We start from the raw sequence: 144,179 nt of genomic DNA, 5'->3' as shown, positions 1-144,179 counted from the left end.
AATGGGAAACAGGTTTCGTCTAGGATTTTTCAGCCTCTGAGGCTGAAGAGAACATTGAACCAGGGTCTCTCTCTTCTGTCTCAGTGTTATATATACAGTGGGCTCTGTCATTTACTCCTGTCTTTCAAGCTGCCATCTGGCATCCAAAATAAATTAGGTCCAAAGTCAGATCTTCATCCTGATGTCTCCTAGATGAGCTTAGAAGTTATCTCCTGACACAGGTCACATAGAGAAGGGCTAGTTCAGAAGAAAACTGACAAAAATTTAAATTAATATCTCAGGGTGAACTGGAGTGTCAGGATTCACATTGCACCCATCAGCCCTTGAGGAGGGAAGGGGGAAAAAGAAAGACTGGGCAGTAACCTTCAGCAAAATTTTACGACAGTGGCCATAAAGACTGCAAGTCCTCCTGCAAGCCCAATATTGACTGGGACACCCAGGTTTCTGGATTTTGAAAAGATTTAACTAAGAGTGATGATCTTAGGGTTTGGAGTGAAGTGATTCAGGGTAGAGACTGTAAATGTAAACATCTGGAGAGTTACACAGCAGCCTAGTTGGGATTTTGTGGGACACAGTGAGCATCCAGATCTTTCTCAGTCCTGTCTAAATCCCTATATATTTCATTATATCCTACCCCAAAAGGTTGCAAAAGTTGACCAATGTTACACAATAAGACAGTGAGGACAAGACAGCTCTAAGCACTAGACTATGTTGGTTCTGCTTTCAAAAAGGTGAAGTCTGGTACATGAGAGTTTTGTATGTACTGCTCTGTGAGCTAAAAGAAAGACAATCTTTGCTAAACAGTCTCCTTATAAAGGCCCAGGACACAATCCTCATGGAATTTATTTTTTCTTCCAGCTAAGAAGACAGCAGGATTGAGCCTTAAAGTATCTTTGTTAAACTAGTTAATAGATTATTGTCCAAAGTAAACATATTTCAGTTAGTGCAAGACTGGTTTTTTCCTCGCTCTTTCCGTCTTTTGTTCAACTTCAGCTCAGCTATTTATGATTCATTTCATGAGACACTAGGTTTCCTCTGAAGGCACTAAAAAGGGCCAGAGCTATCAAACAGTTTTAGTGACTAGTGCCAACAAGGAACTGTTTTTCTCCATGCTATAAAACAGGCACTGTCAATAGACTACAACCGGCAATAAACTATTAAAAAAGGAATTTATGATGGCTACTTATTATCCTCCTGAAATAATGTTGTTACAAGGCTGCCCTTTCCAGTCCTCTGCACTGATCACATGTCAGATGTCTAACAAAGGGAAAGGCCCGGATCCGCAGGGACAGGCTGCAAACAGCCCAGGAATTGCCCCACATTACATGGGCACACACCGCACCAGGGTTTCAAAGCAGCAGAGCAATTGTCCCACGTTGGACTTAAGCTCGTTATACATGAGAGCTTGATTTAAGGTGGGATCTTAATTAAATTATGTATAGAACATGTTGAATCATTTTAATAGCTAAATATCAAATTATGTAGGAATGTCCATTATTGTTTAGCAGGGAACTGGTGAACCACAAGGGTAAAATAAGAAATGGCACAAACCTCGAATGGAATCAGATCTGCCTCCTTTTTTAGATTTCGAAAAAAATCACAGTTCCAGTTTTTGTCCCTTCCTCTCCAACCCCGTAACAGCCTTTCCTCTTTGCTGGAGTGTCTGCCTCTGTTAGGTCGACATTGATACGGATCTGTAATTGCTATAAATTGTGGTATAGCACTGGCATCAATAGAGCTATCCTATCTTACTCCTATTATTGAACTGTTGCCTTCACTAAATATTTTAGAAAGAGAGAGGAAAACGATACAGCTCGATCTTCAGCATCGTTTGGATTGTCTTCTTTTGATCTGGATCTTCATCCAGTGCACCTCTTGAATTCCCAGTATGTCAGACTGGAGACACACAGGCTGCGGTCAAGGCTGAATGCGCCGCCCTGGGGGGATGTCTCCTAATAACGAGCGTCTTTCAGGGAGGACGGAGAAGGTCTTAAAGGTGTGTAGGGAAAAGAGGGGAGTGGTTTGAAGATTTTAAGGGAAACGGAACTTTCGGGTCTAAAGAAGGAAAAGCTAGGCTGGGCTGAGAAAAGAACGAAAAATGAGGTGTGGAGAAATGAGATGGAAGGGGATAGTCACTGGGATTCGGATTAAAAAACAAAACAAAACAAAAACAAAAACAAACACATATTTGCAGCATCAAGATTTCTGAATGTTCTGACTACTCGCGGTAGTGTTGTCAAGGGGGATTCTCCTCTCCTCTACGTCGCTGCAAACAAAGAATAGTTGCCTGATACCCTGTTCCCCAGACAGTTCACCTGGGGGAAAGAAGAACGATATTTTTTAATAGCAGATATTAGCCCGAGAACACAACACTTCTCCTCAGCAAGGGACTGTTACGGAGTTTTTAAATGCTGTTTTGTTAGTTTTATGAACTTCAAACAAAGAATGCACACCACAGAAAATCGGGAAATGGCATTCATAGAGACCTCAAAAGAAAATGAACCATTTTACTACGGAGAAACTTTTACAAATAGCATCTCTGTGCTAAGAGCACTGAAGAGCACGAAGTAAACTGCTGCTGAGATTGTAACGTTGGGTTTACAATGTGTTCGGTTATTATTTCTCATCGAAGGAGACAGCCCCGCCTGTGACTATCTCTCGCTGGCTTCTTGACTTAACAACTCAGTTGTGTCAAGACCTCATCTCTACAGCGAGAGGAGCAATAATTAAAATACCAAGACCGTATGAGAAGCCATATATCCCGCAAAACCACTGAAACTAGAAGTTGCTCATTTCCATCTCCGAGTGCCTGTTTACATTATTGCTTCTCAGTAAGTTTAATAATAATAATAATAATATCAATAAGGCCACCTTTTATTCCACAACACCTTCCGCCCCTGCGACACTCCCACGGCCCGCGAGCACCCACCCAGCGGGCCGGGGAGTGGGGGGGAGCCCAGCCTGCGGCCGGCCGTGCAGCAAAACCTCCCCTTCCCTGGGACCCCCTGCAATGAAATACACTCGTTAATCATTATTTGACTCTTCTTGCCAGTGTATGAATGGTCTAAAGTGAAACCGTCACTTTTCGTTTAGCCCAGAGAGGACCGCAGTAAAAGAAAAAAATAATATTTAAAGCCTATGGTATGGCAGTATTTTTTTTTTTTTTTGAGCAAGAGGATTTGGAGGCAAGTAAAAAAGAAAAGTGTTTAAGTGCGCACGAACAGAGAGAACCATTTAATTAAAAGCATGAAAGAGGACGAAAGACCGCATTCGTTCCTGCTTTTCGGTAACATATGCCTATCCTATAATTGCCTGTAAATAGCCACTGCAAAAGCAACTCAGATTAGTGGCTTTCTGGATGAGGGATGGAAACTCTGACGACTTTAGCTGTCGAAAGCTTTCATGAACTTGTGTTGTACCAGGGGAAGGAAGGGGAGGAGGGGGGGGGGGGGAGGGAGGGGAAGAAAGAAAGAAAAAAAGAAAACCAAACCTATAGAAACGCTGGCTTGCAGCGATATTTTTCCAATTATCACCTTGGCAAGATACAGTTTCGTACTCCCAAAGCCGAGCTCGCTCTCTCCAGCACGGATTTTGCATTCTCCCAAATGTCCTCCACTTCCCTCCCTCCCTCCCTCCCTCTCCCGAGCTTTCCACGGGTTTGTACAAATAACCCACAAAAATGCCCCCGCTGCCCCTTCGCGGTACTCGGAGCCGGCGGCCGAGCCGGGCACCCGCTCCCACTGCGCGGCCGCAGCCCCTCTGGGGTACAAGCAGCGAAAGCCTCTCTCCTGGGCCACCCCATGTTCTCCACACGGGCTCGAAAACCTTTTTTTTTTTTTTTTAATTTTTTTTTTTTTACCCTGGTGAGAGGTGAGGTAGCCCACTGCCAAGCGCCTCGGTAAGACGCCGCACATTTTAGGACGGGGTTGCAGAGCGGCCCGTGGGGAGAAGGGAGAGAGCCGGAGGTGGACAAAAAACCAAGGGTGTGCCCGTGGGGAGCCCCGCGAGTCCCCTCGTAAGCCCGCTGCCCCGGGAGCGGGCACAGCCGAAACCCCGCACGCAGGTGCCCTGAAGCAGCCACCGCCCCAGAGCCCGGGTTCGAGCTGGGGGAAAGCCGGGCTCCTCGCTGGGGGGCGAGGGGCCAGTGCCGGGCTGAGGGCTCCCTTCCCCGGCCGCCGCCGGCACCGATGCCCCCCCGGCAGGGGCTGGCGGAGCCGCCGGTAACTGCGGGTTTGAGGGTGAGAGCGGTTCCTCGGGAGGAGCCACAGCAAAGGGAGCTCCGTGCGCCCCTCGGGAGGGTGGGGGGGCTGCGGAGGTGATCCTACGGGGCGGCGTTGTGGTTTCTTAGAAGTTTTATTAATAATGCTTTGGTTACAGGACGCTCGTCCTCCCCGCTGTCGTTGCGCCGGGCTGTGATTTTATGAGGGGACCGAGCCGGGAGATGGGGATTTACACCGAATAGTGCGTATGGTCCTCCCTGCTGTATTAACACACACCAGGTTACGTGGCTACATGGACAGCTTATTTCAGGCGCAAATATCAGCGTGCCAGCCTGGCACGGATTCCACCCCCTTTCCCGAACTGCGTCCATGAGATTGCACCGGCCCAACCACAGACGCTCGGGCAAAAGTTCCTGAAAATTCAGCGCCCCGCTCTTTCCCCGCCGGCCCACCGAGAGCGGGGAGTGCAACATCGGCGGGTCGGCTCCCCGCCGTCCTTCCGCATTGCTGCTGCTCCCATCCATGTCGCCGGCGGCAGCTCCCGGAGCCGAGAAGCCGGGTTCTCGGTGCGGGCTGCCTCCGCTCCCCGGGAAGCACCGCCAGGGCACTTCTCCGGTACGCGCGGCACCGCGCAGACCTGGGAGCGGAGGAGCAGGCAGACCTCCTCTGCGGCATCTGACCGCGGAAGTCTGGTTTTGAGTACGTGTGTGTTTTTGCAAGACAGTTTTCCATTACCTGTTGACTAGCATTACGTATACAGGGGAAGCTTTCGATATAATGCCCTTTTCGCTCACTGTAAATCCCACATGTTGCAGTCAAATTCTTACCAGCTGGGAGGGCCAGAGCAGTAAAACCCAGCAATTCTGTTTCACCATAAATCAAGTTTATGAACTGTAGTACAAGGTATATAACTCTGGAAGCTGCGCTCTTCAGCGGTAAACGGTGTTGAAACGTTCGACTGCGGCATTGTCGAATTCCCTTTTCCACCTAAAACTTGACGGCGTCTCTTACTTAATTTGAAAAAAAAAAAAAAAAAACAACCAACCAGCCAAACAAACAAAAAAAACCCCACAAAACCCAACACCTGGCTTAAATTGCATTAGGCAAGCAGGGACGTGAACCTCGAAGTGTAACGTTTAGAGCAAAACCCCCATGCCGCATCCAGCCTACGGTTCTGATTCGCGTATTTGTAATCAGATGTGTTGCAGGCGCCTGGCCGCGGCAGGCTGCCACGCAGTTATAGTCAAAGACTAAGTAACCTCATTTTAAAAGGAAATGTAGAACTACTCGTTCAAATTTCGTTTCAAAGGGCGCTTTCCCCCTCTCTCTATGCTTGCGGTGTGCACAACAATTACGCCCGCACAAGACAAACCCTATCCCAGCGTTACGTGGTATTTCCTCCTTGCTTTTATTATCTTACTGATTCATTCAGGAGCTTTTTAGGAAAAGAGGAGCTGAAGCAACAAACCCGTGGTGTCCTCTCATTCGTGCTCGGAGGCTGCTTTGCAGTAGACTGAGATGAGTCTTGAGCCTCTCATTCAGACTTCAGATTACCATCTACACTGAATTATAACGTTTCTTGTTTGGGATTTGGTCCTGTGCTAGGTAGGAAGGTTCTCCGGAAGTATCTGGAGAAAGATAGTTTAGTGCATTATTTGGTCTTATTTTTTTCGTAGCTATACTCCTGATTTCCAGGAGATTTTCAGAACGAACTACGGCGTTTAGCGACGATTATTACCATTATCGTCACAACCACGAATATTGCGACGACTAACAATAAAATATATCGATCCAGCAGCAGAGAACGCCGCAGTATGGCAGCATAATAAAAGATTTGGGTAAGCTCCTCCGAGTCCCAGGAGGCAGGGTAGGGTCTCTATCAGGGCTCTGCAGCTTGTCAAAACTTGTCTAATCAAAGGAAGTGAAAGTGGGGAGGAAAACTATTGGGATTTCTCTGTGTAACTTTGGAGCTGGGAGACGGGTTAGTGATCGAGTCGAATTGGGTTTGTTCACGCCAGCGTGCTGAAGAGTCTGCAGCAGGCACTTGGGCTGGGAAATACCGCCGATACGTTGTCACTTTTTCTCCATAAAAATCACTCGAAAGATTCTCGTGAGAAACAGCTGTCAAGATTTTACTCTTGGAAGAAAGAAAAAAGAAACCACATGCCACACACTCCCACACACCGCATTTAAATGACAACCTGTTATATGCTGGGGACTCTCGGGACTCTCAAAGAGGTGTCTCTCGCGTTTGAACCAATTTAGAGATACTTTAAAACTAATTATTGCTCGGTTTAATAATTGTTCCATTTTCCCATCCGGTAGCAGGAGATTTAGTCATAGAAAACGCTCCATAGACATCCGCAACCACCTCGAGAAAGTACAGAGAGATGAGCTCCATCTCTGCCCGTGGGATCGGGCTTGCATTTTGTGTTGTAACGTACTTATTTTAATGTTTCTCTATTCAAACTTCGGCACATTATTTTCGTGCGGTTGACGAAAAGAGCAACAACGAAAAATAACGCCGAGGATGCTGTCGCTGGCATCGCCTTGTGTGTTACACCGTGTTTCCTTGCACAGTTTGCTGTCTGCAATTTTGATTTTTGCATGGAGTTACGGCGTTGCTGGTGTGAACGGCGTAGGCAAACGCGAAGGGGACAGAGGAAGCCTGCACAGCCTGGTGCTGCGGCTGCATCGGCTCGGGGCGAACGGGAGAGTGGATGTGGCAACTTAACTTGCTCTATGTTTTGGAGCTATGGAAACAGAGAGCATTTTTTTATATATATCCTTAACGCTTTTATATATGTTTTTTTTTGTTTTTTTTTTTTTCTGTGTGAAGTATAGACAATCTACCTACGCAGACAGATTTAGATTAGCTGCTAAGAATGCTTAAAGCACAAGATAAACGGGAACAAAACCGCTACGTTTGTAAGGTCGTCGTAATAGTGTATAATAAGATTGTGAAATTTAAACCCTTGCATCCATTTTACTCCTCGGTGTATTCTGAAGTCAACCAGTTTCTGGGTGTTTGGAATTTTACACGGATGTAAAAAAAAATTACTTTTTTTTTTTTTTTTTTTTTTAACGGACCTTAGCAGTGGAGCCTGTTCTGCTGGAATTAGATGTGTTATCGTTTTCTGTGCCTCGTTTTATCTTTCACCCTTCAGACCAGTTTTGTATGATAATACATATGATAGGTTAGCCCGCACTAGTAGCACACTCTCTAACGTAGCGCAGTTCCAAAAATGCACCTTAATTCACATTCTCAAGCGCCGCTGCCACAGCAGTGATGCTGCTGCTGCTGCTAAAGATCTCGTTTACTAAACACGCTGGCTCTGCCTCATTCTTCTGCGGGAATATAGCTCCATTTTCATCTTCGCTGTCAGAGGAGAGATCATAACCTTGCTTCACCTCCCAAATGGAAAAGCAAAGCATCTGCCTGTTCCCGGTCTTTTAATGTCCAACGCCTGACGCTACGGCATTGGCAGTTAGCACACAAATATAATTTCGTGTTAAGAAGTTTAGCTCGTCCGATTAGGCAGCGAAGTGCTGGCTGAGGCGACGACCCTAATGTGAGGCAGAAGAAGAAGGAGACAGGACCAGGCGAGAGACAGAAGGCGACCGGGAAGAGCTTTATTAGATAAATGTATTAATCTGGATCCCAGCTGTATTTGCAGTGTTTTCCAAGATCCCTTTCAAAAATCTTTCTTGTCGGATGTGGGTTTCGCTAATTAATCACTCATGCCGTTGTATACATTACAGCTCGAGAGTGTAATTTTAGTCAGTCGCTTCGAAGCGCGTTACCGTTCCCATCTGATTTGCATTTGCCGATTGAGCGTACGAGAAACGCAACACTTGTAGATCGGAGTCCCGATGCCCGGCTCCCCGCGGCACCGGAGCACCCGGCGCCTCCCGGACCCCCGGGGCCGCAAGTAGCCCCCCCCCGAGCCCGTCCCTCGGCGGAACGGCGCGCCGCGCCGCTCCCGCTCCCGCTCTTGCCCCTGCCCCGGGCAGGCTCCGGCCGCCCGGCGTCGCTCCCGGCGGCAGCGCGGCCGCGGGGCCGGCGCCCCTCCGGAGCCCGCCGCCCCCGCCCGCAGCGCCGGGGCCCCGGTGGGCCGATAGCGCGGCAGCGACGCGGCGGCAACACTTCAACACGCCTCCTCCTTCCGCGCCGCCTCCTCCGCAGCGCCACCGCCCCCCGCCGCGGGGACCGCCCGTCCCCCGGGGACCGCCCGGGCGGCGGGATGCTCGCGCCGCCGAGCCCCGCGGCCGTTACGGCCGTTGGGGGCAACGGCGGCGCCTCCGGGCGGAGCTGGCCCGAGGGCGCGGCCATGGCCTCGGGGCGGCGCGGCCAGGGCCTCGGGCGGCGCGGCCATCTCGGGGCGGCACGGCGGCTCCGCCCGCGGAGGGGCGGGCCTGAGGCGGGGCGGCCCCGGCCGCCGCCGGCCTCGGCCCGCCCGGGCCCGCCCCGCTGCGCCGCCGATGCCCGGGGACGTCTCGCTTCATCTGTCACCAGCTCCGCTCGCCTGCCCAGCTGTCAAAACAGGGGGTGTCTTTTTCATTCCAGCTCACAAAGTACCAAAGGGGAAAGGGGCTTTAATGCCTGTGTTTGGACACAAGCAATTATCCCTAATTATTGTTTTTCTTTTGAGCCTGCCCGTCCTGCTGGAGAGCCAGCAGATGAGCATGCCCTAATCCTCCCCAGTCGGTTGATCTCAGTGGGTTTTGCGGGACAAACCGGGCGAGAAGGCTTCGTAGCTTTCATCTCGATGTGAGTTTTGAACTGATTGAAACTCGTTGCGATGGGAGAATTAACCTCGCAGCCCAGGCTTTCAATGGCCCCTGATAAGAGATTATACGTGTTGATGGCAAGCTTTTCTTGGCAAAATGTTTTCAAAGGACTCGGAGCTGTTAAATCAAAGCCCTATTGAATTGGTGGTAGGCCCCTTTAGAGCTCTCCCTCCTTCTTCGTTCCCCGGCACTGTGTGTTGGTAATTACTGGCAGGGGTGAGAGAAGGAAAACACAAAATCCTCTCGGAGGTACACACCCATGCGCGCAAGGGTGATGAGCAACATCAGCCGGAGAACTGCAGGGAAGCCAGAGGAAAATTTTCTTAATCCCACAGAGGATAACTCCATAAACACTCCGGCCAGTGCAAGATAAATCCTGTTCTGCTGCAGTCTCCTGTCGTAAGTCAGCTTCTTGCTCTTGTGGGATTGCAATAGCAGTCCAAGGACTCATGCTTCAGTGTTACTTCCTCAATAACTCACCATCTTGCGTATATAAAAAAGAATTAAGAGAGAGGAAATTCACAGGAAGGCTAGAGGCTGTTTCAGCCACGAGTATGCATGTGTGTGTTTAAGAAAAGCTAGGTTAGAACTGCAGAAACCTTGATGAGATCTGGTTAAACAGAGGCCTCTTATTCTTCAAGTTTGCTTCTTCTCTACCCGTCCAAAGCGTGTGTCCTGGACTCCAGAATTAGACGTCTTGGTAAAGAGTCACCATAGTTATGAAATTTGGGTCAAATTTAGTTGAATACTTTCTCTTCCACTGTCTCAGAATGGAGACTTTGAAAAAACCTGTGTGCAAAAGTGCAAGTTGCGTGCTTCCACTGCTCTTATGACTTAGGGTATCTCAGTGTGCTGATCCACCTTGGATTTTATAAATGCATGTGTATTTGTGCAGAGACGGTTCTGGGACAATGGATGTAGTTCTGATTTTAATCGCGGAAGGCTAAGGCCTAACAGAAGAAAACTTTCTGCGAAACAGAGGAGGAGATAAATGTTCTGCATCAGATAGACAATCCACCTCAAGAGAAATACTGACAAGAATGTGGTACCCACTGCAGAAAGCTGTTGAGCTGGAAAAAGAAGACTTAGCTCTGCATTCGTATCTGCTGGCTGGCAAGGAGAGGTGTTTGGATGGGCCAGACCTTATTTGTGTGGGTATTACATAGGACTTTGTGACATTCTCATTAAAATGACGTGCCCATGGGATATTGAGAGAAATAAAACACTGATATCCAAGTCTGGAAACATATGAATAAAACAGTTGTATTTTACCCTCTCCAACACGGTAGCTTGCGGTTGTAATCAACAGGCAGTGGAAGTAGCGGCAATACGGTGATAGGCAAACGGCTTGATGCGGAAACAGCTGGAAACTGCCTTAGCGGGAAAAGATCAGCGTGGCCAGGAGCTGGATTGCCATAAACTTAGACAATGACCTATGGAGGATTACAGCTAGCTGCCTCGGCCGATGCTCCAGCTGTAGGAGGTGGTGTGGGTTCAGGGCTATTGGAAGCGTGCGCTGCGTGTGCGTAGTCACACTACCAGGACTGTCAGTTTTTAAAATTGACATTTTATTACATTTACCTTTTCTCTTCTATAATGTTCATGTATTTGAAGTCTTTTGTTTAAAATCATTGCTTGTGAGGGAATGCTGTTGGTTTTAGAGTGCTCTGCTGGTTACTGGTATGCCCTGGGTTCCCAGCTCCTGATCCAAGCTTAAGCCAATGTAATTTACTGAGATCTCCATGACCTTGAACCCAGTCTATTTTAATGCCTATAAGTGTTTGCTAGAACAAAAACATGTAATCTTTTTTATTTTTTTTCCTTTTAGAAGCTCGAGGTATAGTTGTTAAAATATTATGATTAAACTGCAATTAAACTGCAGAATGAGTGCCAGAACAGTAACTTTTACTTTTTGAGTGACACTAAATTTCCACAAAAATTCAAGTTGTTTGGGATCCATTCAGCTTGTATTGTATCATGGAAGGGTTTTTTTGCCAGCAGATCATTTAGTGAGAGGCTTCATAGTAATTGGAAAATAGATTTTTGAGTTGAAAATTGGTAGAATTTTTTGTTTGCTTTTGTCAAACGATATATCAACAACAATGGGAATTACAAAATATGCATTTTGGCTCATTCAGTTCTTACTTTTGTCTGGGATTGTGAGTATTGCGGAGATTCTGAGAAGAATAATAATAGCTTTACTTGCTCTGACTGTTTTGATTTTTCGAGTGTTTTGCAAGGGATCCTAGAGAGTTCACAAGCTGTGTAGGGTCTCAGTAGAATTTATACATTGCACAGGATCTCTTCTTCTTTGATGAAGTGCCTGAATCATCACTAAACTGTTGCAAAGCTTGTCAGGAAGAATGTACTTGCAGAGCTTATGCTCTCCATAGAAGCAAACAGCTGCAATGTGGATTTTATAGCTTACATAGGATGAAAGAAACCTGTAATGGAGTACGTAGAATGGAGTGGCTTTATATGTATTTGGCAACTCTGAAGAGACATCTGGGGCTAAGGCTGTTTCATTGCTACTTCAGAAATGCCTGCAAGTCCCCAACAGTTAGAAGGTTTGCCATATAAAATAGTGTGAATCCAATTTGTAAAATTAAAGGGCTGGTTTCAGCCCCAAAGACCTTAAAATTTACGTACTCAGTGAGAAGCAGCACTTGGATCCAACAAGCAGATGGTGGAAATGTGGTATAACAGCAACACCTTTATCAGTCCCAGCAGCAGCTGCAGCACACCAGCTCTCAGCCATGGTCACAGACTAACATCCCAGGCAGATGTAGTCTCTTTCACCAAGGGAGAGTGACCCACAGTATCCAATACAATGACAGAACTTCTAAGGTTCTTGGAATCAGGACAGTATTTTGGCTCAGTAACTTCGCGGTCTTCACATGTGGAAGAGTTTTGGCTCCAGCAGCCTCTGGCCAAGATTTGTGACATAAAAATAAATAATTTTCCCATTTGTACATCTCCATCTCATTCATACTGTCTTAGCTCCCTCTCCTCAAACTTAGCAAAAGAGTCCTTTTTCCCTAGAGCAAGGAGGCTGTATTAATATTTCCTGTTCAGATATTTCCTAGATAAACTCCACACATTGCAGGATCCCTGTTGGTCACATAAACGGACTAACCAACCCAGAGACAGTTCCAACATGTTTCTGTCAAACCTTTAAGTAGCAGTCCCTTCCACTGCGTTATTCTTTGCCATAAGTCAACGCTTCGTTCTTCAAAGCAATAACTAGACCACGTAGAATTAGACTTCAGTTGTTGCTCAGCAGGAACAAAGGGGAGCTCTTTTCTGAGAGTACCATGTGGGCGAAATCCCACAGTCCTTATTTTTACACATGTTACTCACTTGTGAATATTTCTATTTGTCCTGGTAACTGTTTTCAACATTTATTACTATTGAAGGATGAAAAATATTGAGAATAGTTACCATACATGCTGTGTCAAGTACTTCATATATGGCGTTGCAGAAGGAGACCAATGTTTGTATCCAGAACGTAGTTGCCAAGCATTATATATTTTTTAGCTACAAGTGAATCCTCTTTTTTCACTCACATTTGTTTTTCAATAACAAGGTTATTTTTTACAGTAAAAGATAAATATTTGGAGTGTGATTACTTGATTAACAAAAGTTTTCCTGGGTAAGATAATTATGTTTCTGTATATCTTGATATAATGTGGCTGGATTTGAAAAAAAATCAGCTCAAGGAAGTCTGCAAACACTTAAGAGAGGACTTTTATAGCAGACTATTTTTTATGGCTTATAAGAGCCAAAAGCAAAAATGTTCCAGCCTGTAGCAGGTGCCACGAGCCACAAAGAAGAAATCAAAAAAGAGTCATTACGCACAAATACTGCAAGAGAAAAAAATGTTAGCCAATAAAGTTTAATGATGTTAAAAAAATACAGGCAAAAGCAAGTTAAGATGCACAACAATGGGCTCAGACATCACCCAGTGGCTAAAAGACCCTTTGCTGACACAACGTTGGGTTCATTCTGGCACACTGTCCATGGGTTATCTTTCTAAGAGTAACACGTGCAAAATCAGGTATTCTTCACAGAGCTAGAACCTCAGAATAACCCACTTCTACTTTTCTGCTTTCTATAGCCATATCAAAAGGGAATTTTAGGACACAACATTTTGCTTAGTGTCTCTTGCATACAGGTCAACTAAATCCATTATATTCTTTATATTACTATTTTTAGCATTTGTTTCACTTATTATTCCACTGTTGCTGAGGATGCTGGAAGGATTGACAAACACATCCTTGAAGTTAGGAGTTAGGCTGCAAGAGACATTTTTCCTTTGCTTTTTTGGTGGTTTTACTTTTTGAATGGATGTAATACTTATTTAACTGTTTATCTCAATTCTGACATTTTATTTCCATGTTTACTTTTTGTTTTGATAGTACGCTTTGCTCTGCTTTCAACCCATATCCTCAAAAACACCTGAGCAAATTTCCCTGGGCACATATGAGCAGAATGGGATGCAAAGCGCATCCAAGCATCAAAGACTCGAGAAAGGAGCTGTGGCAAGTGCTGAGTGAGTAGCTGGCTGAATGACAGCAAGTGGAGCTGGACTTTGCAAGCTTATGTAGCTAGCTGGGTTAGACAAAGAAATACATTTGTGCATGCATATATCCTGGTGCAGCTTTGAAATCAAGATGGTGTCTGCACCAGGGTAATGGTGCAGAGGTAAGAACTTAGAAATGCAGGACAAAGTCATAGACATCAAACTCTCTCCGATTATAACATTGCCTGAAAAAACACTGAGAGACACCTTGGAAACTGATGACTTTCTAGCAGAGTCACCAATCTGTGTCTCACAAACCGTGCAGTTTGTAAGCAGCAAGTGCAGCTCCTATGCCTCGTCATCTGTGGCTGGCTGTGGCCAAATCCTTCATGAACTGCAAGACAATAGGTGCTGAGAAGCCTAAAAACACCAGGTCATCTTGCGATGTAGCTTCATACGCAGCTTAACCATGTGTCCCAGTGGAAAAGTGGGACCTCAGCTAGCCTTTGCATTATCTCAGGTGGTCTCTGTTTCCCTCTTTTCAGAAGCATGTGATGTATTTTTTTCATCTCTCGATTGCTGAAGATCCTGGCATACAGCTTGTCATATGAGATGATGCTCACCACTGGCCTAAAGTGTGGAGCACAGACTTGGGAGGCTTTGACTTTCTTGCGTAGACATGGTAATCTGTATTACCTGCAGAAAAGCAAGGGACAGAGTCTTAACATGCCTGACAAATTAACCTGATAGTTTCCTCTGGATCTGAATTGGTGGCATATAACCAAAATCCGACAAGAAGCAGCAAAAAGGAAAAGCGTTCCCTGTCCTACTTGAGAGCTCAAGCCCAGACTTTACTCTAGCCTCCACCTGTGACCAGTCTTGGAGACAAGTGGAAAACACAACACTCCCAAATAGAGCACATATGCTGTAGAATGTGCTAGGGGAGAAAACACCTTACTTTCCCTTTGCAAGCTCCTAGCTGAAGCCATAACACGACATGCTTTTCTTCAGTTAAGTGAGGGCAAATCTTTTCAATGAATTGTACATTTGAGGTACTTTCAAGAAAATGCAACTCAAGAACAAGCTCTTATTTAAAAAGAAAAAGAAATGCTTGTATGTTCAGATTTTAACTAAGATGCATATCTGTTATTTATGTGTGTTGTGTTTCATTTACCTCAAGATAAGAGAACACTTTACCTGTTTCTAATAGTCCATGGTTCAGAACGAAACGTCCTAGTGCATGGACAACAACAGTTTCAAGACTGCAAATCCAGTGCAAATTGACCTACAGGACCAAGAAAGCAAAATTGCTCCTGGTGGTCCATATGAAGCGATTCACACAATACATTACTTCTATTAAAATTTTTCAGTCTTTGACTTCGATTTCCAAAAATTTATTTTTTTTAAACATGACAAAGAAACCCTGATATATAGCTAACTGCATGAATAATCTCAAAATATAATTCATATGATGAATTTTGCCAGTTTATCTCAATCCTATCGGATTTTATTTAGCAGATGTCAGTGTTTTAAACACAGTTGGAGCATGTCTTCTGAAATAATTGTTGAACTTGAAGTCGTTTATGATCAGCTTCAGTGGTGATGAGCTGTAGATTAGAACCTAGAAAGCAGAACATTACAGGCATACTCAGTTTACAGATGTTGCTGTGTTAGTTTTTAGTGTCCTATAGAAGAGTATTCAAAGATATTGAAACCAGCTGTTTCTCCTATTAGTGCACCGGATGCTTATCTTCTTGCTCCATACATCAAAATATCAGTGTCAAAATTTACCATTACTGCATGAACTGGAGACATTTTGATCTAAAGATAAGATGATTCAGTCAGTATTATGTAGCAACTGCCCTTATTATATTTAAAAACAAAATTTAAAAGACTATTTTTATTATTATTCTGTAAAAATATGATAAGCACAAAGTAAAGAAAAATAAAGCAAGTGATAGGACATTCAGAAAATAATTCTGAATCAACAAATTGTTTTGAAATTAAATAATAAATGCATTTTTAGAAACAATTTTAGTTTAAATATTTTTACATTTCTGATTCTCAGGGAATTCAAAATATCTGTTTTTTCTTATTCTACAAAATCCAAAGTCCAGCTACAATCTGTAAAGAGAAACTTCTGGGTGTCAGCTGGCTTTAAATGTTGCTTGGAGCCGATGAGTACTAAAAAGTAAGACATAAGACACAGAAAATGTAAGGAACTTTCAAAATATCTCTCTGAAATGACAAGGAATCCTCTAAAAAACGGTAGGATAACTGGAACAAAGGGAGGAAGGGAAAGAGCACAGTGAATAGACAGGGAGAAGGTAACAGCTGAACATCTATACACAGGAGATGGTGTACAGCATTTATTTGAGAACTAAGCGAAGATTTCATACACTGTATGTCTTTGGCAGAACATGAGAGGTGGCTCACAACAATTAGTCATCTTCATGATTCGTTTCTGGGAATGAGCACAAAAGTGCTACTCACACATGTGCTTGTTTGACAAACTGCATAAACCCATTTATCAGAGGCTCATCTCCCAGATGCCCTCAATACTGAATCCAGTCAGCAAAAGCGATTGCCAACCTCCCTTGGGTCAAAAAAAGGCCCATTAGAAGCATTGGTCTCCTACCCATCTGCTGAAACCGTTATCTGAGGCAGCTAATTATATGTTTCACTCTTTCATTCCCAGAATCAAATATATCTCTCAGTCTCTGTATCATTGATTACATTAACAGGAAATATGTGCAGGAATCACAGACAGCGAACTTTAGTTCACCCTGAAGACAGGGATAATAGTCTTTCCATCTTTTATTTTTGCTTTGTAAAACTGTTTAGAACAAGGAAAACAAACAGGGATAGCAAATCTGCTACAGATAAAAGTCTCTCTAAGTGTACCTTACAACAAATCTCACCCTCTTGGTAAGATTGTACTTATCTTTAATTTTTATACCTTGCTACCATTGTGGTGTCTGAATATATCAAGTGAAATGTGAGCAGTTTGTGATCTTTTAGTGCATATTGCCATGTTTCTTGAGACAGCACAGAAAGATACTGATCGTATTCTGTGTTGAAACAGGGAAATACTTCAATACTAACAAAAGTTAGTCTCAACTTTAAATGGATTGAGTGTGGAGCAGTGATCTGGCTGGGAAGAAACTGCAGTGAAGAGTTACTGGGTTGCACTAAGCTGATAATGAGAGATTCAGCAAGCAGCGCTCCTCTCTAGGTATTGAAAGTAAATCAATACTTCAGAACTGTACTGGGAGGCCAGTACAAAGGTGCCTGGATACCCATGTCCCACCAAAAGTGAGGTGCCTAAAAATCATAGAAGAATTCCCCATCTTGCAGAAGATGGGCTTATGCTGTTGAAAGATGCTATCTGGCGAAAGCACAGCCCTAAGACTGTGACCATTCATGCACGTGACTTATCCTGCCTCTCTGGTCTCCTTCTCTTGTTTCAGCTGGTTACAGGGCACATACTTTCTTTTCTGAACTGTTATGACTCACTTTGTTTTCACTCAATAGCATATCAGGTGTTGATCTAAGTAATTTTATGTAGTTGATGTCCTATTATTTGTTCTTAAAAGATTATTCAAAAAAAAGCAAGCTCTTTTTGCATATATTGCATTGATCATCATGGTCGGAAAGTCTGACTGGCACAAAATGGGGAATATCTAGGACTTCTCAGGACCTTGTCCTAACCCCTCACATGTCCTGCATAATCATAAAATCAGTTATCTGTCATACTTCTTGCATGACAGACAGTTCTGAATGTTGCTCATGAGCTGGTTATTGAAGCATATTCTACCAGATCATCAATATAGGCCTGTTTCATTATTTATTTTTTTTCTTTTTTCTTCTTTAGCAGTGTATTGCTGCAGCAGACAGCAACAACTGGGAGCTCACTGCTCTATGTGAGGAAAGTGTTCCAGAACTGATTTCCCTGGAGGGGGCCACTGGCAGTAACTTGGTGATAAGAAGTGTGTTCTGGGCAAGCATTGTTGGAGAACTATAGTGACCACAAGTGAGCAGACAAGAATAGTGGTAAAGCTGTACCACTGACAATGAGCTGTTGGATGCAATTTAAACCACTAACAGGCACTTTTGCTGTTGTTGTACATACTAACCTTCATGATCAGAACAGGCTTTATCAGCAAGAAACTAGTTGGCTGGCATAGCTGACTCTACATTAGGAACGGTCAGCCTTAGTTATTAAAACATTGCTTGCATATTTTCCAAAGTTCAGTGTTAAAAAGGACAACAAACCCTAAACATAGTTTCATCCAGTAGAAATTAGTACTAACTCAATATGTTGTCCTCAGTGGAAGCTGCCCATGCAGAGTTCAGTTTCTATATTCAGAGAATGACATTATTTGTGAGAAATACATTTGTCAGCTCTTATCGTATCATTTACCACTGTCCTTGGCCAAAGAAACGTAAGCGGTGGGATGTATCATGGGTTTTCTGATCTTTTGTCCATTGGGCTCCTTTTCAGTAGAAGCAATTTCAGCCTCATGGAAAATGCCCATGTGCAGATGATATGAAACCAGGAATTCTCTGAAGTCATTGTCGTTGGAAAAGGACTTAAGCCAGAATAGTATGTTCAGATAAACCTCCCTTTGTCTGCAAGATGCTCTTAAAATGAATTCATAAAGCTGTTTGTTTTCTTTTTATGGTCACTTCCATAGTTTTATTGATAGTTTTGTTTTACATTATTTGAAGAAGATTTATGCCAATTAATAGAACAGAACAAGAGGTTGAAGACAATTTTCTTTAGGAAGAAAATGTATACCTTTATGTAATATCTACTACTCAAAGTTAAAATAAAAGTTAAAATTAAGGTTAAATGTTGTATGTGATGTTCTTTAAATTCTTCAAGAGAAAACTTGAGAAGATCCTGCGGAATATTCATAAGGGCTACTTCTGTGTTGTGTCAGAACTGGCTGGAGCAATTTAGTTGTCCTGTGTAAGCAGCAGGACCTTTATATTGTTGGAAAGTTGCTCGCTGTGAGCTGGGTGGCCGAAACTTTGGTTATGATGGCGTCACTTCACTTAGGGATGACTCCAGATTAAGAACATAGGTGGACTATGTTTTCTTTGAGATGCTTATGTAGTCTCCCACTGGATTTTCAAGCATCACTTCTGACATCCTGCGATCTGAAGTGCTTAGTTGTATACAAGACCTGTTCTCAATAAGTTAATAGAAATTTGTTGAATCCGATGGGAACCGCATTGCTAAGTAGCTCTGAAGTTAAGAGAAGGGAAAAGCGCAAGTCATGCACTGTGCAGTGCATCAGAGATGTAGTTAATCACACAAGCATATTTTCTTTGCTTATCTGCTGGTAGATGTGTGTGTTATCAGCCGTGAAATTGGTTACAGTGCTGGAAACAATCCCTTTCAGAACAAGCTTTGTATTCTTGTGCTATCCACGGGAATTTTGCTGGCAGGGTATTTGTTATACTTTGCTGACACACCAGTAAAAATACATATAAAAACGATTTCAGAGTTTTAGGTCAAAAAATTTTGCTCTTCACTATGTTAATGTTAATACAGAGAAAAGCTACTGCATTTCCACTTGTGTAACCAAAAGCAGAGTTTTGCCTTAAGGAACATGAGTGCAAATGGCAAGGTATTAAAAACACAGATGTAGAAAGAAAGGTCCATGTGTGGAAATGGTTTATATTAAGAGGCAGTTGCTGAAGCAAATGAGAGTTTTGCCCATACAAGGCCCATTTGACCTGATATTTTTCTTTGTGAGCGGTAGTTTTAGAGAAATTTTTAATGAAGACAATTTGTTCTGCCTAGCCATGAGTGCTTCAGATCAATTCCCCTCTCCTTGCACTCTTTTTTTTGCACTGGTGCTGAACTAAGCCTCAAATCCTAATTGTCTGTATACTCAACCAGGGTTGACAGTGCAGCCCTGATTTTTTGATGTTGTCAGAGAATTATTTCCAGTCAATCAGAAATGTTGTCAGTTGTGATAACTGTCTGCATACAATACATAAACCTTTCAGTTTCCCTGTCTTTTAAAGGCCTGCTGAATTCTCTGCATGAAATGTCAGTGTATAATTGTAACACCTGAAGAAATTTATGAGGAGAAAGGTTCAGTGGAAAACAAATTCAGATGTGCTTATGTGGAATGGAGATGATAGAAAATATTAAGCAAACTGGTTTCAGTTTTCCATTGCCTCCTGAGCAACCTTGGCACCTGGCTTCAGCATCTCTAGTAATAGGCTAATAATAGGTGAGTAATACGGCAATAATAGAGTAACACTAATAATAGAGGAATAATGTTATTATGCTTTGATTACCTTTCAAGATGTAGATCTTGGACACTGTGGCCAGAGCTCCTGCTCCCTTCATCCCAATATTCATCAAGATCAGGACTCACTGGGAAAAGGTGTCAGTCTTGAAGCTAATGGCTGGACCATAACATGCAATCATAATAATTCTAAATTTAGAAGTTTTTTAATGTTTTATTTTTCAGGCTCAAGTTCTTTTCACATAATTTAAACACTAAGAAAATAATAAAATTACTTCAAAGATGTCTTGTGTTGTTTGTCCAGTCACATCACTCTGTGCTGTTTTCAGTGACTCAACCACACTTGAACTTCTGAATAGGTAGAAGTCACTGCATGATTTGTGTGCCTGAAGACTGAATCACTCTTAATGTGTTTTGCACTGAACGATACAACCATGCCTGTGGAGCAGGTGGATCTTCTGTTGTTACCACCAGACTGAGTTTGGGTGGCTCTAGGGAGCATATGTGTGTGCAAGAGGACACATGAGACTGGCAGAGCTCTGGGGACATGCCAGGGGCCTCTATCTTGGCTTGCTGCTAATGCCCTTTACTGCAGGAAACAATGATACATTTGCTTGAAAATCGTGCATACACTAGGCAATATTATTTTATTAATTGTCATACAACATAAATCCAGGGGTTTTGTTGTTGAAGACAGAGAAGAGGCAGGACAAAAAAGCAAAGGTAATGCCTCTCTTCTTATTTAGCTTTAGGTCTTGCTGCCTATGTGTGATTTTATCTGAGCCTGGAAAAGCAATGAAGCATTCCCAGATCCTGCTCTCTGTCCTGACAATGTCCTGATGGACAGCATAAACACAGTCTAAGTGCAGGCTCCTACCAGACACTGTGGCCCATGTGGCAAGCGGCTTTCCGCTCCCCCAGGTCATGAAAATGTGGGTGGGACACATGGAGATTACTGGCCAGGTAGACACTTCCAAGGCTTATCCACAGTGCAGGAGACCACGTCCTAGAGTATGTTTTAATACTTGGTGGACACATGAGGTTTTCCCTGAGGCAACTAGTTGAACGGCCCCAAACTAGACCAAAAGCTGCAGCAGGTAAGCAGTGTAGATGCACAGTGAATTTAGCTTCAAAATCACTTAGCATTGCAGGGTAGATGTTATCACCTCAAGATCAATATTTTCTTTAAAATAACACTGATTTGAGCAAATGAAAACTCCTGCAAGCAATCTACTGCCTTCAGAGGAAGTGCAGTTATTTTTCTTGCCAGTTTTCACTGTTTTTCTGTTTGATCTCTATTCTTTTTAATAATCTGAGCAAGCAGCCAGAAACCTCTCACTCGTAAGCTAGGAAGGAACAGTAGTCTCGTGAGTTTCAGATATTTGCTTTGGTGTAGGCTCTGTGTGTCCATAATTATTTATTGTCATAAATGGCAAAGTCTACTAGAACATGTAGAATTGCTCATACCTTAGTAGATTCAGTAAAGCTGCTGTTATTTTTTGCAAATGTATTTTTGAGTGCGTCTCTTAGCGTGGCGCCAGAAGTGAAATAAATTTCACTGCTTAACTTCTTTGCTGTGGCTGACTGAATGACTTCAGGCATGGCTGTGAGCAATACTTCATTCTCTGGTGCAATCTGTATACATGGGTTATTTGTGAAATATGAACTTTTTCCAGAGTAACGTGGAAAGCAATGACAAATAGATAAAGGAAGGATAGCTATCAGGGTGCGTCACCGCATATAGAACATATGGCAAAGGATGCTTTTTGACGTCTGTCTTCAGAGCTAAAATAAAGAAAGATCCAGCAAAATCTTAAAATAGTTTGGAAAAATAATAGGTACTTAAGAGAAATGTGATGTTTCTTTACATCCACTGGCAATAAATGATGTTTCTGTGAAAGTCTGGTGGATGTACAGACAACCTTCTCAGACACTGGAAAGTAATAAGAATTAGTAACAATGCAGCTACCAAGCTTATATTGTCATGGCATTGGAACTGGACTCAGTTGGATAATTGATATTGATCAGCAGACAGGCAAAAAAGCCGAGGACAAAATCAGCTGAAAGAACAGATGAGTCACACAAGGCCAAGTAAAGGCATAAACACAGACGGAAACAAACCAAAGCAGGTTTTGTGCACAAAAGGATAAGCAATGTAGATATTAACGGGAAAGCATTTGGCAGTCACATTTTTCATGATCTTGCCTCCAGAAAAGAAATCACTGTGCAAAAATCTACATGTAATACCAGAACCATTCCCCTCTAAATGGATGGTGAGAATAACATCTCCTTTGGTGGATTTGCCTTCACTAACACCTGTTAGGTGAGTACCTACAAAGAGAAGATTAAATATTATATATGAGTACAATTTCAGCCACGGCCAAGTAGCTCAGACTGTAGTGCAGCAAGCTTTCAGAGTAACAGGATGTATTTGCAAGCGGAATCTTCCTTGTGAGTTGGCAAGATGCTCTGGGAAAAAATTATTCAATGATACTTGAGAGCAAGTGTTTTGCCGTGATATCCACTGACAGATCTAGCCAAAAGTAGGTCCCAGAGCACAGCTGGGAAGCACAGGGAGGCTCTTCCTAGATTTTTGAAGACAGGGAATGGAGTGAACAGAGTAAAAACCTGTGAACAAGGTAACATAATGATAATGTCATGCCATGCACAATTCCAGCCTAGTGCATTCCATGTGAGAAGAGACACTTCATTCTTCATACCTGCTTGAAGAACAGCACTTGGAAATCAGCTCTGAGTTGAAATCAATAAAATTGCCACCAAAGAGTGGCAATTCCCTTCAAGAAGAAGAAAAAAAAAAACAAGTTGAGAACCATGTGGAGATAGGGAATGTTAAATAAAGTTAAACGACTAACAGAATGGGTGAGCAATATGGTAGCTATTAAAAACCAGACAAACCATACATATGTATTGTTCAAATATAAAATAAAATCACATGATGTGGAAGAGAGAGAATTGCCCTGTAATTACACTGATAATTGAATGTGTTCGGCTTCATGTAAGAAAAGACATGTATACTAGTTCCATAAATCAAGCACGCATACTCCTGCATTTGTATAGTTCATTTTCCTGTTAACTATTTATTAGCACAAAAATTGTGTAGCAATGTTCATAAATTTGTAGATTCAGCAAAGTTACAAACTGTTTCCTGAACAAATCTGCTGTGCAGCTTATGTTACACAGCTCCAAAGCAAAAAAAAAGGATGATTGTGCCTTTCTACTGCTTGTACAATTTTTGAAGGGAAAAAAAAAAAAAGACATTAAAAAAAAGGAAAGAAAGTTGCCATAACATCCTTTTCTATGTTAGTGACTGAGGAGTGTGCGTCACCACGTGGGATCCCAAGCACAAGCATCAGGATCAGAGACATGTATCTGCCCCGTGCGTTTCTCATGGCATGGATGAAGAGAGATAACCAAAGGCAAGGCAAGGTGGTTCTTTCATGGCTCCTGAAAGTGAAGCCTGTTGCCCCAGCAGGGTGAATCAGAGACCCACAATGAAAGCCTAGGCTCAGTGTCTGGAAAGAGTGAGGCATCGCAAGACGCTGAGCCATAATGACACACACACTGAGGAGGTCCTTACAGAGAGGTTGCCGGCATCAAGTATGGAGTAAAGCTGTGTTTAAGCCACAGTTCCTAACTGGAGCACAGAGCTTTCATTATTTGGGATTCACAGACTTTGGCTGCAAACTGAGCCAGGCTCCTTCTCTTTAAAACACAGTCACCAAAGCTACAGCCTCCTGTCTTTCAGTAGTCTTCAAGGTTGTTCCTTGGAGCAGAGAATGAGATACTCATGTGCAGCCTGTGAAGAGAGAGGCCCATCTCTTAGACTCCGGTGCAGAGAAGTGTCAGAAAGGAGCTTTAACCTCTGCTGCAGAAGTATACAGCCTGCATAGCCACTGTACAGCCAGAACTGTGAGATCCTGTGCATACTGTCAACTGGACATGGACATTTTGGGATGGATAAGTTGGTATTCAATTACTCAAAGCTCAGACAAACATTGCAGCTACTGGAGTGTGGGTTTTCTGGATTATTTTCTTGGATTTGAGTACTTACTAAGTGTCATTTTGCATGTCAAAGTAGCCTTTCTACTCCTTCCCATTAGCCCCTCCAGGTATATATGCATTGTCTCATGGAGGTCAGACAAGGCAACAGCCCAAAGCCTGGTGTGTTTTCTGACCCAGGTCCTACACCCATGTTGCCACTGGTGAGACTCAAGCATTGCCCCTGCTTCTCACCTTGCAATAACTCTACATTTGGATGACATTACTGTACAGGGGCTTTCCTGCCGAAATGTTCTCCCTAGCGTGATTCCCCAGGAAACTTTTCTGTGAGGAGGAACCCCTGCCCCATCTGCTGTGAGATGACAATGACATTCTAATACCGCATTTAAAGACATGATGCAGGCTACAGAGTCATGCAACTTTATTACTTGTTTAATTTGAAAACAACCTAGAAAAAAATTTAATTCTACTCACTTGTGGCTTCCCCATCTGGAGGGCATTGAGCTAGTCTCACTGAGAGAGCTGCCACAAGCATATTTGGTGGATCAGATCCCTGTTGATGTCAGTGGGAAGTGCTCACTATCACTCATGGATTCTACTGGCGTTTTTAGTACAAGCACCAAGGAGGGACTATGCCCTTCCATTAACTGACATTGCCATATAAATTAGGATCTTCCAGTGTCTGGAATTTATAAACTGATTGAAAACAAAACCAAATCATGTACTGCTTAGTTATGTCATCTCTTTGCAGGCTGACAATGTTTTATAGTTCTAGGTGTAAGCCCTAGAAAAAGCAGCAGCTATTGTGATGTGTCTTTCAAGCAGGGTTTAAAAACAAGAAGACTGAAGTACCAGAGCAAAGAGGAAGGAGCAATTTCAGATGGCTAATGGAGGGACCGCTGTGAGGAGAGTGTGCGCCTGGGGCTCTGGTGGCCCCAGAGGAGACTCTGCTGCTGCTTAGTGCTGAGCATCAGGGCACTCCCATTGCTGCATGACTGGCTGCATCACCATGCGAGCTGCATCATGGAAACCTGAGCTGGGGTCCTCTCAGTTGACTTTGGATACCTCCCAGACATATATCTGCATTCAAATTGGGTGTCTAGGCTCCTTTACAGACAACTAAAACTTAGGGAGAAGAAATTGTCTCACTGACTTTTTATTAGTGAGATGAATTGCGTTCAGAAAATGTCCTCCACCTTTTTTTCCCACTACTGTAATGGAAATCTAGATAATTTGCTTATTGTACCATCTATTTTTATACAACAAAGAAGCCTCAGCCTTGATACATGAGTTTTTGTACTAGGAGAACAGTTGTACCAAGGGGAAGAGGATTTGGAGTTTACCAGAATTATCTGTGTGCATGTGGTACATCCAATAGTCAAATTGTCAACATTAACTTGCAAAGTAACAGGCCATTCTCAAAACTTCCCTTACCCTGATTTGCAGTGGGGATTGAACTCAGCTCTCCCACACCCCGGGAGAGTACATCCACCGTCAATCTGTTGGATAATTGCACTCCCTGTCTCCCATAGAAGCTGTTCTGTTTTGTATGAATAATTAACTAGTCATTGCGGCAGTGGTTTGGACCTGACTTGCCCACATCGCAGATGAGCGTGCTAACTAGCAGGCTGGAGAATCACTCACATTTCCCATTCCCGTCTGGCCCAATGAACACTCAATTATTTATACAAAGGGATTTATATAGCTTAAAGAGAAGAAAAGCTCATTTGGGGATAGCCTGTGAAATGGGAGACCTGAATCCAAGTTCTTACTCTGAATCAAGCCAGAAGAGAAATCGAAAGCTGGCCTCTCTTTCTTCAAGTAAGCTCTTACTCTCAGAACCATCAAGTTAAGTCTGATTGTGCATGCAACTGGGCACAGGGAAGGACCTTCCTCCTTGAAATGCTGTAGCAATGAAGCCCAACTGACTGCTGCCAAAAGACAGAAGTGGGTGGATGATGGTAGAGCAGTGGATGTGGTCTATCTTGACTTCAGAAAAGCATTTGACACAGTCTCCCACGGCATCCTCACAGCTAAACTGAGGAAGTGTGGTCTGGATGATCGGATAGTGAGGTGGATTGTGAACTGGCTGAAGGATAGAAGCCAGAGAGTAGTGGTCAATGGGACAGAGTCCAGTTGGAGGCCTGTATCCGGTGGAGTCCCTCAAGGTTCGGTACTGGGACCAGTATTGTTCAACATATTCATCAATGACTTGGATGACTTGGATGAGGGAATAGAGTGAATAGTCAGCAAGTTTGCTGATGACACCAAACTGGGAGGAGTGACTGACACACCTGAAGGCTGTGCTGTCATTCAGAGAGACCTGGACAGGCTGGAGAGTTGGGTGGGGAGAAATTTAATGAAATACAACAAGGGCAAGTGTAGAGTCTTGCATCTGGGTAAGAACAATCCCATGTACCAGTACAAGTTGGGGACTGAATTGTTGGGGAACAGCACAGGGGAAAGGGACCTGGAGGTTCTGGTGGACAGCAGGATGACTATGAGCCAGCAATGTGCCCTTGTGGCCAAGAAGGCCTATGGCATCCTGGGGTGTATTAGAAGGGGTGTGGTTAGTAGGTCGAGAGAGGTTCTCCTCTCCCTCTGCTCTGCCCTGGTGAGGCCACATCTGGAATACAGTGTCCAGTTCTGGGCCCCTCAGTTCAAGAAGGACAAGGAACTGCTTGAGAGAGTCCAGTGCAGGGCCACAAAGACGATGAAGGGAGTGGAGCATCTGCCTTATGAGGAAAGGCTGAGGGAGCTGGGTCTCTTTAGCTTGGAGAAGAGGAGACTGAGGGAGGACCTCATTAATGTTTATAAATATGTAAAGGGTGACTGTCACAAGGATGGAGCCAGGCTCTTCTCAGTGGCATCCAATGATAGGACAAGGGGAAATGGATATGAGCTGGAACATAGGAGGTTCCGCTTAAACATGAGGAAGAACTTCTTCCCAGTAAGGGTAACAGAACACTGGAACGGGCTGCCCAGAGAGGTTGTGGAGTCTCCTTCTCTGGAGATGTTCAAAACCCTCCTGGACGTGCTCTTGTGTGATCTGATCTAGGTGGTCCTGCTCAGGCAGGGGGATTGGACTAGATGATCCTTTGAGGTCCCTTCCAATCCCTAACATTCTGTGATTCTGTGATTCTGTGATGGGCTGTAGCTGAGAATCCTAGCTGGGTGTAGCTGGGATCATGCACCTGCATACCTTAGAGATTGCTGCCCCTAGCATTTCACATCAGGAAAGTGTCTCTCTTGGACATCAAACCCTTCCTATGGTGTGTGGAGGAAGAGAGAATTGCTGCTTTGGGAACAAGAATCCCAAAGGAACCATAAGCTTCAGTGTTACATCTCTGTCATCTCTGCTCTTGTTCTCTTGATTCCATGCATTGACCACAGCGGTCCCAGGAAATTATAACTGAATCTTTAGATGCTGCCATTTGGTTTAATATCTGATGTGAAGTTGAATTATATAGCTGAATCAGTGCACTTTAGCTGCATCTGTACTGCTTGAGCTTTTGTGTTTCTTTCAGGTGTGGCGCTAAGATCTGCCCTGGGTGCAGGGGTAGGATGCCAGTGTACACCGGGTGTATCTGCCACTCGGGCACCTTTTTCGAAAGGAGCCAGGGAGCATAGGCAAAACCAGTGCCCCTCTGCACACTGACATGTGGGCGCATGTGAGCAGCTGAAAGACTGTGCTCCAGTGCAAAATCAGGCTTTATGGCCACGCGGCAGGCAGGGACACACCAGTCCGACACGTGGTTACGCTGTTCGCAAATACACTGATGGCACATTTTAAGAGATAAATGTCCTCCAGATTCTTCACTGTGCTTTGTGAGTATTCAAGGAAAAAAAAAATGTTTCTGATGATATTCCAACGTGTTCTTAAAGAAAGCTGCAGTCCAGAAAGAAGGGAAATTCCATCTGAAACCACGTTATGCACTGACTGGGGACTAATCAGTGACTTAAAAAAAACATGTTGTAACCTCATCCCATTAGAAGAGTCTGTGCCCACAAAGATATGAGGGGAAACCAATATCTATTTCTAACAGATAGGTGTGTGGCCCTCAAGATAGGCACAACACAGTGCCTTTACCTGTCTGACCCAGAGATGTTGCTTCAGTGTGTGACTGTGCAGCAGAGTGAGGGGGACAGTGATCTGTCTGGGCATGCAGATCCATCTGATCGAAAAAATCCCTCTTTCCATGTTAATGGCTCCTGCAAGAGATAAGGTCCATTGTAATGGCCTCCAACTCACAGCGGTTTGCTTAGGCGAACAGATTCCTTCACCGAGATTAGAGAAAGCCAAGGAGGGGAGTCGTATTTGTTTGTGGTTTGTTGGTTTTGTGGTTGTTTTTTTCAGAAAAAAGGAGGAAAAACAACCATGAAGTACAGGTGTTATAGAAGGCCTTGAAATAAAGAAGGTGACTTGGAAACATGGTCTGAATCTTCAACTGTTTTTTACAGCATTGGCTTGACCTGCCATTGTTCTCCGAAGGCGTACTCTTGTAGAGAAGTGACCTACACTTAACCTGGCTTGAGTTGTTCAGGCTGCAACTTCTGTCTTCCACGAGGAGAAAGTGTTAAGATTAGCCCTGGAAAACCTTTGGAAATGAACACAGGAATATCTGTTAAATTGAGTCATTTGTGAAGAGCAAATGTCTATCTGCCGACCGCTTCAGCACAAAGGCTGAGCCTGCTAGTTATATGCTACAAAATTTGAAGTCCCATGCAGCTGGCTGGGAGACTACCACTCTTCTTTTGTTCTTTTCTGAGACTAAGAATCTCCTGTGTGGTTATTTTTGTCAGTGGGAGCTTTTTCCCTTTTTCCTTATCTGCCTGCACCTCTGAAAGCTGCTCCCTCTTGTGGCCTAGTGAGATTTATGGCATAGGATATGAGTTACACTATGCTTGACCCTTTGCATAAAGGGAGGAGAAAGAGGCTTATGAACTGTAAAGGGGGGCAGTTCATAAATTTGATTTGTGTCTGACTGTCTTCATTGTTGTAAGGTACCCACATTCGCCTTCCTTCGAGACAAGTCATAAATTAAAATGACTAACTGAACACTTGCAAATCCTTAAAAAAAAATAAAATCATCCTTTTGAGTAATGATTCTCCTTACTAGGAAACAAAAAGGAGTGAGGCAGTGTTCCATTTCTCATCAGTATTACAATAATACATGGCACTTACATATCTGCTTTCCTCTATATGAAGTAACCTCACACTAGTTTACAAAGCAAGTCATTATCATCACGCCTTAAGCACACAAAAGTGAAGGAGCTGCTTAACATCATAGCAATTTCTTTCTGTTGCTAATTCCATGTGCTGGCTCGGTGTATATATTCAAAGCACTCAAAAATGATGTCAATAAGCTGAGGGTGAATTTCTATTCTGACTATCATTAGCATTGATATTCTCAGGTGGTATTGTTTCTGATGGACTATGGTAGAACATCTTTTAATTTTTATCATATATCTTTGCCCAACAGCAGGTAACTTAAAATCAAAGATGACCTGCAGTTAGTGTGGCTGTCATCTCAAATACTCACAGGTGTATCCTCTGGGTGCTGGTATGAAAATGTTTCCACAATGATATGTTTTGTCTCTGCTCATACCTTTCATGAACCCATTTCACAAAGCAATATAGGAAACTGTGGAATTCCCTCTGTCTGTCTGCCTCTTTAATATTCCTGGAGGTCTCTGGCTGTTAGGCTGTGGCTACAGACAAACAGAGGGGGCAGTCCCCTCTTCCCTTTCATCTGCCAGCCCCTAAAGGACTGACCATATTCCTGGTCTTTGACCCAAGATGAAGCATGAGTGGTGACAAGTGTCCAGCTCTGAATTACACCCTTCCTCTCCCATTGAGCTGCTCAGAGGATCTCTTACTAGGTTGCTTCTCTTCTGTGAATCTCAAGTCTACATTTGAGGGCATCATCTCTCGGGCAGTCTGTGTGCCCACCGGGCGCTGCAGCTTGCGTCAGGTGGGAGGTGGCCACTGTCCTTCTGCTGACCGCAACCTTCGTTTCAGATCACACTGCTGACGGCCTTGAGGGCCATGTTGGTTTCTTTCAGCTCTTCTTCCCTTTCATTCCATAAGCTGTTCCTGGCCCTTCTCTCCCATCATGTGTTGGCTTTAGCCCGGTGCCTGTTGGTATCAGCGTGAGCACAGGGTGCACAGGAGGTTGGACCTCTCCTCTCTCATGTAGCTATGGACAGCTGTGCTGGCCTTGCTGTCCTCTCTTTACACATGCTCTGTGGGACCTGCTGGTCCCTTTCAGTACTCATTTTTATTCCTCCAAGACCCAAAACTTTGTTACTTCACTCCTTAGCTTTGACAACGTACAGTTACCAGGCCTCTTGCTTTGCCGCCTTTCAGTCTTTCCATCTGAATCACTTGGAATCACGTGCTCCATCTCTGGCTGGCCCTTTTCATCTCCTGTCAGCACATTTCTTCAGCTTTTTACATCAAACTCTCATTTCATGTCTCGGCTGTGACCTGCGTTGCATCACTTCTGCTTGCTGTTCTCCTGGTAGTGTTTCATCTCCTTGTGCCCATCGATCTCTCCACTCTGCCCACCACACCATCCCCCTCCTGCCTCTTTCCTGGTCAGGTTCCCCATCAGTCCATACCTTCCATCTGCTCTTTCTGTCCAGAGCTTCTTTTAAGCCTCCCTGTAAACATGCAATTCATCAACCAAACCAATAAACAATTCTCTGCTCTCCTCCTCAGCCACAGAATCTTTAGAGGAAAAAAAAAAAAAGGAAGATCTCAAAGATTGTGAGGGTCTAACTAAACAAACAAATTATTTTTTTATTTATTATCATTTCACATCCAAGTATCTCCTAGGATGTCTATAGAGCGCCTGATACATGACTCTGCAAGGACTTCATCTGGAAATAATTGTTTGCAGGACCTTCTCCACCCTCCCCAGTGTTGTAAACTCTCCAGGATAGGGAGATGTCTTTGATTTGCCTGTAAAGTAGAGCGCACAGTTGTGATGCACAGCAAATTTGAGGCATTATAATGTCTTAGTAATAGTGGTGTCAGTGTGATGATGACTAACAATGCTATCTCAAGCAATTGGTGTCGTCTATTTTAAGAAAGGAATGTCTTCCCGTGAGTTGGGATTAATAATCTTTTGCCTTCTGTTTTTCACATATTTTAGCTTTAGATTTTGCAAATCCATTCTAATCTTCTCTGTACCAGATATCTACACTGTCTGAAACAGATTACCTCTTTCTGTTCATTGTGGTGGAGAAACAGTTATGGGCTGGACGGGAAGGAAGAGGGAAGGAAGGGTTCATACAAGGATATGAGTTGTTCTGAGTCATCTTTGAAACCTACTATTTTTCCACTTACTTTAAAAACAAACTAACACAAACAAACAAACAAACAACAAAACAGTTTCTTTCTGCTTTTTGTGCAGTGTGATGAGGGTGTCTTGTGTCACTTTATGTAGCATCAGATGCTGTGATGTTTGCTATCCTCAGATAACCTAAAGAAACACAATGCTCTTAGAAAGAGAATGGCAGATGGTATTTCATATCTAATGTGTCAGGAGTTCTCTAATAGCCACAAAAAGGCTCGAGACATTTTTGTTTCAGTTACTGAGCAGATTTTAAATGGCCAAATTCAGCAGAAGCATGATGCACTCTTCTAAAATGCTTTTTGCTTATCTTTCATGTCCCCCCATGACATTGCCATAAAAATTTACAGCTGTAGAATTCTGTTGCCCTTGCATGTTGACATGAAATGAAGAGCATATAGAGGTGTTTTGGAGGTACTCCTTTATACAGCTACATGCAGACATGAAAGAATAGCCTCACTTAGCATTCACCACCACATATAACACAGACACACATTTTCTAATTCACACAGATATATTTCATATATCTGTGCTGTCAGTTCTATTGAGGGTAAGGCTGTACTGCTTAGGGTGCCACGAGTCTGTTTTAGTGCCCTCTCAGTGACCTCTGATGTTGCCTGTCACTAAATTAGATGCACTAATACATCAGCCTGTATTTTTCTAGATCCACCACTCCCTTGCTCAATCAAAGCATCCTTTATTACAACAGTGACTCGCTGCTGATATAATGGTGTGGCTCTAGATTACAACGATGTTCATGTTCACATGCAGAAAGGGGGAAGGATCCATAAACTTCTCATTAAAACAAACCGAAGTCAGGAGAGGAGCCTTTTTTGGATGACAGAGACAGGAAACTTGCACTTGATCTGCCCTGCTCTTGACAGTGGTTTTTACTGCAGTCACTTGGAATTACTAGAGAGAGCTAATTCAGCTAGCTAAGGTTGTCAGAAGATATATTTGAATGAATTAAACCTGAAGTTTTTCATGTAATAATACCTCTGCACCACTTTAGAAATAAGCAATAGCAACAATTGGAAAGATGAGTTCTGGAAGTGTTTAGAAAATATACGTTATGCTATTTGGAGTAATAGATGTTGTTAGTCTTCAAAAATACAGAAAATAGCACCAAACACTCAAGTAATCTTTCCTTTGAAGATTACAACCAACACAGGAATTCACATGCTTTTCCAAAATTACTTAAGTATATTTTTATGTGACAGCTCGTTAAGAAACTATTACAATTTATTGGGGTTTACAAATATTTGAAACAATTGTTATGTATATATAAAAATTTCAAATCCCAACTAGTGCTCATTAGTAGCATAATTATTACAGAAATATTGTTTTCATAGCTATTTTGTGTGCCATGTGTGTTCATATGTATGCATATAAGTGAATGTTAGCTATTCCTCTTCTTTGATATGCACGTTTCAGGATGTGCCCAGACCTCCCCTTACACACAGCAGTGGAGCAGTCTGCAGCTGCCTCGATACAACCGAATTCACTATTTTCAACTGTTTTTTGTCTAACCTTATTACACCTCCCTAGTCAGAAATCTCCTTGTTTAGATAGTGCAGCACCTTCCACTTGCAAAAGACCACACTGAAGGGCCCACCCCTAATTTGTTGTCTCATTTAGCCTGAAGGGAAAGTCCTCCCAACTGGAGAGCAGAAGCAATGCTGTTTCTCTTCAGAGAAACAACTCAACGGTGCTGTGGCATATACTGTACAGTTAATCTAAGACATATTTTGCTAAAAACCTCAAGTTATATTCAACATATGGCAGAGGATCATTATTTTAAGTCTTTAAGTTAAACCAGATATCCAGTTGGAGGTGGATCTATCATGATCTGGCAACATTTTCTTTGAGTGCTCAATCTTAATACGTGTAAAAAGGAATTAAAACTTAGACTAAAGCTGCAGGGATGTGCTGCAATGGTCTCATGATCTTCTTGGTTGCCTTTTATTAATGTCCTGCTACTAAAATGACTGGAGATTCTGATAGAATTCACCTTCTCTCGTGACTCTGCTAAACCAACCCAGCCAGAAATAACATACGGACTCATAAAAATACTTCTGTACAGTAAATTTTTCCCCCGAAGAAACCAAACCAAACCCTCTTTGGCACAGGCTGGGTTATCCCAAGTGTCAGGTATTAAAAACGTTTGGAAGCAAAGATCTGCAAGGTCTTTACAGTAATTTTTATGTTATACAGGCTGAATAACATTATCTTTTGGGCTTCAGTTTCACTTTGAAACTGCGTTACAATCCATCATCTGTGCTTAAGATGAGCTGCCTCGTCTCATGCTTCTGCCTGTCTCCCACACCCATATCTGACTGCTGTATAGTAGTTCGTTGGAGGGGGAAAGTAAAACAGATAATTCGGATCCTCTCTTGTCCCTTCTGCAGCACTCCCACCAGGCTGACGAGCACTCATCATAATAAAAGTTTAAAACATTTGGGAGTCAGCCTGCTCGCATTTTGAAAACACAAAACTGATTACAATAGCTAACATTCCATAAAAGGGCTTGTATAAAAACAGATACAAACTAAAAGGATAATTGTTAACAGGAAAAGGCAAATAAACAAGCAGATCCAAGTAAGTCAGGACAGGTGTATTTACCTGAGATCTTAAGTGTGCTGTTACTAAGTGATAGCATAAACAACCCTAATTTTGCAACCACGCGATGCCACGCAGACCCAAAAAACAATTTATGAGATACACATTACTGATGTGGAAAAATAGTTTGGGAATATGATATGAGTGTGGGATTACTGTACCTTAAAACTAGAGGTATCTGTCAAGTCCACACGATAGCAATAGATGATACTAGGAAGCATGGGGTATACTAATTTGTGTTTGAATTTAGGCAGGACTGGACTATAAGAATTAGGGATATGGTTTAATGAGAGATTAGGGATGGTGGGACTGGATGATCTCTAAGGTCTTTTCCAACCTAGAAAATCTATGAAATCTATGAAATCTATGAAACTAAATCAGTATCTGTTGTGGATTTCAACTTGCTGAAAATCCAGGTGATCTGGACTCAATTAATCTAACCCAACTTCCTTAAAACACAAAATTTATTTACTTTCAGAAAATCATAAGTAATACAAACTGCAAAACAGACTGACTTAATGAGTAACCAAGAACTATATCTTGCAATGTCCCTTCCCAAGAAGGATCGACTTTCCTTTCTCCTTCCATTTTTAACAGTTACTCATTAAACAATGTTTTGAAAAGAGTAAACTGCAAGTGTTTCCAATGTTTATATTACAGTATTTATTTTTTTATTAGCAGTGGTGATTTTACACTCCCAAATATTTCTTTGTAAATGCTGGCTTGGTATTTGAGGTTAGCATACTTCAGTAAATATTTAAAGAAATAAAGGAAAAATATCAAATGTTCAGAGTCGTTGCCTGATATCAAGCAGCCAGATTCAAAGCTTGCAGTGAACTTAGAGTTATTCATTTCTCCCAAGTATCACAAATTCCATTCGGCACCTTTAGAAGCAATGCACACAAAGAGACATTTATTTTTTACTTTTGGGGTAGAAATTCTGTTGTTTGATCTAAGGGCTTTTGCTATTCTGTTTGCTTCCAATTTTGAAAAAAAAAAAAAAAACAACAGAAAAAGTTGAATGACACCTCTTTTGGGGAGTAATGTATCCATCCCGTTATATGCTCTGTTTCCTGCATAAGATCATGATTATTATTCTGTCTTTCCTCTTAAGACATGTCTAAAATTTTAGTCATGCAACTTGCTGAGAGGTTATTAGCAGTATGTATAGACTGTGTGTTGTGTTGCAGGTGTCTATGTTTATTATGAAAAACTGAAATTTAAAAATTGCAATCAGTACTTCGTCTGCCTCAGCTTTCAGCTCAGTCTCTGAGTAACCTGATGCTCAAAACCCCACAGCTGTCGTCTGCCCCAATATGAGATCTCAGCCAGGGGCCAGGCTCTGCTCTCATTTTCTACAGTGCAATTTTGCTCTGCCAATGGAGTTACTGGAAGTCCAGGATACATGAGAGTGTATTTTGGCAGCAAGAGACTGTGCAGCGAAAGGAGGATGGTATGTTTTTACTGATTAGCAGAGCTGCATTGATACTGCAGAGAAGGGGATGTGTAACAGGGAGCAGGCACTGAGCTACCTGATGTGCTCCAGCTGTGCCACAGGCTATCCTTTGGTTAACATCAACACAACTGTGGGTGCAAGAGGATTTTTCCAGTTTTCCCACAGGGATGTGAAGAGCAGGCAGTAGGAAAAGGCAAAAGGTTTTGGTGGATGTGTCTCACAGACAGAAATTCTTTGCAGCTGTGTTTTATTTCAAGCCTTGGACAAAAGAGTAAGTTGTCAGAGACATGGAGGGGCGGAACAGGCAGGACAGGAGAGTCAGCTAAGTGACCACCTCTGTCGCGTGTGAGCACCAGTTGGCAGAAAACAATCTTAAAATATTTTTTTTTCACCACAGAAACACTAGCTTAATTATATACCGCCTATATTTGATCTTAGTTGACCCTTTTCCTTCTTAGTATTAGTGATGTTACCAGGAGTTCCACTTTTATGAATGACTTGAAGTAAATTTGGTTTTAGAAAAGATTTACTTTTTGTTTTCCTCTGTCTTTGCAAAAGTGGAAGTTCTGCCTGCCCTTCATTTCATTATGCAGTACAAAGGGAGAATACACCAGCTGCAGTTACGTCACAGCAAGACTGCACCAGGAAATGTCATACCTCTGGATTTGAACGCACTTGAAATAGTTAGGCTATTTCCAAACTATGAAAGTTTTTATTTGAAGGCAATTTCATAGAATCATAGAATCACAGAATGGTTAGGGTTGGAAGGGACCTTAAAGATCATCTAGTTCCAACCCCCCTGCCATGGGGAGGGAAACCCTCCACTACACCAGGTTGCTCAAAGCCTCATCCAACCTGGTCTTGAACACTTCCAGGGATGGGGCATCCACAACTTCTCTGGGCAACCTGTTCCACTGCCTCACCGCTCTCAGAGTGAAAAATTTCTTTCTTATATCTAACCTAAATCTGCCCTCTTTCAGTTAAATCCATTGCCCCCTGTCCTATCACTACACACCCTTGTAAAAAGTCCCTCTCCAGCTTTCCTGTAGGCCTCCTTTAGGTACTGGAAAGCTGCAATAAGATCACCCCGGAGCCTTCTCTTCTCCAGGCTGAACAGCCCCAACTCTCTCATCTTGTCTTCATAGCAGAGGTGCTCCAGCCCTCGGATCATCTTTGTGGCCCTCCTCTGGACTCGTTCCAGTAGCTCCATTGTCCTTCTTGTGTTGGGGACTCCTGAGCTGAACACAGTATTCCAGGTGGGGTCTCACAAGAGTTGAGTAGAGAGGCAGAATCACTTCCCTCGACCTGCTGGCCACGGTCCTTTTGATACAGCCCAGGATACGGTTTGATACAGCCCAGGATAAGGTTCATAGAATCATAGAATGGTTTGAGTCAGAAGGGACCTTCAAGATCATCTAATTCCAACCCCTCTGCCATGGACAGGGACACCCTCCACTATACCAGGTTGCTCAAAGCCTCATCCAACCTGGCCTTCAACACTTCCAGGGATGGAGTATCCACAGCATCTCTGGGCAACCTGTTCTAGTGCCTCATCACTCTCAACGTAAAAAATTTCTTCCTTAAATCTAATCTAAATCTCCCCTCTTTCAGTTTAAAACCCCTACGCCCTGTCCTATCACCACATGCCCTTGTAAAAAGATCCTCTCCAGCTTTCTTGTAGACCCTCTTTAGGTACTGGAAGGCTGCTATAAGTCTCCCTGGAGTCTTCTCTTCTCCAGGCTGAACAACCCCAACTCTTTCAGCCTGTCTTCATAGGAGAGGTGCTCCAGCCTTCAGATCAACTTTGTGACCCTCTTCTGGACTCACTCCAGCAGCACCATGTTCTTCTTGTGTTGGATGCCTCAGAGCTGAATGTACTGTTCCAGGTGGGGTCTCACGAGAGCAGAGTAGAGGGCAGAACCACCTCCATCAGCCTGCTGACCACGCTTCTTTGGACACAGCCCAGGACCCATTGGCTTTCTGGGCTGCAAGCGTACATTGTCAGCTCATGTTGAGTTTCTCATCCACCACCTCTCCCACGTCCTTCTCCTCAGGGCTGCTCTCAACCCATTCTCTGCTCAGGCTGTATTTGTGCTTGGGATTGCCCCCACTCACGTGCAGGGCCTTGCACTTGGCCTTGTTGAACTTCATGAGGTTCTGACATGCCCACCTCTCAAGTCAAGATCCCTCTGGATGGCATCCCTTCCCTCCAGCCTGTCCACAACACCACACAGCTTGGTGTCATCAGCAAACTTGCTGAAGGTGCACTCAATCCCTCTGTTCATGTCACCGACAAAAATGTTAAACAGCACTGGCCCCAGTACTGACCCCTGAGGAACACCACTTGTCACTGATCTCCATTTGGACATGGAACTGTTGACCACAACTCTTTGAGTGCGACTATCCAGCCAGTTCCTTATCCACTGACTCGTCCACCCGTCAAATCCATGTCTCTCAATTTTAGAGACAAGGATGTCATGCAGTACAGTATCAAATGCTTTGGACAAGTCCAGGTAGATGATGTCAGTTGCTCTTCCTTTATCCACCAACATTGCCAGCCCATTGTAGAAGATCACCAAATTTGTCAGGCATGATTTGCGCTTAGTGAAGCCATGTTGGCTGTCACAAACCACCTCTTTTTTTTCTATGCACCTTAGCATAGTTTCCAGGAGCATCAGCTCCATGATCTTACCGGGCACAGAGGTGAGACTGACTGGCCTGTAGTTCCCTGGGTCTTCTTTTTTTCCCTTTTTAAAAATGAGGGCTATGTTTCCTCTTTTCCAATCAGTGGGAACTTCACCAGACTGCCATGACTTCTCAAATATTATGGATAGTGGCTTAGCAACTTCATCTGCCAGTTCCCTCAGGACCTGCGGATGCACCTCATCTGGTCCCATGGACTTGTGCACATTCAGGTTCCCAACATGGTCTTGAACGTGATCTTCTCCTACAGTGGGCGGTTCTTCATTCTCCCAGTCTCTGCCTTTGCCTTCTTCAACTTGGACAGTGTGGCTGGAGCTCATGCCAGTGAAGACGGAGGCAAAAAATTCATTGAGTACCTCAGCCTTCTCCATATTCCGAGTAACCAGGGCTCCCATTTCCTTCCAGAGAGGGCCTACATTTTCCCTAGATCCCTTTTCGTCACTGACATATCTGTAGAATTTTTTCATGCTGCCCTTGATGTTTCTGGCCAGGGCTTTAGCTTACCTAACCTGATCCCTTGTTTCTTGGGCAATTTCTCTGTATTCCTCCCCACTTCCACCCTCTGTAGACTTCATATTTAAATACATATTTAAAAATATGTGTTTAAAAAATGCCCCAACCCGCTTTTGTTTCTTTATGATGGATTAAAAAACTCTGAGAAGACTCTGTGAAACACTGTTTCTGACTACTTGTTACCTTTGCAATATCAGTAATATCAAGTTTGATCCTCTCTAGGTTCGTTACGTAACTTCTTGATGACTTATGGTGAGTTCGCTGCTCTGCATGAATTTTTAGCAAGGTACCTCTCTTCAGAATGGATGCTAAAAATCATGCTTGCATTAGATGGGTTTTTTCAGTTCTCTTGCAGATTATAAAAATACAAAATACTTCAGTTTACCTGTATTTGAAGGAGTCCTGCCTCGTTAAAAATGTGTGTAGTCCCTAAATAACACTGAACAGATGGATATACCTAGATTATGGTTTAGTGGGATGATATTCTTAATTATCATGAGATCAAACATTTTATTTCTTTTCATTTTTTTCTTTCTTTTATTTTTTTGTACAGTTACATTGACTGACCTCCCACTAAATGTTGGTGTGTAACAGGAAAAACTCCGATAAGGTACTTAAAATTTGTGAAAATGGAGTACAGGATCCCTCCCTTAACCTCCTCAGGACTGCTTAGAAGAAATGATGAAATGCAATTGGCCTGGCCGTGTTAAGCAGGTACGTTCCACAACTTTCAGTAGGGAATCCAATTCTCAGAAGTATTAAGCTCGGATGCAAAAACATCAGGTTCAAGCAAACACAAATCTTTGTTTGACATAAACGCAAAAGACTCGTGGAGCTCTGACACAGTCAGCAGAAGTTTGCCAGCATTCCCTGTTACCAGTGTGCTCATCAATCAACATCACATAGTGCTCAGTGTAGTACAGGGCCAGAAAAACACTTGACTGAAGAGCTTGTAATAGAACCTGGAGGCTAGACAAAGTAAGCAGAAAGTAAGATATATTTAAACAAAATGAGGGAAGAGTGGCTGATTACATCTGAACTGCATCTCTATTTGCCAGAATTCTAGGGAAGACACATGGGGATTCTTGTAATTTCCTGCAGTTTTATGATTTTTGCTCTAACTTTGTGTCCTCAGCAGTGATTTCCATACTGAGATTTATCGATCACCAGGGAACTGTGAGGACATGGTAGACTGTCTATGGAAATATAGTATTCGGCAATGTTTTGGAGCAAAAAAAAATTCAAGTAAAAGTTTGATGACAAGCAAGCAGAGTGGTCCGTGACTGTTGAGGAGTTAGATAGGGCATTATGTTGGCCTAAAAAGTTCTGAAACCTTTATGGGTTTCCAATTTTTGGTGTTTTTTCAGCCCACTAATATCAAAGATTACTGCAGTCACTTTTTGGAACATTTTGGGTTTCATTTTTGAAAGGTTTTCATAAAAAATTATTTCTCACTCTACTAATCGGTGGACTCCACCTAATTCTGGCAATTCACTCCGTAGTTCTTAAGCAATGTACATCATAAGTAGGCTATTCTTAATCAATGTATATCATATGTAGGCTGAAGCAGTAGTAATAAAATTGAAGCTTAGTAACACAAGACAGATCTCTGAAGGAAAAAAAAAGGAGATCTCGACTTGGTAATCTTGACTGCGCGGTAACATGCTGGCTATAGAGAAAATTGCATGCAGAGTCTTCTGTGTACCTCCAGGCAGTCCTAGTGGAAAGCTGAAGCTCTGGACTTTTCTGTACAGAAATTCGGGACTTCTTTAAACAGATAATATTTTCCTCCTTCACCATTGTATGTGTGTATATAAGCCTGTGTATTTTAAGTGTTGTAAGATCCTTCAGCCCTGTAATCACTACAAGCCAAGTCTGAGATCCCAGAGCTAAGAAAAGAAAACTTTTTAAGAGCTCTGGGACTGCACTGGAAGCCAACTAGACCAAGGGGAAAAGACCTGTAAAGAACGTGTTGAGGCTGCTGCCTGTGGAATATATGCTTTTCAGGCAAGGTCTCAAGAAGGAAAAGAAACGGAATTAGTGTTTCCTTGGCCTCAAATCAAAAAGCTCCTCTTGTGAACCTGGAGTATGAGGCAGTCTTTCATGAAAGAATAAATAGTTTCGAAGTTCAGCAATAGAGAGGTCTTGAAAGACTTTTCAGTGATGTCAACCCAAGGTTCAAAAAGGTAATGCGTTCATACCGAGGAGCAGAAAAGCCCGAAATGCAGCATATGACTATCAACCCCACAGCTAAACATGGAAGAAAACACTTTACAGAAAATGGAAAGGGAAAAGAAAGCTCATGCCGAGCGAGGAACAGTGCCACTAATGTGGCAGCTGGTGTAGGAATGGAAAATGACCGTTGGTTTGCAAACCCTCCACTGAAATATACCGACAAAAGAAAGACATGGGTCACGCTCAGAGTTCAGGGTCTTAAATGACAAAGAAAAGTTGTTCGTAAAAGCACAAAAAAAAAAAAGAAGAAGCTACAAATGCAAAATGAAGATGGTTAAAAAAATACTTGGGAGTGACACTCAGGAATGCAAATAAAGTTAACAACTGAACTTCTGCGATAGAAAGATGACAATGAGGCATGATACTTAAAGGTTCAAGGTGAGACCATGCATACCTGGTGAGGAACAAGTTCCAGCCCTAAGGAAACAGGCACCAGGGACTACCACCAGCTGGAACAAGAGCTTGTGGGAACATGACTGCTCTCACTGTGGTCAGACAGAGCAACTATACTGACCACCAGCCATCTAGCTCGTTCGTGGGAGTGAGATTGCTTCAGAACACGGACTCACTGGTGAGACAGTGGGAGGACACAGTGTCTGTCAGAGAACCTGCAGTGTTGCCTCATCTTTTGAGGGGAAAACAGACCAATGGAAGAACTATAAAACGTGATGGCAGATGGCATTATTTGTAGAATCAAAAACCCAGCCATCTGAGCCACAGCCCTAAAAACTGCAGGGGAGAAAGGAGGCAGACTCACACTCTGCATTGACCCAAGGAGCTGAGCAAGAACATTAAAAGGAAACGTTTCCACTTGCTTGCAAGTAACAACATGTGTGCTGGGAGTACTGGAGCCAAATTCCTCAGCAAATTTGTTGCCTTGGCAGGGCTTTGGCAGATTCTCCTGGACATGGAAAGCCAAAAGTATTACCTTCTCAGTAAAATGCCTGGCAGATGCTGCTGTGTAAGGTAGCCTCTGGGCACATGTCTAGGACCAGAAATGGTTCTGCTGGCACTGTACAATTAAACTACTACTAAACTACTAAAGGTTTGTAGTTGCAATACTGAAACAACTGTTTCACCAGGAATCCTAACGTCTCTGGAAAAGGCCCTTCCTGGACAACCGGAGGGCAAGAAGGGACTCAGAAGACTCATTCCACCCCACATTTCCTATGTGATCTTGCATGTCATGTCTGTTAAGGAAGTCTTTTGCAAATGAGTTGTGGGGATCGAAAAGTGCCAGAGAATGATGAACTCAAGTACTGTGCTGAGTGAAGCCAGAAAAAATACTCCTCTTCTCCTCCCTCTCTCAACTGTCATGCCACAACTATGACAAATAGGAACATGGATGGCATTTTTTCTGACTACTGCAAGAGTCACCAATATTGAGAGGAAAACTGTCAGCTGGTGTAAAATGGCCTAAAGCAGCTCTGCAGACTCACACCCACTGAAGACTTGGCCATACCAATATTTTACATGAGACATTAATTAGATAATAGCAATTTGGTGAGAGAACTAAGAAAGCTGAATTAGGCATGGGTGACTATTGCTGACTCCACTCTCCATTACTGCCCAGGGGCTGTGGAGCTCTGAATGGCAATAGCTTGTAAATCTTCGTGCCTGCTTGTCTTCAGTATGGGCTGCCCAGGCCAGGCCTTTCTCCTGCCATCACAGAGTCTTGTGCCCAAGCCCTCCCCAGAGCAAATGATGCATCATGCTGGCTGGTTTGGATGCTGGCAGTTCCTTCTGGCTTGCAGTGGGCTTGTTTTCACCTGCCATTTATGTCACCTGGCTGTTGTACCTTCTGCCTCGCACTAACACAGCTGCCTTTTTTGTTGTGTACAAAACTAAGTGTACTGTTCCAAATTGCTTGCCCTCAGTAAAAATTGAGTAGCAAATGCCAACCATTCCCCAAACATCTGCTTGCTTCAAACATCACAGTGGTTCATCTCACACTTGTCCTGCTGCTGGGCAGAGGTAGTGCCCAGGCAGCCTGGGTAGGTGCATTGTCTGTAGCCACAAAGCAAGGTGAGCAGCTCTGTGGCAGCCCAAGGGAGAGGACCGCTAGGAAGAGGGCTGCTGCCACTTCGGTGCCCACGCCATTCCCAGCCGCTACTGAGGCTGCCAGTGAGGGTGCCAATTAGTGCCAGTCGTGCAAGTGGTTCCCGTGGTGTGGACACCTGTCTGCAAGGGACAGCACTGAAAATCACCCACGCATCTCACAGAGGTCACCGAGCAGCCATTCGATGCTAATAACTTTTGGTCACTACCAACTTGGGCCGCAATCGAACCATTGACCTAGAGGTGAAAGGCTGTATATCCCATTACCAATCTGCTAAACCATCCAGTCTCCCTATTACTGCAATTTTAATTAACTGAGCCAATGACATGAAAGCTGAAGGGAGGGGGGAGTGGGCAAGGAAGCGAGAGCACATTGGCTTTTACACAAGATTTGTTTCTTTTGAGTGGATTCTGCTTTTTGCTGAACAGCTTTGTCCTAACCTGCACTGCCCATGAGACACTCCCGGACCTGCTGCTCAGCACAGGACTGGACCGCGCAGTGTCTGTTAACGACCAAATGGGTGAAATGCTGCTACCACCCCCCTCTTTACAATGCGGTCCCTGATGGAGCAGTTCCTGGCATCAGGAAGATCTGAATTTCGCTCTCATCGGGAACATTCCTTAGAGTAAAACACAGAAAAAAATAAAAGGAAGTCTCAATATGATAAATTCTGACAGTCTTTTCTGGAACAAACAAACAAAAACCTGTTTGGTTTCAAATTCCTGGATGCTAGGATCCAGAGAAACCTTGCCTTAATGCTCTCTGTAACAGGGATGAGTTCAATAAGGAGAAAAGCGGATGTCTCTGATGAGCAAATGATTTGACCAGCCCTAATCTCAGCTGATATAAGCCTCTGGGAATGGCTCCATGCTTGTTTGAAAGAGGAGCAAAACACTAAGCCGATCTGGTGAGAAATCATGCCAGATGCAGAAGAAAAGTAGAAAACTGTAATTTGTTCAAACTTTGGCAACAGTGCACATTATTTCTTCACCTGTTCCCTTCCAGGAATTTTAGCCAGCATCTTCCTTGCTGGTTGGGAGAGCTGGAGGAAGGATGGTGAGCCCTACAGGAACTCTGAGATTGCCATTCTTGATTTTGCTTGTGCTGTTATCAGAAACAGCTACTCGTGCAGCAAGAACCTCCATAGCTTTCCTGTGTTGTCTATCACCATCGCTTGAATGATGTTTGCAGCCCCTGTGGATTCAAAAACAGGGGAAGCAAATCAATGTCTCAGCCTCTGAGCAGTATTGCTGCCTTGTGCCCTGCCTGCATGTGGAGCTCGCACTGGTATTAGACCGCAGTCTGTATTGCTCCTTTGTGCTCGTGTGCTTCCTTACCCAAGCACCTATGTTTCAAATAGCATCCACTCCACTGCTGAGCCTGGTGTGCTTCATCCTTGTTCTTACATGTGTGTTTGATAAGTCACGGCATGACTTTTTTTTTTGTGTATGATTATACACCATGGTCTAATCCCACAACATAAATGGCAGACAGAGAGTCCCCAAAATGCAGCACCTCCTCAGGGTCTAGCATCCTGTGAAAACCCTGCTCCTCGCAGGCTGTTCCTGTCTCCAGCAGCGCAAGCACAGGGGGAGGCCGATCACAGCTTGGTTCCAGACCCCAGCTGTCTGCAAAAGCCGCTCTCTGCTCCGGGTCTCACAGGCGGTGCAGACCAACCCTTAGCGCAGGGCTTCCCGGCGGCGGGGAGCGGCTGGGCTGAAAGCCTCTGCAACCTCTCGTGTGCACGAGCCTCTTTGATGCTCTCTTGCCTTGCTATTTCAAAAGCTTTGCATGTGTAACTTGTGTAACAGGTCTAGAAAAAGAAAATGAGCAACAGGAAGCCAAGACTAAACTGTGCTTTTAATTATACCTGTGGTTGGAATGGAAAGTAAAGTATTAAGCAAACCCAAGTTATGTGTGCCTTTCTGGCTCGTCTCTTTTCCTTCCACCACTCTCTTATTCCCTATGGACTCTCCCCAGGATGCACTAGCTTGTTCTGTGATAGTCTCCATTTTCCTCTTAGCACCCCTCCAGAGTGCTGCCTCCCTCTATATGCCCCTGCCCTGCCATCCTCCTCCGATCCCTCTCTCCTGGTTGCCAAAGGATGTGTTGAAGTTTCACCGCACAGGCCCAGGGAGTTTATGGCACTGTGAGGAGATGGATCAGAAACACCATGGCAGCTTCACAACTCCAGACGGGGGAAGTAAGGAGGGGTAAATTATATTAGGAACACGAACAGCAGCATCCCTGCCAATGAGCCAACATTCAATTCCTCTATCAGTCTCCATCTGAAGATCAAAGCACTGGAAGTCCAAATATAGGAACTGCACTGCAGCATCAAAGATGTTGTCAGGGGAGATACAACAGCTGCTTGGGAGACAGTCAGAGCAGTATTTCTAGAGAAACCTCTGCATTACAGGTTGGAGGTAGGTCTCTGTCCTGGCACACCAGCTCTCCTCCTGCTGCTGTGCTCAGGTTTGTTAGGTGTGCACCTAGGCAGTGACCACGAGGCAGTGCAGAAAAACGTCACCATTTGCACCTTTGCAGGCCCTGAAGCTCCAAGCATTCCTCCTCTGTCCCAGCATAAAGAGGGCTATCTTAGCCCTGAATGCTTCTTGCAACCCCTCGGTGGCTGACTGCTGGAGTTTCTGTACAGCTAACCACCCAGCCAACCTAGCAGAGGCAACACAACTTGAAGGAAAGTGGGCTCTCCGCTGGTGGTCTGGTCTCAGAAGGCATCTTCCCATGCTTAGCAGATGCTGGAATGGAAAACAATGCATTAACTGATTGGACAGCCCATGAATTAAGGCAAAAGCTCACATACAGAGACGGGTTTAACTAACACCATGACTGCCCTCTAAGCAATGAAAAAGATGGGTTCAGGCTGCGTTTGCCTCAGCCTCCTGCTAACGTGAGCAGGGAGTGAGCCATTAATAGCACTGGCTTTTGTGCTTTTAGACTGAAAGCTTCAACGTTAGTAACCTGTTGAGATGAATGAGACAGTTCACTCACTTCAGAGCTCTCTCCCAGGCCACCTGCAAACTCAACATGACAAAGATTTACACTCGGTTCCTGCTTTTAATAATTTGTTTTCATACCTATCATGGATAAAAATGTGTGTTATACATAGAAATGAAACTCCGGATTCTGCAGCACACTTCTTGCACAAGAGCTGGATGCCACAGCAAATTCCACAAGCGCAGAAGCACAGCCCTGGGTTATGCTTATAACACATCTGTATCTCAGCCAGGCACAGAGTGAGTGTTTTGTGTGCTGGTCTACAAAAGCCTGCCACAGAGGATTTATCTCTTCTTTAGTGACAATGCACTCCGCTTTATCTCTGCAGAGCTAGTTATTGGGAAACACTACAGCCCTGGTCCCCAAAGCAGACTTCTCCAGTGCTACCCTCCCTCCAAAAGCGTGAGACGATGTTGTAGCCCGGAGCGCTATCTGACACATCACCAATTAATTGTGGAGAAGAGGTCTTGGCATGCTCTGCAGCTGGTAGATGCTCTGCTTAGCAGAGCAGTGTGGAGGGCAGCACCTGGCTCAGCGGCTCACCCGTGGCAGTGGCACAGTGCTGCAGACTGCCCCTGCTTGGGACTGCACTGCGAGGCACAGCTGGATGAGCACAGCTGGATGGCAGCCACAGCTGGTGTGGGAGACAGAGAGGGAGACAGCAGCACTGAGCCTTGCTAATGTGAGAAAGACGATCTTAGCTATGGGAGAGCATAAGGAGGATGGGAGTCTTAACACTAGAGACTTGACAGGACTCAGAGGTCTCGTGGAGGTCTTGCTCCCACTTGTGTCAGTGAATTGTGCCCATCAGTGTTGCTCAGAATATTTTAAATGGGAAATACTTCGACAAAATTCCTGAATTTCCTGTGTCCTCACCACTCCTCCGTCTTCCCTTAATGGCCTATGGGTCTCTACATTAGATACTTTCACTCCTGGCCTGCTGTAGTACTTGGAAATCGTGTTTCTTGGATATCCCCCAGAATCCTCTTCTCCCTGCTTTAAAGTGGCTTAAGTGTACATACTTTTTCCTTTACTTCGATATTCATCAGCTTTGGACTTCTCTTTACCTGCTGCGAAGCTCTTCACATGTCCTCCAGTCACATCAACATCGTCACTAAAGACAGCATCAGACTAACACCTCCAGGGACCAGGCTCACCCTGCATACAAGAGGGACACAAGACGGCATGCCCTTGGCCATTGTGGTGCCAAGGCACTACCACTACAATGCTCAGCAGAGGCCAAGGAGCCTCCGTGGACCACAGCCCCATGCTGACAGCTGTCCCTGGTGGCTCCAGGTAAGGGCCACCTGCAACGTCGTTCACCACAGGCATGGCAGAGGCCAGGCACAGCACCGGACTGAAACTGAGCATCTGAAGAGGAGCTGCAGCAGACAACAAGAAACAGTCCTAAGGCACCAGTGTGACAGAATACTCCTGCCAGGAACTTGGCTGCATTTCAAACCTGACATGAATGCTAACTGTACAACTTGGACCCTCTAGGGGATTCTGGCTTTCCAAGTACCAGAGATTTGAAAATCACTGGCTACTTTTAAGCAAGAAGAGGAAGGCTTAGCAATGAAGGCCACTGGAAGGTGCAGGAGAGGAGATCCTACAATCATGACCCAGTTCCTTCCCCAGGTGTCTCTCAGGCCACTTTCTGCTTTCAGTTTCGGTTTTGCGTGTGTTGTTCTGAACATGGCACCAGTTCCTGGGCACTTCGTCACACTCCGCAACCCATCCTGGACCTGAGGTGGAGAAAAGCCCCAACTCTATCACTGCCGTACCCCTGGCATGACGCTCCCTTCCATGCCCCCACACCTAGCTCTCTGAGCTCGCCTCTCTCAGATCACGCAGCAGCAGTCCTGGCAAAGTAAATGCAGGCACAGTCACTGACCCAGACGTTTCATTTCCCAGGAGGAATGCCATCAGTACAGTAAGGGCTGGTGTCTCTGCCCTGTGTGTATTCACCAGTCTTGTGTTAAGCTTCAGCTAATGCATCAAGGGTTACCTAAACAAATTTCAGATCAGAAAAGTGGGGCAGTATCCACCAGTTCCCAGGACAGTAAATTCATTTCCCGGGATAGCAGGTTGTCTACTGACCCTACACATATTGTTGCTCCTCTTCTGATGCTAAGGTCTTTTGTAAGTGTACCTCACTGGGTTTCCCTGGGCTTGGATGAAGATGCTTTAGTTGGTCTGGAGCTGAATGACTTATGTCATCCGGTGCGACTGTTACCTGCTTACCATCAGACTGGTCCTCAGCAGGATGGACCATCCATTGCTCAGCTCTCTCATGCCCTGGCTATGGGTTCCTTTCCCATTGACCCGAAATTAATGCTCTTCTCCCCTCAGTTAAAGGTCTGCTGTCCCCAGGAACATGCAGACATGACAAGCCATCACCGTTACTCAGACTTTACTCCTGCAGCTTTACTCACTGTTCCCGACATATTGCTGGTCTGTACTTTTCAGGCATGGGTATCCAGACGAGCACCAGGGAGAAAGGCTCAGTTGCTGGAGCAGACAGACTAGATCACCAGCCCTAAATGTTTAAAGAAGGGAAAATACGCTGGTGCTGCTGTACTTTGAGCAAGTGGAAGGAAAGACACATTATCTGCACTCCTGCAGCTCCCATTTGCTCGTTGAAGGAGTTTTCGCTTCCCTGGGGGAAGCTAGACCACCCAAGGGTGTAGCCACACTCTGGAGAGCAGAGGAGGGTGAACATCTGCTGGTAAAAACAGAAGAGTGGGAGGGAGGGACAGCAACAACAGGGGAGAGATAGTAAATGCTCAAAGTTACAGGCTGCAGGGAACAAGCAAGTTCAACAAATGTCCATGATGCTGATGAAATCTTGGATCTAGGGGAAGAGAAGAAGCAGTAGTGAACTACACCTGTAGACATTTCTGCATGCCAACATCATTGAAATGTATGCATCTAGTCACACTAACAATTTTTAAAAACAATTTCACGTGCTCTTTTCACTCGTCTTATAAAAGGCTCTCTGTACATTCCTTAGACTCTTGCAAATATCCTTTGACTTGCCAGTGGTGAAGTGCATGAAGTGCTTTATGGCATGGCGTAGAGGTCCTGCTGGGATTCACAGTGATCTCAGCCTCTAACCCCAGGCTTCTTCATTTTAAACCTCTGCATGCTGGCATGCATCTCTCAATAGCTTTACAACTGAGTTCTCTGTAAACAAGAAAGGTTTTGTTTTGGGTGGGTTTTTTTCACTTTTTCATTTCTGGCAAACACATTTTTCCTTCATTCAGCTGACTAGTTTTCGTTAGCATCGTTAGGACAGTGAAGGCCGGAGGATATAGGCTGCAGGGGACAGGGACCAGTGCTCCTAAGACTGTGGACTAAGGGTGTGGGCAAGCTGTGGAAGGCAACATTTGAAATCGAGAGATGTTTTATTGTTGCAAAGCAAAACACACAATGGGGTAACATCACAAGCACTGACAATTTCCGCTCAGTTTGCCAACATGTCCTTTCTGGTTTTGCTCTCGCAGCAAAGTGAAAAAGCTGTATGAGCACTCAGCATCCCATACTGCATCCCTCCCCAAGTATCCTGCCCTCTTTGGCCTCGAATCTCAGCAGTGCTGTGCTGAGGGCCGCTGGCATTCAGAAATCTGGCAGGGAACAGCCCCAAGTCTAACAGCAAGGGCCTGATGTCTCGATTTCAAGCAGCCAAAAGACAATCAACACTGTTTGTTTTGCTTTCCTTATCAGTGTTCTCCCTAATCCACCCTAGTTGTCCCACATCAATCTTAAAGTGTGAGCACCACCCCATGTATAACATTATTTTTAATCAGTATTTTGGGGTCTCAAAACACAGCAGTGACACAGAATATCTGTGACATCTGTCACAAGAGAGAAGGAAAAAAATTTTTCTTGTTTCAAATCCACTCCTAACAATACATTTCAGAAAGTCCTTTCAGATTGAGGAACTCCGTCGGAGCAGTTTTTTCCACCAAAGGAAGAAGGTTTTTCTGCCAAAGTTGATAAAGAAAGATTTTTTTTTTTTGAGCACAGAGCCACCAGTGGCTTCTGATGACATCTTCGTCTGCCTTTTCGTTTCCTGCCCAAACACTTGCGTTTTACTGTGGAGGGGGTAAAATTGCGCCAGCTAAGATTGTGTATATCTTCATGTGCCCACAGAGGCTGGCAGGCTACGTGTGAGCTCCGCTGTGTATCCAGGATTTTCACCAAATACAGGCTTTGAAAGGGGATAGTGCTTGTGGAAATCCTTGTCTTTTCTGTAGATCCCCCTTCCCCGTTGCTGTATGGGCCTATCTTGACAAACAATAAATATATGTTGTTGCAAAACGACACTGTTTTGCAGGTTGAACAGGTTACATTTTCATACTGCCTTCTGAGCTCCTTCTAGCTAATGCTTCCTTCCAGATGCCCATAGGGAAAATGACTACACCCTTACCAATACAGATGACAACAGGAGGACCTAGTAGCATTTGATCACACCTCTAAAACTGAAGCCACTACATCAGAGCATTCACTATTACTGCAGTATCCCATTGAAAGGAGTAACAAAGAAGGTTGAGCCGGCAGTGCGCTCATGCGGCCCAGAAGGCCAACCGCATCCTGAGATGTATCAAGAGAAGCATGGTCAGCAGGTCAAGAGAGGTGATTCTCCCCCTCTACTCTGCTCTTGTGAGACCCCACCTCAAATACTGCATCCAGTTCTGGTGTCCCCACCATAAGAAAGACATAGATTTGTTGGAACATGTTCAGAGGAGGGCCACAAAGATGATCCAGGAGCTGGAGCACCTCTGCTATGAAGACAAGATGAGAGAGTTGGGGCTGTTCAGCCTTGAAAAGAGAAGACTTCGGGGGGACCTAATAGCTGCCTTCCAACACCTGAAGGGAACCTACAGGAAGGCTGGGGAGGGACTTTTTACAAGAGTGTCCACTGATAGGACAAGGGGAAATGGGTTTAAGTTGAAGGAGAACAGATTTAGATTAGATCTTAGGAAGAAATTCTTCAGTACAAGGGTGGTAAGACTTTGGAATAGATTGCCGAGAGAAGTTGTGGATGCCCCCTTCCTGGAGGTGTTCAAGGCCAGGTTGGACGGAGCCTTGAGTAGCCTGGTCTAGTTGAGAGGTGTCCCTGCCCATGACAGGGAGGTTGGATTAGATGATCTCTGAGGTCCCTTCCAGCCTATGCCATTCTATGATTCTATGATTCTCTTCACAGTGCTCCGTGCTGCTTCTCTGATCACATCTAGTGATATCATCTAATAGAAATAGCTTCTGAAACAGTGTGTTCAGTGGTAGAAAGAGAACTGGCTTTGTTAGCTGGACTGATTTTCAGAAGATTTACATGTTATTTTTCCATATAAAAGGTACATTTCATAAACAGAAAGGACGCTCATTGCTGTTACTTTGTAGTATGTAGTTTACCCAAAGAAGCATTTGCAGACTGAAAAAAAGTGAGAGACTGTTTTTAAATAGTGTAATAACTCTGAGTTCATTTTGTAACTTAATTAAAGGGTTGTGTGATGCCATTTGTGAGTCTTCTCTCATAGGCTATTACCGCATGCTGCCTCATGCAGTTTTTCTAACCTTACAGCCACCACCCTGTTTTATCATTTACATGTGTTCAACTTGGAAAATAAACAACCCGAAAAAGCGAGCGGTCTCAAAAAGAGAGAATTGTCTCTGTGTGGAGACAGTGGTATAGCTGTGTATCCCCTCGTGCTCAGTGCCGCTTGTATTGCTTTCTCTTAAACATTTGGACTAATTTCCTGCTCAAAGTGGGCCGATCCCTCACCGAAGCAAAACCCATGTCAGCTTTAGCAGGAATGTTTTCAGAGTCTCCACCTGGGAAGACTATGTCTCTGAGTGGGAAAATAAACACACTGGCCCTCAGTTGGTTCACTGACTATTTTCTCTGCTGACAACACTAATTGTCTGTCAGTCAGGATGATGATGGTTTTCAGCACCAAGTCCTAAAAGAAGGAGAGGATAATGTTGCCTTTTGTTAGTATCTGGGCTCAGAGAACGTGGTGGTACCTCATGTCGCCTGTATTGACAAAGTTAACCTAGAAACCAGACGAGGCTGGATAGCACCTTCCAAATGGTCATAAGCTGACACAGATAAAGACAACATTCACTATGTCACTCTTTATGTTTCAGATTTGACGAATTAGAAGGAATATTTCATACATGCTCACAAGTTTTTGAACTGCACTATACTCTCAATTATGTCATTATATTGGGAAGTGACTGCATTTCATGTAGATATAACAGAGCAAAACTAGGCCTGTTATTCACATCACAACACTGACAGGTAGGAAAGTTATTTTGAAAGTTATTGGAGTTTTTTTCTCCTAAATGAATATCTTTTTTATAAAGGACTTTTGCAGAACTCTAGTAGTACCAATAGGAAAATACCAGTGAGATATACCGTGAAACACTGGTTCGCATCAGCACCAATTGCTAGTATGAAGCAGACAAAAACCTGTAACTGGTAGCTGAGATTACTTTGCCAAATTTCTGGACCACCTAGATCCACATCTGTACTGAGAGTGTTTTCCTGAAAGATCAGTGATTTTTTTTTTTTTAAGCAATGAATGTACCAATGCTGTATTACAGAAGCACAGAGCCCTTTTTGATCACCTGTAAAACATTGAACACACCCCTTTCACACACACACAAAAAAGAAAATAGGAAATGTGTCCAGAGTATTTTTTATGCAGTAATTTCTTATACAGTATGTCTATAACCCAGGAAAATGAAGTATTCTGCTGCAGATAATATTAATGTCTCCGAACATGGTAGTGTCATTGTCTTTCTCACAAGCCATTCATTTCCTACTCAGTTAAAGGAACATACCCAGAAACAACTGTTGATCCTTTAATTCCACTTCCTCAAAACATCTCTCTGAGTGTTATAACCCAGAGAAGTTTGGGGCAAGTTCAGCAGTACGCACTTTCCCTGTAGATGGCAATACACTGTGTATTTATGAACATATATGTGTTTACACAAATAGATAAAATACACCATCTGACAAAGTACTATACGAGAAACCACAATGTCAATTGCGCTTATAAGTTTTGCATAAAGATGGTTACACTGGTGTCACATATACGAAATATAATGTTAAAAGCACTGGTAAACCCTCACAGTAGACAGTATTTGCAGCTGTCTAGTGAACTACCTCTGATCCTACATCCATTAAGACAGCTGCAGAAATGGTGCATTGCTTCCTCTCGTGTGGCAGCACTTAAACAGTTCATTATGGCTTTCACAAACAGAAAAACTGGGGTTTTACTGCAAGGGCAGATAAAGAAATACTCGTGGTGGAAGGCAGCACTGAGCTGCTGCCCGCTCTTGGGGGGGTCTACTTACCTCTCTTCGCTCTGATGTCCCGTCTAACTCGCCATCTGGCTTCTCTATTTAAATTGCAGAGATTGTCTCGTACTCCACATCCTCAAGTGCCCACAACAATGGAAACCTCTAAACAACCACTAGCACATAAAGTATATTAAGTAGCAATGATGATGTGGCACACATGAAAGGACTGCCTTGCTCTGAAATAGCCGTCATGTGAATCACCACACACAGATCATCTGACAGTCAACCCCGTCTACCTTTTATACTGCGTAACACCACCATTGCCACAATATATTCGATATTTCTCATTGTTTTCAGATCAAAAAGCTGCACAACAAATAATTAAGCATTAATATTACAGATATTCAATGCTCTAAAACATTCAGCAGAAAAAAACGCACTGATTAAACTCTGAACAGCTCCATCTGTTTACTAGTCTAGGCATGAATTCTCTGCCAAAACCAGAGTTTTCTGTAGGGAAGGACTCACTGCATTGAAGTCCAATCTCTTACCCTATTTTATGTCTTAGTGCTCTGTCGTGTTGGCTATACATAGTGCCTATCTATCACTCCTCCACACGCACATCTAACCCCTACAGAAATAAGACTGTGGGTGTGGGAACAATCTTTATTTTGTGGGCTATATATTGCTGCTTCAAATTACTGGATGATTATGTAATTTATTATTATTGTGTGTGGGTTTTGTTTGCTGTGGGGTGGTTCTTCTTGTTAGGATCTTTCTTTTAAATACTGATTACAGTGCGAAGGGATGTGAATGACCATCACTGAAATCAAAAGGAATAATTAATGTACTATATGATGAAGACATATCTTCAGTCCTACATGTAATAAGTACTATGCTCTTTTTTGTTTCATTCTTGTTCTATAGCTGCTAAGAGTGGTTTCAAATATGGCTAGTGGGGAGATCAGTCAACTAACAATTGGTTCAGCCTTTCTTCCTTTGCTAATTAATGTTGGCGGCAACTGCAGTTAACACATTGAACAAAGTCAGAGCTGAAGTACATGTTTTGGGATTCTGCAAAGCAGGGCGCTGGGGCTGAGAGCTGGGATGGAGAGTTTTGCAGTATCATATCCTTAACAAGGAGATTAAAATCTAAAGATTTTGATGGCATAAGATCTAAGGTGGAGATTTAGTAATTTTTTTCTCAACTGCATGTCCAACAGGGAATAAAATAGTGATGGAAGAGTTTAGCAAGCTGCACTGCTTCTGCGGAAAACTTTTGTCTTTAATGTCTTTCTCATCATGTCTTTTCCCCCGTTTCATCTTCTGCTCTGTTCCTCTCCTGATTCTTTCCCTCTTCCACGGTATGTCAAGGTTTCTCTAGCTTGTTTGCTCTTCTCACTTGTTATTGCTGCCACACTTCACCAGACCTCAGACTGAGGTACGATCAATCATTCATGCTATTCAGATTTTGCTTTTTTGTGTGCAGGGAAACACGGAACTTCTCAAAACAAAGTAACAGTTCGTGTCTTCTTATTACTTAATGAAATAAAAGGCTGCTGCTGGAAATTCTGAATGAACTCTAGAAAATCTGGTTTTAATACAGTAATCCTAATTCTTTGGCATAACAGTACTTCAAGATCACTTATGAGAGGGAGAAATAATAGCGATACTTAACAGAGTAAACATTTATTAGTCCTTTACTGTAGAGTTATCTTATTTCTTCATTAGCAGCTAAGCTCCAAGCTTTTATTTCTTCTGAAAACTAAGCCTGACTCTAACACAGACTTTCTGCTTTGCCCTTTTATGTTCAAGAGAACACGAAATATTTCACTAGATGCAATGGCAAGTAAGTAAAATAAAAATATGTAATGATATTTGAAGGTAGAACTTGCTCTTTTACCCTCTCATGCTGGTATCAGAAAAAGCATATCAATGTCCTGGTAGTGGAATGGGGTGGGACGTACCTTAGGGAGTTACATATTTACGTTTTATTACCGGAATAGCAGCAGACTGTCTCGCTGTTGTGTATTGGCAGTAAGCTGCTCTATCACAAATGGCTACTTCGTTTTCACACTGAATTAATTCCGTTGACAGACATTACATACTTTTGCTGCTGGGTTATTGTTGGTCGTCACTGATAGACTGATTTATGATTGAGAGGGATTGCAAGAGTGCTGCATTTTTGTTCTAAGGTCGAGAACTGCCTAAAGCAAAGGAAGGCACATCTCCCTGCTAGATGCACATATACATCTGTCTCAGGGTTCACATACCCATAATATCTAGGCCTGAGATTTGGAAAGTTAAGAGAATAGTTAGTGGGAATTAATACCACACTTTGGATCTCTCCCAAGCCTGTAACCTGGCTGTAGTTCTGACTGGGCTTTTCTGTAAGTTTTCACTCCTTGGCTATGTCTGCCTAGGTTTTACATAGAAGTTTTCTCATTCACCCACACAGATATAGCTTTCATTTTGGTTTGTGGTGTTTCACATTTTCAAAGCGGTAATGTCTTTTTCTGTGGTGGTGACAAATGCAGCTTTTGTCCTTATCTATTCCTGCAGAGGAGCCTTGGAAAGATCCCTCTCACTTTGACCCTCTCGTCTTCCCTCTTCACATGTCTCTGTTGGCTTCCATTTCTCTAAGGCACCAGACATCACCAGTCTGATCTTCATCTCTCACTGCTGTCATAGCATTTCCACACCCTGCTACTCTTCCTCTCTCTTGAGGTTTGAGATGATCCACCTCTCCAGATATCACTGGAAAGAGGAACTCTCAGCAGTGAAGGATTTATCATTTCCTGCACAGAGGAGGCCCAGAAGATGTTATTAGTCTTTAGACAGGAGAAGTACGCTGTTCAAGCACCGAGTCACCTCCAGCCCAAGCAGTCCATAATGAATCCATCTGTAGAGCAGCTCATAATGTGCCCAGTGCAGCACTCAGATGATTACTTGATGGGAGAGATGTGAGCCCTAATAAAGACCCATTGCCATGGGAAGAGTCCTGTAGGGACTGGTGACTGGTGTCCACAGCAGCACCTCAGAGGAATCTCTTGATCTCTTTCTGACAGTGCATTGCAGTAAGCAGTTGTCCAGCTTGCTGCCGCCCCACTTTTGCTCAGGGCGGGCAATGCCGCAGTGGTCCTACAACCCAGGTAAGTGACACCATGATGGGGAATTTTGGTTTCTTTCTGCAGCTGAACTTCTGCTTCCCAATAGCCATTGTTGCCTACGGCTCGCTAGCTCTCCAGGCACTCATATCTCCTGGGCTGACGTTTTCCTTGCTGTCCCATCCAGGCAGCAGGGTGCTTACATTAAAAAAAAAAAATAATAAAAGAAAAGAAAAAAAAAAAAAGCACCCCCAAAAAAGCATGCCAACCCCAACAGGAGGCTGCAGTTGCGTCTGCCAGGATGTGGGGTGGGGAAGGTTCCCCGAGCAGCGCAGGCGGCTGGGCTCAGCCCCGATCCCCAGCCCCCGGAGCCTGTACGGTGCTGCAGCGGGGCCGCGCCGATCCCTCCGCGGGCGCGGAGCGGCGCGGTGCCCCCGCGGGCTCCCTCTGGGGACGGGTGAGCTGCCTGCCCCCCTGCCGCCCCCACCGCCAGGCCATCCCTAACCCTCCGCCAGAGGCGTGGGGCAGCAAGCACAGGGAGATGGGCGCTTTTTGTTTTGTTTTGTTTTGTTTTGTTTTGTTTTTTTTGAGGTTTCCCCCCGCCCCTCCCGGTTTTTTTCTCCTGTGGGAGGCTTAAAAATAGGTCCGCGGTCATTATCGGGCACCGGGCGAGAACGTGGCAGGCTTCGGCAAAGCAGAGGCGCTGAACATTTACCGTTTCTATTGAAACGTTAGTAAAGTTAACGCAGCCTCGATGGCATCTGAAATACTAAATAAGAGACCAGTTTCAAGCCCTTTCCTCACTGGAAGGGATACACTAGTATGTTTCTTATTTTTATTTTCCTTATAGCCTGTTAAATTGACTAATAAAGTCAACACAGAGTTCTCTGTGTGGCTTCAAAAAACTCAGTAATTTTGTTAGAAAACGTTGAAATCCAACCCCAAAGTATTCAGCCCAAATATTTAGTTAAAGTAACCCTGTGGGTTAATAAACTAAACAAAGGCAAACCATGCAAAACTGCAGCAATGAAAACCAGGCTTAAATAAACGAAGGAAAGTTTATAAGAACCCTTTAGCTGGAAAAAAACAGAGAAGGAGAACTGCATGAAAGTTTAATATGAAGCATGTGATACTCCGGGGCTCGTTTTACAGGTACGCGGCTTCGCCTCGAACGGTCCTTGTCCCCAGCAAAATTTCGAAAATTATTCTTCTGCAAAGCCGCGTTTCCTTCGAAACCTCATGACAGCGGTTTCTGCTGCAGAAACCCTCGGCGGCTTTTGGCAGGTTCAGAGGAGCGCTTCTCTTCCGCGCTGCAGCTCTCTCTCGCTGCCCGCGCTTCACCACGTTGCTAATTTCGGTGTCTGACTTGTTTAGTTATTTCAGCTCCAGTAATGTGGTTGCAAAATATTTACCTTTCACACAAGAATCTGGATTATTTTGATTAGAGACCGATGCGCTCTTCAAAATGTTTGCTTATGTGCAAGAGTTCTTCGAAGAGGGGCATAACAAAAGATCTCTCTTTCCAACCACTGGTTTTAAAACTAGTTACTAATAGCTGAAAACCGATTTGGTATCGCAATCGAGTAAGACTTTTTTAAAAAAAAAAAAAAAAAGAAAGAAAAAGAAAAGTTTTAAAACAAGCTGTTTAAAATATCTATGCTAAATTATCTCAAACTGCCTTCAGCACGTTGGTAGTTTGGTAATAATTATAACCGTTGCTGTTCTCCGGTTTAGATCATCACGAAAGAAACCTTCACGACAATTGTTTTTTGATCAAATAAAGGGCATGGGATTGGTGACATGTTTTTCCCTATGGAATAATGGGTTTCCAAAATTATTTTCTTTCGTATTATATCCCCAAAGAAGCAGCCGGGGAGGAGAGCGCTGGAAAAACAAGCCCAAAAATAACAAAAGATTGTTTAAACTTCTCTGAGTTGCTTTTCATTTTCAAGAAAAGCTGAATAAACAGCGTCGGCCCCGCCTGACAGCACAGAAAGCAGGTTTGCAATGAAAGAGGCATGCAGAGGAAAAAGAGGAGGGTTTTTTTCTTCCGTTTTCGAGTACTTCACTTTCCCCTTTTCAAAAAAGGAGCTGCGTGCAGCCCAGGGAGCACTTTATTTACCGTGTACAGAAGAAACAAGTCAAATTTAAAATTAACCTCGAGTCGTGCTGGGAATAGATCGGACCAAACGTTGGGGAAATTCCTTTATTCCCCCCCCCCCTTCTGATATTTTTGTCTAATTCCGCTGCTTAATCATCACCCCTTGTAGTGCCAAGGAAGGGAACGGTCCCTTTCAGTGACAAGCCCCGACGAAATTATTTTCTTTAAAAAGAAAAAGAAGAAGAGAAAGATGGACTAAGGAACTTGGGGCAACAAAGCATTACAAGGAGAGAAGAAAGACTCGGGTAAAATACGACACATTTATCTATCAATTGCTAGACAAGACAAAGAAGGCTTAACAACAGTTTGAAAAGAGTGGCCTGTGAATGGTTACTATTCAATTTGTATTTTATTCCCCGCTGGTCATGGAATTGAGATCAGAAGAAAAAGTGAAAACACATGGCTGAGGTCAGTAGGATCAGAGAACCACCACATACAGCAAAGGGAAGGAAAAGCAATGGGAACTTGTGTGAAGAAATGGATTATATAAACAGAGCTTACCATCGCCTGCACCCCATTATCCTATAATTTACACTGCATGGGAGCATAGAAATATATTAAACTAGTGATAGGTTTCACCGTTGCTTTATGCCAATCAATTCCATTATATACTTTCAGACATGTTTAGAATTCTTGGACTAATGTGTTTATTTTAAATATCACAGGGAAATTATGACATCACCGGCAAATAATGTTGGGGAAGGTTGCCTTCCTTTTGAAGTATGCTGCAGTGAAACATGATTTTAATTACATAATCACTTTGAAACCGTAATTATATAATAAACGAGGGGGATTAAGCGGGAAGTATATAGTACATTAAAAATTGGTTAGGTCCTGGAAAAACAAACCGGACACACAATGGAAAACGCTCGGTCACACGGGGGCTTCTTGATAAATTCGGGCTTTCACATTTGTTTGCGCTTCGCCCGGGGCAACAGAAAGATGCCCCCTCCGACAGCCGGCGACATTTGCTTCCCGGCCCCGTAGCAAATAATCCCCGAGCCGGTTTCACGAGCTGTCACCGCAAGCCCCGCCGCTGGCCCGGCCGGGCGGGACCGCAGCCCCTCCGCGCCGCTCCGCGCCCGCGGTGCTGAGCGAGCCGTCACCTGGGAGGCGGCCGCCGCGGCCCCATCCATCTTCCGCCGCACAAAAGAGCCAGGCAGGAACAAATCTGTTTTTAAAAGGGGAATTAGTCGCCCTCCCCTCCGCCCCGGAGGGCTCCGCACACGCTGGCGGCGGGGCGGAGGGGGGGTCCTCCACCGCCCTCATCGCCCCGCCGGCCGGCAGCGCCTCCGGGGGCTCTCCGTCGACCCCACGCGGGTTGCCCACGGGGATTTAAGTTGGCAACAGCAGCCTGTGCGCGGAGTCCCGAGGCGCCGGCCCGGCCCCGGCCCACAGGGTCTGGGGAGGAACCTGCAATTCCCTCCCGGCCCGGCACCGGGCGGCCGCGGCCCCAGCGCCGATCCGCCGCGGGCTGCGGTGCCCCGCTCCGCTTTCCTCCGGGAGACGGTGGGGAGGAAGTTTTGTTTCACTTTTTAGGCTTTTTTTTTTAAAGCCGTTGGTTTGGGGAGGGAGTGTGTTTGTTTTGGATTTCGGGGCTTTTTAAAGCGCTAGACCGGAGCGGGGCACAGACGTAGGGATCCCTCCCTCCCCAGCGCCCCGCCGGGCTGCCATCGCCTTGGCACTCCCACCGCCCGCCCGTTGCCCCCTGCCCTCGCAGGCACAGAGGCAGATGTGCCGGCCTCCCACCGGCCTCCCGAATCAAGTCAGCTTGGTGCCAGGGAGGGGAGGTTGGCCACGGAGACCCTATTGAGAGCGCAAGAAGCCCCGAGGGGAGGAAGGGACCGTGCCTGCACAAGCGGGCACCCACACACTGCCCAGGGGGCAAAGCGCAGGGGGCAGTGCATGAACTCCTGGATCAGCATGAAATTCAGAGCCAGCTAAACCACTGCAAGAGGATCCGCTTGCATGGACATGTGTGAGCCGCATGAGAGGAGGGCGCTTTCCCTCTTGTTTCCGATGGTTTGTTGGGGGTTAGCCTGGATCTCTGAGCAGCTCAGGCTCTGCCTTTGACATGCTGCCAGTGAGATGCTCTTGACACGAATCATCTGTGTTGCTCCTGTCAAGGACATGCCTGGTCTTTGGGTCCGCACGGTGTATTTCCTCCACATCAGGACATCCCATTCTCTGGGAGGTGGACGGGAAAGACAGCAAGCATGGGTGTCCTTCACCATAGGAAGTGCTTGGACCACGACACACGGCATTGTGCTGGACAGGAGAGCTATAAGCCTGTCTTCTTGCCTCCTGAAACCTGGAGATGATCTCTGCTTGAGTGTGCTTCTGGCAAATCCACTGCTCAGAGAAGACCCCTGTAAGCCCAGATAGGTCCTGTGAAGACCTGGCTTATGGGACGGTTAGCGTAGGCGCTCTGCTTGTTGCAGTCTGGCTTGTCCCCTGCTTGCAGACAACAAAGCAGATGGGCACCCAGGGGCCAGGGAGCTCCATGCTTCAGTCCAGAGAGTCTCAGGCCTCCCCAATGCTGGCCCAGTCTAGTAGGCTTTTATTTCGTCCCTGAAGTCCAGGATCACTCTTTCTGGGAGCTGCAACTCCAACATACTGCCACATGGCTGGCTTGGAAAGCTCAGAGGCAGAAGAGTGCCAGCTAATGGCATGGAAAGCCATGTATGGGAGCCTCATCAGGTGGCTCTGGACCTGGGCAGACCAGCTGGCTCCCCACAGCACCCCACCGACCAGCCCAAAACGCCCATTTTGCCTTCAGCAAGGCAGCTCACATGCAGATGCAGGTGCTAACCACATACCCAAGAGACTGTCCCAGAGACACTAATTTCCCCAGGTGTTAGCTGTGTGGTCATGGATTCTCAGAAACATAATTTTTTCATATGAAAATGTTTATTTTTCCTCCAGATGTCACAGTAATTAATGCAGAAGGATGCGTTCTGTTAAATGTGTGAGGGACATCATGGTACCTCACAAGTCTACAGGAACCCCTGGAGGATCAAGTACCAGATGGCAGCAATGAGGCTCTGACGAGTGCACGTGGGTGTATAAAACAGGCCTTATCAAAAATCTTACAAGAAGCTATTACAAAATAAGAGCGAAGCTGGTCACAAAGAGAAGGAGAGAAGATGGGGGTGGGTTTGTGGTGGAGGGAGCTGGCTCTAAAGTTATCTAGTCAGTGTCCTGCAGTGGCCAAAGGGTGAGTGCAACACAGGGTGTTTTGGTGAGAAACCCATCTGTTTTCAGTGCTCATATGGTGTAACTCCAGCTGTGCCCCCATAAGAGGGTATTGCCAGAAGCCCTGGTCTCCTCATCTCATGGGGGAGAACTAAAGAAGCACAGAGTGATGTATGGAGCGCCTGCCAGGAAGAGGAGAGAATAAATAGTCTTGAGTCGGAAGTCAGTTACTGGCACCTGTAAGCTACAGGCAGTGAGGTGACGGAAACAGGGAAACATTCAGGAACGAAAGGGCAACAAATAAAATGATAAGAGGGCTTGAAGCACTCACAAGAAGTCTGTTTTCCACTATGCAGATATGGAACTTCTCACCTCGGGAGTCCTCAGAGACCAGAAGCATAAACAAGTTAGAAACCGAAGAGGTAAATGCATGCTTAGTTCACAACAGGACAGCCCGTGGGGTTTATCCCTGCAGTAAATTCCTAAAGCGCAGGTTGTTGGAGGCTAGGAGACTACAGGGCAGTAGCGCTTCAGCTCTCACTCTTTCTTCCCCTCCCATTCTGGCACATTTTACTCCCTGTATAAACCAGATTGTTTTGGAACATCTCAATAACAATGATAATATAACAACCCATACTTAAATAGCTTATTTCATCCAAGCACCTCAAAGCCCTGTACGGACATTGGTTAGGCTGCAAAACAGCCTTGGACTGATGCTGCAGTTTGTTTGCTTCATATTGAGTAAAAACTGTGTGTACGCTTGCACCAACAAAGGCATGTCAAAATGATTTAAGTACACTTTCCCGTAGTGGAAGTTTTTCCCTAAATACAGAGTGTTGCAAAAATCCCACTGGCATTTTGAAAAGCAAAAGAAACTGAGATGAAAACTACACTGGGAAACTATAAGGATGTGATATAATTGAATACAACTTACTGGGCTGGGTATTTTTTGTTTGATTTAGTGTAGGTTTATGTCAGGTTCATTTAAATTTAATAGGAATTGTTTAGCTATAGTGTGAAACAAGTTACTCTGAGATTACATGTCGTTCTGCAGTTTTTGATTTGACTTGAGAAAAAAAAAATGTGCTGTTTTTTCAGCAAGAATCATAAGCATCTAGGAAAAACCTGACAGAACCATCTGGTCAATCTGCCCTCTCTAAATGCTCCTCTTACCCATCAAGGCTCTCTCTTATTTGTCTGAACGGAGCATCAGCTGGAGCATGCCCAAGGCTCTTTCTGTGACAGATGTAGGGAAAGATGTCCAGATCTGAGAGAAGACACGTCTCCCACACACTGATGGTAACGCAGCCCTGACCTTGCATTCACAATACACAAGTGATGGAACAGAAGCTCAGTAAGGACCTAAGAGTAAATGCCCATGATCATCCTCTGGCAACCAAGGGGAGGGTTCCTGTCACTGTTGGTGCGAGGATGACTTTCGCATAAGCTCTGGCAGAGTCACAGAGAAGAGGACCTGGGCAGAAATCTCAGGTGTCTTTGCTTGTGAAACCAAAGTAATGGGAAGCACCACGCACCTCTTGCAATTGACGGAACCGTGTGAGTCCATTTATGGACTCTGGGACCTATCAACAGATGTGCAAAGTCATGGAAATGAAGGAGAGAGCAGTTTAATTAGTGATAGCGGAGCGCTGCCATATCATTGGTTTTCTTGCATGCAGTCTAGCTAGGAAGAGATTGCAAGGTGTTGACCCAGAAGAAAAGTAGAATATGTAGATGCAGTAACTATTCCTCCTACAGTTCATATTCCAATTAACGAAATCCAGTTAACAAACAACAAGGCTGTTGATTGATGTAAAGGAATCAACCAGATCAAAAAAATGGAAGGTGAGGGAACTGGAAAACATTTTTTCCTGCTCAAAAGACAACACATTTGAAAACATCCTCTTGATAGTAACAGATATCCATTAACTCATGAAAAGCTACTTGCCAGATTTTTCAACTCACAGGGAATTAGGTCTGTAACTTCATCAGCATATCCAGAATGTCTGGAAATAAAACCCTCCTGAAAAGACTGATAGTTTGTTCCTTTTCATTACCAATCTGCTACCAGAGGGAAGTCCATGCATTCCTAAGGTCTTTGTTATAAATGAAAATAGACAACTCCTGAGAGTGCAAACTTGCCTAAAAGGAAATTATCTGGATGTAAGCTAGGGCTGGGAATACTGTTTTATCAGTATTAGGCCTTAGTATTTGTATTCTGGTATATTTCTTTCAATCTTACCATATGTAGTAAAGGGTTTGAGATAAACGGAAAGAGCCATTTTACTCCAGCATGAAAACATGCACATGAAGGGTTTTCTGGAGTTTTTCTTCAGTGGTGCAGATGCTCACTGGAAGCAGTGAGCATCCCTTGCAGACGAGACTTAGGAACGGTTCGTCTCTCTTCTGGGAGCAGGCAATTTTCTGCTTGGAATTTTGTAAATACAAAGATGGAGGAAGGAAACTGATTGTCATTTGATTGAAGCCATACCTTCCTTGAATTCCAGACACATGCTTATTTACTTATTTGCCTTCAAACACAATTACATGACAATGAAAGCAACCTTGGATATTTCACCATAGTAGAGAAAACCTAATTTTGTCTGAGCTGAAGGCATTTAAATAAGAATTGTTCTACTGTTCCTAAGATGAAACTCTGCCTGAACAGGGTCAAAGTAACTATCCACCAGAGAAATACATTTTGTGAGGCCTAGAGGTCTTTCAGAAGAGAGCTGTAAATTATATCCAGGGATCAGCTTTTTTACTTCAAAGTGTCTCAGTGGATCTAGAGCTCTGTACGGCTCAAAGCTTAGATCTGTGAAGTGTGATCGTTTCCAACAACACTGAACAAATTTAAAATGGCATGTGTGCTAGGAAGTTTTAAACACATGGAGGCACAGGTTTGTTGCATAGAGAGCAGCGAGCTTCTTGCTGAAGTATTCCTTCTGCTCTTAGCACCACAATATCCTTAGGAGGACATGCGCATAAGCCATTAAATAGTTTATATTACCTTTCACATACTCTTACAGCCTTTGACCTTTTTCAGTTTGTGGTGACAAAAATAAATTTCCACTGGAGCTGCCGATATCCAAAACCTACATCTAGCCTTCCATCCCACGCAACTGCTTTTCTTAGTCATCTTCCACAGCTGCTTTAAAACAGTTCAGAAGCCTATAGGTCTGTGGACCACAAGCTGATGAAGAAAATTAATTGATCGTTCAAGCCTACTAACCAAAATTCAGGATGAGAGCACCAAAACCACTTAACTGAGCAACCGAGATCATGATGAACCATCACTTTTAGATTCCTCTTTATAGAAGGATATGGTTCTAGGGAAATAAACCTTCTGTTTAAGTAAGTCTTCTACCTTTGAAACCATCTCAGAGGCATTGTCTTTTCTTGTCTCAGGCACTGCATAAGCTGAAGACAGGTTTCTTGCTATTTCCCAGCTAAGCCTCCATCAGACTGTTTCTGTGCCCTCCTCCCTGCTGCTGGATGGCCTGGGCTCTCAACTGCAGTTAGCCCATTGGCAACACCATCTTTTTCACATTATTTAATTCTAATTATCTCTGTAATGGTTCTTTGACGTGACACAGTTAAAATCAGTCCAACAAAGACAGAAATTATGAATCTTTGCTGTGTGTTAACAGCATCACTGTTTTTCCCACATCAGCAGCCCCAGACATGATGACCTAGATACTCAGTTTGCAGAGAGCACGTGAGCAGAGACATGCCAGCCTACCTGTTCACTTTGCTGTGACTTGCTCTTTCACTGCACACAGAAGATGCCTGTGGACATGTGATTCTCAAACAGAACAGCACATGCAGTGACTTTCTGAAGCTTCAGAAACATCATGGTTTAGGCCGATCTGGCAACTAAACACAGCCGCTCTCTCACTCCTTCTCCAGTAAAGTGGAGAGGAGAAAAAAAAAAGAATAAAAGAGCTGAGGGTTGAGACAAGAACAGAGGGAGCACCCGTCAACCATGATCCCAGGCAAAACAGACTCAGCTTTCTTAAAGCAAAACAATTTATTGACAGTTACTTAAAAGAATAAAGACAAGCAAAACCAGTTACTTTAGAGGATAAAAAGAAAACAAGGCCAAATCTTAAAAACAACACCTCTCCACTCCCCTGTCCTTTTCTTCCCGGCTCTACCTCCTCCCCCAGCAGAGCAGGGCGACAGGGAATGGGGGAGTGCAGGTCAGTTCATTCCATGTTGTTACTGCCGCTCCTCTCTCAAAGGAGAAGGAGTCTTTACAACATTTTCCCTTGCTCCAGTGGATCCTCTACTCACGAGGAAAATCCACAAACTTCTCCAGTGTGAGTCCTACCCACAGGATGCAATCCTTCCCCATTGTATTGCTCTGGTGCGGGCTTTACCACAGTCTCGGATTCTTAGGGAGTTGTTGCCACTCGCTCTGGCGTGGGTCGTCATATAGACTCTAAATGCCAAATGCGTCTTTGTACAGACTCTAAATGCGTCTCTACCTGTGCCCATGCTTCACAACTGTCCTCAGGCTCAGGCATCTCCTCTAAACAAAACACCTCCCTACCGACGTGGGTCGTCCCACAGACTCTAGATGCATGCCATCCTCAGGCCCAGGCATCTCTTCTCCGATGTGGGTTCTCCACAGGCTGTGAGTGGATCTCTGCTCCACCAAAGACTGCCATGGCTGCAGGGGGGCCGCCTGCCACCTCGCCACCGGTTGCAGGGCAAACTCAGCTCCAGCACACCTTGTCCCGTTCCCTCTTCACTGATCTGGTGTCTGTGTGGCCATTTCTCTCAAATCTCAGTCCTCTCTGGGTGAACTCAGCCCAGTGGGCACCCCGGAGCGGGGCTCTCCCCGAGTTCCCCAAACGGCTCCGCCGCCGCCATCCTCAGCGGGTGGTGCTGGCCCGGCGCAGGCTGCCACCCAGCCGGGAGCCAGGGAGCGGGGGCAGTGCCCCCCTCCCCTCTCCTCGCTCCTGGGCAAAAGGCACACCTTTCCGGTTCCTTTGTCCCAACTTAAATAGGGCAATTCACAGAGGCACCGATTGGCTCAAACCATGATGGGGATGGGAGTCCGATCTGGTGGCCAGCTCCTGCCACCAGAACCTCCCCCCCCCCCCGCATCAAACCATCACAAGAAACCAGAACCCTAAGTGGCATCTGAAACTAGGACCCTGAGTGGGATCTGGTCCAATTGACCTGGTCAATGCTGATCTGAAAACATAATGAGGACCTCCTCAGGCTGCTGTCTTGAGTCAGTACAATCACTAGTTCTGTCTTGGATTTAGAAGACCTCCCACAAGGTCAGACAAGATTGTGTTGAAGTATCACCTCTGTCTCTCAGAGGGAGACGAGCCAACATGTCATACTTGAAGCAGATCATGTTGTTGATATCTTACAGATAAATAGCACTTATTGCACCAATATCACACAGTGAGGCAAAATCATAATAGGGGACACACAGTGAAAACAAATGTATTTAAACATAACCACATGTTCTGTGATTCCACAGGACTAAGTCTTCAAAGTAATAATATTATTTGTAAAACACCTCCCTTGGCAAATTATGCTGGGCCATGCAAATACTGCAATAAAAATGTCATTTGGAATGTTATGTAAAATCATTCAAGTAAAAGTCCAAATGAGAAGAGAAAATAAAGGAGCCTGGGGTGAATAAAATGTGGGTGGATACCAGGGAAAGACACGGGATCAGGAAGAATCCACCTAGACAATACCTGGGGAAGGAAAAGGTGTGTAGCTGCCTGTAAGAGTGATGGGGAAGGCAGAGGAGAAGCAAGGAAATGTGATGAGTGCTAGTAGTTTCAAGAAGGAAGACAGACCATTAAATAATAGCCTATTGCTGTAAGAGAGGCAGTCTGCACCAAGAAACAAACAGAGAAAGCTAGCAGTGACCAAGACCCACATCCTCAAGAGTAATAGCCCAGATGTTCTGTGCCAAGCTTGATCTTCTGCCAGGTCTGCGTTTGAATCCCTCGGTCTTTCTCCCCTGAGCACCTACTCATCTGAGCAGCTGAGACCACATACGGTGCAGGGAACCTCCCACCCTGTGCGCAGGGCAGAGCACAGATTTTGGCAAAACTGGTCACAGCCACAGGTAGGCCACAGAAAACTTGCTGTTGAACTGAAGGACCAATCGGTTGAGTAGTGCTGACCGTAGCTTCCCTGCTATCTGCCCATGGTATGGAAAAAAACAGCCATATTAAATATTCTATTAATTGCTGCACTTAGTGATAAAGTAACCAGTTGAATTTTTGTGTACAACTCATAAGAACCTAAGTGCCACCAAGATGTTCATTCAGGGTGGCTCTGCCTATTGACACACATCCTGGACTCGTGTGGTGCTGGACATTGATTTCGTCAATGACTCTGGGTTTTTCAGCACCAAAATTGCTTTAAAAAATAGACCCTACCACCAAATCCAGGAGATTGCAACCATGAGGTCAGATAAGGCACCTAGCTCTGACCAGGAAGCTGTAGGGGGTACAGAACCCTCGCAGCAGCTCTGTCCCATTTTCACGACACCCTCAGAGGATGGTGTGGTGGCTGAGCAGATTTCTTCTCACCAACCTGGCTGCTGGACGTTTCTCAGGCAACAAATAATCTTAAACTTTTTATATTTCCAAGGAAGTCTTTTTTTTAGCTGCTCAGACACCTAGAGATGTGGCGTTTTAGTGACCTAGCAGTGGTACTGATTCTGGAAACAGGGTACTTTCCCACCTGCTGACTCATCTTCCTTGCTCCTGCAACTGGGGATGGAAAAGGGCTTTATGATTCCTGCCCTATAAAATGATAAATCAACACAATGTTTTGCCATTGGTCCTGAAATCATGTGTCCACCTCTTAACATTTTGAAGGCTATTTGTGAGGCAGCAAATGAAAGTAAAAACCTCTAGGAAGGCAGGCTTCAATTTTTGTGTCATACGGAAGCTGATATAGGTTATTATATGCCTGCTGGTTTCTTAATGTCTCTTTTCATCTCTGCCACATGGAAAACATCCACAAGAGCAACAGATCAGCTGAGGTGTTCAGGCTAATGATGCTTAAATGTATAAAGAGACGGTCTTATCATTGGGCTTCCTTGGTGTAAAGCTGCTTTTTTTTTCCTGGAATCTACTGCTGATTTAAAATACTCAGCATCGTTGAAAGTTAGGTCATGCATGGGACAGGGCTCACTTTTAAAGCCGACTATGTCATTCTACTCATGTAAAGGAAAAGGAAGAGTATAGTGGGAAAACTCGTATGTGATGAATCGTAGAATCATAGAATGGTTAGGGTTGGAAGAGACCTCAAAGATCATCTAGTTCCAACCTCCCTGTCATGGGGGAGGGACGCCCTATGGGGAGGGACACCAGGGTAGTGGAGGGTGAGGTAGCGAGGTTACTCAAAGCTTCATCCAACCTGGCCTTCAACACATCCAGGGATGGGACATCCACAACATCCACATCCACAACATCTCTGGGCAACCTCTTCCAGTGCCTCACTGCCTTCAGGGTAAAAAATTTCTTCCTTAGATCTAATCTAAATCTACCCTCTTTCAGTTTAAAGCCATTACCCATTGTCTTATCACTACATATCCTTGTAAAAAGTCCCTCTCCAGCTTTCCTGTAGGCCCCCTTTAAGTACTGGAAGGCTGCAATAAGATCACCCCCCGGAGCCTTCTCTTCTCCAGGCTGAACAGTCACAACTGTCTCAGCCTGTCATTCATAGGAGAGGTGCTCCAGCCCTCGGATCATCTTTGTGGCCCTCCTCTGGACCTGCTTCAGCATCTCCATGTCTTTCTTGTGTTGGGGACTCCAGAGCTGAACACAGTATTCCAGGTGGGGTCTCACAAGAGCAGAGTAGAGGGGCAGAATCACCTCCCTCAACCTGTTGGGCACACTTCTTTTGGTGCAGCCCAGGATCCAGTTGGCTTTCTGGGCTGCAAACGTACATTGTCAGCTCATGTTGAGCTTCTCATCCACCAGCCCTCCCAAGTCCTTTTCCTCAGGGCTGCTCTCAATCCATTCTCCATCCAGCCTGTACTTGTGCTTGAGATTGCCCCCACCCATGTGCAGGACCTTGCACTTGGCCTTGTTGAACTTCATGTGATTCTGACGTGCCCACCTCTCAAGTCAAGATCCCTCTGGATGACATCCCTTCTCTCCAGCATGTCCACAACACTACACGGCTTGGTGTCATCAGCAAACTTGCTGAAGGTGCACTCAATTCCACTGTCCATGTCACCGACAAAAATGTTAAATAGCACTGGCCCCAGTACTGACCCCTGAGGAACACCGCTTGTCACTGGTCTCCACTTGAACATGGAACCGTTGACCACAACTCTTTGAGTGTGACCATCCAGCCATTTTCTTATGCACTGTGTGGTCCATCCACCAAATCCATGTCTCTCCAGTTTAGAGTTGCATGAATGAATGGATTAGAAAAGAAAGAAGAGGAGCAGATGAGTTAAAAGCACTGGAAAAAAACTCTGCTTGAGAACTTGTAATTGAGTCACCAAATCTTGAACATCCATATTCTTCCACACACAGCAGAACATTTGTGAAAGCCTTGGAAAAGGTGTATATCAGTTCCTGCAATAGCAGAGCCCATAAGAAAGGATGACAGCCTGATGTTACACTTGCTGTGTTAGGTCTGTGACTGTGCTGAGGGTTTGAAAAGTCTGTCTCCATTAACCTTTCAAACTGAACTGACTCAGTTTAATTTCAAAGACAAAGGGAATTACATTTTTGATAGAACTTAAAGATTGTTGAGCCAAGCACTCAAAATCTAGGAAAGAAAGAAGCTTTTGCAATTTAATTCACCCACCTCATGTATTGGCATGATGAGGTAGTCCAATTTCATGTTTACATGCTTTTTTTGCTTTTTTTTTTTCCCCCACAGGAGTATTGCATCAGTCAGAGCATGGGATGTGATACTGGGGGGAAAAAAGGCTTGTTTACTGAAGAAACCTGCTGTCTGAAGGTGCCTTGCCTCATTTATTGCAGAAGTTGCAAAGCATGCAAGGAATAAGACAGGAGAGTTATAAAGAGGTGGTCTCAAGGTTAAGGTAGTTGAAAAAGCTTGCAACACTCTCTTTCACCTCTGTGTCACAAAATTCCCCTGTAATACTAGGCAAGTCACTTAAATGAAGTGATATGAACTGGTGGTTTGTACAGCAAGCCAGAAGCAGAGAACCAGCTTGCAGAAATCACAACAGGATCCAAGGCAAAGAACATGACTGAGGGCAGCCTGCACGTTCAGAGGGAGCCTCTCACATAGACACCATTTTGGCATCGGCCAGCTGGCTCCATGGCTCTGTTTGAGTCAGGGTCTGCTTCTTGTCAGCACAGCATCCTGTGCCTGCTGCCACAGGTGTGAGGCATCCCAGCCACCCCATTGCTTGTTCTCACAGCAGTGCTAGGTCCCCATACCCAGGTACACATGTGAACCTGGGTAACAGCTCATGGCAAGTGAGGTCAACCTGGCTCACTCGACTTCTGCGGTAACAGGGATACTGCCTATACCAGGGAAAGAGAAAAAAGAACTGTATGTTAGGAGCAGAAGAGGACAAGAAGTCCAAAGAAGTGGAGAAGTCAGAACTAAGCAAACAAGTCATCATTTATAGGCCACAAAATGAGTGCTAAGCTGCCAAACCAAAGAGGCCCTTCAGAGTCGCCTAACAGGAAAACCAGCAAGGAAAACAGCCCGTATTGCTCCCACAAAATGCCTTACAGATAGAAAAAAAGAAGTCAGAAAGCCCTTGATAATTAAAAAGCCACAGAAACACCAAGAAAAAATAGCTGGAACACTTTTCAAACAGCCAAAAGTGAGGAAAGACGTAATTAAATAGAGCCATGACTATGGTGCTCTGTGACAAGACTTAAACTGCTAAACACCACTTTCTTTTTTGCCTATTTCTGCCACCTTTTGCCACAGGCTCAAGCAATTGATTGATTTTAGGGAAAGGAATGATATTTCACAGCTTTACTTCTGCTGCTTCTTTCACCTGTCCCTCTCTTCTGTGCTTTTACCTTTTTGGGTGTCAAACCCCATGGTTCAGCTAATGTGTAGTCTTATCTTACTGTTAAAATACAGAGAAAATATCAGCAAAGATGTTCTAATCAATGGCTCAGCTGCAGAGCACAAACAATCCAGGGGAACACAAGAGAGGGGAGTTACAGGCGAGGTGCATCTAGTATATCATATGGTTTCAAATACTGAGAGACATCTTTTTGCCTTTGGTGATTGAAATTGTAGCAATCCCAGATTTACGTAAGTCAAAAAGCTCAAGCATATCCATTAGCCCAGCAGCATACTGTCATGAAGGACTTCTAGTGATGGCTTCCATATACATTAGTAAATTTGGGCATTCAGCTTTAGTCAAGGATTTCTAGGTTTCTGCAGGAACTAGACACCCCTGACATTTTTAAAATCACAACCTTCCTTTCCTTTCCTGTCACTACAATACTTGGTTCAGCAACCCCTTCATCCTCTGTGCTGTTCCTCAACACCACTGCCAAGACCAACCATAGCAGTAATAGCAATAGTAAATCACGCAGTGGACTTAATGGAGTATTTGATCATCTAAGTCATAAAGTGTTTCGTGTTAATTTTCACAATGAATAAAAATGGACGACTGTAAGTGGATAAAGGTGCATTGGGGTCTTCAGAGAAGCAGGGTGGGCGAAGCCCTCCCGATGTGCTTAAGGACATCCTGAGCATCACTCGCAAGTGAGGCACAAGCTCCAGCTGCCAGGTTCCCTCTACTGTACATCAAGTTTGAATCATCAACCCATCACCTGGATCCTGTAATCACCCTGGACGAATGACAATTTTCTCTTTGGTTTAGACTAGCTTTTTTTCTTTTTCTTTTTCTTTCGGATATTATGTCTCATATTATGATCATTGTTAGAGCAGTGAAACTGTTTCTGAATAATAATAATAATAACAATAATAACAATAATAATAACAATAATAATAATAATAATATATAATATATAATTATTATTATTATATGATTGCCAAAAAATCTGGCTAACTGATGATACAGACCTCAATGAAAAATGTGTTGTAAAGCAAAATTGTTTTCATGTACTTAATAAAGAATGTTACACAATGTACAAATAGTAAATATTTGGATTGCTGTTTGAGGAAGTATTGATGACTGCCATACACACTGCCATACACTTGTTCCAGTTGTCACACTTAAAAATTGTACTTTTTTATCGTATTCTACTCTTTTAATATTTCATAAGCGTGACATGGTACAGTAGTGTCTGTTTAGAAGTGTAAGCCAGATTCTTATGTCTAGATTTTGCTCTAACACTACCTTGGGGACCTTGAAGACAAAGATTAGGCCAAGACAGTCTCAAATGCGGATGGCAAAAGATAGGTAGCTACATTTCTATCAAAGTGGTCGACTAAAGAGAAGTTTGGTTTTCCTGTCTTGTCTGCCTGTCGATTTAATATGAAGTGGCTTTTGCTGTGAATACCATCCCTTTTCATATATAGATACCTTGCTCCAAAGACATCAAGGACTTGCAAGTCTATCAGAATCATAGAATCATAGAATCATAGAATGGTTAGGGCTGGAAGGGACCTTCAAAGGTCATCTAGTCCAACCCCCCTGCAAGGAACAGGGATATCTCCAACTAGATCAGGTTGCTCAGGGCCTTGTCCAACCTGGCCTTGAACGTCTCCAGGGATGGAGCATCCACCACCTCTCTGGGCAACCTGTTCCAGTGTTCTACCACTCTCATAGTAAAAAATTTTTTCCTAATATCCAACCTGAACCTACCTCCCTCTATTTTAAAACCATTACCCCTTGTCCTATCATAACTGGCCCTCCTGAACAGCCTCTCCCCATCTTTCCTGTAGGCCCCCTTGAGGTACTGGAAGACCGCTATAAGGTCACCCCGGAGCCTCCTCTTCTCCAGGCTGAACAGTCCCAACTCTTTCAGCCTGTCCTCATAGGAAAGGTGCTCCAGCCCTCTTATCATCTTCGTGGCCCTCCTCTGGACCCTCTCCAACTGGTCCATGTCCTTCTTATGTTGGGGACTCCAGAACTGGACGCAATACTCCAAGTGAGGTCTCACGAGGGCAGAGTAGAGGGGGAGAATCACCTCCCTCGACCTGCTGGCCACGCTCCTCTTGATGCAGCCCAGGACACGGTTGGCCTTCTGGGCCGCAAGAGCACATTGCCGGCTCATATTGAGCTTCTCGTCCACCAGTACTCCCAAGTCCTTCTCCTCAGGGCTGCTCACGATCCATTCTCCGCCCAGTCTGTATTTGTGCCTGGGATTGCCACGACCCAGATGTAGGACCTTGCATTTGGCCTGGTTAAACTTCATGAGGTTGGTACGGGCCCACCTCTCCAGCCTGTCAAGGTCCCTCTGGATGGCATCCCTCCCTTCCAGTGTGTCGACGGCACCACACAGCTTGGTGTCATCGGCGAACTTGCTGAGGGTGCACTCCATGCCACTGTCCACGTCACCGACAAAGATGTTGAAGAGGGCTGGGCCCAACACGGACCCCTGAGGGACGCCACTCGTGACCGGTCTCCACTTGGACATCGAGCCGTTGACCACTACTCTCTGAGTGCGGCCATTGAGCCAATTCCTTATCCACCGAGTGGTCCATCCATCAAACCCATGACTCTCTAATTTAGAGAGAAGAATGTCATGCGGGACAGTGTCAAAAGCTTTGCACAAGTCCAGGTAGATGACATCCATTGGTCGACCCTTGTCCACCGATGCTGTCACCCCATCGTAAAAGGCCACCAAGTTGGTCAGGCACGATCTGCCTTTGGTGAAGCCATGTTGGCTGTCACCCACCACCTCCTTGCTCTCCATGTGCCTTAGCATGGTTCCCAGGAGAATCTGCTCCATGACCTTGCCAGGCACAGAGATGAGGCTGACCGGTCTGTAGTTGCCCGGGTCCTCCTTGTTCCCCTTTTTAAAAATGGGGGTTATGTTCCCTCTCTTCCAGTCATCGGGGACCTCGCCAGACCACCACGACTTCTCGAATACAATAGCCAGTGGCTTGGCAACTTCATCCGCCAGTTCCTTCAGGACCCGCGGATGGATCTCATCAGGTCCCATGGACTTGTGCACCTTCAAGTTCCTCAGATGTTCTCGAACCTGGTCTTCAAGTACAGTGGGCGGTGGTTCATCCTCACAGCCCCTGCTAGTTCTTTCCACAGCTTGGGTGGTAAGACAAGAGGCTTTACCATTGAAGACTGAGGCAAAAAATTCATTGAGTACCTCAGCCTTCTCTATGTCCTGGGTAACCAGAGCACCAGTATCCTTCCGGAGGGGGCCTACATTCTCTTTCGACTTCCTTTTGTCCCCTACATACCTATAGAAGCATTTCTTGTTGCTTTTTATATCCCTTGCCAAATTCAATTCCTTCAGGGCTTTAGCCTTCCTTACTTGATCCCTGGTCACTCTTACAGCTTCTCTGTATTCCTCCCAGGCTATCTGTCTCCGCTTCCACCCTCTGTAGGCTAACCTCTTCATTTTCAGTTGGTCCAGGAGCTCCTTGCTCATCCACGCCGGCCTCCTGGTCTTTTTGCCCGACTTGTTCTTCGTCGGGATGCACCTCTGCTGAGCTTGGAGAAGGTGCTCCTTGAATGTGGACCAACTTTCCTGGGCCCCTTGTCCCTCCAGGGCCACCTCCCACGGCACTTTGCCCATCAGGTGCTTCAAGAGGCCGAAGTCCGCCTTCTTGAAGTCTAGGGTACAGAGCTTGCTGAATGGTTTCCTTGCTGCCCCATGGATCTTGAACTCCACTGTGTCGTGGTCACTGCAGCCAAGGCTATCCTTAAGTTTCACATCGCCCACCAGTCCCTCCCTGTTGGTGAGTACAAGGTCAAGCATGGCACCCCTCCTTGTCGGCTCCTCTATCATCTGCAGGAGGAAGTTGTCATCCACGCATTCCAGGAACCTCCTGGACTGCCCGTGCCCTGCCGTATTGTCTCTCCAACAGATGTCAGGGTGGTTGAAGTCCCCCATGAGGACCAGGGTTTGTGACCGCGAGGCTGCTCCTATCTGGCTATAAAGCGCCTCATCTGCTCTGTCCTCCTGGCCAGGTGGCCTGTAACAGACTCCTACCGTAACATCCCCTATCCGTCCCCGTCCTCTAATCTTGACCCATAAGCTCTCTGTCAGCTCCTCCTCCGACCCCAGGTGAAGCTCCACGCACTCCAGCCGGTTGCTGACATAGAGAGCAACACCCCCTCCTCATCTCCCCTTCCTGTCCTTTCTAAAAAGCTTATACCCCTCCATGTTGACACTCCAGTCATAGGAGTCGTCCCACCACGTCTCCGTGATGCCAATAAGGTCGTAGCCCTGCTCATGTACACGCATCTCTAGTTCATCCTGTTTATTTCCCATGCTGCGTGCGTTGGTGTACATACACTTTAGCTGGGCTCCCGACAAAGCCGACTCGCTGGCTGGAGTGACAGGGGTTCTCTTGGGTGGCAGCATAAGTTCATTTGAACATACCTGTGATCCTTCCTCAGCCTCTGGACCCTCGGTGCTGGCACTGGCGCCATGCTGACAGCAGTAGGCTGAACTGTGCTCCCCCTCCCCCAGCAATACTAGTTTAAAGCTCTATGCACAAGTCTGGCAAGCCTTTGTCCAAGCACCTTCTTCCCTTTCTCGGTTAGGTGCACGCCATCTGCCCCTAGCAACCCAGGCTTCTCAAAATTTACCCCATGGTCAAAATACCCAAAGCCCTGGCTGTAGCACCAGTCCCTGAGCCATGAGTTAACCTGCCAGATACGTTTGGCCCTTGCAGGTCCCTGCCCCTCGACTGGAAGCACTGATGAGAACACTATCTGTGCCCCAGAGTCCTTGACTGCTGCACCCAGGGCGCTGAAGTCCCTTTTGATGTTTTTCAGATTGCTGACAGCTGTATCATTGGTACCCACATGAAACACCAGTAGTGGGTAATAGTCTGTGGGCCGTATGAGGCTAGGTAATCTCTTGGTAACATCCCTAATACGAGCACCCGGGAGACAGCATACCTGTCCCGAGACAGCGCATTGGGTAGGCAGATGGGTGCCTCCGTACCTTTTAGGAGGTTTGCAAGGCTCAGATTTGTGTGTGTGTGTGTGTGGTTGGGTTACTGCTGGATGCAGCATAAGCTTTGAAAGGGCCAATGTCGATTTATTTGTGTAAAAACAATATTTTGAGGGCATAGAGTTGGAGCCTTAATATTTGGTGGGGAGATGTGTTGGTCTTTGGTCCCTGGAGTTAACATAACTTATTTCACAATGACTTGTACGAATAATCCTCATTCGTTTTGGCTGTCCAAAATCCTTCTCAAGGCCAAGGCACTGAGAGAATATTTTATTCTAATGATCAGTAATGTTAAAGCTGTTGACTTTATTTGCGTTTTTTTTTGCATATATCAAGCACTAACAAAAATAATCAGAATTCAAAGATAGTCATCACTATAGAGATAATTATAGATGCATGTGATGCCTCTGTAGCTGGCTATGGTACTATTACATTCTAATGCTATTCATTCCTGGTATGATTTGTCTGCACTCTTAAATAACGGCATTGCCAGCAGTCCTCTAAGCAATTTGCAAGTCATACCAAAATCTTCCAAGCAGCCACAGGCAATTTTCAGGGCAATATTGTGCTGAGCCAAGCCACGGAACAACAGAAGAGACAGAGCAAAAGGTAAGCACAAAATTGTCCAGGGAAGACGCCTCCGTACCTATCTCACAGAATAAAAGGTATCAATAAATGTTGATACCTTTACTGGGGACCATTTTCTCCTGTTATTCCCTATGATTCGGGAAACACTTCTGGAAGACTGAGAGTCCACCACACTAGAAGGTCTCACTGAATTACTCTGTGCATCATGAGTCATGTTTATAAAGATACTTCAGAACCAGATCCTTTTGGTGTCTATGAGATTTAGATGGTTAAATTTCCTTTTAAAAATCTGGATTGATAGCTCTTAAAGTGCTTTTGACAAAGCACTGTATCAGCATTTTACTTCGTGTTTGGGGACTACTTGTGGTTTTTTAACAGAAGAGCTTATTCAACTATGAGGGAATCTATCCTGACTCCTGCCAACAATGTCATCTAAGCAGCCTATATGATGACAGATTTAAAATAATTTTAAAAAGGCTTTCACTAATAGCCAGAGACCTACTGGTCTAGCTAGCCCATACATGGAGTCATCAGTGAAGCCAACAGTAGTTTTACACAGCAGGTCCCAAGAATAGCATTTGCACAAAAGGATGACACCATCACGACATTGCTTCTTCGAACAGAGGTCTAAGCTGGAATGTATGGCATAATGTTGTTCGAAGCACTGAGATATTTACAGTTAAATAATGTGGTTGACGGAGTGGCCAGCAATCAACTATTGATAGCAGTGATGCCTGGGAATTGATATGTGTGATGCTTCTGGAAAGACATGTAAGTGTTTGCATAGATAATGTTGCTACAACTTCTCTCTACAGATACTAGGTTGCTATGAGCGATCCTAGTTAATAATAGTACCCGTATGACCCAAGACATCTGAATTTTGGTGAGGTCTAGTCACAGCTTGAAGTCTTAAATTCTGAGGATACACTTTAGGCTTAGACCTCCTTTCCTTGACTCTTTCCTTAGGACATTGCTGTCCAGATGCTTTCAAGCTGCTAAACTAATTTCTGAGACCTTCCAAATCTTTGTCATTTTCACAAGCTTATTCTTCAAGCTTCACCTGGTTTTCCGAGGAGTCTCAGAAAAGCAAGGAACATAGGCTCAGCAAAAAAATCTCTTGACTGGAGTGATTTTACTCTGTGGAAACAATTGAAAGTTACAATTCTTTGGGGTAAAAAAACAACAAACCAACCAAACAAAACAAACAAACAAACAAACAAAAAAAAACAACAGAAATTGTGAGACTCACCTTTTCCGAGGCTGTAAATCTTGGACTACTTTCTTGATAGTTTCTCGGCAACAATTGTCAACATGCTGAATACTTTTCCTAGTCAGGGTTACTTTCTGAAGAGCAACTCATTGGGCCTTGCTTGGGTAGGTCTAGCACTGAGACCCTTGAGAAAATTAATGACGTGCCATAAGATCCAAATCATAATTAAAAACTAGACCTTCTGTTTTCATCAGAAAGAGTTACAACCTAGTGATACTCAGCTAAGTTGCCACAAACTTAGCACAGTCATCATATCTGCTTAGCTGAAGGTATGTTTATTCTACCAGTCACACATATTATTGTGCCCTAGCAAGCCTCGAGCTGTGATGTCACTGACAGTAGGACATTTTGAAGATTGATATTTACCATTTAGTGGAAAACAGAGCCTCCTGTTCCTGAGCATCAGGGGTCAGATCCTCAAGGCTAGCCTGACAGTGGAATGAGAACCGCAACAGCTCTGTGACTCCCTTGTCCTCAGGCCATCAGGCATCTCTCTAATTTCAGAGTGGTGCAAAGCAAATTTAGCAAGTCAGGCAACCTAGTCCAGCTAAATATAGTTCACATTACTTGTTGGAAATACTCTCTGTGCTGTAATTATCTTCAGTCTTTTCAACAGATTTCTGAGCTCTTCAGCATTTGCTTCAGCATAAAACTCGCTAAATAATCATGTTGACTACAGTAAAAAAAAAATGGATTATGCTTTAAGTTCTTACACTTCTGTGGTTTTACTGAGAAAGTCATGCTAGTCTTAAGTAGGACTGTGCAATCAACATGTGAAGAAATGTGTCACATATATAAGTGACATTTTACAGCTTTTCAACCACTAGCACTGGTTTGTTTGTTCCTATACTACAGATGGAACTTATGTATCAGTTTCATGTGATGTAAAGTTAAAGATGCAAAGCCAAATCCCAGTGTCCTGAGCAAAAATCTCACCGATTTCATGACTGTAACAGAAGTGAGGAATTACCGGATTTTTCAGTTGAAGAGTTTACTTTCCTTGTTGCTGTTTCAATGTTCTTATCAGAGTCCATATACTGAACCAGGTGATATTTAAAGGGATATGTGGTAGTCAATCTTCCTTGCAAGCAGATGAGAGTGTCTTCTTCTTGCACAGGGCACGTCTTGTTAAAGAACCACAGAGGAGAGATTTGAGGACATTTTTTGCCTTTCTCCCTTTCAGCATTCCGCAAAAGTTTTCAGGAAAACAGGTGTGGGCTAAAAAAGCAAGAGTTCTAGTTCTCAAATGTAAAGTGAGCTGAGAACAGAGAAGCTAGTCCCACTGTGGAAATCATCACAGAGGTTACGTTTGAAAGGAAAAGTCATCTAGGTTTTGAAGAAATTTTCTAATCTGCAAAGGCTCCATCAATATAAAAGGAGATGTAAGTTCTCACATTAAAAACAGATAAATCTATTTTTTTTCAGTATATACCTACAGATAGAAAAATTGAACCTGTTTGAATCAGCTTTGGTTTGAGCTGGCCTTACAAATGGGAAATGGAGAAGGCTTATTCAAACTTCTTTGCTTTTTCTGAATGGTCCACATTGTGCATGTAAGTGTGTTTTTTTGATATATATATATATGGGATATATGGGACGGGATAATGATGGGAGGCTGGGATAATGATAACGATGATGATGATGACAATGTAGTTGCTCAGCCACTCCTGATATCAGCCACAGTTTCACACAGCGTTAAGGACATAACATGCAAACCAGGTTAGCTTTCTTGGACAAGGGTAGGTCTCACTTTCCTCTCAGCCTTGCTTTGCGGGGTTTGTTTTTCCAGCATGGTAATGCCTAAATAAAAAGACCAATCTGGCCATCTGAAGTCATACATACCTTAAATTACTGTCTGATAAAAGGATTGTGTGCTCAAAATACCAACTTCTCCAATAAAAATACCATCTTTGCCCATGATTTTGTCAGTTATTCATAGATTATCATTCAAAAAATATTAATAAAGTTATAGAAGCAGGGCGGAGAAGAGGATGTGGATGTTCAGCAAATTTGTCCTTGTGCAATTCAATGATATTCTGCCTCACTGAGATGCATCAATTCATAGGGCTTCAGAGGTGATCGGAATGATTTTGACAAATGCCGTCAGCTACTAGCACTGTAGGAAACAGGCTGCAAAGAGACGAAAAATCGCCTACGGCTGACAGCTCCCTTGGGCTGCTGCTTGTCTGTCAGCAGGTCCAGGTGAAGGTGCAAAATGCTTCTTCCCCAGTCTCTACCTGAGATGACTGGAGGATCAGTGATGTTCAGAGCTGCTTCTGTTTACCATGCTCCGCATGTCGAGCCCAGGCAGGAAGCCTGTGCATGTGGCTGGAGATTCAAGGGCCAGCCCCTCCCTTCTGCTACGCTCTGAATTTCTCAACACCAGACGTACATTGCTGAATGTCTCTTCAAGACAGTTCACCTCCCCAGAATTTACTGCTCTGAGTGTCCAATTAGTAGTGTTCCACAAGCTCTGATTTTAATTTGCGTCTACAGAGGAAGGAGTACATAGCTCATGTTATAAAACATTTCAGATTAACAGACCAGAGTCTGAGTGCTGCTGCACTGTTTTTGTGCAAAGCATGAAGATAGCCCACAGTCTACTTTGGAAAGAACTAACAGAAATTTTGCACTCTAGCTCTGCCATCTTTTAAACTTTTTTTCCACCTCCTATTTCCAGTTTTATTTCATGTATCAAGCGTTTTTCCACGTATTTATAGTTAAATACAATCACATTGTTTAGATATCTTCTTTTAATTATCTAGTTTTCTGTTTGCAATTATTGTACAGATCATAACTAACTAATTATAAGTAGGAATATGTTTTGATGAATATTACATAGCCGGCATTGAATTTTGCAACCTCCTTGCTTCCATCCGTCCAGCTCTACTACGTTGCACAATGTGACCACATTGAGGAAGATAAATGACAGCCCACAACTATTTTTCACTTCAAAGTGTTTCAGTGATCCTTGGATAAAAGCTTGAATCCACTGAAGCCCTCAGTTAACTTTGAGTTTCAAATTTCAGTGACAGTTAGTGTAAGTAATATCATTAGCAGAATGAGAAAAGGCAATTAAAATGCTCACTAATGGCTTTGTGAAGACAAGCTTTTTTCCTTTTGTATTACAAAAATATTTGCACTCATTATAAAATCACATTAGAATGACAGTACCTGTGGGACAACTCTGTTCTCACATCTGATGAATTAATCCAGGTTTCTTTACTATGGCTCCACCTTCATCATTTACTACATACTTAACACATACGTAACAGAGCACCACTGTATGGCTCTGTAAGTGTTATCACCAGCTACTGGAAACTACAAATATGTTGCATTGAATATTTTTTAAATCTATTAACATTAGAGGATAGTGCCCACAGTCTTAGTCTGTGTGCAGTATAGTCTATACTCCTTAGTCTATACGTAATAAATCCCCACAGACTCTAGAAATATTGATCAAAATCAAACTACACTGAATCTGTGACTCTTAAAAGTGCACATATAATTAAAAGATAGAGCCTACTGGAAGCCTCTGATCCAGATTTGAACTTGGCCTGGTTGCTGTGGCTAGACATGTGCTGCTCAACAGCAGAGATGTTAAATTAAGATCCGGTTGAATAATGATTCATTCGGTTGAAGCCAAAACAATAAATGTGAAACCTTTTACAAGCTGAAGAAAAGAATCCAGATCACATACATCTGAGATGTAATATCGCTACACCTTTTGGAAGGAAGCTCCTCATTTGGTACCTTACACCAGCCATGTCTGAAACTGTGTTGGCTGCTTCCTTGAAGTTGGTACGTACACCTATGTACGTACACTGATGCGGTGTACGTGAGATTTGCTTCGCACAAGGTGTTAGTAGAGAAATGCCTCTGCAGAGACAGCAGGTGCTTGTGGACATTTCAGAGACTCTGACTGCTGGAAAAAACAGCAAATGAAGAAACAGTCCTGTCAAACTTTGGTTTTAGCCATCTTAGCACACATTTTTCTCTACTGACCACCATACTGGGCTCACCAGCCAGTTCCAAGTCTGTTTATCATTAGTGTATGGCTTTCATAATCAAACTGTTCTTCATAAACAGCAGATCCTTTATCTTCTGTAAGAACATTTGCTTTGGAGAGCGGAGGCCGTATCAGTCACTTGTTAATAACAAGGTCAGACCACTTTCATCCCCGTGGTCTGCTGCAGCAGCTCAGCTTGGTGGCTGCAAGGAAGCAGAGCCACAGGAGTTACCGTTCTCACCCCGTCAGGCAGAGAGGATTTTAGGGTCCTCCCAACACCCCCCTAATCACAACAGGCATTTCTGTCTCTCCTCCTGAGAGCCACATACTTCACGTTTTCCCTGTACAAATAACTGCTTAGGCCCTTCTTTCAAAGAGCCTTTATTAAACCACCAACTATTTGCTGTCGAGACATTTAGGATGAAATCATCGTGTTAAACAAATAAACGCAGCTTCATACAGATCTCTGCTCTGGGAGCAGAGTAAGAAAATAATTTCTGTCTGCTCTCCACAAAAGCGGCTGGAAAGGTCGAAAGAAAAATATTATTTTTACTTCATTGTGTGAAATATCGTTTTGGAGGATCTGACGCGTTGAGCGTTTGAAGAGTTTTTGCTGGCAGGTTTCAAGGGTCCCCTGGGTTGACCCCCTGGGATTGTTTTCTTCATTAATAAACTTAGCATGATGTGTGTTAAAAGGAACATTCTGTTTGCTTTGTAAATAAGGGATGTCAAACAAGAAGCAGAAGCCTCGCAGACACTAGGTGAGGTGATCTTCTAGGGTGGGGGATGCTCATGTGGAAAAACAAAAGCCTAGGAGAATTCAAGAATAGTGTGACTGCTTTATCCAAGCCGAGGCTTTACTGGGGAAACAATTCTGCCTGCAGACCCAAACAAGGTAGCTTCCTTGCAGATCCCAATGGGAAATGTGTGCGCTCTGCCCCAAAGCGGCAGAGCAGGAGCTTGGGAAGGGAAGCGCAGGGTTGTCTGTCCGTGGCCTGGCACAGCACACAAGATGGGGCAGAGCAGGCGTTGCTATTGCCGTCTGGAAGGTGCATTTTGACAGCTCAGCTGGCAGCCCCGGGGAGGGCTGAAGAGGGTTTCTGCACCAGCATTTGACAAATATGATGCTGCTGTGGAAATTACTATGGTAAAGCTTCTGAGTGGATTTAAGGGAGTAATTTGCAAGAAAGTAATCATCCTTCTGCTAGCCCTGGGGTTTTCGCTCTCATCACAAAGCAGAATCAAAAATAGCCTGCTGTTTAGTGGTGTTTATTTGATATCACCTGCCTCCCTGCCTGTATCACCACTCATCTCTTCCAGTGCCTCTGAACCCGTTCATTTCCCATCTGTTGCCTGCCCCCTTGAAGAACTCTAATAAACCTTATAAAATGGCTTAGCTCCTGTCATTCACAGCGAAAGCATCTGATATGCATCGGGAATGCCACAGCCAGGAAAGGAAAACATCCCCAGCGTCGCTTTGAGTCCTGTTTGCAGGCAGGTGTAGAAGAAGGCAGGCAGGGTATGCGACCACTGCTGGGCGTTGGACAAACAAAGCCCCTCAGCTGGCTTTGCCCAACCTGGATGTATTCCTGCAGTGTACCATCACTGCTCTGGCCATCATTACAGGGGAAAAAAAGTTCCAAACTACTTAAAATCTGTTTAATTTAGGAAGAGGACAGTTAAGCATGCAGTATAAAAGATGAGGCAGGATCAGTTCTGTAACTTAAATGATCCAGGAGAGGAAACATTTCAGTGTCCAGCAATCCTTGGACGTAATCACAGCTCATGCGATCCTCGTTACATTCACCGTTTCGTGCAGAGCTGTGCACTGCAGCAGGAAGAGATGAGGCTTCCACAGCTAAGCCTTAGGCCAGCTTTAGAAGCAATTCTAAAACAAACATGAAATTAGCAATATTACCTTTTTCTTAAGCTGTATCACATCTATATGACCAAAATATTTATCAGATGTAGGTCACATACCACACAGTCAATAAGCTTTCCAATTCCATTGGAAAACTGCTAAGCTCACTAAGCTAACTTTGTAGTTATGTTAGTAACTGCAAGAACAAATGTTTAATTTGTCTAAAATTAATATATATTGTCAGAGACTTTTATCACAAATTGGTAAAATGCAAATAGTTGTTTGAAGAAGGGAATTAGCTGCAGAATTGTAAGAGCCACCATAACAAGTCATGGTGACAGGGAGAGTTTCAGCTTATTTAGTCGACCAAATGATGGGGAGATGTCTACTAAAAATGATAAAAGACATACTGTCAGTGAAGTGACTTATAGTGGACCTAGAGTGATGAAAATAAAATAAAAAAATCTGGTTTGACTTTAGGAATTTGGCTACATGTATCTCATTCCACAAGCGGTCTCTGCCTGGAGCCCTGACTTGCATTATGCTGACTTAGAGTTACCGTCACACTTAATGATTTTGTTTTGTGCAATGGATAAGGTTTATTAAGAGTTTGCTCTGTTTATTGCTTATGTCATGTATAGTCTTCCTATGTACAAATACTGCAATTTCAATTCTGCATCAAACTCCCTTTTCCTCTTCCCTTATTACCAAGAAACTTAAATTTGATTCACAAAATTTGCATTATCTGGTAAGAGGAAACAAACTTAGTACCTGGTCTGAGTTAACTGAGCTATGGTAGCTGCAGCCAGTTATTTATACAACTTGTGAGTTTACATAAGGACAGGACAGTTTCAGGAAACCAGATGGACTAGAAAGCTGTCACAAATTTTTCCAGGTTTGGGTGGTTGGTTAGAACACAGGTCAAGTCATTAACGATCAAGTGTTAGCATAGAATCATAGAATCATAGAATCGTTAGGGCTGGAAGGGACCTTCAAAGGTCATCTAGTCCAACCCCCCTGCAAGGAACAGGGATATCTCCAACTAGATCAGGTTGCTCAGGGCCTTGTCCAACCTGGCCTTGAGCATCTCCAGGGATGGAGCATCCACCACCTCTCTGGGCAACCTGTTCCAGTGTTCTACAACTCTCATGGTAAAACATTTTTTCCTAATATCCAACCTGAATCTACCTCCCTCTATTTTAAAACCATTACCCCTTGTCCTATCACAACTGGCCCTCTTGAACAGCCTCTCCCCATCTTTCTTGTAGGCCCCCTTGAGGTACTGGAAGACCGCTATAAGGTCACCCCGGAGCCTCCTCTTCTCCAGGCTGAACAGCCCCAACTCTTTCAGCCTGTCCTCATAGGAAAGGTGCTCCAGCCCTCTTATCATCTTCGTGGCCCTCCTCTGGACCCTCTCCAACTGGTCCATGTCCTTCTGATGTTGGGGACTCCAGAACTGGACGCAATACTCCAAGTGAGGTCTCACGAGGGCAGAGTAGAGGGGGAGAATCACCTCCCTTGACCTGCTGGCCACGCTCCTCTTGATGCAGCCCAGGACATGGTTGGCCTTCTGGGCCGCAAGAGCACATTGCCGGCTCATATTGAGCTTCTCGTCCACCAGTACTCCCAAGTCCTTCTCCTCAGGGCTGCTCTCGATCCATTCTCCGCCCAGTCTGTATTTGTGCCTGGGATTGCCACGACCCAGATGTAGGACCTTGCACTTGGCCTGGTTAAACTTCATGAGGTTGGTACGGGCCCACCTCTCCAGCCTGTCGAGGTCCCTCTGGATGGCATCCCTCCCTTCCAGCGTGTCGACGGCACCACACAGCTTGGTGTCATCGGCGAACTTGCTGAGGGTGCACTCCATGCCACTGTCCACGTCACCGACAAAGATGTTGAAGAGGGCCGGGCCCAACACGGACCCCTGAGGGACGCCACTCGTGACCGGTCTCCACATGGACATCGAGCCGTTGACCACTACTCTCTGAGTGCGGCCATTGAGCCAATTCCTTATCCACCGAGTGGTCCATCCATCAAACCCATGCCTCTCTAGTTTAGAGAGAAGAATGTCGTGCGGGACAGTGTCAAAAGCTTTGCACAAGTCCAGGTAGATGACATCCGTTGGTCGACCCTTGTCCACCGATGTTGTCACCCCATCTCAACATCTACCCCATAATCACAGCATCTACAGATCTCAGTGATTATGAGAAATTACTTACCTTCATCTTATTCTTTTTCTGGACAGGAGATATCCATGGTACTGGTGGCCCTGAATGCAACCACATTACAGAAGCCAAAAAGGGCAGGAATATGAAGACTGAGGTGATCCATTTGAAAGACAAAGATCCAATCAGATAGCAGGGTATAAAAAATGAAAAACATATTGTTGATACAAAATAAGGTTGGAGGAAGTAGAGTCTTGTCAAGTTATGTCAAGCCAGATGTACTTAAAAGCACCAGATGTACTTAAAATCATCAAATGTGGAAGTATCCTTGAATGATGTCCAAGTATTTTTAAAAGAAATTAGAGCGTATGCTGATATTCCCAAGAGGCAAAGCCACGATGTAGAGACAAATAAAGGATCCTGAAGCATTGCCACGCAAAGATTTAATGGTAGAATACCATGATATGCAATCTTTGGAGCCTTCACTTGCTTCAAAGTGCAGACATGGCTACTACATGGATCTTTGATGATAAGGCTTCTAAGGTTGTATGATGACAATGCTAGGGACAGCCCTTTTTCTCATGTGAAAGGTGTTTAGCATGCACTGTCTGAACAGATTAGAAGATTAGTATGCAAATTACTTGTAAAAATGTTGGACTGAATGTTTGGAAAGGACTTCAGGACTCCATATAGCTGAAATGAAGCAGGCAGGCTCAAGTACATAAAGAATATACCTGACAGGTGTTTAGATAACCCCTTTTAAAAATGAAGATTCTTCCGTGAACCTCTCTAGGTAGCCTGTTCGCTGGCCTTGGAGTTAAGAATTGTCTAATCTATCTTCTTTGCTCAAGTTAGTGCACTTTTTCACATTCTGTCCCCAGGGGACACAAAACGATTGATCACTGTCCTCTCCTTAACAACCTTTTACATATTGGGAAATTGTTATCTCTTCCTCCCCCTCCCTTTGAGCCTCATGCTTAGTCTTTTCTTTTCTAGACTAAACAAACCCAGTTCTTTCAACCTTTTCTTGTAGGTCATGTTTTCTAAACCTCTGATCATTCTTGCTACTCTCCTTTGCACTCTCTTCAATTTGTCTACATCTTTCTTGAAGTGTGGTTCCCAAAGCTGGACACAGTACACCAGCTGAGGCCTTATCCATGTAGCCTAAAGCAGAACACTTACTACTTTTTTCACTGTTGAGACATTCCAGGTGAAGCACCAAAAAATAAGATTTACTTTTATCCTAGCATTGCATCAGCAAGTTATGCTCTTGTGATTGTCTACGGCCTCCAGATCACTTTCTACAATACTGCTGCAGAGTCATAATCTTTCTTATCTTGTTTTTGTGTACTTAGATTCCTCTGAGCAAGTCTAGCACATTTCTCTGGCCTTTATTGCGTTTCATCTTGAAGACTTCGGACCAACTCTTAAATTTACCAAGATTATTTTGTGTTCTGCCCATATGCTCCAAAGGGTGCCTGTACGGCACCAGTTGCCATTGTTCAAAGAGGTAAGGACTGGAGTTTGTTATGCTCTGACCTGTGACATGTTAGGCTGCCAGGGCTGTGTAATGTCTTTACTAGCAATGATTTTTGTGCCAGTCACCAGTTCTAGGATCTCACCATATACACAGAAAGGGAAGTGCTGCCAACCTCACACACACATTGCAAGGGATGTGCTGCTGACAGCACCTCAGCGAGCAGCTTCAGCCTCAGTTCCTCTAGCAGGGAACTACTCTGAGCACACAGCTGCTTTGCTTGAATCATCCCGTACAACACAAAGTATGAATCAAACGCACCCTATGTATATATTTTCTTCGAATTAGCATAGTCTGCTTTTAAGATGACTTCATCAGCCTGGACTGCTTCTGGTACTTTATCTTTGCGTGAAACTGGGTGCACCAGTTCTCTCAGTTTAATGGTCTACTTTTTTGAAACTTTGTATCCTTTTTCTCAAACTCTTCATTCTTTCTGTTCAGTCTTCTTTTCATCCTATTGCCAATTTTTCTCTGCCGCCTTAGAACCAGCGTCTCTCCCTCAGTAACTGACCTCTGTCTTAAAGCTTTTTCTGAATATGGCTTGCCAGTTCCAACACATTCTGGGAACATGATGGACAATTTTCCTTTTTTGCAAGAGGTGAGCAAACCTGCAGTAGGAACTGCCGTTTAGGTATTTTGACACTGGAGAGTTTTGGTTTTATACACTTCATAACTTCCTTCTCACCACCCAGCAGGATGGTTTGTAGTCCAACTTTGCTACATCTTCCCTTTACTTTTTTTAATCTTTTCTAACCCCCAGCAGAGTCAACAGTGCTGCCTCATGTGTCTCTCTGAATTTCAAAATAATCACAAATCCAGTATTTAAATTATTGTATCAATACTTGGTAAGACTAATACTTGCATTATTAAAATAAACCTACAAAATAATAGAAATAAATCTACAAATTTAAAATTAAAATAGAGACCAAAATTAAAATAAATCCATGAAATACAGCTCCCATTTTTCAGCACCCACTCTCTCTGTCCTTCCTTAGCCGTACAAACTCCTCTGCACTTGTCTGCCATGTGCTGTAACATCTCTGTGAACACAGATGTCATAAACGTGGTGTTATATGAAGACTGAAAAGTACATTGTTGTGCTCCCCAGATTCCAGGCATTTGCCTGGAGATGCATTAGCAAAGTGTTTTGCTATCTTCCTTCATTTCTCTCCACTTAGGTTCGTTTTCCCCCATTCACTACCTACTTCCAAGCTTTTTTCTGGATCTCTATTTCTATTTTTGCTCATGTGAGGATCCTGTCAGCAGTTTTCCTGAAAACCAGTGCAAGTCCTGGCCCCACAGAAAGATTTTCACCAGAGAGATCCCATTTCTGCCTAGCAATTCTCCTTTGTAACATACTGTCTGGTGGCTAAGGAAGCCAAAATCCTTCTGTCAACACCCTCTGTGCAGCCAAGTATTCTCCTTCAGCCTGTGCCATTGTAATCTCTGGGATCATGTTCAGAGCCTCTATTCTTAACTCCAAGCGCCGAGCAGCTGCTGGTCATGTGGATCCAGTAAATCCACCAAAGATCTTCCCTCCCCTGTCCTCCAGCTTCCCTCAGCCTAGTTCTGACTTATTTCAAGGCACCTTTCTTCCCTGCTCTGCCGCTGCCTGCTCTAGCTGCTCCTCTGCTGAGCGGACGTGTGGGTGCCTCTTGAGGTGCACTGGGTGGTAGATGTTGTCTCTGCACGTCCCTTGCCTGACCAAGGGTACTTGTGGCTCAGCTGTCAAGCCCATCTCTCCCACACCACTTCGCCACCTTCTGCTTCTGACACACAAGGCTGCCACAGCATGTCCACTTGTGCCTCTTCCACCTGAAGACCTCAAAAGCCATTGCAGAGTTTTTCCAGAGATGGGTGATACCAGGGAGCAAACTGGTGATGTAATTAATACCATGTGACCTGGTGAATTAAGAGCCAGATTAGAAGTAAAACTGGTGACTTTATTCTAGTCAGCAGCCTCCAGTCATGTCTGAGTCATGGAATACCTGCAGAGGTCCATTGGGTCTCCTAACTTTCCTGCAGATCAGGAAATATTATTAAGCCTATTTTATACTCCTGGCATGGATAATTCAAGTGATTTGCCTTGAGTCACTCAGCAGAAAATTTCCATTGCTTCTAAGCATTATCAGACTAGACTCTGTTGCTTTCCAGGTTTAAAGTTGTTAAGTTACCTCTCTTTTTTTTTCATAGCTTGGTTTGTATGTCACGAGATATTTTAAAATATTGTTGCTGTGCCATTTCCTTGAAGTAATCAGCTTTACAACTACAAACTTTGTTCATCAGCTGGTTCAGTGCCCTTGGAGAAAACCTGTCTGTTCCTGTATATGACTTTAGTCATATAAAAAAGATGTATTTATTGCAGGACAAAATTCAATTTTTGGAACCTTTTACTTCAAAACCATCTACAAAAGAGATTTTCCTTCAGTTTTTATTTTAATAATGAACTCTTTCCATTGATGGTTTTTGGCACAGCCTGTTTTGAAACCTTGCTATTTGAAACAGCTTATTGATGTTTTCTTAAATTACATCCTTTTGCGGGTCCATAAAATCCTAAAGTTATTACAAATAAATAAACGGAGTTTCTCTTCATGATGTAAACCAGCTTTGAATGAAGTCATTGAGTGGAAGTTTGACTTGGATTGCTTCTGAAAAGCTTCTCAGACCCAGGGCAAAGTTCTGCTTTTCCTCTCTCAGCTGCAGAAATTGGTGAGCAGCTGTTCTAAGTCAACCGAGTGGAGCAAACCCCTGTTGCTTAATGTCTTGTTTTAATTTCCAGTGGGAAACCAAGTATCAGAAAGTCCATACTCTCCACTCCCTTTCTTTCTCTCACTTTTTCCGAGTAGGATCTTCCTGAGAGAGTTGCACAGTCAAGTGTTAGTGAGAGATGAGATTTGAGGGTTTTCCCTCCTCTGTTGTGCTAGACATCCTATCCCATCCAGCAACACAGAGACCCTCAAGCTTCTCTGGATGAATGGAGTTGGCACCACTGTTTAATGACCTGTGCTCCTCTGAGCCGGACCACAAAGCTCCTGTCACAAACATGAAGAGCAGACGGCACAGTGCAGACTTTGCTGTGGGCCGTGGGGCAACGGGGCACGAACAGGCAGTGCTGTGAAATTACACTGGCTCTTACAGCAAGTTTTCTCCCCCTTCCTTGCCACTATGGTCTTCTACACTTCCACAGATCTTCAATACTATCCTGGCTGGCCTTTATGTCACAAAGAGAAAAATTAGACTTTCTCTGTCACTTTGCAAGGGTCAAAATCCAAGTCTATATTGCCGCAATGAAGCTTTGCTGCAGTGGTCCACAGGGAGATGCCAAAAAGTTTTGTTGAATGCTTGTGATTCAGGAAAGCTTGTTAGTCTTAGCACAAAGTTGCATGTTTCTTTCAGTAGCCTCTGGATCAATGTTCATTTATCTGGATAGCTTAGTCTTTCCAGATTTAGTGCAGTTTCCACAAATACCCATCAGCAACGCAAACACTCAGACAGGTAGGAATCATTTCATGTGTCAAGCAAGCAAACAAAATACCCACAACTTTAAAAAATCATTTCATTAACTGTACTTATGATTAAGCAATGCAACCAGTAAACTCAACAGTCTATCTCATAACGCTGACTGTAATGGCCAGGATAACCTATTCTCACTTGTCCTGACAGAGGGCCAGACTCTGACAAAGGATTTGTATACCACTGTTTAAATGACGCTGGTATGTGAAAACTCCTGTGCAAACACTGGGACTGTTCGTGGAGCGGGGTACTATTCAGAGTCTCAACCAAAATTAACAAGTATCTGCCCATAATCTTCCAGGAATCAACTCAGGGATGAGCAAAAGACAGACAAGGCAGCAAGAAACTCGGAATATAAAATGCAAACCTTTCTTATATAGCTTGAATTTAAAAGAACAATTTATTAATATGTGAAAACTAATATAAGGATGCCATTAAGCACTATGATTGAGATCTGTGTGCTATTTGCTCCTTCTTAGTTGAGTTATTTCAGTCTCTTGTTTACGAGCTGGCTGCCAGAGGGTTGTCACCCTGGTACCACACAGGCTGAGAGCTCACACCATGGCACACTCCCATGCTTTGTCCTCAGACAGAGGTTAGCACTGGTTGGAGGGCGACGTCGTATTCCCACCCCTCTTCCCCTAGCCTGAAAACTGGGCTGAAAACTGAAATATCAGCAGATATTTCTTTGTACCTGGAAATGCAGTCTCTGCAGCCCCTGGCAGACGGTCCAAGTCCATCTCTCCCACTCATCCCAGTGGACTGGGGAGGTGATCTGTTGTGTCCAGCTCTGTGAGGTGGGGAGGGCAGTGGATTAGGTCAGTTGGGCAGCAGCACGTTTTGGCAGATTAAGGGTTACTGGAGATCCCAGTTGAGAGATGAGAGCTGGTGTGTATGGCTTCCAACTACAGCGCCTGTGAAACTCTGTGGCAGCATTTCAGTGTGGAAATATTTCAATTTTCAGACATTAGGGGGTAGGGTATGGAAAAAGCTTGTTGAAAAACTGAAACTGTTCACAGAAAGCTGACACTTAAACAAATAAATCATTTTTCTGCACGTCAATTTTCTGTCAATAAACAGTTTCAAAAAATTCCTGATCATCTATAGTCAAGTCTGCAACCCATACTGAGCTTTTTTATTGCTCCAAGTACCTCTGAACCAGTTAACCCTGCTGTTTTCTCTTCCTCCACATAAGGTAGAGATTTGTTCATCTCGTGGGATGCTCAGTCGGCCCTTGGCTCCTCACACTGACAGCCAAGTTATAGTTTCAGCTCCATGGAACAGTGTTTATGTAAGTGCTAGAGAGAAAAGACACCTATGAACAAAGAAAAATAATTATATTTGTTTGTGTTATAAAAGCTTGTAGCAGCCCCACTCGTGCAAGGGCCCCAGTACGTAGCGCAGGGTAAAATCATAGTTGCAGTCCAAAATTGCTTGCAATCTAATTAAGACAAGATGTAATCCATTGGTGCAATGAACAACTGAGAAGAGGATCGAGGATGGGGGAATCAGTCTCTTCTTAAAAGGAAGAGAAAGAAAGAATAGATTTTTGCGAATTGCTGAATTCCTGCACATAGACATTGAAAAATCTCACTGAATATCACAAAACCAACAAATAATCATTAGTTTGTAATAAACCTTGAGAGCCGGTTGAAGGTTTGACACACTACTTGACATTTTATTTTCTTTTTTTTCCTTGACATGGGTGCTTCATGTTTGTGCCTGTTACTGAAAGGTGATTTACCATTAATCGTATCAGCCTGTATTTTTGAGTGTTGTGTATATATATACTGTGATTATCTACTCAGGGCACTAGCTGTGGAGCTAGTCTCCAGAAGGCAAGGTTTTGGTAAGCAGTCACAATTCTTAAAAAAGCCTTGAAAACCAGTGTGTTGTGTACAGTCTTGAGAGATCAGCTCTCTGAACCTGTAAATATAATGCTGTGAAAGAACAGATCAGAGGTATGGACCAGCCTACTCCATTAGAATGAGCAGCTGAATCTTAAAATTATCCATAACCATTTATATTTCAGTATTAACTGCTTCCCCACTCATTGTCTTTTTGTAAGTACTCAGGCAATGTATATATCTCAAGGCCCTAGCAACTCCCTGTATCCTCACATATCCCAGCTCCTATTGTTTCGCTAACTATTTGCCCGAATATCTGGATTCTGGAAGGAATCCAACTACACACTTTTTTTTTTAATTTAATTCATGATAACAACTTTCCTTTAACAACTGTAGGGACCAGGCAGTAAGAATAAGGGTGCGCAGGAAGTTGTGTATCAATCAGAATTACGGTTATACCTTGTAGCGTCACACAGAAACACAGTAAAGGTGACTATGTGCTGCTACCTTAGTCATGTTTTAGGATGTCTTGATTTAATATCAACACACTGACATGCTCAGCAGGAGTTGTTCAGGCTACTGTTTGGAAACCACCTGTAAAAGAAGAATGCTTTGCAAAAGCAGAAGGTAATGGTGATTCATCCTGCGACGTTCTTCTTTCTGGGTCTGTCTTCACTACAAAACTGAATTATGGCACTGAGACAGATGTAATTTTGTTCGAAAAAGCTCAGCCAAATCAACATTTTTTATCTTTTGCAGAGCGATAAGTGGGGTAAAGGCAAAATAAATACAGTAAAAAATTCTTTAGCATCACACAGTCAGTGGTTGTTGGTGGAGGAAGGATAGTACAAAAAATAAATATCCATTTTTCAGCAAGCTCTTGACTGAAAATTTCCACCTTGGAAGGACCATACTGAAATCCCAACACTTTCAAATAACATAGTCTTGAAAACGTGTAAATATATAAATTTTAAAAAGTGTTCACAAAACTTTACAGCTGCTACAGGCGAGTGCTCTGGTATTTAGATCTGTTACAACCAGACTTATTTAGATAATCAATCAGTCATTTGTAAGGTACTGCAGTCACTAAATTATAGCTCAATCAGCCTCTGCTGAGAGTGTCAGTCTCCACTTTTAATGATTTCAGCATTATTCTTAGAATTGCATAGTCCTAAATACCCCTCGAAACTTAACTCCAATCTGGTCTAATTCTTCAGAAAATATAATCCTTCAAAAACAGTGCTGAGTTAATACTTCGATAGGATAAAAAGGGATATTCCTGATGCTGATTAAGATGGACTGTCAGTATGACAAGCCTGGAACATGAAATGTAAACTGCTTGTGACCATTTAACTCCTTGGAACGCAGTATCCCAAAACCACGCTGTTAACTCAATTTCCCTGTTAAAGCAATTACAACTTGCCCATGCACAATTTTTCAAATATTTCTACATAAATATGAGATATTTCTTCATTTCCTGCCCTGAGCTTATGTAACATTGCTGCATTTTGTTAAAAAAGCTGCCACGTTCCACCTCACCACTAGCTGTGTTTTAGAGGTAATTGAAGGAGCTGTTGAAGTATACAAGGAGTACCCACACCACAAAACCTATTTGCACAATTACTTCAAGGTATATCTATCTTGTAGTGGAAAAGAATACTTGTATAAGGACTATTCACATCTGTCTGCACTTAATATCCTTGTTCTTTAGGATAATAACATCATTATCCTTCAGCAGGAATGTTACATGGTAAAATGTGACCACAGGGGCTGCCTGTTACTGAGCTGTGAATCTGCCATCCTCCATACCTACCTCTGCTTCCTAGTCCAGTCCTAGTGACATGTTTCTGCTGTGGCTCAGTAGGACTCCCAAATTTCCAAAGCTATTACAAAAGGAATGCAGGTCCTCCCATATGCTGCTAGTAAAAATTACATCCAGTAAACGTGAGCTAGTGATCTAAAATCTTTTTTCAAATTTGTGGTCAAGGAGAGCTCAAAAAGCTTAAGCTGCAATGGTAATATTTATTTTGATAAAATAATGTGTCTTTCTTCATATGCATTTTAGTAGAATAATAGGGGGTCTGAACACGAAATGAAGGGTAAGCACTGAACTATTTTGGCTGGGATCTGGTAATACAGAAGGAGATTTTTGAGAAGATTTTTTTTTTAATCATTCAGATATTAAGCCTCCCCTCTCATGCTGCCAACAGATTCAATCCTTTCCCTTAGCCTGACCAAGGATTTTGTATGATTTTATGAGGATAGTTTTTCTTCACAAGACTGAAACTTATTTGTGGCTTGGAGGAGAAGAAAGAAGAGATAGGCAGGCCTTTTCTAACCAGGCAGCCCATTTCCATAAGGTTTGTCCGGATGAAGCCACTGCCGTTCGGACCTGCCAGTAGGCTGACTGCAGCCTGCAGCCGAGCGCTGGCAAGGAAGTGCCCGGGGAATACGAGCAAAGACTTTTGTTTTACCAGGAGTGGTTTGTCCGCTTTACCAATATGAGTAATGTAAACAGGAGCCTTTCTGCATGTGTCACGGCAAGGAGACCAAGACTATCATGGAAGGTGCTAGTTTAATGGCTCTGGCACGCGGCCAACAAAAAGGCTACGAGGTCACACTGTTTCCGAAGGCGCAGGGTGCGAGCTGGTGCTGCAGGAGAGGTAGCCATTGTATGCACGGGTGTAAAACAGAGTCTCCCACCAGTTGCTCTGATTTATAGGAGCTGTGACTGTGCAAGTCGGCCTCAAAACCAAGGGAAAACCAAACAAGCTTTATGCCCCTTGTGTCCCTATCTTTGCAGTCATGTATTCTGCTTGCCTTCCTTTTGGAGCCTCCAGCTTTTCATCTTAATATTAAAGGCTCCTCCAGGCCCCTGAACTAGCTCAGATTTTCTTTGTTTAGGGATAGCCGTCTGCTTTCTTAGCCACAGACTGCTTATTAGTCAGCTTTGCACATTTTGTTTATTGATTCTCCAAAGCCAATCAAGGAGATGAGTGTCTCTTTTATGCAGCTAGCAATGCCTTAAATAAAACATTGTTACAAGGTATTAATCCATACATATTGGTCTAGAACGTTGAGGTCTGTAGGTCTGAACTACCTACTCATCAGCTGGCATCCAAAAGCAGATGTAAACCTGCAGTTTTCTACAGTAACACAAGAAAATGTACACAGATAGCCCTGTACAACAAGGAAAGGAAAACTTGCAGATCCATCCTCATCAAAGTGTAATCTTTACTCGTGACACAGACATCAGTGATATAAACAAAAGTACTCAGCTCTTGTAGCAGTCTAACAAAAAAAGGGCTATGCTGCACCCAGCTCAGAGAAACCCTTATTACACATCTGCTCAGATTCCACCGGTGGCACATCGGGATATTCTTCAGCCTGAAGGCTGATGCTCTCTTGAGTGGAAGCTGTGGGCAGAACAGCTCTGGCTTTCCCATATTGAAGGGTTCGAAGCAAAGGGACCAGGCTCCAAGCCTGGCAGTCGCACTGGGTTTTCAGAGGAGATAAAAGAAGCAGAGGAGAGTTACAGCACAACCGCAGCATCTCAGTTGTTAAACAGTACTTGAACACAATGTGTTTCTGGTTAGTTTAGGGAAGGATAAACAAGATTTAATATCTGGCAATGAACAGAAGGTTTTTTTCTTGCCCTATAAATGATATTTGGATTCATTCAGATTCATGTAGCTTCCACTCACATAAGACTCCGTTCCATTTCCTAATTTTCCATCTTCCTTGTTTCCTAAAACATGAGTTATTGAGCTAATGAATTAAAACACTCTGAGGTTTGGTTTTGGCTCTGTGTGCATCTGTGCTCTTTACTACCATAATTCAATGTGACAAGTTTATTGTCCTAACAAACACTAGCACCTTTTGTAGAACTACAATAAAAAAAAAAAAAAAAAAAGAAGAAAGAAAGATTGCTTTAAGCAGCACATTTTCTGTGGAGAAGACCAAATGCTACCTATTGACATTTTGTTTTCCTCAAGTCATGTTCCCCTTTTCATTCCATAGTGGTCACTAAACATGCAAGTCTGTAGGCAAAATGGGTTAGATTAGAGTTTAAGGATCAGTTTCTGCAATGAGCTGCATCAGATGGAGTTCACTCTTCTTATCAGCTTTCAGTTGATACTTGTGAGCCTGAGCTCAGGGCTAGTTTGTGCAAGGCACATTAAACACTGTGAATGCAACCCCTGCCCCAAGGAGCTTGCAGCTTAAAAGTATGTGAAGATAAGCCAGATAAGAAGAAAAGCCCAGGACTTGGCAGAAAACAAAGCCAAGACCTGCCTTTGCTAACTCAATGTGCAAAAAGCCTACACAAATGAGTGGTTGATTACTACATAAGAACCAACCTAAATGTTTCTATACAAATCAGTCACATTCAGCCTGAGACTGGCCTTCCACATGAATGTCTATCCAAAAGAAACCCTAGCCCCTCCAGATCTACAGCTAAGTAAACTACTATGACCCCAAAATAAAATGTGAAACACTCTATTTTTCAAGGTTCACAAACCAAGATTTTAATGATGCTTATGATCTTTATTTGACGCATAATTGTTCTTTGATATATAGAGGCAAGAATTTAACTTACTGATGGAATAACATTTTCAGGTAACCTGTCCTATTGCTAATGAAATGATCAAGTCTTCTCTCTGTATCTGTTTGAAAGGCTATCTTCAATAGCAGGTCCTGGAATATTTTACCAGCAGAGGAATGATGGAAGAGTGGCGCACAGAGGCAAACTAAACAGGAATCACTCCGGACCACTTGTTCCCTGAAAAAAAAATCAATACTTTTGGAGAAAAACATTAATTCATTATGAGGCTGGCTCAGCACAGGCAAAGAGGCAGTTGCTGTCATGGTTTAGGCTGACCTGGCAGCTAAACTCCTCACAGCCACTCACTCACCCTCCCCCACCCCCTGGGGATGAGGAAGAGAATTAAAGGAGAAAAAGAAAAGAAACCTGTGGGTTGAGATAAGAAGAACTTACTACTACATCTACCTATATATATGTACATATATGTACAATGATAAATATATACAAACGAGTGATGTACCTTGTAATTGCTCCCCACTCCTTGACCGAGGCCCGTCTCCTCCGGAACTAACAATTCTGAAACAGATAAGTCCCGATACCGCAATCCTGGAGGAGTGGAAGGTCCGAAAATAGAGAGCGAGCCAGAGAGAGCACTGTGAGAGTCCGAAAGTGAGAGCCCCAGAAGAGCAAAGGCCCTTCTTTCCAGCTGACCCTCACTTTTATACTGGGCATGACGCTGCATGACATGGAATACTAATTGGCCAGTTTGGCCCTCAATCCTAAGTCCAAGTACAAATCATAAGGAGAGTCATGGACCACCGTCACGGCCATGCTCCCCCCTATCCTGTTGTGCTCCTGCACACTGGCAAGAACATGGCAGCTGAAAAGTCCTTGAGACCTCAGTGCCAACTATAAACATCAGTGCGCTGTCAGCGTTCTTCTCAGAGCAAATCTCAGACTAAAACCAAAACACAGAGCTCTTCTAGCTGTTAAAAAGAGGAGCTACCTTTGTTCCAGCTGAAACCAGTTGCCCACTGCAGAAGACTCCTCTAGGAAAGAAAGTGGCAGAGCTGTTTACACTAGTGATTCCAGTGCCCTGGGAAGGTGAGCTTCCTGTTGTAGTTGTTGCAGAGCGATATTTGGCACAGGCCAGGAGTGGTGGTGAGCTCCTTGCAAAAGCAGCCTTCCCTGCTCCCTTCCCTCCTCTCCTCCCTCAAGAGCAATAAAAACGGCTACCCAAGCTCTCCAGGGCTTGCCTCCCTTGCCTTTCTCCTCAACCTTGATGTGACAGAGGCAACCTGTCCCCAGACGGATCCAACTCTTCATCCATGGTCAGCATTCCAATTCTGCACACGCTACTGTGAAGGCTTGGGCTACTTTTCATTGGCAAATTGAAGAAAAATCTAGATGAGAAGGTATCATTGGTCTCTTCTATTTCAGACTAGTTATTTCCATGCAGCTGAGTGTTTTAAGAAACTGCCTAAGAGTAATTAACAGCATTTCATCATATTAAGGAGTCTCTCAAATTCCTGTTACTTTCTACCTTCATGAAGCAGCTCTGTGTCATTAAATGGCAGAGGAATGGTCGCTTCTTAAAATATTATTTATTTATTATGTTCACCAATGGCAGGTTTGTGATATTCTGTAGCCTTCAGCATGCTAGCAGACTGAATTAAGCACTGGAGGGATCAATCTGATGTTAATTTGCGTTTTTATTATATTTTGTTTAAATGATTATACAAATACAGCAGGCATCTGTTTGGAGCATCTTTGGCACAGTTCAGAGCAACTATATTTCACTCAGCTTTCATCCCTGATTTAAACAAATTATTACTCGAGGACAGGGCAGGAACAGACACAGGTATGTACAATGCATGTGTTACATACCCTTTTTTTTCCCTTGATGGGAAGCCTGTGATGGGGAATGCAGTTTTAAAAGCTTCCCACTTAGCCTGCTTTTTCTGCTCCAGTCTAACTGAAGAGGCTGCACAGTCACAGCTGTTTGATACAGTGAGATACCAAGTGTAAACCTCAGAGGAGGAGGAGGAGGAGGCAAACTTACACTCACATCCCCAGCAAATCCATCCTCATCCCATGCTCCACTCCATCAGATAAACAAAGATGTTCCATCCTCAGCCCTCCAGGACCTGGCAGGGGCACAGACCTCCACCTCTGGCACACAAGCGACAGGGAACCCAGGCTAATCACGTTTTTCATCAGGGATACCGTTTGACAGATCTGCATATAATGCTGAAATCTCTGACTAAGTTTTGGAAGGCATGGGAAGTCAAATCCTGTTCTCTGCATCAGTGTGGGCCAGCATGGTTCACAGTTCAGAGTATTAATAGAGTTTCGCTCACTGTATATGAAAGTCAAAAAAGGAAAAATTATTCACATTTTGGTTTGCAACTAGTCTTAGAAAATGAAAATCAAGTATGAAACATGAGATGTCCATTGCAGTTGTCAATCACCAAGAGAGAGAGCAACATATCTTTTGCTAATAAAATGTTTTCTCTGCAGGGTACTTTGTATCTAAGTAGACTTACATATACTGCTTTATTTTCAGACATAGAGAGGAATTGTCTTGCAGTTTTTTTCATGCTGCAATTTCCCAGGTGTAAGTTTACTCTTGAGACTTACAGCTAACATACTGAAATGTGTTAAGAGGGTTTAAGACTTCCATTTATCTTCATTAAAACCAGTTGAGTTTGAAAGATGACTTGAGGATAATTTTTCGTATCAGGAGTGAGAAGACAGAGGTTTAACCCCAGCTCTTCAGCTAACTTAGGCAGTGATTTCAGACAAATCACATCAGTTTGGGATATGAAAAGTGAAGTTAATAGCACATATCTCTCTCCAAAGTAGTTTGACATCTCTTCGGAAAAAACTCTGTGAAGGAATAAAATAGCATTTTAAGTGAATTGAGTTAAATTCTCTTGTACAATGATTCAGAATCTGAGCAGATAGACCTATGTACACCTAATCCATGCTGCAAGTTTTATAAACTGGGACACAGTGTGTAGCTCTTACAAAATCACAGATCATTTTGTAAAAAAAAAAATATGCTGCCATTTATAATAAAGTAAATACTTTTCAAAAACATAAGTAAGTACAATACTGCGAACTCTAATGTCAGCCACTGCTTGGGAAATCACACCCTTCCTCATTTTATACAAAAATTATATACTCTCATAGTCTTGCACAGATAAGCATAACAATACGGTGTTATCCCACTGGATAAATGTGAAGTGATGTCTACTGTGATTTCACCTTTCCCCCTTTGTGCTCTGCTCAAAGTAGTGCTGCATCCCTGAGGCCACCTGGAGCACCCAACATTGGGTGGGAAAGGTGCCAGGAGAGTAATGCAGTCCTGATCCCTTCATGTCACTGCCGATCCACAGGTGAAAGCAGCAGGATTAGTGCTGCTGAAAGTAGCAGTGGAGACCACGAGTGCCCGCAGCCACCTCCACCAATTCAGAGTGCAGCCCAGAGCACTGCGAAACCAGCCCCGCTGCCTGCGGCTGTGCTGAGCTGCCACAGGTGTTGGGGTGGACTTGGGGGATGATGCTGGCGGAAGGCAGAGACGAAGCTGCTTGTACGCCTAATGTCCAGCACTGAGGCTTGCAGTTCTGTCCTTAGCGAAATGGGAAGAGTGCACAGTTCTGCTTTTGGCTTACAAACAGCCTGTGGCTAGATGCAGCTGGGAACAGGCACCCAGTGGAGATCGTAAACAAGCACTTTGTCCCAAACCTCTGGATTTTTGATCTTTTTTGAAAGATGGCAACAGGATATTTCCTTTATGTTCTTCAATGGCTCTGCCTGAGAGCATCACAGTGCCTGAAATGAGCTCTGCATAATCCTATCATTCATGTGTTTTAGATGATGCCTCAGCTACAGCCTTCGCTGTTCAACGTGCCTGTTGATGCTCAGTAAATAACGTACTTGTTACATCTTACAGGAACCTCAAGTGAAGTAAGACTGGAGTAAAGGTGTCTTGAAATGATCTGAAGTTAAAGGGATCTCAAGTCTTTGTCTCTAGTTGGAAGGATGCTCTTGGATAAGACACCTCATAGTGTCTTGGAAACTTTCTGTCTCCATTTTCTCCCCTTAAAATGGGTATAACTATACAGACTTCCCTTGCCGAATGCTGTGAGAACTACGTATTAAATGCAAAAAGAGAATTAGGTGGTTTTGTTGCTGTTATTACTGCCATTCATACTGAATGTAAAATTACTGTTCAAGGCCATCAACCAAAAAATCTTACTACAAAACATGAATGTGTGATTAATCCCAAAAAAGTAAATCCACATGCTCCAAGCTAAGCAAAATATCTCACAGAATTAGATCAGACTCTGCAGACAACGCTTGCAAAGTTCAACACCTCATTTTTATTGATTCACCCTTTAAACAAAACTCAAGTTTTGATTTTAACTGCTTTTCAACAATGCCGTGAAGGAAGCCAAAACACCTTCTCAGGGATTATGCCAAGCGGTAGTTTTGAACAGGTTTGGGGCAATATTCAATGAACTGTAACTAATCATTTTCATCTTATCGCCTACAGAGTCATTGCATTGGAATGGTGTTTGGCTAATTTTCCAAAGGACACATTTACTATGGATTGTTCTACAGAGCTGTCAGGAGCAACAGTGAGCCAAAACATACTCTGTCAAGGGAAGTGTTTGGCTGATGAAATTATAAATAAGTCATCAACCAAAAGTCTGTTAAAATGAGTCGTCATTAAATGTCTCTCTAAATACAGTGTTTAATCTCAAACTCCAAAATAGGAACTGCAAGACCATCTTTCCCTACCTCATTCACAGATCTCCTCTTTGAACACATCATGAGAATATTAAGTTAGTTAATTTAAACTATATGTGCATGCGAGCACATGCAGAGAAGCAAAGACAGTGATATGTTTTACATAAAGCAGGCCATTGTGCACTGATTATAATGTGTAAAGAGGAAATATGTTTATACCACAATCTATTCTAAACTCAAATAGGCAGCAGTACTCTGTGTTTATAAATATAAATGCAAAACCTATGTTAAAATAATGTTAAGGGTCTGGATTCTAACCACAAAAGCCAGGAAATCCAGAGCAAATCTTGGAAGTTTGGGCCTGATTCTGATTTCATACTCTTGCTGTGTAACTCCAGTGTCTTCAGCAATGGTTTGTACTGGAGAAAACACAATCTTTTGTCTGAGGCTCTCTAGGTATCGTAGGGCTTGTGCAAAGTACTATCATATTTAGGTCTGAAGGCTAGATACAAGAAAAGGATGTAGGCAGTTGTGTCAGCATCCCCCAGGGCTTCTCTTAATCTAATGAAGTGTGCATATGCATATGTGGGTATGTGCAGGAGGGGAGGGATGGAAATGTGCCGTCTTGGCAAGCACATCCTCAAAACTCTCTTTTGTCCTCCAGGACACGTGTAGACTTTATGGAAAGCCTGGAGCAAGCTAAATATTATCAGTCCCTAGAAGGTGCTTATACAATTAATATTTCTCATGATGCATTATTTACAACATTATACTACGACATTGGATGGAGACTATAACAAAGGAGAACAGCCAGGGATGTCCCCATTGAGGTATACAACTGAAATATTGAGAAATGACATAACCCTGTGCAGTCCTGTGTGATGTCCTAGTGCACAATCATGACAAGAAAGGAAATTCTGGCTGGGTCATTCCACTTAGACCAGGAAAACCCATGGTAATGGGGAATGGTTGGTCTAGTAGTCATTTCTAACAACAGGAGCACATGTTGGTTCTGGCCTAGTGTTGCTGAGACATTGGAGAAGCTGAGAAAGATCACCACTGTCATAGTGTGTTTCATGTTTTATCTTTCTGCAGCTTTGCTCCTCAAAATTCCAGACACACATCCTTGAGTAGAACTGGTTTTGAATGTCTAACATTTCCTATCAAGAAAGCTGTTTCTGAGAATTCTGGCTCTCTGTAAGCACAACACTCCGCCAAATACAGCAAAATTCCTTGAGGGATAGTCTTCTACAAGTGACTTCTAGCCAATGCATTGTAGAGTTCCTGGGTATTTATCTGAAGGGATAGACAGGTGGTTAAAACAAGTCACAGACTTGTAGTGGGATGTCTCTCTAAGCAAATGGTAGCCCAAGATCAGGGAACAAATTTGGAAGTCACAATGAGCTTCCTGGAAAAGCCTTGAAAGGGTAGTTTAGGTAGAATTCAGGCTCTAAAAAGAAAGTGAGCTAGCTACGAAAGCATGCCCAACAGCTTGGGCTTTTAAGGAGCTACAGGTGCCTACATAAGCAGCAGCTGTGTAGCAAAGATCCCATAAGCTCCCATCTCGTGGTGACTAAGGACCTCTCCACCTTGACTGGCCTGAACCAGCCTAAAAGGAAGAGTTGACATCCATCTTTCCTACGATAGCTGAACGCTAGTGAACCCTCCTGAGAAAGACAAGAGATGGACTGCACACTCTCCTCAGCCTGGAGCAGTCCACACCCACACCCTGTCATGCATCCAATGTTTTCCTACAGACCACACCAGAGTTGCTCAGCCTTTCCTTGTGTTGGAGCTTCCTTCGGGGCTAGAAGGCTGACAGCATGGCCAGAGATGAAGGAGACAGTGTCCGCGTCTGTGTCTTAATAACAACAGTAATCTACTGGCAACACTGGATCACAGGTCACACAGAGGAAAGGCCTGGTGTCACAATCCCCCAAATTGCCACTGGCAAATCCAGAGAGCAGAACGGGCAGGCTTCCAAAACAAGCCCTCCATCTCTCTTATTTCAAAAGAAAAGGCAGTCTCGTGCACAGACTGTGTGAAAGAGAGGAAAAGAAGCATGGAGAAATAGTAGTGGATACTGGTAGAGTCGCAGAACACATCAAAAAGAGTGGAATATACCTAGAGGAAATGTTTCAATAATGGTTATGTTTGCCTAGATGCATATCATTTTCAAAGGAATTACGAAAGGGGATCACGTTAATGCCTCTGTTCCCAGTTAATGAAAATGATGCTTCTGATGTTTCTCCTACTTTTCTGTGTTACTCATCAAATAATATTTAATGAGACACAACTTCAGCTGCAAATACACTGATCATCTTTCCATAAATAACATTTACACACCATCCAATCAAGGGTCATTGCTCTTCCAGTTGGTCCTAAAGTTGATTATTGTAGAAAAGCTGAAAAATTGGGCATGTGTCATTTGCTGTTAATTCTCAGTTTATTTAAACCAGTACTTTATTTCAGATTAATTTCTTCATGAACTCAGTGTCCTTACTAAGTAAAATGGTCACATGCTTAAAGAAACAATCTAAAACTCATCATAAGTGTGTATGGAAATGAAAGGATTGGGACTGTAGTTGACCTACTCTGGTGAAAGCCAGGTATCAGCCCAACTACAGTAGTCTTCCTTGGGCAAAAAACTGATGGGAGAAAACTCAGGATCAGGCCATTGTTCCTACCCTAAGGACAGCAAAGAAAATGCCAGGAAACGTGTTCTTTATTAAAAAGCCGTAATGAGACATACTGTACAAATAAGTGCCAGATAGGAGTATTACTATATAAGGCTAGGTATAGAAGCCAAATGCAGAGATAGAAACCTTGCCTCCAGCCAAATCAATGCACGTAGATTGTCACAAAAACAAAAGGAAGGTCTCAAGGATGTCACGTTGTCCTGCAGCAACCAATTTGACACACTGATACAAGCCGAAAGTCAGCAAGACAGAAATCATCCCAAAGGAATAATATCCTCATCTTCCTGTGAGGAAAGCACATCTGAATACACTGCAACTGTTGTTAATGTGTCCTGGGAGATCTATTCATAACTTCTATTGCATCTAGATGGAGTTATCTCCTTAAACATATACCAAAGTATTGAATTTTTGTAATACGCTCTTTCTACAAAGAACTTGGAATCAAAACCAAATTATTCTTGATGTAGACTTAGAAAAGGTTTTAATGTTCATTACAAATTTATATTTCTTTTATCAGTTTTATCTGGCAAAGATTAAATATAGATGGCCAGGCTGACAGATCAGTAGATATGCTCAAGCCAGAGACCAGCAAGTCTGGCAGTCTACTGGAGACTCTCTAAACTTCATCACAATGCTCATTACCCTGTGCTGAAAGGAGGCCCCAAGACTACAGTTCACAAGTTAAGGAGGTGGCCACCTGGCATCATATTGCTTATGGTTTCCAGGTTTTATTCCATTTGTCACTATGCTGATATAAATCTAGAATAACTCCATTAGGGATTGGTATGTTACTGGGTCAGCCTAGAGCTGCCTGTGTAGAAAGTGACCCAGGCTCCTGCCGCATGGGGCCTTACTTGATAGAACAGAGGATGAGCGAGCATATTCAGACTTCTCATTTATTTACTGTCTACTCCTGATAAAATAGTTACTAGCCAACTACACATGGGTAAAATAAGATTATTTAAAACTGGTAATAAAATTAATTACATAAGAACTAGTTACACTTGAAAATCAGACTCAAAGCTTCTGAGAAGAGAAATATTTATTGACAGCTTAAGTTTTGATAGTTCTTTGTTAATATAACAGCCACATAAGAAAACACCTGGATCCTTACCAACTCTATTTTCCTTTTGCTTCATAATTATTTTTTTAGGCATTTTCCACAAACTATTTGTAGATAAATACATTTTTTAGATAAACACTTTGATAGTAAAACTGCTTTGTGATTTCTGTGCCATACACACTATTGCCTTTCAGTGGAGAAATACCATGGATTTCGTTCATTGATAATCCACCTGATGATCTATGACCAGGTGATAACCCTGGAATACTGCGTTCAGCTCTGGAGTCCCCAACACAAGAAGGACATGGAGCTGCTGTAACGAGTCCAGAGGAGGGCCACGAAGATGATCCGAGCGCTGGAGCACCTCTGCTATGAAGACAGGCTGAGAGAGTTGGGGCTGTTCAGCCTGGAGAAGAGAAGGCTCTGGGGTGATCTTATTGCAGCCTTCCAGTACTTAAAGGGGGCCTACAGGAAAGCTGGAGAGGGACTTCTTACAAGGGTGTGTAGTGATAGGACAAGGGATAATGGCTTTAAACTGAAAGAGGATAGATTTAGAGTAGATCTAAGAAAGAAATTTTTCACTCTGAGGGTGGTGAGGCACTGGAACAGGTTGCCCAGAGAAGTTGTAGGTGCCCCATCCCTGGAAGTGTTGAAGGCCAGGTTGGATGAGGCTTTGAGCAGCCTGGTGTAGTGGAGGGTTTCCTTACCCATGGCAGGGGAGTTGGAACTAGGTGATCTTTGAGGTCCCTTCCAACCCTAACCATTCTATGACTCTATGATTTGGTAATATAGGTCATAATACATTTTTGGGGACTTAAAAGTCAGGAATTTGAGAGTGCATGAGTGCCATCAAGACAGCTCCTCCACCAAAAGAGGTGAAGGTACCAAAGTGTCAAATTTCTGTTTTATGTTGGAGGTAACCGTGTGCTGCTCAAAGGCTCAGTGGGAGGTGAAATCAATAATTAACAAATGAATCTCGCTGAAATCACTGAGGCAAATGAAGATTACACAGAGTCCTCATTCCAATATGGAACATGAAGGAAGGCTAGATGCACCTTAGAGATGAGGACCGATGCAGTGCCTTACCTGTCTCTTCCTGGAGGCAAAAACAATCTCAAAAAGGTGCAGCCTTGATCTCAATAAGAGAACTAGACTAAGGCAAGGACAGTGAGAAGGGGCAAAAGCCTCATTAGCCTCTGAGTAAATTGGAGCAAGATGTTCATTTCAGGAAAAAAAGGAAGAAAGGAACGGAAGGGAAGGAAGGAAGGAAGGAAGGAAGGAAGGAAGGAAGGAAGGAAGGAAGGAAGGAAGGAAGGAAGGAAGGAAGGAAGGAAGGAAGGAAGGAAGGAAGGAAGGAAGGAAGGAAGGAAGGAAGGAAGGAAGGAAGGAAGGAAGGAAGGAAGGAAGGAAGGAAGGAAGGAAGGAAGGGTGTTCATGGGACTTCAAATGTCTGGGAGAGTGAGAAAAAACAAGATAAGTAAGATTTTTCTCCCAAGGGGCAAGATAACATTAAAAGGAGTGTATTGCACAAGAGATCAGAGGTCATGCCTTAGACTTTGCCCAGCATTTGCTCAGTTCTTTGAGCGTCTCCCACACAGTGTTGCAGAGATATCTAAGTTCTGAGAGCTCTGTTTGTTTTCTGCGCTCATCTAAACTTTGAACTTTGCCCAGGCTGATCACCAGGGTGCCACTTGCAGGTTTTGCTGTTCCATGAGCAGCTGGTGTATGACTACAAAATCTTTGCCCAGAAACACTAAAATTCTATTACATCAAGTGGCACACGCTCTGGGGGTTCAATATATCACCTTTATTTAGTGAACTGACACAAATTTCAAGCAGCTCTCAAGATATTGAGGTGATCAAAGTAATTGTAGATTCAAGACAGGCTGCCAGCTTTCGTGCTTTGAATTATATTTCTGTACAGAAAGTGCTTATACTAAGCCATACATTATTCATCATTTGCAACATTTTTCTACAAATTTGTGTGGTTTCTTTTTTCTGTCTTTCAAAAAAAGTCTGAAAGGCTCATTTTTATATCTAAAAATGTATCCAAAGCTTGTGGAGGAAGTCCCTGTCTTCAGGCAACATGGTGCTGCCTTCATTCCCATTTTCCACAGTGGTTTCACTCTTTTCTGACTTTCATGTGGTCTCTGGCACCTTGAAAGCGAGTAAGTCTATCTCAGCTCTTGTGTGCCAGCAGTTCAATACCCCCAGCCACCATGCCAGTACCTACAGCTGAAAGCTGGGGTTGGGGAGTAGGTGGAGGGGTGTGAGGGACATCCTGAATTACATCCCTTCACAGCCTAACTTCCAATTCTGAAACCAACAGCACAGCAGTTAGCCAGAAAGCTTTACCACCAGAGTCAAATAACATCCAAAAAATTGGGATTTACGCACATGTCAGAGACTGATTACAGCTTGTCAGACACTCCAGGCTAAGTGATTTTAGAGCAATTTCTCCAATTACCAGTCTTTTTGTTTGTGTGGACCACCATGAGCAGACACCCAGAAATCTCACCACTCCATTAAGGACTTGGCATAATATACACACTTGCATATATACATACGCACGAGCGCATACACGCAGAAAAGAAAAATACTGTAATGCCTGCAATTTCCTACTTCATTGGCTGGATTACTTTTTTGAGACTGGTTAAATAGATGCTGTGCTGGGTGGTTAGTGATTATCATTTTTCTGCAGTGTTAGGGTACTTGACATTTTCATTCCTTAGTGACTTCAGTTAAAAACAAATAGGTCTACCTGCAGTCCACATCTGATCGCCAGATGGTCTCTGTGCCTACGAAGCTCCCATCTCCAAGTGAATTCAAATGACCTCACACATACATCTTCAAACATTGCTATCTGACCACAAAAATGTATGGAAAACGCAACATCTGTACATGTCTGCATGTTAAATCCTTGTTGTTTTACAAAATATATTGCTTGTCACCCTAAAATCTAAAGTCCCTTAATGATCTGCAGGGGGAGATGCAAATGGTGGCCTATGAGTTTAGAGATTGTTTGTTGCATTAAACCATCTCATATCAGTCAAAGGTCAAAAGATACAAAACTATTCCTTTGAATCCACTGAAGCCAACAAATAGATCCTGTTAAGTACTCCAAATGGTCCCCAAAGCACAGCTGTGTGTGACTGCGTGTCTCTACATTGTGTGTGTGTTACTCCGGCAGCTGATGCATTCAAGCAGTTAAAATAAACTTGAGATCTTATGAAACCATCACTAAAACTGCAGAGTTGTTTTTGCCTATGTAACAAAGCATTATTAAGAGTCATACAGCCTGTAAGATCTGGCGTTGTTTCAAGGGAATACCTTGTCATATCATCATCGTTGTACATGTAAATCCAACAAGACGGTAAACACAGGCACACTCAAATGGCTGCATGAAAAAACAGATGGGATATCACAAACATTTTCCAAACTACAACAGACTTCTAGGCCAATTAAACATGGTTAGCTTTGAATGGGAGAGGAAATAGTTTTCTTTGCTGTTAAATGTCAAAAAAAAAAAAAAATCCTTGAGGCATAAAAGCCCAGTTCATTTTTGGAAACTTGCTAAAATTAATCAACCCTGCATGAACTTTTAACCAAAACAAAACAATAACAAAAAATAGAAATCTATTGGAGAATATCATTGAAAACACAGAAGCAGGAAAAAAAAGATTTTGAGTTATACAGTACTTAAATGAGTCAGAGCTTTTTGTCAAGATGACTTAACCAATCAGTGTGGAAAAAACATTTGTTATTCTTAGCAGAATACGAAGTTGATAAAAAAAAAAGGTTTGTTTTATTATTACTACCCTCATTTACATTTAAATGCAAGAATGAGATATTTTTTCAAGACAAAACCAGTCTGCAACATTTAAATTTCGAACCATTTTCCTTTTTTTTTTTTTTTGCTTACAAAGCAAACTTATATTTTGACACCTGAGAACTGTGATTTGCCTTCTGTGAAATTCATTAAGTTGACTGCTTACCAAGGAGGAAATGCCAGTCTAAGTTATTTGTCCCTTCTGCTTTAATGTGACTTTATTTTAAAAGAGAAAAAATCACATTTGAAAGTCCTCAGGGTAGCAAACCACCCCAAAATTCAGGCATGCCAAGTTTCCTGCACTGATACATGTTTAGCTCCCTCAAAAGACTTCATCACACAGCAAAGTCAATAGTGGCCATTAGGAAGTAAAGAAAACATTGAAGAAATTCGGTTAATCTATCCTAGTAGACGAGGTCATGACAGGACCACGTGCGTAAATAGCAGAGGTATTATTTTCAGATGCAGATGTCCCAAGCAGGAATGGACCAGCTGGGGAAAGGCTTCCTTCCAAGTCCCTTGAATAAATGGCAGCTTTGGGCTAGGGAGAGTGTGGGCTGGGCTGTCATCCTTTTCTGTCACAGCTCAAGGGAAAGTGGGAGCAAACGTCGCACCAAAGACACAAAGAAAATCTCTTCCACCACACCTGAGGGGCAGTAGTGCAGAGGAATGGGAGAAAGGAAGGAGAAAAGCTCCTTTTTTACTTGCGTTTTTTTTTGTTCTCATTGTCTTCTTTTGTCTGAAGAAGAGATGTGTATGAGTATTCAGCCTGCAGTTTGTGGCGTGGCTTTTTAATACCGAGCTCAGATGAGCTCCTTCAGGATGTGCACATGAGATCTTCCCCATTGCCATGCACTGCAGTTCCTTGACAGTGTAGGGATTAACCACCTACTCCCTAAACCAAACAAATGCAGTCAGGCCAACGTCCTGAAGGGTTTTTCAGTGATTCTGCGGCATCTAACATTTAAAGTGTTTGGGCTTAGATTCCCTTCATACTCAGGACTTGCAGCAGCAACCTGCAACCAAAGCATTTCCGTTCCCTTGAAGCCGCTGTTGCAAACACTTTTTGCACCACATGTCAAATGTGAAGAGAGGATGATATAATTGAGCCTGCTTTAAAAAAAAATCAAACTGACATAATATTGCTAGTAACTTGACAGCTTTATGTAAAGCCTTCCCCAGAAAACCCAAGCTGATCGCACTGCTGAAGACAAGCAGAGGTTAGGGAGAAGGTTTAGGCTCTAGGACCCCTAGACTCAGCCTTTCAGAGCTTCGGCCGTATTTAGCTTGCCCTTTGACATGACCCAGCCTTAAACAATAGCTTTGTGGGTATGCTAAATGACCACATCTTGCCAGTTGCTGCCAAATTAATGAGCCCATGTCGTTTTTAGTTTACAGTTCAGTCATAAAGCAGCCAAGTGGAAAATGAGGCAGGGACCGTTAAGGAGTGTCACGCAAATTTTCAAAGAGTATAGTCCCTAATTCCTCACTGCCCCTTTCAGAAGTCTCTAATCATCGTTCTCTTTCCTCCCTTCGCTTTCTTCAGATCCTCTAAAGATCCCCCTCACTGTGCAAAAGAAACTGGGTGGAGAAACTGGGTGCCGGTGGCTCAATGCGAGAGAGTTGAGGAGGAGTAAAATGCAACCTGCACTCATGATTTGCACAAAAACTAAAGCAATCTGAGTGGTCACCTGAGCTCCCCAGCTCACAGCGGGGGGATATGGGCAGAGCGCAAGTGTTTCATAACTGGAGGGGACAGACGCAAAGGGAAGCTTTCATGTAAAAAGGGATTGTGTTAAAGGGAATCCTCTCCAGAAAAATGCTCGGAGACAAGTACAGTGTAATTTTCCACTCCCTTACATCATTTACAGGCAGGAGAAACTTTCTCAGTGAAACCTGGCTTCCCACCCCCAACTCTCTGTGGCCTGTGGTTTGATCAAAAACCCAAAACCCAGTTCAGAGTTGGAAAGCTTTCTGCTTCAGCCCTTCAATGACACATGTCCTGTGCAAGAGGTTTTATATGCATACAGATTGAAAATCTGAAACCATACAAATCTTGCCAGCTTTCCAGTTTGACTTTGAAATTTTGAGCAGCTTTGCTCTTCCCCATCTCGCTCAGCTCCCACCTGTGGTTTACTTCCTCCTGACTGCTGTACCAGCATATTTCCTTGTTCTTAATACTTTTTTCTTCCCTATTTTCTGTCTCTGTTTCTCAGCAGCTGCGGACCTCACTCTTCTACTCCACAGCTTAGGCTTCTACCTTGGAAGTGTCTTGGCTCCTCTAAATTTAACTGTTGAATTTTCTTGTGTGTGGCCTCGCCTGGATGCACAGGACTTTCTCCTTCACAAGTGTTAGGGACCAGCGCTCGCGTTATCCCCAGACAGGCTCCCTAGTTCCCTGTTCAACTCAAATTTGTCCTTGTTGTTTTTAAAGCCTGCCTCAGACATGCCTCAGGCTCTCTCCTTCAATTTGTCTCTCTCTGTTCCTCTTCTTGCTCTTCCTGATTGTCTAGCACTCTGTTTCCCTTGTCCCTCCAGGACCTAAGTGTATTCCTTGAAAATTTTTCTAGGAGTATTCATTTGCATAAAAAATGTTTTTCCTTCACGCTGCATTCACACCCCTTTAGCTTGAGAGCAGAGAATAAATGTACTAGCAGGAATATTTGCAGAAGTAGCAAATTTAAAGTATATATGTCACAATATTCTCAGAATATGAATGCTGGAGACATAAATACAAGTATTTGCAAATAAACTCAATTCTAGGAGGTACATTCTTCCAATTGGGAATCAGAGTGGTTGTCACATGACCTCTATGCCCATCCAAAATTTGAAACACATTTCATATTTTAAACACAGAATTTTCTCACGGAACCTCTTGCAAACCATTTACAGGCCCTGGGTTAGATTGTGGTGCTCCACCATATGCCCTAAATAGAGAGCAGTTCAAGGCCACACAGGAAGAACCAGAGATTGAGCCTGTCTAAGAAATACTCTTCCCCAGGGCTGTTCCCTATGTGTGGAGGTAAACAGTTGGCACCAGTCAATAGGAACAAAATTATTTAGGAGTACAGAAAAAGTTCCTCAGACTACCCCTGGCTGTCTTGGGGCACACATCCAGTCATCCTTCTCTCGATCTGAACAAGCTTCCCCCAACAGGTATAGTCCTGTCCTCCTGCTCCAGACAGGAGCCCATCACTGCATCACACCCCTCTGAATCTGGGGAAACCTCTTCCCCTTCCCAGCCTAGCCTTGCTCCTAGCTGCCTAAGACACTTGCGTCTTTCTGATAAGAATACCATTAAGGTGTCATTAAGCTATTTTTTCCTTCTTATATGCCACACCTGTGGTTGCTTGAGCAGCAAGCAGATCATCTCTCAGCCTTTGTTTTGCTGGGCTAAGCAAGCTGAGCAATTCTGTTTCTTTCTTGCAAGATCAGTTCTCCGTTCCCCTAAATGTCCTACCAGTCAGCCCCTTTTTGGCCTCTGTTCCTGTTTGAATTCTTCTTCCTGAAACACGGGTGCCCAGAAAGGTACATTTTATTTCAGGGGCCGCATTGGTACCCAAGAGATTTGGATCGATCCCTTTTTATCTACTGGAAATACCTCTTTTGACATATCCTGTACCCACATCTGACTTATTCTTTGCCATATCATGCCTATATCTATTTTCTATTCCTGTTATTTTCAACTGACAACCTTATATTTTATTGCAAAATCCCTGTTACTTAGCAGTAAATGCATGATCTTGCAATTTGCACTAATGATTGCTACCAGTTTTTTATTACTTAAAACCCAAAGTACTTCTGGTTTTCTTGTCATATATTCTGACTCTCTACCATACTCCCTTCTGCTATGTTGATAACAAATGTCATTAGCACATTCCCATGCTTTTTACCAAGTCATTATTGCTGTCATTAATTAAATGCTTAAACAAGTTTAGCTCAAGATTAATCCTTGAAGAGGTCTCTAAGTAACCTTCGGCCAGTCAGATGCATCCCCTTTGTCTGTCTTGTTGATCTTCCACTAGTTCCAGTGTCTTCTCCACATAAACTGATAATTTTTGATGTAATACCATGTGACATGATTTACTGAAGTAGAGATAAAATAGATGACTCTTATTTCCCTTGTTTAGTAATGTAGTTATCAAGGAAAGTAATTATTTTGTTCTGGTATGTTTCACCATTTTCTAACTCAAATCCTATTTTTCACTAACTTTCACACATGTAACTATTCGTGTCATAGAAATTTGTTGCAAAACTGGCATACTGCTGAGATCAGACTAAAAGAACTAGTTTTCCAGACTACCTTTCCTTTTCCGGAAAAAAACACATACTACATTTGCTCGCCTCTAGGCAGATGCTACCAGATTTGATTTAACACATTTGTCTGGGATCCTGTCACTTGGAAGTGCAGTCTCACCTACCAGTTCCTTGGGGACTCAGGAAAAAGCTATCCTTTCCCAAAGCACCTTGTGCTCTCTGAATCATATTCCACCTCAGAGATGGCAAATTTCCATGCTCATATCCTTATTCCTAATTGGCTGTCATGTCCCCACAAAAACAACCTTACAGAAAAACAGAGAAAACTATTAGCTTTTCAGACCACATTCAGACTCTGTGAAGTCTCAGCGCGCCTTTCTCTTCGGCAATACATGGTCTTATTTTTCTGTTCTTCCTCACCTTCTTTCCTCCCCTTCCATTTCCTTTTGCATGGACTCAGCTTCGACCTCAGCAGTTTTCACTCCGTCTCTGCACTTCGGGTGCTGGTACTTGCCTCTTTGCCTTCTCGCTTGGTCTTACACAGGACCTCTGCCCAATGTGCTAACACCGCTCTACAAAATGCGGCTCAACACCTGTGCCTACACCCTGTCTCCTCATCTTCCTGGTTTTTCCAACCCTTTCAAACATTCTAGTGTTGTAGAGCATAACTCCTGCAAGCAGATGCACCGCAAGAAAGAAGGAGGTATCTGCTGATTTAACCCTAATGTATAGCTGTGGAGACAATCGCAGTCTTCCTTCAAGGGCTCCTTTTAAAATATGTCATTAAAGTACTCAGGAGCAACCAACAAACTTGAGAAAAACTGCGGTGGGTGCATGAGCTATACTGCAACAGAGGAAAGAAGACCAATAATCGGCATGAATAAAACAATAGTTACAAGTTATTTGCTGTAGTCTGTACAAGGTCTTTCTCTCCCTCTCCCTTTCTCTTCCTCTTTCTCTGTCTTTCTCTCTCTCTCATCTTTTTTCTTCCAGCTTCTCATTTCTCTGTCACTATGACTGTTCGCTGGACTTCCTACAACTGCTAGAAAGCAGCTGAGAACAGCATCCCCATTGTGGAGATGTAAGGTACCGCTCCTCCATTTGGTGCAAGACACCAGACCAATGCTAGAGTACAGGCAAAAGCTGGCACTGGTTTCAGCCACTCCTCTTCAGTCTCGTGCGGGGAACAGTGGTCTCACATGCATCCTTCACAATGTTAATTTCTCCAAAATTATCATCTTCTATGGAGAAGAATTGAGGTTAGGGAGGGTAGAGATGAGCCACACGGAAAAGAGACAAAGCTGGCCTCAGAGAGCTACCCAGGATTCACCATGGAGATGCTGAGATACTGCAATAGTATCTACACCGAGTAACTTTGATATTATTTGGCATCAGAGAAATTTAGACCACTGCTGTGGTACCAGCTTCATAGAATCATAGAATCATAGAATGGTTAGGGTTGGAAGGGACCTCAAAGATCATCCAGTTCCAACCCCCCTGCCATGGGCAGAGCCACCCTCCACTACACCAGGTTGCTCAAAGCCTCATCCAACCCGGCCTTCAACACTTCCAGGGATGGGGCACCTACAACTTTTCTGGGCAACCTGTTCCAGTGCCTCACCACCTTCGGAGTGAAAAATCTCTTCCTTAGATCTAATCTAAATTTGCCCTCTTTCAGTTTAAAGCCATTATCCCTTGTCCTATCACTACATGCCCTTGTAAAAAGTCCCTCTCCAGCTTTCCTCTAGTCCCCCTTTAAGTACTGGAAGGCTGCAATAAGATCACCCCAGAGCCTTCTCTTCTCCAGGCTGAACAGCCCCGACTCTCCCAGCCTGTCTTCATAGCAGGGGTGCTCCAGCCCTCGGATCATCGTCGTGGCCCTCCTCTGGACCCGCTCCAGTAGCTCCATGTCCTTCTTGTGTTGGGGACTCCAGAGCTGAACGCAGTATTCCAGGTGGGGTCTCACGAGAGCTGAGTAGAGGGGCAGAATCACCTCCCTCGACCTGCTGGCCACACTTCTTTTGATACAGCCCAGGATATGGTTGGCTTTCTGGGCTGCCAGTGCACATTGCTGGCTCATGTTGAGCTTCTCATCCACCGGCCCTCCCAAGTCCTTTTCCTCAGGGCTGCTCTCAATCCATTCTCCACCCAGCCTGTACTTGTGCTTGGGATTGCTTTCTGTGTGCTGCTGCTGCTGCTGCTGTGTCTTACAGGGAAACTCTCTTTCATCAGTGGTGTCACTGGGCTTTGTAGGGGACCTGCCAAGAGGTGGACACAAGCTTTGTTTTGTTGGCTCTTCCAAAGGGACAACAACTTCCAGCACTAGAGTAGAGTGAGCAGCTGGGAACTGTAACTCCTTAAAAAGTTAGAGGAAGAGTTGCTAGAGGAGGAAAAAAACATACAGACCCAAAACCCACAGCCAGGTCTATGTTGTAAAATGTCTGGTAGAAGACTGACTTTTTATTCCTTTGAAGTCAAAGATTTTGCTCCCACTGATGATGTCATTCACAAGACAGGCCTGTTGCCCTGACCAAACACTTCTTCTGTGCAGCGGAATTTTAGACTAGTCACATATACAATAGGATGCAAAATTTGGCTTACAAAGTTACAGGTGGAGCCTTTAAAAGTCAGATATATTTCTGATGACAAAAGCTCATACTCAAAGTCACTGAAGAACTGTCTATTATATCGTATTTTCTCACTTCATGGTTATTTTATCCCTCACCTTGTGCCCTTGACCACTCTGCATGGCAGCTCTGAAGCTACCCCAATTAGTTCCTTAGGACCTAGACTGGCATGGTCGACCCACTTGGCATCTACAGGCATTCAGCCATAACCTGAGCAGCTAGATTTACTTTAATCCCATAAAAAGTAGGCAGGAGTACAAATGTGCCAGATTATCAGTTGAGGCAAACTAGCCCTGCATCACTGAGTTCAGTGGAATCCATAGAAGATTCAATTCAGATTGAATCCATAGAAGCATTTGGCCTCAATATATCCTAGAGGAACAGACTTTCAGAAAAATAATCAATGCAAAACAATGTTGTCATTGGAAGCCTGGAACTGCTGCAAGTTAAAATTACTGGAGTTCTTTGGTGCGATATTTAAGCAGCAGTGCTTGAATGCCAGAGAACTAGACGCCAAAGAAACTATTCCAAGTTGATTTGGTAAGCACGGGGTTTTGCTTTAAAGCACATTATTTGGACAAGTTCAGTCAAAAGTCATATGTAGGATTATTAGCTCTTGTGCAGGGGTTTTCTCATTTGTGTTGGCTCCTCAGACGCTGTGGAAGCCATACTGAGCAAAACACTGAACAGCTGAAGATGGTTGTGCTGGAGGCACTTTTTTTTCCATGCCTTCCTCACTGTGCATTAGCTTGCTATTGAAATCCCACAAGAAACAAATTCCATTCTTACAATCATAGTTTTGGGAAAGCAGTTCAGAAGAAGGAAGGGAAAAATGTTACGATGAAGCCTCCTTTTTCCAGCTTTCTTAGTATTAGAGACAATGGACCCCATGGTGTCTCATATAGTAAATAAGAGAAAGGACCCAGCAGTAATAAATAGCGTAGTCACACTAAAAGAATGTTTCTAACCCTAGGACAACATATCGTGAAGTGGTCACACAATCTTACCTCTGCCCCTTGAATATACTGTGAGAAAGCCCCTAATCACCTGAGTACTTACTAACCCTGTCACTGAAACACATTCATTGAATTAATTGAAACATGACTGAAACCAGAAAAAGCAGTGTGTGAAGCCCAGTAGGCAGTCCTTTTAAAACTAGGAGCTTGGGCTTCTGCAAATGTAGGCAACCTGCAGGGACCAGACAGCTTAGGGACCAGCAGAGGCTCCTCAGCACCATGCTGAGGCTCCCAGTGATCAAGAGACCCACAGCACTGGACTAAGGGAAAGTCTAGGGCAACTGCAGAACTCGAGGCTAACTGGATTGCATGTAAAGACCATAGAGACAGGACCCTTTGAACAGAGGGCAAACTGTGACCAGCATGGCCTGGCAGGTGAGTTACCTAGCTGAGTGCCTCACAGGTCAGTCTGGCTCACATTGGGTCTTTCACAGATAACCCAGGGGCAGGAGCTTCACGTGGGAGTATTGCCTCGTTCTCCTATCCTTCCCTTAGCATCTGTTGTAAGGTGTGAAACTATATGGACTTTGATCTGACTGGGTAAACCTTGTATTTTATGTTCTCATTGCTTTATCCCAAGTGCACCAGACAGATTGTGTTGTGGCCTGACTCACTTCGAGTGTAGCAGATACACTAGGAAAAACAAACTATGGCAGATCCCTCCTCCCAGGCAGTGAAAGCAAAACAGCTAGATGTGTCTTCCTGCCTCTAACACCATGGTTCTTCTGCTCTTTTTGTTTTGTTTTCGTACCTCGTATCCCAAGTAACTTCTGAAATCAAGTTCACATTCACATCTGACTAAGATTAATTAACTTTTTTCTAGATAACCCCAAGGCTGAGCTGCTATTCATAAGCAAGGCTGTCGGCACTCCTATGGAAGGAAAGAGGGAACAAGTACCCCTCGGCTTGGGCTCCCTCTTCCTCCCTCCCCCTCCCACACAGGCAGTCTCAGCTTTCAGCTGCACTGGCCTGTGGGTGTCCGTGGGAAGAAACCCCAAGCAACCGTTTTGGACATGGCTTGGGGACAACAGCCCCTGTGAATCTCTGCTGTACCATTCTCTGCTTCTGCATTCAGTTACAAGTGTTATTTGCCAGTGAAGCTAAAGGACTTGGAAGTTACCTCCATTGTATTAATTTTACTTCAAATCAAGCAGCTTTAGAGCTAGATTGATGCCTCCTGCACATCAGTGTCTCTCAAGGCATATCTGAAGCCAAAGCTACACTTCAAACCCAAGTTAAAGGTGTGTGTGAATGCATAAACATATGTGTTTTCCCTTTTTATCCCAGCCTCCCCTGTTAACTGTGGTGACAAGGCGAGCACCCTGGTGGCAGGCCAACATACTGCCATGCAGTGCTTCAGAGCAGATCCTCTCACCAGGTGGGGAGCAGGGCTGCACCACTCAGTTACGACACCTGCAGCAAATCCTCCTGCCATCCTAAGCAGGGGACTCCAGCTTCCTTTACTCCCCTTTGTCGAAGGCTTAGACCTCTGGCTCACCTGGGTTTTCTTTAACCCACTCCCTAGTCAACTGATCACAGATAACAGAAAATTCTGAGCAAGTTGCCTTATGTCATGATTTCATAAACTGTTGGCCAGTCTAACACAGAAATGAAGGCTGAAAGTGAAGCTGTTGGAGTAAGAGTCTATAAGAAATACAAAGCATGAGAGAGAGAAGGTCCTCTTTCTCTGATTTACAATGGGCTTTTCTTTCCCATTTTTAAAACTGAATTAACAAAAGAGAACAACTGAAGGGAATTGTCAGAAATTCGTATTTCATAAACACGAAAAAAAAATCACTTTCTTTTCTGCTCACCTCCTCCGTACTCACTAGTAACCAGCCCTGGTTACAGACCTGAAATTACTGATTGGCATCTTGGACTTACACAAATACATAATGCATAAACAAGACTGTCAGTGTATTCCGAGCACAGAAACGTTAATGATTATCATGTTTATAGCTTAAGTTAAAATAAGAAGGCCATAAAGACAAACCTCTGATAAGGCAACGCCCACATCCCAGTGAACTGGGAGTTTTCTACTGGGCACCAAGGTCTCTGATCTCATTACTGAGTCACATGGGCAAACTGCTTGCAGGAGTGGGTCTATGACAAGGTAGTTTAACTTAGCAGGACTAAATTTGGTCAGCGGCTGTAGCAGCACTAGCAAACTGCTTGCTTTGGTCAGCCAGCGATGTACTAGACCTCCCTCTTAGGTGTAATTCTAAAGGAGGGTTATTTTTCCCTTCTGTTTACTTTGAAAATCCAGCAGAGCCTATCTAACAAGAAGCGGACATCTCTAAATTACAGTATGCAGCTTGTATGCACATTGGTGCAAACCATGTGTTTGCTTCGGCTATGTCATGCTGTAATAGACGAGTCTTTCATCAACAGCATGAGAAACAGAAGAACCTGCCAAAATCAGAAAGGGACCTTTGTCTTCAGATTCCAGACTTTTAACGGTAACATGTGCCATTGCCTCTAATACTGCAACTAGGGTACCCATCTGCTCTGTAGAGTGTTGCCACAGGTGTAGTTTGTTGTTGTTTCTGACCTTTTACATATGCTCATCTAAACAACCAGACAAGTGTCTTTTTGTTTCACGAATGTAGTGGAGTCTGTTATTTTCCCTGCAGCTAGTGCTTTGTAGAGCAAGAACCTCATGCAAAGCATTACTGAAGTACAAACAAAGATCTCCAAAACTTAGCTTGATCACTCTTGAAGTCACTGAAATTGGACTTGGAACTCAAGCCTTGAAACATAGAAGAGTTTGGAGAGCGTGAGATGCATTTCGCCTACTAGAAGAGAAAGCAATAGCCAGATGGATGGTGTCATCACTGTTGCCCTAAAAATTATAGCTAACTGATTAGGATGAATAGTTACAGACAGTGAAAGAAAAGAGAGAGGAATAACTACAAACTTCAGGTAAAAGGTGTAATTGCATCACACTTGAGGTAGAAATTAAGCCCTGTAGTATTTTTGCAAACATTGGTCTGTGTCCAGCAAAAGGATGAAATCTCTAAACCCCAGTTTAGAGGGTTGAGAGGTCTCAGGACACTGCAGAAAACCAACATATACTGCTAGAATACTCAGTCCTTTTCTGTGTGTTGAATCGGGAAACGGAAAAAAAAAAAACTAACACGGAGGTAAAATGGAATAAGCAAGTATAACTCTTTGATTCAATAAAGCTCTCGAAAACAAAAGGGCTATGCAAGAGCATGGATAATGAGATAGATGGAGTCATGATATTTTACAAGATGAGAAAACAATTATAGACAACATTTTCTACTGCTGCTTATACCGTCATAACTCTGAGAAACAATAATTGATTGATTGCATGAAAGCTACACAGGTTCGTGTATCAGGTTTGTGCTTTGCTAGTCAACACATTGCAGTGAATGGTTTGGTTTGATTAGTTTGCTCGTGTGTTTTTGCCATCAAACTACAAGAAAGGAATGCATTTTAAAATTACCAATATCTCTTCAACCTATTAAATATGTTGAAGAGATATCAGTTATATATGTTAGCTAGATCACTCTTGAAGTCACTGAATTTGGACTTGGAACTGAGTTTTCTTCTTGAAAACTGAGAAGAACTACATCTGTAATCAGAGGACTCTCAATGGCATTGTATTATTTTGCTTTTGGCACAGCTGGTAACTAACAATATCTTCACTGGCAGAAGCATCTTAAGTCTCAAATGTGAAAGGGTTTTATCACCAATTAGTATTTTTCAGTTCCTAATTAATGACTCTCAAAAAATAGTCAGAAAGAGTAAGACAAACACTTTATTACAAAATCAACAGAGGTAGAGTAACAAGGACCTAGATGATCTTTAAGGTCCCTTCCAACCCAAACCATTCTATGGTTCAATGATTGTACTTGACATACTTGTTCTTCTTTCTTGTGGTCTGATGACTAGACCATAACATCAAGCAACAGTCCAGCAGTTTCCAAGCTTGTGACTCCCAGCCACTTGCTAGGAGCTGGTGTGGGGTTAGTGGAACATGTGGTTCTTGCTGTCTTTTGTGTTTTTGGCTGTCATCATTGCAGAGATAAATTTGGAGCTCTACAGAATCCAACTTCGCAGTCTCTTGGGGATTGTTAATAAGCAGGAGTGGAGCCAGCTCTTGGGAGTGGAGCCACCAGTGAATGCAGGGTGGCTAAATACCACAAAATAAGGCCTGGCATAGGGAGAATGAGAAATTCAATAAGGCAGGCATGAGAGAGATACAGAGGAACAAATTAGCCAATACCAAAGAAGCAAATTAAGAAACAAAGAAAAATAAATTGCAAGAAAACATACAGAGAAATATCAAACACATACTACATTAGAAACAGCTACAAATACATACTCTCCTAAAACAACTTTTCTTTGCAAATTAATGCTCTAGTTACCACAGAAATGTTACACATCTATGATAGGAGGGGAAAATGTCTTGAACTTTATACTATTAGATACATGAATATGAGAAGGGCGATACTGCTTGAGACCACAGTTTTTATGGCAGAGAGAGGAGTCTCTCTGCTTCTGGCTAGGGGGAAAATTCTGAGGAAAGGAGAATGAAAAGCAGGGCAAGGATAAAGTGATCTTCCTCTGGCATCTTTTATCTTCTGGTAACCAGTGTCCTGGGGATTTCCTGAGCCAGAAATTGCATCTGAGTCATCATGAACAATCCTCTCCCACTTTACTGGGTCTTTGGATTCACTTCCTGGGGCTTTATTCCTGCCACACTTTTGCCACTGAATTATGCCTTCTGTGAAAAAGTCCTTGGTCTAGCTGTTTTTCAGCCTGTTTGCCTGAGTGCCATTACACTTTGCTCATTACATTTTTTTTTGATATAAAAAATATCTCTGACCAGATATCCGTACATTGTGCGGGGCAAAGCCCAGCTTCCTTATTTAAAGAGTTATTCATCTAAAGAATTATTCATCTAAAGGAAGTCTCACAGACGTTTTTAACTTTCTCTGAAACATTAGATTCTCAGTTCTCCAAAGAAAAAGGTATGATTATGACATACTTTAGCAGATGCTGTGTTATCGAGTGTAAGTACAGATTCCCAAAAATAGGCTAAAGCATTTCAGGAGATTTTAAGCCAAAAGTGATTATATTTATGCCAGTTACAGGAGACTAAAACAACCACAATGTTTTAATTAGGCTTCTTTTTATATCTGTGTAACAAATCTGGACTAGGTAGATATTTTTTTCATTATAGCCTCCTAAAGAATGATTATTTTGTGTTATGGATAAGCCAAGAATAAAGTAGAATCACAGAATCATAGAATGGTTAGGATTGGAAGGGACCTCAAAGATCATCCAGTTTCAACCCCCCCATGGAGAGCCACCCTCCACTATAACAGGTTGCTCAAAGCCTCATCCAACCTGGCCTTCAACACTTCCAGGGATGGGGCATCAACAACTTTTCTGGGCAACCTGTTCCACTGCCTCTCCACCTTCAGAGTGAAAAATCTCTTCTTTAGATCTACTCTAAATCTATCCTCTTTCAGTTTAAAGCCATTGCCCCTCGTCTTATCACTACATGCCCTCGTAAAAAGCCCCTCTCCAGATTTCCTGTAGGCCCCCTTTAAGTACTGGAAGGCTGCAATAAGATCACTCTGGAGCCTTTCTTCTCCAGGCTGAACAGCCCCAATTCTCCCAGCCTGTCTCATAGCAGAGGTGCTCCAGCCGTCAGATCATCTTTGTGGCCCTCCTCTGGACTCGTTCAAACAGCTCCATGTCCTTCTTGTGTTGGGGACTCCAGAGCTGAATGCAGTATTCCACGTGGGGTCTCACGAGAGCAGAGTAGAGGGGCAGAATCACCTCCCTCGACCTGCTGGCCACACTTCTTTGGCTGCAGCACAGGATGCGAATGGCTTTCTGGGCTGCCAGTGCACATTGCTGGCTCATGTTGAGCTTCTCATCCACCAGCACTCCCAAGTCCTTTTCCTCAGGGCTGCTCTCAATCCATTCTCTGCCCAGCTTGTTCTTGTGTTTGGGATTGCCCCAACCCATGTGCAGGACCTTGCACTTGGCCTTGTTGATCTTCATGAGGTTCTCACAGGCTCACCTCTCCAGCCTGTCAAGGTCCCTCTGGATGGCATCCCTTCCCTCCAGTGTGTCCACCACACAGCATGGCTTGGTGTCATCTGCAAACTTGCTGAGGGTGCACTCGACCCCACTGTCCATGTCTCCAACAAAGATGTTAAATAGCACTGGTCCCAGTACTGACCCCTGAGGAACACCACTCATCACTGGTCTCCACTTGGACTTTGAGCCGTTGACTACAACCCTTTGAGTGCGACCATCCAGCCAGTTCTTTATCCACCGAGTGGTCCATTCATCAAAACCATGTCTCTCCAATTTAAAGACAAGGACGTCATGTGTGACAGTATCAAATGCTTTGGACAAGTCCAGGCAGAAGATGCCAGTTGCTCTTCCGTTATCCATCAATGCTGTAACCTCATCATAGAAGGTCGCCAAATTAGTCAGGCAGGATTTGCCCTTAGTGAAGTCATGTTGGCTGTCACCAGTCACCTCCTTAATTTTCATGTGTCTTAGCATAGTCACCAGGAGGATCTGCTCCATGATCTTGCCGGGCACAGAGGTGAGACTGACTGGCCTGTAATTCTCTGGGTCTTCTTTCTTTCCCTTTTTAAAGACGGAGGCTATATTTCCCCTTTTCCAGTCAGTGGGAACTTCACCAGACTGCCACGACTTCTGAAATATGATGGATATTATAGCAACTTCATCCGCCAGTTCCCTCAGAACCTGTGTATGCATCTCATCAGGTCCCATGGACTTATCCACCTTCAGGTTCTTTAGATGGTCTCAAACCTGATCTTCTCCTACAGTGGACAGTTCTTCAGTCTCCCAGTCCCTGCCTTTGCCTTCCGTGACTTGGGCTGTGCTGCTGGAGCTCTTACCAGTGAAGACGGAGGCAAAGAAGTCATTAAGAACCTCAGCTTTCTCCATATCCTGAGCAGCCAGGTCCCCCGTTTCCTTCCAGAGAGGGCCTACATTTTCCCTAGATCCCTTTTTATCACTGACATGTCTGTAGAAGTTTTTCTTGTTGCATTTGATGTCTCTGGCCAGTTTTAACTCTATAAAGGCTTTAGCTTTCCTAACCTGATCTCTGGTTGCTCGCACAATCGCTCTGTATTCTTCCCAGGCTACCTGTCCTTGCTTCCACCCTCTGTAGGCCTTCTTTTTGTGTCTGAGTTGGTCCAGGAGCTCCTTATAGAGATATTCACCAGTTCAACATGAATTATTATTCATCCACTAAGAGAATTAAAGACATTTTAGTAAACAGATTTACTGAGAGCTGGAGGTGGTTTACTGCAATAGACATGATTTATAGAGTTTGGATGAGGAAACTGTATAAATCATGTTCTGTGCACAGGTAAAGCAAGTACTATATTCAGTGAGTTCACACAGTAAAACATTTTAATGTTTCTGTCAGTAAACTTAACTCTAAGCATAAGCCACAGAACTGACGTGGAATTGTCAACACAAAGTGTGCTTAAGGAAATTAGTCATCTAGTGTAGAGTTTAGAAAAGAAAAAAAATGTACCATCGGAGATAAAAGATCTACTGCTTTGTTCTGTGGACAACATTTGTAAATTCACTATCTCTTCCCTCTTGCACTTAGAATATCAGAATATTTCTGAACCCATTTTATTCACTTAATGCATAGCAATTTCTTTTTATCAGTGATGCCATATGAAGAGATGAAAGGAATTTCAATATAAAACATTCCTTCTTTCTTGGTTTGCTCAGAATTCCAACAAAATATTTTCTTCAGCCTATAGCTGCATACATCTGGCTAAAGTCTGAATGATTTGTGTGCATACATGTGTACACGTGTGTGCATAAAAGTGCCCACATGCACAAAAGCTGGTAGGAAAACTGCCTCTGTAAAAAAAATAAGCAGCATAATGCCATCAGGTAAAATTAAAATTCAATTCTGAGTATAGATAACTGAAAAATGGGAACACAGGGCAGAAGGACAGCAGAAAGAGCACCCAGGGAAAGACTGGGGTATTGCCCTGTGCAATGGATGCTCTTGACACTCAGGACCCTGAGATCCCCTTTTGGTGACCTAGTTTCCATCACCTCCTATTACCAGATATTTTCCAAATGATGATATACTTCTATTGTTCTCAACTCAAAATGGAAGATAGCTAACTCACTGGCAGTGACTCCAGAGAAAATAAATTCTACTGCTAATACTGTTTAGACTTCTGATCTCAATAAATTGAGCTCCTTTTGATATCTCCTGTTGTCTAGAAGATGACCCAACACAATTCCATATTTATAAATGTTATTGCCAAGAGATTCTGATACATACATATACTCATATGCACATTTTTATATATTTTTTTTATATTTTGTGTGTATGTATGCTCAGAAAACTCTTAAAGTTGGCATAAACATATATAATCAAATGACAATATAATTGGTAACAGTCAACCATAGGTGTTTATAAAAGCCTGTTCTGTTTGAACCAGTCTCCCTCTTTATATTGGTCTGTGGCTCCGTCTGTGGAGCTAGAGCCTATCTGAAGGAATTATGGAAGACCCTTCACAAGACAAATAATTATCAAAGCAATCTGGCTGAACAAAACTGTTTAACTGATGGCAAGCTGCTTCACACTGTGCTGCATTATGTTTTACCAATCAAATGCCTCAGTGGTTAAAATGAATTCATTGAGCTCCACATGGATTAAACAGGCTAGAGTGCACTCATCCTCTCCTTACGCAAAAGGAGAAGATTTGGTTCAAATGTTGATTTGCAACATGTCAGGAAATGTTTTCTTCAATTAAGTAATCTCATTTTAAAGTGAGTTCTGTGCCAGAAAAACAAACAGTACAACTTTTCTACACATGCGCAGTAGTTACATACAGGATACAATCTCATGATTTCTGGGAGGCTGCTCTTGGAAGTCAAGGAATTTGTATTTGTAACAGGATCAAAGCTACAGAAGCACTAGGCAGATTCTGCTTGCCTTTGCATCTGTATACATCTATCGTAACCAATGCATTTCTAGCAGATGTACACAGATTTAGTGATCATAACAGAGAGGCCCTAATGCGAACCTGTGTATTTCATATTGAAGCTCTTTAGTGAAGACGAATCAGTCCATAGAATTTTCTTCACACAGCCTCCATTATTTATACTCCTTATATGCAGCTTAATTCCTCACAGAAGCTTTCTTCCTCAGATCAGAAACTAATTGACTGGAATAAAAACAATGAGATAATTATTACTAAAAATAATAACAAACATGTCTTCCTTGGTCTTTACGAAGGAGATCAGATGTACAAGATATTCACACTCCTAAAATGGATCAAAACAAAACAGGAACACCTTCACTGTCAGACAAAAGAAAGCTACAGAAAAAAGTATGTTATCTGGTTTTATCTTATCTTCGAGCCCAGTAACTGCGGGTCGACCCCACACATTCCAAAGTCAATGTGCTTACAGCAAAGATGATTTTTGACCTTGTAACAGGGAGTTTGGCATAGCTAAACTGGATCTAATGAAAATATTTTCACAGGGCTTTGTGATGGCATGGCTGATCAAGGATTATGAACGATTATTGCCATTATCCCATCTGAGGGCCCATGCAGTGCACCGTTATGCTGCACTCTGGATCTCCTGGGAACTTGAAGGTGGGGCAGCTTTGCTTCTCACTACAGCTTTGCTGGCCCAACTGCAGTAGCTGGCATGCAGGGGAAGGAGGCTAGGCTTGTCACTTTGCTGTGGCACACACAGCAGCGGAACAGCACCCTGGGAGTGTGACCCTGAAGGTGCGGGTACCCAGGGAAATGAGGGAGCCTGTACAAACATGTGTTACAGGTCATCATTTGATGATCACCCACTTGATCGAGGTTTTTAGAGAGTACAAGCTAGCGATTGGGTTTTTTTGGGCGGGTGTTAAGAAATATGAAAAAGCAAGTGAGTCAGCACTTTGTTTCATATTTTCTCTGAACAAAAAACATCTGTGATTTTCTGTTACTTATAATTAAAAGAACAAAATAAACAATTTACAAAAATAATGCAGACAGCCTAAGTATCTACCGTATCTACTGATTTGCCCTTGCTGTCACTCAGGGGGAAAAAACGCTGGAGAAACTGATGATCTACCAGGTGCTAGATACCCCACCAAGCAAATCTAATAAACTCTGTTGGAAGCTTTAGAAACTGGTGGTCTGTCTGATCCATGCCCTACTACTCTGAGCAGGAACTCTATGAAGAGTTAATGCCGAGGAAGGCTTGTGATATACTGCAATTCCCTGCCACTGGTCTTACACCACCTCATCCTTGGTGTCATCCCACTGAGAAGAAGTATCCTGGCAGAACATTATGCATCTGCTGATGCTCTGATTCAAGGGCTTCATCCATATCCATACTGTAAACATAGCAGAAGAAACAGCCTCACACATAGTCCCTGACCCACACATATGTTGATACGAGTCTCACAGTGCATTGAGGCACACAGTCAATGTTGTCTAGGAAAAAGCCTGATGGTGTTACCCATATGGACGTAGAGACATGATGGCCAGCACTGGCAACATGTGGAAGTTCAGGGTTTCCTCCCGTCTTTCCCAGTCATGGAGTTTGCACAGATGTTCAAACATGGGCAGGTATTGAAACCCTTTAGACATAAAGCAAATTTGAATTCAAGTACAGGAAGAGGCTTACATCTATATGACAAGCTACAGGCAGTGAAGTAGCCAAGCCATCCTTCCAGAATGAACACAAGCATTAGTGAGACCATTCAATTAATCAGGTTATGACCTAATATACAATTATTTAATCACAAAATTACAATGGATTTTTAAATGAAGGTTAAAAAATAGTTTCAAAAAAAGTTTTAGATTTTCCAGATACTGCAAAATCTTTGAATTTTAGAGAGAGGTAACAGCTTCTTCATGGGAAAAAGAACTAGTCCCTGCTGGCTACTGGATTCAAGTTGGCATCACTGCCCTGCACAGGTAATCCGTCTGAAGCAGCATCTCTCTTTGATTCTGCTTTGCCTCCTATCAGAGGAGACTGTGTCACCGAAAAATCAGACAGAAACTCTCAAATACAGTTTGTAGTTTTAGAAAGTGGCATTGCTCTATTGTGGCGTCGGGTGCACAGGGGATATCTCCTCTTAGCATGCACACCTGGCCCCTGGACAGAAACTTAGTTATACGCTACGATCATGTGTATTCATAACATGTTTACAGTCCTTGTTATTCTCTTAAACAGTTGGTTAATTTTCTCTCCCTTCACATGTAAATAACTTCACGTGCTCAGTCCTCTTCCTCCGCCCCTTTCTTTTGGGTCTGGGGTATGTTTAGGGTAGGTGGTCCATGAGTCCGTGATCATGATCTCCCCCTGCAGGAACTACCTTTTTCCCAGGTCACTGCTGTGCACGTTCACAATTCAGAAAAACATGATAACAAAGATGATACGTTTTCTGAGATGTTCCCTTCAAGGGCAAACAGGTCTGGATAAAGAGTTTCCCTTCTAATTACTTCTGGCAGCTTCAAGGATGGTCATCTTGTTATGTTCTTTAGGTATGTGCAAACAGCCTACTAAACTCTTCATTAAATTCTTACACAAAAATTTTAACCCATTCATTGTTGGATAACAGTTGAGCAAAGTCAATAGATTTTCTTCTTGCCTGTGACTGGCTGTTTGGCTAGAGGTAAAGCCTCATTTTCCCATCTGTGCCTAAGATTTAATTTGCTCTAACCTGTGCCACAGAGATTCTGCAAGGATTGAGTGCTGTTTTGTTCAGCATCACGCAACATCTAGTTAGGATCCTGTTAAGCAGCTGGCAATGAACGGTGCAGGTAGTAGTGCAGATAAGGCAAGGCTGGCTGCCCCGTATTAATGACCTCTTTCCCCTTCGGAATTCCTATGTTTTGTTCCAGACAAGCTGTTGGGTGCAGAAGGCACAGTGCCATGAAGTTCACCACATACACACACTTTCTGTTTCATTTGCAACACTGAGGCCCTGCTCCTACATTTTGCAGAGAGTGGGATTTGTTTCAATGGTTTTAACTGGGCCACTGCTTGTTCTTAGTTTCCTGTTGCTTTGATCATGGGTTTCCAGCTCTCCTCGAGTAAGTTGTATCCTCCAAGGTGGATTTTCCCCTTTCCTGTGCTGGGCCAAAGCATCCAAGTGACCTTTGATTTTTTTCTTCTCTCTCCTTTTTTTTCCCTTTGGCCTTTTTTTTTTGTGTGTGTTTTGTTTCTGACTTGCCATATGTAAGATAATTGTGCCCACAGGAATTCCTTTCAGAGTGCCTAAGCACAAAAGAAAAACACCCGGCCAGCTCTTTTTCCAGAGCAGTACAAACATTTCCTTAAACCTAAGTGTCTCAGGAGGGGCATTGACAGAAGACTCCTTTCACCCAGAAAGCCTGCTCTGTGCTGGGCTGCCGGTGAACCCTCAGCCACCTCCTGCATTTTGACGTCACTGATGGAGCAAAAGTTTTGCCAATAAAAGCAGTCACGTTCTTTGATTCCAGCTTTATGACAATGGAAAAGAGGCCAGAACCAATCACGTCGTGGTGGGTTTTATTAATGGAAAAGGGCGGTGGGAGACTGTAACTTTTTGGCATCTTTGATCCTTTGACGGCTGTCCCCCCATATTGCATTTAGTGGACGGAGAGCTGCAGACCCTCCCCTGCAGTGATAGTTTTCCCTTGCTAATAAGGTCCCCAGTAAGAAGCCCTGGACTAACATCAGGAACTTGCACAGCTTGGAGTGGGCAAAGCGGATCTTAAAACTACCCACGTGATTTGATGGCCGCAAGGAACCATGCTAAGAAAACATCCCTGTACTCTGAACTCATCTTATTAAGGGAATAAATCTGATTTCTTCTTTGAGCTCTCCTCCCCTGGGGACTGAACTGCTAACCCCTTGGTTTTAATAGATGAGTTATGTCCCTGGACAATGAAACATAAATTTTAGTCCTATCTTCAGCAGTTTCCAAGAAAATGAGATGTGCCCTCTCCTCAGCACAGCTGCGCTTCAGGATGTTTCTGTCCATCACTGCACTAACAAGGGATGGGGTTGCCAGGTTGCTTACCAGGAAGTCATTTTTTCCAGTTTCAGTACAGTTGTGTGGAAAAAAGGACTTTTGAGTCTGAATCCCACTTTGCGGAAAAGGCAGCTAGATGATGCCCTTCCTCCCTTCCCTGCTTTGTCACTATCACTGCCAGCAAATGCCTGGAACTTGTGCCGCAAAGTAGGAATGATCCTCATTCTATGGACCACTGCATAACGATAGCGACGGACATCCTCTTCGGTTGCCAAGCCAGCTTTAAGAAGGAGGAAAATCAAAAGAGCAAGATAGGCCAGAGCTTGACTGTCAGGTAAGAAAGAAGGGAGAAATTCCAATTCACTGGGAAAGAAGCTGGTAGATGGGCTAAGTGGCTTCTTCTTGCTCCAACAACCGAGCTGCGGAACAGGCTACAGTGCAAAAGCCGTGGGAGGTCCCTCCCTCTCTGCTTTGAGATGCGAGGCTCAGCACCAGGCACTCTCAGGGTGGTCAGCAGTCACCCAAGCTGGCTGGTTGTTCACGCACCTTTGGTGGGCACCAGCAAGAAGGCAAGCACATAAACCACGTCCTGAGCAGTATATTCCTGAAAGTACCTACCAAGGAGGCTGTAGCCATAGATGGTAGGAAGTCCCTTCACAGGGGACGTTTGCAGCACAGTCTAAGATAGTATCAATAAAAAATCTAAAAAATCACAACTGTCTACCAGTTTTTGCATTTTTATTTATTCATTGGTAAGGTCCTACCGCAGAACAATAAAAATTGTGGGAATTTCGCATGAGCAAAGCCAAGGGTCCAGCTTCCCAAAGACTATCCCATTGCTTTAGTCACTGCTCCTAGTCCTGTTCAAGGCTGCTGTTCACAATAACCCACTGACACAGGAGTGTCTGGAGCAGCTCCATCCCCGAGCCTGGTATTCATTCCAGCTATAATCGAGCCTTCAGATACGGCAAAGAAATCTGACTTAATTAAAAATGCATACTCTTCTAACCCACTGGCACAGCACCATGAAAACTGAACAAACAAAAAAGCCCTGCTAAATAAAACCAGGGTGCATCCGGCGGGTTCTGTGCGGCTGCTCTGGAGAGCGAGCAGTGTAACTCTCTAACTGCCAGGAGGCTCCAGGAGATACACCAGCACCCTAGCGCACCTCCAAATGATCCTCATTTTCTGGGTAGGTACCAAGAACTGGCAGGCCTGAAGTGGCCAAACTATATCAGGAGGAAAGTCTCTGTTATTCTTTGACACCAAGCTGAGCTAATTAAGTGATTGTAGGATTAGCAACCAATATATTTAATTTGGCAAGATCTTTGTCAAACAGCCTAATCAAAATTAGATCCAGGACTTTTCTGCTCTCAAAACTCATATGGACTGTGTAAAAGGCCTTCCTGCCTGGCATGGTTCAAAAAATTCTTTATCTATGTGCAGCAACTCAGCATTTCTTCATCTGGAGTACTTTTTCACTTCAACAATTACCCTCTCATATATACATTTCTATTTATCACCTATCTCTTGGATTTTCCCCTTACAGAGGGAAAAAAAAAAACCATGCTTTGGGGCACACTTTGGGTGTGATGGTTTTATTGCTGTTTTTATAAAAAAAGAAATATTTAATTTGAGCTGAATATCTCCAACCTTTGAAATTGTAGAAAACAGATTTCAGAAGAATACTTGAAAAGAAACAGTACAGGTAAGAAAACAACAATTTATTCCTCGCTTTGTCTGAGAAAGGATAAAACATCTCTCTCCCAGAAAGTGTAGCGCTTTGGATAAATAAATCTTTTTAAAAGTACATAGAAAACCAACTGCATTGAAATATGATTTATTAATTGACGTTTGCAGGACATGAGGGTGCTAAATGTCCAGGGATTTGGAATTTTTATGACATGAAGCCAGATTCATACAGATAAGTTTGATATATGTCGTTTTTATTGGGGGGAGGGGGATATAAACACTAATGTTTCAAATATGTCATTCAAGTTCTTTATTGCAACTCGAGACTGGAATTTGTAGAGTGCTATTAAAATGTCTTGATTGCAGCTGCATTCACCTCTGATTTTATGTAATTTTTTTTTATAGGACGAGGAAGAATGTGGCTATGCATCCCAGCACGTGAGCGAGTTTATCAAATACGAGGCAGAAGGCAAAACAAGAAATCGCATGAGAAATCCCAACTCCTGGTTGGCAAGAGCATGTTAACCTCTCATTCATGTCACCGAGTTTAATACTCCAACTTCGTAGTAAAAGCGTCTTCCCCGAGCCGGGGTTCATAAAAGTGTTAGTGGTCCTTGATGTTCCCAGCAGAGGATAGTAAGGAAAACACAGCCCTGAATAGCTCACATTGACTGCAGCAAATACAGAGCAAGGAGGGTCAGCACCATTTCCCAGCCCAGAGCCAGTGTTGTAGAACTGAGCAGCTATTCATAGCCACTGGACCCTCTCCAAGCCGTGAGTGTAAATTTACTTGTATCATCTTTGCAGAGAGGAACTGCGGTCCCCAGTGCCTCCCGCTTGCTTCGGATAGACTGTTTATTTGTTTAGTCCTGTAATGATATTATCCACAGGGCTAGAGCCACACAGGGAGGATTAGGAATTCCTGGAGGAGAAGCCGAGTGTTTATTACCATGACAGCCCCTTGTGACACAAGCCAACAGTTACTTGTATTTGTTCTTGCCCTCTCTGAAAACCCGGAGCTTGCGGCCGAGGGGCGAGGGTGAGGATCGATCTCTCAAAGGCAGAAGGCGAAGAGGCTGTGACAGGGAAAGTGGTGGGATTAGCATGCTGGAAACTCCTTCCCCGACTATCTGCAAACAGCTCTATCTCAGGGTGCTTTCAAATGTTAATGACCGGAGGGGGGACATCAGCGACTGAAGTCTTTCCAACAAAGATAACGCTCCCAAACCCGTGCGTTTAACCTGCGCTTCAAGAACATTTAATAAACCATGCAACTGAGATTTTAGCTTCTTCTAAAAGAAGCCCTGCGTTTCTAAAACAACAAGCAAAAGAGCACCGGCACAAAAGGCTCTTGCAGGTATGTGCATAAGCCCAGCGAAAGGGCAAGAGGGGCCAAGGAAGAGGAAGAAGTTCTTTTCCTTTTGTATTCTTTTTTTTTTTTATTTATTCTTTTATTTCCTATTTTAATAAATATTTAATCCTGCAAACGGAGGGAAAGGCCAGAAGTAACAAAGGACTGTAGGTTGTTTAGATTGCTTGTGAACTCCCTCTTTGCAGTTGACCATTGCTACATGTAGGTTAATTTCCACATGGAGCTGGAGAAACTCTATCCCCGCTTTGTGAAGTATGGGTCAGCCGAAGCATGTTAATCTGTTTAACATGTGTGCTTCGTGGAGGTGCCAGACCACCACCGTGCAAGAGCAGAAGCAGCAGCAGCCGTGGTCCTTGGGAGTAGTTAATAAAGACTTTAAGGGAAATAAGTTTGTAAAGGTTTCAGTTCGTGCACGGTGCCGGCTTTGGACATTTCAGGCCCCCAGCTCTGCGGACCAGAAAGCAGGGAAGTCTCTGGGCTGTTTATAGCATCGCTGGAAGGGAGAGGGCCGGTGCCGCAGCCTCCGCGGCCGGGGGCAAAGTGGGGGCAGCCCTCGTGCTTCTTCTCCCTGGCGACAGGGGGTAGCTGCACCAGCCAAGCCCCCTCGACACGCCGGGGGCATCCCGAATCCACTGTGGCGCCGCATACAAGGGCATCTTCACCGCTCTGGGCAGCCTGAGATGTTTTCGGGACTTCGGTTTTAATCTGCGCCTTTCCCGATGCAGAGCCGACTGGAGGCTTGGAGCGTCCTGCGAGCCCCTCAACGAGATAATAGCGAATAAAACTTTATGAGTCCATTCCTACAGCCCCACACAGTGCAGACTAATCAACGTCTCTTCTCTCGCTCGAGGATGAGCTGCGAGGCATGTGGCGCTCGGGCTGGCTCTCCGCTTCCCTCTCATCCTTTGGTTTTGGGTTTGTTTTGGTTTGGTTTTTTTTTTTTTTTTTTTCTCTTTTGAAATGCTAGACACTTATTAAGCCATTTTTAAATAATCAAAATATTTGCTGATGATTATTTATTTTGACAAGGGTTTTAGTTTGGCCTTTGACTTCCTGTTCAACTATATAGACTGCGGTATTAATTTACTATAAAACCAAATGTGGTTGAGCTTATTCTGCCTCGGTTCTGGATTTCAGTCATTCGGGAGAAGTTTCTCTGGCAGACGAATCGAACAGTCACAAGCACGTCTCTTTCCGTTTTCCGGCGTGCTTCGCCATGTGCCCCTCAGAGCCAGAGGAAGCTGAGCATCGTTCGAGAGGAAAAATGTCCCGCGAACAGCTACATCCCATCGTCATATCCAGAAAAACAAGGACATCCACGTAGTCCCGTGGTGTTCCTATCCTTGCAGTATTTAAAGCACAGCGACCAAGCGGGCCCTCAGCGTCGAGGATCAGAAAAAGCCACAAACTGGGACAGAGGGGAGGCCCGGTACCAGGCTGCTCTGCCCCAGAGGAGTCTCGGGAGTCGCCCCTTCATTCGAGGGCATTCGAATACCCTCATGTGTTCGGTGGCACCGGCTCACCGCCGGGCTGGGTCGGGCTTCTCTCTACGGTGTCAGCTCGCTCCGAACCGACGAGCTTCACATCAAAATAGCCTCCTTTTGGTTTCCTGGTCTTTCTTTACATCTGCAGTAGGTTACTTTTCCCTGCAAAGTTTTTTTACTACAACATTTTGGCCTTTTGATTGGTTGGTTGATTGGTCGGGGGGGGGGGGAGGGGGGCTGTTGTTTGTTTGTTCGTTTGTTTGTTTTACAACCTCGCACGTATTTTTCTCAGCGTGCTTTTTTATTCATGGTGGAGGAATTGGCCGCCAGGACCTAAACCGGGCGACAGCTTATATCCCGGCACTCCTTGCCGCTCACTCTTACCTGTACCGATGGAGGACACATTCCATCATCTTGAGAAGGGCTGTGGCTCATGCCTTAATCTCACTGCTGAAAGCGGCTTTACGCTCCAGTAAACCACACTGACACTGAACACCCAGTGTGGTTAGGCCGAGGTGTGTGAGGGGGAATGTGTCAACTATTTCAGAACAGGAGTTCCCCTCCAGTTGACTCTTGCGGCGCCAACACACGTACACACACAGATTTTACTGGAAAAATGAATGTTTGATACGAAGTAGAACGTTTCCAGTACCGCTCCCACTCCACTTTCCCCGTTTAAAGCTTTCACAAAGTGTTATTTCCTTGGGGACCGTCAGGGGGACGGTATCCCTGGATTTGCGCGGTCCCTTAGCGTGAGAAGCCCTTTTCCACCCAGGGCGTTTAATGCTCTGAGGTCATCTCGGAAAGCAGTCGTGTCCTCCTCGAGGAAAAAGAGGAGATCTTCCCTCAGCCGTGCCATTGCCCCTGCCCCGAGCAGGCCCGCTCTGTCCCCAGCAGCTGGACATGGCACACCGAGGGGGCGGGGGGCGTGACACCCTGTCAGTTCAAGCCATCAAAACCCTCTTTGCTGCTTTAATGACCTAGGGCCTATTTTTTTCCCAGAAGGATGCGGTCAGAGCTATTCCGTATGAAGCAGTCGCTGTACAGCCTGATCGCAGGCCAAGTCAGAGCCTTGCGAGAGGAAGTTTCAGCGAAATGTGCATATTCTTCTCTTGAAATGTCCTCCTGGTCAGAATCGCGGGCATCCCGCGCCCGGCAGCTCTGTTCCCGGGCATCTCTGCTTCTTTTGGAGCAAGGCGCTATCACTATCACTTTCACTTCCGTCAGCAGTGCCAAATCAGGAAAATGAGCTGGTGCCTGCACTGCCTCCTGCATAATCGCTATAGTTTAGTGACGTGTGATGAGCAGACCTGTTATTTGCGACAGCCGGGTCTTTTCGGAGACCAGAAGCGTGACAAGGCTGCTTGAAGATACCAGGCTGTTTTTCCAGTGATTAAGGAAGCTCAGCCGCCTTCAAGCAGCCTGAGCGCCCTCCTGTCCTGGCACTGCCGCAACGGCGGGTGGAGGGGCTGAGTGGACGGGGAAGGTCCCCGTCACGCCAGCCCGCACGGACGGGACAAACATCCGGCGACGATGGCTTCTTCGTGCCGCTGCACGGCGGGTCCTTGGTCGGGGGACTCGCCAGACGCGACGCGGAGAGGCCCAAGCGCACCCCTCACGCCAGGGAGAGGGGTGGGGGCGGCAACGCGGGAAGGGCGAGGGGAAAGGGACGCGAAGCCGCTTAGCATTCAGAACAATAATTCCGCGGTAGTATCGGGAGGCTCCCTACGAAGATTGAGAGGAGCACCGACGCATTTCAGAGGGGAGCCGAGGCGCCAGTGTCGGGCTGTCTCTGGCTGCCGGTGCAGAGGGGACAGGAGGGGAGCCTGGCTCCCCTGGCAGCGATACCCACACTTCTGGGCTTTCGGTAAAGCCCGCAGTACTGAAACTTCGAGTAGGAGCACCTGCACGGTGACCGTCCCGCCGGGACGCCCGGCTCCCTGGCAAGCTAGGCTGTTTGGAAACCGGCGCGGGAAAAAAAAAAAAAAAAAAAGCCGAAACCCCTCCGGAAGATCAGGATGTGAAATTAGGATTTCGCAAGAGACAGGGGCAAGCGGGCATCACCGCCTGCCGCGCACAGAGGCTGCGGGGCCGCGCACCGGCCGGGTGCCGCTGCGACCCTCCCGGGCCTCCCCGCAGCCATGGCCGACGGGGCTCCTACCTCTGCCCGGCTCCCGGGACCCCGCACGGGCGCTGCAGGCGGGTCCCGCCGTCCTTGGGTTTGCCCGCCGCGGGCAGAGGGCTTCCGTGGCGGGGAGCCGTGGGCCCCGCTCCCTCGGCCGCTGTGGGGCACGCGTGGGGCAGGGCGGGCACGCGTGGGTGCAGGCGGGGCGCAGTGCCCAGGAGCACTTGCCGCGACTTCTGCGTGTCTCGTAGGGCAAGTGGCGTTAGAAAATAAAATACCCCGGGCCAATAAATTCCCCCAGCGCAACGCGGAGTAGGCTGCTTCCCACTTTAGAAGCTCTCCCCGTGTTAAAGAGGTATTTGGGTTGTCTCCGAAATAATAAATCGCAACAGCAGACAATAAAATTTACTATCACAGGAGTAACAGAAGCCTAAAATATTCCGAACATGTTCCTTGAACAAATAACATAATCCCTGGCACACTGGAACACATGGTTTGCTTCAAACATGTTTCATTTTGTCATCGCGTTGAGTGTACAGTATTTCTCTTTGGGTGCAAGAGTGATTGATATCTTTGGAAGAATTGTTTGCAAGAACATGAAAGTTGCCAAAGCAAACACGTTGGAGGGAAGTGTGCAGAAGGGGGAGCAGAAGTATTTGGAGTAGATCTGGGTTTGGGGAGTTCACACAGAGGTGAGACAGCTAGAAGTAGAACAAATAAAAACATTCTGCACACTTCATCTAAATAAATTATATACAAAAATTGCCCTTTTGTAGCCGGCAACAGCACAGTTACCACGCTTCCCTCATGCCCCTATAGAATGTGGGCTGGAAGCCAATTTCCTTCAGCTAATGATTTGTAACTTTTGCTCCACTTGAATGAATCTATTAATATTTAGATCTCTCTAATTCTGCTCCATACGAGCTGTCAGCATTGTTAAACAAAATAATCTATTTACCTTCTGTTGTACGTGTCCAGCAGTGGCTTGCGTGGCTCGATGATGTACGTTAATAGGTTTTTCTTACGCTCCACTGCACCGGCCAAAGGCAAAACTTCACATATTTTGATCTTTCTTTTTAAAAAATAATGTTTGACAAAACTCATTAGATCGCGCAAACTTTGGGGTGTTAATTTAATAACTTCCATTCCTGAAGGATAAATATTTGTTTTAATTCCCCTTGTATCTCTTTCTGCCATCAACATCTGGGGAAAGCCGTTGCTCCGCCTGGTTGAGATGGCCAGATGACAAGGGTGCTTTGGCGGGAGATGGCGAGGAGTGCGTGTTTTCAGACACGTATTTCGAAGGCAAAACCCCTCTCTCGGTCAGATCTCTGTCCCTCTGAAGCTCCCCTTAGTAAAGCCCACTGACCCTCCGCGCCTCACGTTCACCGCGGCAGCGGACCCCGGGGCCCTGGGAAGGGCCGTCCCCCAGCAGAGTGGGGTGGGCGTGGGGCCTTCTGCATCAACCCATTGCTCGGCCACTTTCTGGCTTGCTTCTATCCGGAAGGTTTACTTTCTGGCTTGCTTTCTATCTCGATTGGGGAAAAAAAAAAAAATAATAAAAAGAAGATCCACAGCTCCGTGCATCCTGGAGAGCTCCTGTTTCCTCGGGAATGAAATTCCCCGGCCGCGGGATGGCTCTGACCCTGCACTCCCCTTGCGCAGTATTTTCACCAAGGACTGGATTTCAGAAAGGCTTACCCCACCGCCTCCTCTCAGCCTCCTTCGCCTTAAACAAATCAAATCTCCCATCTCTTGCTTTCCTGCCTACCCCGGTGTGAAAGACACAACTACGCAAGGGACCCCCAGGGCAAGGGCATGGCCAGGACTCTCACGAGTTGAGGAGCGGATCGGCGCCTAGGCACAGGTTTCAGCTAAACCTCTCGAGACCTATGTTCATGCTACTTGAAGAAATTCCCTATTCGGATTAAATATCTCCCTCTCTCTATATATGTCTTCAGTGCTAACAAGGAAACTTGCCTTGTAACACCCACGAAGAAACAATGTGAAACATGTAAAATGTAGACAAACAGCTCAGCCACCTGCTGATTGCAACGGACTACCAGGCGCACAGCTGCAGCTGTCCCTGGATCTGGACAGAGAGCATCCTCAGCCCTTATCTACTTGTTTTCCGAAAGAGAAAGGTCACTAGTATCAGGGCTTCCCCTGGGGCTCCAGAAATGCAGATATTGCCCCTGGGAAGATCCTGCGGTCCCTAATTTTAAGAAAACTCTAAAACTGAGTAAAACTCAGCAGACTCTCAACTACCCCTCATACTGTTCTGCTATCCTTACAGGCTGGGCACCCTCTCCTGACTGACTCTTGGGCACCTCCGGAGCTGCGTTTCGTGGTGAAGGGCCCCAGAAGCTGTCCGCACTGGAGGGGTGCGAGCAGGGGCACAGCTCGTGAGCAGGGACAAGCGACAAGCCCGCCTTTCGGGACAGGGTGTCCTCCTTCCTTACAACCACAACGGCCCTGCCCGGCAGCCGGGAGAAAGTCTACTGCTCGAGCCCCAGGGCCAAACCCCCCTCCCTGGCAGAGGGGGCTCCTCTCTCGGTCCCCGGGGTGGGCTCCGGGGGTGTCTCTCGCCCCGCGAACCGCAGCAGAGCAGGGATGAGATCCTCTGGGAGCGTTTAATCGAGAGATGCGCTCTCTGCAGCCGAGCAGATCTGTCCTCTGAGCTGGGATCGCTTTTGAAGAGGGGGGAAAAAAAATCTATGTCCCTAAGGGAAATATTTGATCAGTTTTGTCCTTTGGACTCGTCCTGTTGAGATCACTGAGATTAGACGTGGTACAGTGTGAGTAGCTCTCCGCCTGATCGAGGGCAGGGGACAGCGAGCCTGGAGGACCACGGCAGACCTGGGACACTCCGGGCGCTGCCCCTCTTCCCACCTGCCTGCTCACCCAGGGCTCAGAGCCGGTCCTTCCCCCGCCGGCGACGTCGTCTATTGCTGGGACGAAGAGGAGCACACCGAGCAGACCCTCCCAATTCTCTCCCGTTCCCCTTCCCAGCAGAGAGTCTCTGGAGAAAGTGGCTCTGGTGGCTTGAAAGAAAAGGGAAAATGCCATTTGATTTTCCGTGCTTGCCACTGCCTCAGGTCTTTCTCCCACGAGATCCCACCCGCCAGCGGCTCAAAGGGGCCTTTCCTGGGAAAAGACAGGGAGAACGGGACGCAGATACTTTCTCCTGGCAGATACAACTGTTTTTCCAGAAGGCCTCATCAGGACGTTCTAAGAAAAAAGAAAAAAAAAAAAAAAAATCCCACCCCAACTTAACCCTAGTCTTCTGACTCGTGGTGCTCTGCAATCACCAAAGACCCCGGGGTGAAATCCGCATGGCCGACCTCCTCGACCAGCCCCCCACCCTCCCCCCTACGGCTCCGACGGGGCCGCAGGCGCCCCTGTGCCCTTGTTTGCCCGCACAACGGGAGCGCGGCCCCCGGGTAAGCGCCGTCTTCGGCACCGGCTGTCGAGGGCTCGCCGCCTGCCAAGTCATGAGTGCGAGCTCTTTTCAGGCACTTTTGGTCATATCTAGCCCGTAAATTAAAGCATCTGGGTGTAGCGGGCTGGTGCTAATGAAGAGAACATTTTCCTCCTCCTTTCCCCCGTCAGCACCAATCTTTTATTCGCGTTTACGAGGACGAAATTCCCTCTGTCTTATGGGGAAGAAGCAGAGCCGCATATTTACGAGGTGCTCAGACACCGCAGTGCCCCTCCGGGACTGGGCTGTCCCGGGAGCGGGGCTGCCCGCTCCCCCTGCCGCGCACCCCGGGGGGCGTGCGGCAGGAAACTCGGCTCTGAGCGGCTCCGGGGGATGCAAACGGGTGTGTGCGTGTTTCGGTGCGCGGGGGTATTCCCAGCTCCGAACTGGAGGCACAGGGCATCCCAGGGAGAGATTTCCAGCCGCTCTTCCCTCACTCCACACGGAGGCCCATTGGAAACTACCGCTCTTCCCGGGTCTGCCTTAGGCAGCGTTTTTGGGGCAGGAGCGGTCCCCGGGCAGGTGAGCTTTCCCCACCTGTCCTCCGCCCCTTTTTTACCTCGCCGGTGCTTTATCGACCCAGGCCGGCGCGGGACGGCGGGAAGGGGTGCAGCGAGGCAAGGCGGAGAGCCGCCTCCGCACCTGCGCACGGACCGCGGACGCGGACGCTGTGGGACACGGCGTTTTCCTCCTCCCCGAGCTGCCTCCTCGCTGGCAGCAGGCAGCGTAGCTGGAGCTGGGGATCCCAAACCCTTTCTTATCGCTCCGCCGGGGTCGGGAGCATCCCGGCCCCTGAGAAACCCCGAGGACAGAGAGCCTGGGCCTGCGAGCAGGAGAACCGGGGCCAAATATAACTTAATGCCTGGGGAGAAAGGCTTCAGCCTAGCGCTATTTTTCTGCCCTCCGTTTTTGTAGCTGCGTTATCTCTTTCTCTCTCTCTCTCTTTTTTTTTTTTTTTTTTTTTTTTTTTCCCTCTTTCTCTTTTCGAGGTGGAGGCGGGGTGGTAGGGTAGAGAAGTAATTCTGCTGAACAGAAAAGCCGGACCCGGGAAGGAGTTTCTTTTGACTGCTCAGGGTGATCTATCTAGGCCCTCTAATTAGAGAGGGATCCAGGGTGGCATTAGTTTCCAAACATTTTAATCGAGCTTTAAGCAGAGCTCTTTTCAATGACAGGAGATAAATGTAGCAACTGTTACCGTCCTCCTGAATGGCCACCTCCCATGGCGGGCATTCAGCCTTCCTTTCACAATCCCTAAGCAGTTTAGTCTATGGACCCAGCAACACTCCACATATCTTCTAATTAGTCTAATTAGAAAGGTGGATTGATAGATGCAAAGAAGACAGAGTTAAGTTAGGAAGATGCTCAAGGCTGCCAATCTGCGCCGGGGAGCGGCTTATTCTCTGTGGGAGGAAGAAGAAATAAAGCAAAAGGGGAAAAAAAAAAAAAAAAAGATAAGAAAGAGAGGAAGAAGGAGAATCCCGGAGCCTGACGCGAAGGACGAGTCCCGAGGAATCCGAGGAGCAGGACCTGTTGTCCCTTAATTGAGGGGGACACACAACTGAGGTGCCTTTCCTGGCCGTTTTTCCCCCAGTGGGTCTGGCAGTTTGTCGTTCCGGCCTGGAAGGGCTCCCCTCTGCAGGGCACAGCCCCGAGCCGAGCCGCGCCGTTGGGGCAGCGCTGCGACCCCCGCCGGCTCGCCACTGGGACCAGGGGCCCCGCCATCACACACGCGTGGGGGCAAAGGAAAAGGAAGGCGAAGGAGTCCAGAAGCGGCTTGCTTCCCAAGTCCCCACCTCGGCCCATCGCCTCTCGGGCTGTCTCCGGGTAGCGGGGAGCCAAGAGCCGCGGAGACTCCGTCAAGGCTGTCTTTGTGCAGGGACGCGTGATAGGTGTCTGGTCGGGGTGCAGGGGCAGGCGAGAGGCTGAAGAGGGTCTCCGCCCCACATTTCAGCCCACCACCGCCTCCTCGCAGGGAAGAAGGTGCTGAGGGAAGCAGCGCGGGTGGCTTGAGGAAGGCTGAACCTTTAATTGGGCGATAAATCAGGGAGAGGACCACGGGGCAGTGCGCGCAGGTGTCAAAACAGAGGAAAAGTCGGTCGGCCAGCACAGAAGGGCAGGGCCTCCTCGCCCCCTCCCCCGCTAATGTCACCCTGGTAAGTCTCCTGACCGCAGACGGAACGGGGAGGGAGTGGGGGAACAAGGCAGGGCCGGCGGATCGCGAGTCCCTCCGGGACACGAGAGACAATTGGGCCACGCGTGGGGTCCTCTCCTCGCCACAGCCCGAGCGAGCATGTCCATCGGTGGGCTTTTCCCTTCTCTTTCTTCCGCCAGGCCGGCACAGAAGCCCGTAGGAGAAGCATGGCGAAGGGAAAGGCTCGCGCCTCTCATTTCGGCACCGTGCGGCAACTGAGCCCACACTCGTCTCCCCACTCGCTCTCCTGGCTCCTTCCGCCGCTACCTGCGTTTCCCCGCTCTTGCTCACTATCTGGCAGATTGGGATTACGGAACAAATTGTAAGGGATTTCAAATTCAATACTTCTCTCGGGAAAAGAGAGGTTTGGGGGTGGAATTAAGACCCAGCCTGTCAAAGTCCCTAATCAAACTGCTGGCGAAAGGGGATTCGTAGACAAAAGGAAACAATGGAAGTCTCGTTAGATCATTTTTCTGGACATTGTTTATGGTCTGGAAGGGATCAATCGTTTCAAAATGTTACCAGTAAAAATGATCCTGTGTGGAATGCAGCTAATCCTTTTAGGTTCCTGTCAAC

Source organism: Tauraco erythrolophus, chromosome Z, assembly GCF_009769465.1.
Source record: "Tauraco erythrolophus isolate bTauEry1 chromosome Z, bTauEry1.pri, whole genome shotgun sequence".
Lineage (NCBI taxonomy): Eukaryota > Metazoa > Chordata > Aves > Musophagiformes > Musophagidae > Tauraco > Tauraco erythrolophus.
The sequence above is the reverse complement of the archived record's forward strand: the minus strand, read 5'-3'. Positions refer to the sequence as shown.